General features: G+C 44.9%; 2 protein-coding genes across 5 annotated transcripts; both read left to right on the forward strand.

Moving 5' to 3' along the window:
• Positions 1–12,930: 12,930 nt before the first annotated feature.
• On the forward strand, positions 12,931–89,950 carry FNTA (farnesyltransferase, CAAX box, alpha). Of its 2 annotated transcripts, XM_030194543.1 has the most exons (10): positions 12,931–13,186; positions 21,634–21,719; positions 32,034–32,148; positions 34,693–34,797; positions 42,463–42,589; positions 43,040–43,188; positions 61,833–61,895; positions 69,172–69,343; positions 88,967–89,123; positions 89,182–89,950. In XM_030194543.1, the coding sequence occupies exons 1-9, from the start codon at positions 12,972–12,974 to the stop codon at positions 89,114–89,116; spliced, it is 1,182 nt and encodes a 393-aa protein (XP_030050403.1). In that variant the 5' UTR covers positions 12,931–12,971; the 3' UTR covers positions 89,117–89,123; positions 89,182–89,950. The 2 variants fall into 2 exon arrangements, with proteins under 2 accessions (XP_030050403.1, XP_030050402.1); XM_030194542.1 differs by having other exon boundaries at positions 88,967–89,950.
• Positions 89,951–116,618: 26,668 nt separating this feature from the next.
• Positions 116,619–132,619, forward strand: POMK (protein O-mannose kinase). Of its 3 annotated transcripts, none has more exons than XM_030194546.1 (3): positions 116,619–116,687; positions 125,320–125,612; positions 131,358–132,619. In XM_030194546.1, the coding sequence occupies exons 2-3, from the start codon at positions 125,343–125,345 to the stop codon at positions 132,129–132,131; spliced, it is 1,044 nt and encodes a 347-aa protein (XP_030050406.1). In that variant the 5' UTR covers positions 116,619–116,687; positions 125,320–125,342; the 3' UTR covers positions 132,132–132,619. The 3 variants fall into 3 exon arrangements, with proteins under 3 accessions (XP_030050406.1, XP_030050404.1, XP_030050405.1); XM_030194544.1 differs by lacking the exon at positions 116,619–116,687 and adding an exon at positions 117,001–117,084; XM_030194545.1 differs by lacking the exon at positions 116,619–116,687 and adding an exon at positions 119,969–120,103.
• The last annotated feature ends 11,560 nt before the right edge of the window (positions 132,620–144,179 follow it).

The following is a 144,179-nucleotide window of genomic DNA, read 5'->3' on the forward strand; positions in this document are numbered from 1 at the left end:
CTTCCCACTCCCCTTTGTCCATACTAAAATATGCTTTTGTTACTGTTGCAAGTTCCACTGCTAGTGCAGTTCTATTAGATAGTGTCTTTTCTGCCTTCAAAATACATAGGACTCCTTCCCTTTAAGCTTCCCATGTGGCAGAAAATACAGTTAGAAGTCCTGAAGTGAATAAATGCCATTTCAGCAGCTATTTGTAGACTATATACAACATAAGCCTTCCTTTTAATTGTCTTTTACTTAATCATGCTCTTTAGTTCTGGAGATTATATAAGGGGGGCATAGAAATATAATACAATTGAACCCCCCCATCTGCTTTTATCAGACCAATCAGCTACACTGCTCCTAATAATGGTTTCATGGGCACCAATGCTTAACCAAGGGTATCAAAAACAGTACTAGTTACCACACCCTCAGCCTATTATAAAGAAGCTTACTTGCCATTGGGGGTGTTCACCCTTCAGCTCTCACCAAGCTAGCTCCTATTGGGCAACTGCTGGGTTTTCCCTACCATTTGGATTCCCATAACCCAACAAAAATCTTACTACTTTCCTCTCTTCAACCATGTTGACCCAGTGGATGTTTTGCAGCTACAAGTGGGTATGTAGAATCTGCTCTTGTAGTTCCACTCAAGCAGCAGCTGCTATTGGTGCAAACTATTCAGCAGTCTGCAGCAAGAGATTATGCCATTAAAGGCTAGGCTAATTAACCATGGCTTCCTTTGCAATATACAGTGCAAGCCCAATTTGAAAGCCAGTATCCCATGGTGAGCTACTTCATCTGGCCAAAGTAAAAGCCAATGCTTTTGCAGATAATCATGGCCACTTTAGTACCATCTATGGTAACCATTAGTAACCCTGCAATATACTCCACTAACTGACTTGCTCTTAAGGTTTGAGAAACCAGATAACTAAGCATCTACATATTTGCATAAAAAGAGAAGTTCTATAACTTCAAGCATGACCTTCAGCCACCTAGCAGACCAAGTATCAGTACATGGATGAGGTTGTGTAATAGCTTGCTTACAATTGGAAAGCCAAGACCACATTTATTGTTTAGTCCTTCGACATCCAGAAAAGGTGGTGTCTCCCCCTATCATACCTAGATTTTACAATGACTTTCCACTTAATGAAAAAAAAAAATCCACATTATTTCATAGAGCATTTATTAACATATCAGATTCCATGGGAACACATTTAGTTTAATATTCTTCATCATGGCTTATTTCATATTTACTCCTATTCATTCTGTTCACAGTGCAGGTCCAAGACAAGGTCGATCAAAGATAAAAGGCCGTCTTACTCAGTCCTTCTCTTTTTCCTGATCAATTGCTATACGAACGAAGAGAAAAAAAAAAAAAAAAAGTTACTCTTCCAATTATGAAGCTAGTTGACTATAATCAAAACTAGACAATAGGCCACAAATATCACTTTATAAGCTTAGGTTATTTAGTATTCTTAGGAAAAATAAAACTGAAGTAGGGAATACATTGAAGGAGCGAACCATTAGTTTAATATTTAAATACGACTTACTTTCTTGGGTGGGTAGAGTATTCTTCTCTTGCGTTTCTGTTTTCTTCAGTTTATCTTTGTCGAAGCTCTCGATTTCTTTCAGATCAGGTTTATCTCCCATTGTCACCAAGTTTCCTAAAAGACAAATCAGTTATCTTTAAGGCTAAAAGAGCTCCGGCTTATTACCACCATGGAAGTACCCACACAGCAGTACAGAATTTAAAACCTAAATGCTTAACTCGCATTTTAAAGCGAGAAGCTTTAAGATCACACCCTTACAAAAGGGCACAGAAACTAGTGTTTGACTACAATGTGCAAGAAGCTTTCCATTGCCAGCCCTTAACCCTCCCGACGTGCCACTGAAATGCAAATCCACACTGGCTACAATGCACTGTTAACAGTTGTGCACACCAACCACATCCAACCCAAATACGGTTTAAACAAAAAAGTTAAAATAAGCACATAAGTTAACAAAAGAAATATAGAGCCCACTTAGACAAGAGCAAACCTCACCCGACCACACTACTGCAACACTCGCGTGCACTCACACCGCGTGCTTCCACTCTCTCCACCTTTGCCGAGGAACAATAGAATGACTGCCGCGCCCAACCCTTATATACACCCTCCCTGCCCTGCTGCTGATTGTGACGTCACTGACGTGCACCTCATTGGGCAAGGCTCCAGGAAAAGGGACTAGAGAGTAGGGGTCTTGTGCTCCGTGGTGGGGGAGGGAGCGCGGGTTTCCCCTCCCCCGTGCGAGCTCCTACCCGGCGATCCATTGATTGGCTTGCTGCAGTGCAATCTACTTGATTTTTCCATTCAGCCAAACTGAAAAATTTTCAGCGTAGCAATTTCCTTTCGTTCCTTATTTGATTATCAATTAGTAATATCAATAATTAGGGGCAGATAATTAACTTATTTATTCATTATTTTTGTTACCATACATGTAATTATTTCATCGTTTTTCTCATAAATCCATAATGGATTCCCTACTGCGAATAGTAATTTCTCATGCAGGAGAATTCTACAATTAAAACTGTCTAGCTACTCATTTTAAGTGAATCTCATTTTCCCTGTATCATTAATGCACTCTCTTTGACTTAAATCACCTCATAAACCACAATGGCACTTTGTTTGCGGACACTTGAGATAATCACTAAAAGTCTGCTTTTTATTACGTTTTCTACCCATCACCCATCATAGAAAATAGTGAATCAGTAGGGTCAGCCTATTGACTAGGCATCCACTTAGGGCAGCAGCACTGATGTGGCAACATGTCTGCAGAAGACTCATTACAGCCAGCTTGGGACCTTTAGCACCGGTGCGTTTTCAAGGCCCCATGCCAGCCCTAATGAATCTTCATCAGACATGCTGGCTGCCACAGAAAAAGTATGGTAGGGAAGGGATGTGGAGTGGAGATGCTGAACATCTTGGAGGTGGGGGAGGAAAGGAGAGAAATTCTGGACACCTGGGTGGTTGGGGATGGGGAGGTAGGGAAGGGGAGATGCATGCTAGACACTTTGAGAAGTGAGGTAGGGAAGAGGAAATGCTGGACAACTTGGGGAGGGGTAAGGAAGGAGAGATGCTAGATAAAGGTGAACTAGTTGATACTGTGTATCTGGATTTTCAAAAGGCATTTGACAAAGTGGAGTGGAGGAGTGGCCTAGTGGTTAGAGCACCAGTCTTGCAATCCCAAGGTAGCCAGTTCAAATCCCACCACTGCACCCTATGATCTTGGGCAAGTCACCTAATCCTCCATTGCTTCAGGTACAAACTTAGACTGTGAGCCCTCCTGGGACAGAGAAATATCCATTGTACCTGAATGTAACTCACCTTAAGCTCAGGGGCATAGCTACAGGTGGGCCCAGGCCCACCCAGTTTTGTCTCAGGCCCATCCTCACCTTCTCCCACCCCCACCGTAGCACTGCCTCCTCTCCTGCACTTCACAGCCTCTGTCTCCCACCCTCGTGGCAGCACTTGCAATTTGCTATCGGCGCTGCCTGCCTGACAGCTGACAGACGTGGCACGACGTCCTCCTGCTCCGGGGCCTTCCCTCTGCCGCGTTGATTCAACTTCCTGTTTACGCAGGGCGGATTGCACGCAGCAGAGGGAAGGTACCGGAGCAGGACGTCGTCACGCCGCGTCTGTCAGCTGTCAGGCAGGCAGCGCCGATAGAGCGCTGCCGCGGGGGTGGGAGACGGAGACCATGAAGTACAGGAGAGGAGGCAGCGCTACGGTGGGGGTGGGAGAAGGTGAGTGGAGGCAGCGCCGATAACTTTAAATGTGCTGGACAAACGCGCGCGCGCGTGTGTGTGTGTGTGTGTGTGGGGGGGGGGGGGTTGTAGTGCACACCCATCCAACCCGCTGGCCCACCCAAAAATTGTCTTCTGGCTACGCCATTGCTTGAGCTACTACTGAAAAAGGTGTGAGCAAAATCTAAATAAATAATAATAAAAGTATCTCATGAAAGACTCCAGAGGAAATAGAAGAGATGAGATAGGAGGTATTGCTCTATTGTGGATTAAAAACTGGTTATGAGATAGAAAACAGAGAGTTAGGTTAAATAGCCAATATTCTTTATGGAAAAGGGTAGGTAGTGGGGTTCCCCAGGGATCTGTGTTGAAACTGCTGTTTTTTAACATATTTATAAATGATCTAGAGATGGGAGTAGCTAGTGAGGTAATTAAATTTGCTGATGACACAAACCAGCTTATAATCGAACGAGAAAAACGCCCAAGTTCCGACCTAAATCGGGAGATGGGCGTTTATCTCACAAAAACGAATAAAGCGGTATAATCGAAAGCCGATTTTGGACGTTTTCAACTGCACTCCGTCGCGGATGCGGACAAAGTTGATGGGGGCGTGTCAGAGGTGTGGTGAAGGCGGAACTGGGGCGTGGTTATCTGCCGAACAGAGATGGGCGCATTTCACAGATAATGGGACAAAAGTATGCGTTTTTAGCTAGAATTTAGGGCACTTTTCCTGGACCCTGTTTTTTCACGAATAAGGCCCCAAAAGTGCCCTAAATGACCAGATGACCACTGGAGGGAATCGGGGATGACCTCCCCTGACTCCCCCAGTGGTCATAAACCCCCTCCCACCTCAAAAAATGATGTTTCACAACTTTTTATTTTGACCCTCAAATATCATACCCACCTCCCTGGCAGCAGTATGCAGGTCCCTGGAGCAGTTGTTAGGGGGTGCAGTGGACTTCAGGCAGGTGGACCCAGGCCCATCCCCCCCCTACCTGTTACAATTGTGCTGCTTAATGCTTAGTCGTCCAACCCCCCCCGAACCCACTGTACCCACATGTAGGTGCCCCCCTTCACTCCTTAGGGCTATAGTAATGGTGTAGACTTGTGGGCAGTGGGTTTTGAGGGGGATTTGGGGGGCTCTACACACAAGGGAAGGGTGCTATGCACCTGGGAGCTCTTTTACCTTTTGTTCTGTTTTTGTAAAAGTGCCCCCTAGGGTGCCTGGTTGGTGTCCTGGCATGTTAGGGGGACCAGTGCACTACGACTCCTGGCCCCTCCCACGAACAAATGCCTTGGATTTATTCGTTTTTGAGCTGGGCGATTTCATTGTCCATTATCGCTGAAAAGCAAAAACGCCCAGCTCACAACTTGGCGAATAAAACATGGACGTCTAATTTTTTCGAAAATACGCTTGGGTCCGCCCCTTCACGGACCCGTTCTCGGAGATAAACGCCCATGGAGATAGGCGTTTCTGTTCGATTATGCCCCTCAAAGTTATTCAAAGTTGTTAAATCACAAGAGGATTGTGAAAAAAGAGGAGCTTACGAGACTGGGCATCCAAATGGCAGATGACGTTTAATATGAGCAAGTGCAAAATTATGCATGTGAGAAAGAGGAACCCAAACTATATGTGATGCGAGGTTCCACATTAGGAGTCACCACCAAGAAAGGGATCTAGGTGTCATCATTGATGATACATTGAAACCCTCTGCTCAGTGTGCAGCGGCGGCTAAGAAAGCAAATAGAATGTTAGGTATTATTAGGACAGGAAAGGAAGACAAAAATGTGGACGTTATAATGCCTTTGCACTGCTCCATGGTGCAACCGCACCTCGAATATTGTACGCAATTATGGTCACCGCATCTTAAAAAAAAAGATATAGAAAAGAGACAGAGAAGGGTGACAAAATGATAAAGGGGATGGGACGACTTCCGTATGAGGAAAAAGATGGTTGAGGGGAGATATGATAGATGTCTACAAAATAATGAGTGGAGTGGAACAGGTAGATGTGAATCGCTTCTTTACTCTCTCCACAAATACTAGGACTGAGGGCACGCAATGAAGCTACAAAATAGTATATTTAAAATGCATTGGAGAAAATATTTCTTTACTCAACGTGTAATTAAACTCTGGAATTCTTTGACAGAGAATGTAGTAAAAACAGTTAGCTTAGCGGGGTTTAAAAAAAAGGTTTGGATAGCTTCCTAAAAGAAAAGTCCATAAGCTACAACTTAGAGAATCACGTTGTACGTTACAAGGGGCCTCATGCTTACTAGCACGGAAAACTATTAAACCTAATATGTACTTCCTGCATAATTGAGGGGGACCTCTTAAATGTTATAGGTTTTTTTTTAGTTTCAACACTTTTTTATTGACAAGTCAAAATATTTGCACAAAGATAAAGACCATGCAAGAATAATATCTGTCACCAAATTTAACCATTTTAACCCCCACCCCCCCTTTCACCCCTTTAATATTTAACATATACCAGTCCCCGGAAGAGAAAATAGTGTTACTCATCTACACACAATCCTCAACCAGAAACATGTTCAAGACCAAGCCCCAAGAAACACACCCAACATAAAAACATCCAATTCCCAGCAAGCTATTATCAACGCCCTCTCTCCCCCCGCCCCGCTCTCCCCCCATCCCTAATCCCAAGACGGAACTGCGGTGCGTCTCACTGGCAGCTAATATAAAAGTGTCTCTTACACACCAACTAAAGAATTAACAAAAAAATAGGACGCACAACCCATTGCAAACAGTAAGTAAGCACCTACTATAACTGGAACTAAACTCCTCAATAAATCCCTCTCTCTTTCTACCTAACCCTACAAATCCTATATAAAGGTACCTTCTGTATCATTCCCATACCTAAAAGACAAACAAGCTCCAATTCCCAGGGATCAAAGAGAATTAACCACTAGACTTCTGCCCCGAGTATGCAAAGATTGTATATATGGCCCCCAAATGTCAAGAAATTGCTTCCGTCGCTTAGAAGATCCCCATACCCCTCCAAACGCTCAAAAAGCATAAACTCATGTGATTTATTCCTCCAAGAAGTCCGGGGCAGAGGTGCTAACCGATTGACTCAAAATGAGCCTCTTGCCAATCAAGCAAGCCTTACGAATCAGTTGCTTAGCCAGCCTGCTCTGCAATGCAAAAATCTCATATTTGTCTAATAGAATTCCAGCAGGACAGCTCAAAACTCTGGAACCTAGTAGAAACATCAGGTAGCGAAGAATAGCGGCCCAAAAATTCTGCACCCTAAAACAATCCCATAAACAGTGGAAAAAGGAACCTGGCACCCTCCCACACTTCCCACACAAAGGAGTGCCCATCCCCCCATCTTGAAAATCTGAGCTTTCGTAAGATACGCTCTATGAAGAATATGGTATTGATATTCCTGCAAGCCAGCATTGCCAGTCAACCAAGGAATCCTAGAAGTCAAAACATTAAGGTGTAAGGAGAGGTTGGGTCTTGACAAATCCCGGGCCCAACGCTACCTAATCAACTCCCGGTCCTTACAAAGTGGCAACGTTCCTAGGGCCTTATAGAGACCCAAGACTGAGAGTTGATCCCCCGCACCAATTGAAAAAAGTGTCTCATTTGATGACTATGTCGAGAACGTAAGGTGGTAGCACCCAAAGAATTGACATAATGTGCCAGTTGATTATAAGCGAAGATGTTATTGATTTCATAACCAATGCCCAAGGCTCCCAGGTTCAACAATGAACCCTGCAAATTCAAAACATGCTCCAACCGAGTTATGCCCATCTGTGCCCAACATCAGAATGCAATATTATCAATCCCAGGTTTGAACAGCAAATTTCCACAAATTGGCAACAAATCAGATGTACGTAAGTCCAATCCCCAAGACCTCACCATGTCTCTCCAAAGTACACGTAAGGAAGACAACAGTAGGCTATTTCGCCAGTGGACCGGGCTAACAGGACCTGGCACTTGCAGCAAAAAATAAAAATGACAAGGGGCAAAGTATTGACGCTCTAGCTGCCAAGGCGTATAATCTTCCTTGTCAAAAAAAACCAGTCACCTAGATGACATAAAAGACATGCCCGATTATACCGCCTAAGATCCGGCAGATCCAACCCCCCTCACCCCAAGAACCCATTAGCAAAGACAACGTGAGCTTAGCCTTCTTCCCTCCCCAACATTAACGCCCAAGCAGACTATGAAGTAATTTAAGATCTCGCTGACGACAGCTGTAACAGGTAAAGCCATCTAGTGAACTCCACCATACAAAACAACTGAATTCGCCCATATAGCGTAAGAGGCAAGGACACCTATGCTCGCAATCGCGTTTCTGTGGCCCGTAGTAATCGCGTAACATTTAGATGATATAAGTCCTGCAATTTCATGGACAAACAAAGGCTCAAATACAGAAAAGAACCCTTTGCCCATCGAAGAGGTAAACTCGACCCCCACTTCTGTCGTATGGCATCCATAGAGGCCAACGCCAGGAATTTAGCATAATTAAGCTTAAAGCCAGCAAAGTCCCCAAACTCTTGGAAGAGCTCCAACAATGCGAGCAATAATCTAAAGGGGTCTGTAAGATGCACCAGCAAGTCATCTGCAAAAGCCGACAGAAGAAACCTCGAAGAGCCTACCAGTACTCCCGTAATGTCTGAATGAAGAGCTATCTCTCTAACCAGGGGATCCAACGATAACACGAACAAAAGAGGAAACAATGGGCACCTCTGCCTCATACCCCTAAAAATCCGAAACCAGTGCGAACATACCCCATTCACCCACACACACGCCTGGGGTTCTAAATACAGAACACGAACAGCATCCAAAAAAAACCCCTCAAAACCGTAATGCCGCAAAGCAGCAAACAGATATGGCTAGCTCACCCGATCAAACGCTTTTTCTGCATCAAAACTAACTAAAAGGGAAGACAAACGTTTCTGAGCCACCACTTCCAAAGATGCCAAAACAGAACGAACATTTTTAACTGCTGTCCGTCCTTTCACAAACCCCACCTGGGCCACATCAGCCAGATCAGGAAGTACCATAGCCAACCTATTTCCTAAAATCTTTGCGTATAATTTGACATCAACATTAAGGAGAGATATAGGCCTATAGGATCCCGGGTCCTCTAAATTCTTCCCCTCTTTAGGTATCACAACTATCTGGGCTAACTTGAAGGTCTCTGGATTAGTCTGACCGGTCACCATTGAATTGAACAAAGCCAATAATGGCGCTTTAACTCGTTCAGAAAACTGTTTATAAAATTCTATGTGATATCAGTCCGGACCCGGCGTTTTATGAGAAGCGCTCTGTTGCAGAGCTAACATAAGGTCTCCTTCCATAAATGGCTTATTCAAAAAGCTCAACTGCCGGGGAGAAATCTTGGGCAACACCAAATTGTCCAAATACAAGTCACTATCTAACCCATCCTCGTCTGGAGTTGCAAATAAAGTCTCATAGAACTGGCCAAATCGATCAGCTATCTCTCTATCCAAACGTAACATTTTACCATCTAAGGCCTTCACCTGAGGAATCCGAGAGAACCCCTCCTTTTTCCGAACCATACAGGCCATCAGCTGCCCAGCCTTATTACCATAACGAAACAATTGATATTTATAATTGGGACTTAACCGCCCTTTGATGTAACAATTAATTCAACTCCTTTTGAGCCACTAACAAAGCCTCTCGTTGCGCATCACAGGGAGAATCTCCATACTTAATTCTATGTCTCCTAACCAATTTCTCCAGACGAAGGATTTCTTTATCCCTAAGCTTCTGGGCTCTCGCTCGATAAGAGATGATATCTCCCCGCAACACAGCTTTCGCCATTTCCCAAAAAAGAGCAGGCTGTTGCTTGTGAATACCATTATGAAACTCATAGTCATCCCACCATTCAGACAAGTAAGCCTGGAACCCCTGATCTCCTACTAGGTCTAGGGGGTATCTCCAGAAATGATCTCCCTCTCTATATGGGGGACTATCAAGCAGTAACCAAATCAGGGCATGGTCCGACACCGCATAAGGGCCAATTTCCGCCTGAGAGATCTGAGAAAAAAGGGGACCCGAGACAAAAAGATAATCTATATGGGATTGAGAAGCATGAGCTCTAGAGAGATGAATAAAGTCTCTTTCCGAAGAGTGCAAAATGCGCCACACATCCACTAAATCTAAAGCATTGCAGAGCAGCGATAAGGCACCATGACCTCCCCCGGAGCTCCCTGCACCAGGGCCCGACCTATCTACCGACGGGTCGAACACCAAATTTAAATCTCCCCCAGGATTATATTCCCACCAGTATAAGGGGTCAATTTAGCAATCAACCCTTGAAAGAAGGCTTTGTCAAAAACATTTGGGGCATATACATTGCTGCAGAGCACTAGGGGGTGACCTGCTACTTCCACTGAGGTAAAAATATACCTATCCTCAGGGCCTACCATCATAGACTTGAGGATCTTAGAGTGGAGGCAGCGCCGCCGAGAGGGGGGGACAGGAGGGGGACAAAAGTCCCCGGGCCTCCGGGGGGGGGGGGGGGCCGGCACCACTGCAGTCCGGCCCGCCCTCCATAGCTCCCGGAACTAACCTGAAGCGCCTTCACGTTCACATTGCAGCAAGCAGCAGCAGCAGGGCAGGCCACTCCTTCCTTCCGTGTCCCGCCCTCGCCTGATGTAATGTCCGCGAGGGCGGGGAATGGAAGGAAGGTCTGCCCTGCTGATGCTGCTGATGCTTACTGCGATGCGAACGTGAAGGTGCTTCAGGTTAGTTCGGAGGGTCCGGCAGCGGGTGGAGGGGGGGCCCAGCGACTTCAGGTGGGGGGGCAGGGTGTGACGCGACCTCGGGTGGGGTGGGGGGCCCGTGGGCGGTCTTGTCCCGGGCCCGGCCCGGCTCTCGGCGGCCCTGAGTGGAGGAGTAGCCTAGTGGTTAGTGCAGTGGACTTTGATCCTGCAGAACTAAGTTCAATTCCCACTACAGCTCCTTGTGACTCTGGGCAAGTCTCTTAACCCTCCATTGCCCCTGGTACAAAATAAGTACCTGAATTATGTAAACCGCTTTGAATGTAGTTGCAAAAACCTCAGAAAGGCAGACTATCAAATCCCATTCCCTTTCCAGAAGAGAATCATCACTCCCACTTTTCAACCAACTGCAGGGGCTTCTACCAAAGACCCAACCCAGCCTCTTTTAAATTTAGCATGTTCCCCTGAAGATAAATGTGTTTCCTGTATAAAAGCAATATCTGCTTTATGTCTCTGCAAAGCCTGCAACACCTTGGTTCTTTTTATAGGGAAGGAAACCCCCCTACATTCCAAGAAATTAACTTAAGTGATCCCAGAGACCCCAAATTCACACACAGTCAGAACAAAACATTTCTGTTCAAAAAGCAAGGAGGAATGCCCCCCAGCCCCCGGGCTCCCTCCCTCCCTCTACCTCAAAGGGCATTCTAGCAATCTTCATGTAACAAACCCAAAGGTACCTCACATGCACACCCCATAACTGCAACCAACTAACCTCTTCCTCCCCCCCCCCACCCCCCTACCCCATCCCCTTAGAAATCCCCACATATCTTCCCATGAAGTAAGATCTCGCGAGCGAGCTCCCCCGCACCCACATGGCAAAAAAAAAAAAATCTTATGCATACATTATTCCCCATATAACCCAAGTAACCCCCTATATTAATACATCCTAACATTGTAAAATACATGTACTTTCTCCATAGGGAGCGCACAAACCTCCCATAGCCCAGTCCAAAGTAAAGAAAGGCTACACTTCCAACATAGTTACTTCTGTTCCCACTGAGCAACAGCTTTTGCCACTGGGAGGAGAAGAACATCCTCTTCTGCTGGGTCAAATATCCACCAAAAGACGGCATCATGAATGAACATCTTACACGGAAGGTCCACATCCTTATGACTCTCAGCCAGTTCCAGTAATGAGTGTGTCTAAATATTTATAAGCTCATCCAAGCAAGGCTGACTGCCATAGCCAAGCACAAACAGTCTTGCTGACTTCGGGGCATCTTTCTCCACTGCCCCAGCTGGAAGGTTCTTACTGCTACACAAACATACTTAAAACAAAAAACATAATGTCAAAATATCAAGATTCTATCTCATATAGATTATTCCCATATGGACAAGTACTGGTCATATTACTGTCTTCAACACAGCAGGTCATGTCCGCTCCAAAATGCCCACTTCTTGTTGCACAAATTTTAAGGCCTCTTCCGCCGTAGTACTACTACTACTACTACTACTACTACTATTTAGCATTTCTATAGCGCTACAAGGCGTACGCAGCGCTGCACAAACATAGAAGAAAGACAGTCCCTGCTCAAAGAGCTTACAATCTAATAAAAAAATAAATAAAGTAAGCAAATCAAATCAATTAATGTGAACGGGAAGGAAGAGAGGAGGGTAGGTGGAGGCGAGTGGTTACAAGTGGTTACGAGTCAAAAGCAATGTTAAAGAGGTGGGCTTTCAGTCTAGATTTAAAGGTGGTCAAGGATGGGGCAAGACGTAGGGGCTCAGGAAGTTTATTCCAGGCGTAGGGTGCAGCGAGACAGAAGGCGCGAAGTCTGGAGTTGGCAGTAGTGGAGAAGGGAACAGATAAGAAGGATTTATCCATGGAGCGGAGTGCACGGGAAGGGGTGTAGGGAAGGACGAGTGTGGAGAGATACTGGGGAGCAGCAGAGTGAGTACATTTATAGGTTAGTAGAAGAAGTTTGAACAGGATGCGAAAACGGATAGGGAGCCAGTGAAGGGTCTTGAGGAGAGGGGTAGTATGAGTAAAGCGACCCTGGCGGAAGATGTGAATATAACATGTGTCCGTGTAACCAGCCCCTCCAACTGACCACTGATTAAGATTTATAACAAATTACTACTCTACCTATGAAAAGTTATTCCGTTATTATACTTCCTCTGTGTACATCCGTATGCTGCACAAGCTGGCATGTTTGAAAATATAAGTGAGATTAAATAAAAATGCTACCAACAATGTAGAACGACAAGGTGGATACACCAGCTCATAGGTTTGCTTGCTTTGCTTTGACTGAACGGGGATGTCAGCTGCGCTGGGAAGGGAAAACTTAGATTGACCTAATTGGTTTCAGCGTTCTGACGTCACTTCATCTCCCGTCTATGAAACCTGCTTGGGTTGTTGTGGAACGTACTGTGCTGCGTTTTGGTTTCCACAGCGACAACAGAACACGGGAGGGACGTGTGCTCTGATGGCACAACGTCGTCCGTTCGTTTCCGCTTTCCGTTTCCCTGACTGGGAGGGAGTGGTTAGCAGTTGCGGGATGGAAGCGCTGGAGGAGGCGGGTGAGGAGCAATGCAGAGAGTCTGGGGAGAGCCACGAGCCTAGTAAAGAGGAAGAAGAAGAGGAGGAGGAAGAAGAAGAAGAGGAGCGCGGCTCTGAGTCCGCCGCTTATGTACTATACAGGTACCGGCACAAGGGGCCAGGCTGTAATATATACCGGGGCGATACTTTTCTTTTAGCCGCCCTCCAGCGTGAAGAGATTTAACGGAAGAGAGGGAAGTGTTCTGGCTCTTTGCGCGTGTATATAGATTTACTTATATTCATGTTGCAGAAATAGTAGTGCCGAAGCACGTGTGTGTGGGTGTGTTCGTATTCTTCTACTAGGTTTCGTACGTCCTGTTTCTCATTTTCTCAACCCTTCATCTAGCTGGGTGTTTGCTTTGAAGGGCTATGTTTGTAAACATTATTGTTATTATTTTGTTTGGCACTTACCTGTCACATTTTTATTGATGTGTTCTGTTTTCTTTGAGAATCAGTATCTGTGTAAGCAAAACAGATTTCGAGTTAAACGTGTGAGGGCGTTACAAAGGGAGAGAAAATTTGATTGGACGGTGTGTTTAAGATCTGGTGATGATAAAAATGAGTATTTATTTATTTATTGTTTGCATTTGTTTCCCACCTCTTTGTGGGCTCAGTGTGGCTTACAATAAGATAAGAATAATGAAAATACATTTGTTGCAACTTGGTTATGGGTTATATTGTACAAGTTATGCGAGATAATCGAATAATCATTAGGAAAATCACAATGGGACATCAACATTAGGTTGGTTACGTCATTTATTCAGGATACGACACGTTTTTGGAAAAAACCTGAAGGGGTATGGCTATTTGTTAATTCAGTGTTCTTAACTTTAGATGTACTATGTTTGTATACCAGAATCCCACAGGATTTGGTTTTATTTGTCATACAAAAAAAAAAAAATCAGATTTGCAACCTGCTCCACAGCGACTTTCTACCGGGTTTCTTATACAATTAGTCACTTCAGTCATTTGTAACAATTTATTTTCATGAACAGTGTTGTGAGCAATACGGAGATATAGCCGATTGGGACTTGATATACGCCTTTCTGTGTGTGTTTTTTTTTTGCACCTACATTCAAAGTGATTTACATAGTCTATATTATTATTATTTGTTGCATTTGTATCCCACCTTATCCCACCTCTTTGCAGGCTCAAAGTGGCTTACAATACGTCATGAATAGTGGAAGAATGTTAGTTAATAAACATTTAGTATTGCAGGGTTTTGGTCAGTATGATTAAAATAAGACAAAGTAATAGTGTACAAGCAGATATTAAGAGACACTTCTAAATATAGATGGGCACAGTGGCGTAGCCAGACATGACATTTTGGGTGGGCCCAGAGCTAATATGGTTGGGCACCATGGGGTTGATATTCAACTGCTGGCAGGCTGTGCAGTTAAAGCCTGCTACCAGTGCTGAACCAGGAAATTCAATGTTGCACCCTATCCGGCAATCAGCATTGAATTTCTAGTTTTATTTTTGGCCGCTAGAATTTAAAACGGTTAACAGATATTCAGCGCTAAATGGTTAAGGTCCTATCTTTAGACAGGACTGCTATTTATGCAGTACTATTTAACTGCTTAACTCAGCACTGACCATCGGCACTAACTGGCTAAAACGGGCGACATAGCTGGTTAGTCGCTATGTGCTAGCCGCAAATATTTAGCGGAGATTACTGGCTATCTTCCGCTGAATATTTGCGGTTAGCCAGTTAAATGATATTTAAGTGGTCAGTGGATGCTGCTGACTGGTTAAATAGCACTGAATATTGTGGGAGTATGTATATATAAATTGGGGGGGGGGGGGTGGTATGTATATATAAATAATGCCTTAGAATGCTCTTGATGATGGATATCTAAGTAAATAGTCTGCCCAACAGCTGTCCTGCATCAACATAAATAGAGAAGAACAACAACCAAGAAAGTGCCAACCAAGGGATATTTTATGAAAAATATCAAAACCAAAAGGTCAACTAAAATGATATACAGTTCATAGGATCTATTTTAAAAAAAAAGGTATCAAGACTCGATGCAGTCCTGTGTTTTGGTGCATGGGGCATCTGCCTCAGGAGTCTCAATTTTAGTTGGATATGTAAGTCCTTTGTACTGTTAAAGGACAGATATGAACACAACACAATCAAACAGCCACCCACACTATTAGGCTGTTTAGGCCAGTTACAGAATAAATGACCAAAAATTAGAAATGTACCTGTAGCCTGGCATAAACAGTGGCCTTCCCTTCCCTACTCCCCCATCCCTCCCTATAACCCAACATCAACACTGCCCTTCCCTACTCCCCCATCCCTCCCGGCATCAGTACTACCCTTTCCTACCTCACACCACTCCCTGTACTCCAGCATCAGCCCTGCCCTTTCCAATCTCCCACCCCCAACCAGAAACACATCAGCATGAAATATAAAACTTTTTTTTTTTTTACCTGGGGATTGCAGAGCCAAGCCCACCAAAACGAAATTATAAAACTTTTTTTGTAATCACCATGATACAAACAACTATTTTGTTTAACCTGACCAGTGCAAAGCCCTCCCCAACCAACCCCCTACCCCAGCAATCCAACTTTACACAGAAACTTTTTTTTTTAACCTGGGTAGCACTTCCCTGCAGAGTCTACTGCAGTACCCCCCCCCCCCCCCCGATGAGGCCCTGAAGCAGTGTGCTGAAGAGGAGGCCACTGGGGAGAGTAGGCTTGGCTGGGGGGGGGGGGATGCTGCACTTCTAGCCTCTACTCCTGCCTCCACGCACCTGTACGGCACTGCTGCTTCCACTGTGCAGCAAAATTGGCCCAGGAAGTTGTTTATTTGGAGCTCTGGCACTCCTTGTTTTTAACTTAGCTTCTGCCCTCCCCCCAGTGCTGTGCCATGCTGTTGGAGAAATATGGATCAGCCCCAGACGCTGAACCAGGTGTCTGGGGCTGATGAGTGTCCAAATTTCTTCAGCAGCATGGCACAGCATGAGGAGGGGGGGGGGGGGGGGGGCAGCTGCTAAGTTTAAAAAAGCAGTGCCGAGCTCAAAACAAATAACTTCCCTGGCCGATTTTGCTGAATTTCTTTTCTCCAGCGGCACAGCAGAGGAGGGAGGAGGGAGCAGCATTTAAGTTATAAAACATAAAAAAAAAAAGCAGTGCCGGAGCTCCAAAACTTCCTGCCCTGGGCTAATTTTGCTGCAGAGCAGGAGAGGTGCCTTACCCTTTAGATAAGTTTGTAGTGAAGGGTCCTCCCCCTCCCGAATCCATTCCCAACTCGACTTCAGGGCAGCCCAAACAGCAGCAAAAAAGTAGCTCTGCAGCTGTGCAGGGTAATTAGTATATAAAGCACCTGATTGGTGCAGAGGCAGAGATTGGGCGGGCCTGAGCTGAGATTAGGCGGGCCTAGGCCCACCCGTAGCTACGCCCCTGGATGGGCAATTTGTACATATTCACATTGGTTGATCTTTGAGGTAGGCTTTATTAAAGAGGTGGGTCTTCAGTAATGAGCGGAAGTTCGTTCTTTCGTAAACCGGTTTCAAGCTGCGCGGTAGTGCATTCCATAACTGTGTGCTCAGGTAGGTGAAGTTTGACGCATGCATTAGTTTGTGTTTCATTCCTTTGCAGCTGGGGAAGTGCAGATCAAGGAATGTGCGGGATGATCTTTTGGTATTCCTAGGTGGTAAGTCAATCAGGTCTGACATGTAAGCTGGTGCGTCTCCATGGATAATTTTATGAACTAATGAGCATACCTTGAAAGCGATACGTTCCTTAAGTGGGAGCCAATGTAGTTTTTCTTGTAAGGGTTTGGCACTTTCAAATTTTGGTTTGCCGAATATAAGTCTAGCTGCAGTGTTCTGGGCTGTTTGGAGTTTCATGATTATTTGTTCTTTGCACTCGGAATATAGTGCGTTGCAATAGTCTAGATGACTGAGCACCATTGATTGTACCAGGTTGCGGAAAACACTCCTTGGGAAGAAAGGTCGTATTCTTTTTAATTTCCACATTGAGTGGAACATCTTCTTGGTTGTGTTTTTCGCGTGGTTCTTATTTGTACCTGGGGCAATGGAGGGTTCAGTGACTTACCCAGAGTCACAAGGAGCTGCAGTGGGAGCTTCACTAGCCCCTTGACATAGTAACATAGTAGATGACGTCAGAGAAAGGCCTGCATGGTCCAGCCAGTCTGCCCAACAAGATACAAATCAAGGTCAGGTAAACTCATATGTGCTACTTTTTGTGTATAGCAGCCATTTTCAGGGCACAGACTGTAGAAGTCTGCCCAGCACTAGCCCCCCCCTCACAACCACAGGTGCTGCCACCCAATCTCCGTTAAGCTTCTGAGGATCTGTTCCTTCTGAACAGGATTCCTTTATGTTTATCCCACGCGTTTTTGAATTCCATTACCGTTTTCATCTCCACCACTTCCCGTGGGAGGGCATTCTTTAGTGGCAACACTGGTAGTGGTAGAGTTTGAGGACAGATTTATCCCTTACATTGGTTTCAACATGTGAAATTATGGAAGTGGTGTTTAGATAATATATTTTTTATATAGTAGGGAGATAGTGATCAGTTACAATTGTTTTCACTACTACTACTATTTAGCATTTCTATAGCGCTACTGGTGCACTTCAATTCACAGCTACCATTGATAGTCAATAGATAGTGTTTTTATTTAGACAGGGAGAGAATGCAAACTACTGCACCTCGTAAATCAGTTACTAGAAACATTTTATTACAGTTTAGGAGCTTTCATCCTTACAATTTGAGATCTAATCTTACTATGAGTCAATTTTTGAGATCTATTTGCATGTACTGCCTCCATTGTATGCAAATAGATCTCGTGCTTGGATGAATGTGGGGGTGTGAATGTGTGTGTATCTGGTTCCTTGCTGATAAAAAATGTTTTTATGAACTTGACATTTGTGATATAAAGAGCAATTTAATAATAGTTGATATTTTGTTGAATATCTAATGCATAATCATTGCGGAAATCTTGAATGCCTGACCAGGCGAAGTTCGAAGTTGGCCCCCTCTGATTTAGAGAAACCTTTGAGGTCTATTTTCAAAGCACTCAGACTTACAAAGTCACATAAGGGCTCATTTTCAAAGCAGTTAGACATACAAAGTACCATAGGTTACTATGAAACTTTGTAGGTCTAAGTGCTTTGAAAATACACCTCATAGTAACCTGTGCTTTAAAAATGAGCTCCTTAGTCATTCATTGTAGTCTAATTAGTTGGTACTGTGGACTGGGAACCAGGGGAGCCTGGTTCATATCCCACTGTAGTTCATTGTGATCTTGGGCACATAACTTGTCCCTCTATTACCTCGGGTACTAACTCAAATTGTGAGCCTTCCAGAAACAGAAAAGGAAATATCCATCTGTGCCTGACTCTGCTTTATTGTGAGGAACTGTATGAGGTGGGATAGTCATCCACAAGCTCACTTGAGGAATTATGGAATCCATGGCTTTTTCCTCAGTATTCTTAAGTGTCCCCCCACCCCAGAAGTCTCCTAGATAGTCCAAGCAGTTTGCATCTCAACAGTCAAGCTCTCTAACAGGCACTCTCTGCTTTAACTAAGTCTTCTAATGCCTTCTTCCTCTTACTCTATCCCCCCTTTCCAACTTGAGGGCTATCTAAACGCGATTCTATGCCACAATAATTTTAAGGGGTCACTTCTGCACATTTGCTTTAGTCTAATTTTCCAGCATACGCACTGGGTTTCCTAAGTTCATTTTCATTTGTATTTTTTCTACCTGCCTGTACTGTCTTTTCAAGTTATTGTTGGACCAACTATGAGGTCTTCGAATTTATATCTGTAGAGACTGGGGTAATATACTGAGCTGTCCTTAAAGCTTAGTAATGAACTTTTCCCAACTGTCATTCACTTTATGGAGTACCTGCTTGCATCATCGGCATAAAAACTTCCACCATTTATTGCTTTAATGTGTCCTAATCAAAGACTCTTAACATTCATGAGAGATTGCAGAAGAAAAGTGAGGTTATGTTAAGGTGGCGCATGTGAATATTGAGAACGTTACATTAGGCTACAGTGTTTTGTTATTTTTCTTTAGACAGTCGCATTGCCCACGGACCCTGAAGCAGGACCCGAAACTCTGGCCATAGTTGGCCGTGGATGAAAACAAGAAGCTACATGTCTGAATCCCACACTGATTTCTAACTCACACTAGGCAAGCAACCTATCCACAATGTATTATACTGTGCCCATAGTGGTAATGAACCTTGCTCCTAAGTCAGGGCCTGTAAGTACTTAGTGGTTGATTTAGTGGTGTGTGTCATCATGACTTGCAGAAATATCCAACCTCGCTTTGCCCTCCAGTTTCTACAGTGACTGGGGGTCATTAACTTCTAGGATATATATTTTTTTAATTTATTTATAGTAAGTTTAAAATATAGCCATATAAGAAAACAATTCAAAAATGAGTTTACATTGAACTTAATAATATATAACACAACCAGGTCAATACGAACATACCTAAATCTCCACTACCCAAACTGCAAAGGACTCAAATAGAAATCAACTTGGATAACTTTTAAAGTTTGTACCCTGGTGCATAAAATCCTCTACGGAGAAGCTCCAGCTTATATGGATAACCTTATCAACTTACCACCTAGGAACTCTGACAGATCATCTCGTTCGTACTTAAGTAATGCCACACTGGGAAAAGACCAAGGGTCCATCGAGCCCAGCATCCTGTCCACGACAGCGGCCAATCCAGGCCAAGGGCACCTGGCAAGCTTCCCAAATGTACAAGCATTCTATACACGTTATTCCTGGCATTGTGGATTTTTCCCAAGTCCATTTAGTAGTGGTTTATGGACATCCTTTAGGAAACCGTCTAACTCCTTTTTAAACTCAAGCTAACCGCCTTCACCACGTTCTCCGGCAACAAATTCCAGAGCTTATCAAGGTTTTCTTTTGCATTTTTAAGGTGATGACTTTTATAATGGGGTCATATAAGAAGAAAATCTTTTCTAATTCTCCTGTGAAGGTCATTGTATAGGAGAGGCTGAACTGTGGGCTTTTAATATCTGCTAAAGTTCTTCAGCAGATTGTTTGCAGTGATCTGTGGGTTCTGCTTTACAGATGTGACCAAATTATTCTTGGATTTTCAGATTTTGCTGTGACTTCAGAAATTCCATGTAGCTTCTATTTCTTAACCACATCTGACAGTTGAAAATTAGTTGCAAACAATTTTTTTTGTGGCCTTCCCTTCAGTGTTGTTAGAATGTATACAGATTTTGAAAAATTCCAGGAAACCTTAGGAAGTTGGAAGACTCTGCAAATGGCTGATGAAATCTTATGTGGACAAATGCAAAGTGATGCACATTGGGAATAATAATCTAAATCATAGTTAATGCTAAGATCCACCTTCAGGAATCTGCACCCAATGAAAAGATCTAGGTGTCATACACAATATGCTGAAATCTTCTGCCCAGTGTTTGGCAGGCATAACTTTATGCCTAAATGCAGCACTTTAGTGCATAACTTAAGTAAATTATAGAACAACGCTCTAGCACTTATGCATATATAATGCACACATAAGAAAAGTGGTTAATATTCATTATCATATCTGCACAAGTGGTGCCTAATGTTAGGTGCCCTGTTATAGAATTAGGGGATATATTATTTATATTAGGTTGAGTAAATGTAAATCAGTAATAGAGCTGGGTTGAAGCTTTGAGTTCCCCCAAACAAAGGTTCTGCTACCCCTTGGGAGGGGATGGTACAGATAAGGGGAATGCTAAATGATGGAAATTGGGAGGAGGGAAGAGAGGCGATACTGGATTGGGGGGTGCGCTGACTTATAGTTTGCAGGGGTTCGCCAGAAGCCCCAGCACCGGCTCTGCAAATTCATTTTGGTTTGAGCTGTGCTTTTGCATTCAGAGTACAAGGATAAAGAGTTATACCCTTGACAAGAAAATATTTACATTGTTGAGCACTGCTTTGCTTAGATCTGTGATGTGCATATTTTGGGGCACAGGTCACATGAAACTCTGAAAAGGTATAAAAATGGGAACTGAGTTTTTGTCCTCGGCCCTGCTTTTTTTTTTTTTTGTAGAGTATAAGTTAAAATAAACTTACTGTATGAACAGTTTTTTTTTTTCCCCTAGGAAGGTAGAAAAAAAACCTCATACTAAGAGGTGGTTTTAGAAGGGCAAGGTATCATTTACATGTGAAAAAAGTCTATTTCCACATATAACTAGTGATTTTAGAAAAGCCATTACTTGTATACCCATGGCATGCACCTACTGTATTTGAAGGGAACCTATTTTGGGAATGTTATTTAGGGGGACATAAAATGCTAAATCTTTGATATGACAAGTAGGGAATGTTATAGATTGCAGAATGTGAATCTGTGTGACCTGGTCAGCATTCGATCATGCATCCTTCTGTTCTATTAAGCACTAGATGTGGTTAGGACTTTGGTATATATATATATATTTTTTTTCTTCATGACTTTATTTTTATTGAAGTTGAATTTTTTAAAAAGATTCTTGGAACAAAAAAGCAAAATCAAAGAGTGGATGATGTTTTACCTACAGGGATAGAAAAGAATGGGCTGATATTGATCCTGTACCTCAAGATGACGGACCAAACCCAGTAGTTCAGATAATTTACAGTGAAAAATGTAAGTATTTTTAAAAATGTTCTTTCCTCCCCCCCTTCTATTTAATACATCCCACCTCTATATAATCTGCATAGCATCCTTGATGACTTTCACTGCCTGCTATGCAGAAAGAGTAGTATTTCTTCAGCACTGTTTGACTGACAACATACACTTTCTCCAACACCAAGATTTCCTGAGATAGGAGACAAGCATGAATTTTGTATCACAGTTGACTTCAGTTTGGGCAGAGCCACAGTTCTGGTCCCTTTTTAAATCTCTTAAACTTTCTGAAGAAAGTGATACTGGTGTGACTTAGTATTATAATATCCATAAAATGCTCTCCCTCCCCGCCCCCCCCCCCCCCCCCCCCCCCCAACCAAAGGAAATTGTCCACCTGTGTGCCTGTGGCAAAACTTTTTTTTTTTTTTTTTTTTGGACCAGCAGTTTCCTTTTCTTCATTTAGGAACCACACTGAATTGGCTGGTCCACAGGTCTTCATTTGTAACCTTATTGGGGTTTACCCCTTATTTTATAAGCTCTCCAAAATCAATCCAGCCATCAGAGTGGCACTCTTTAGCTAGTGGCCACAAAATACCGTTTCTTCTAGAATTTGACTTGCATCGGTTCCTACATGGCAATTGAGAAGAAGCCCATAGGAATTTAATGGACTTTCTCTCATTTTGCCACGTCGAGAATTGGTAGCACGGCTTTGTAATAGAAGCCCTTTGTCCCTGTCCTCGCCCCATCCCTGTGGGCTCTGTCCTCATCTGCAGAAGCCTCAAACACTTTTTTAGGGCAGGTTTTTTTTTTAATCATTTTACTTAATTACATTCACATTTATCACTTAAATGTAAGGGAAAACAGAAATTAATATTAAAAAAAGAAAAAATTTTCTCTCACCAATATATATTATATAATCGTCCACAACTGGGAGATCCAAAATCAGGAAAACAATCTCAAAGAAAATAAGAAAAACTCAAAATGGTTAATCTTACAATTCACTTTTTCTGAGGGAGGAAGGTTAATCGGTAATTGCAGCCGGTACAGTGGTAACTAAAAGTAGTTGCTGCAGAGGGTTCTTCATCTGTTCTTTCAACTCCACAAACTCTTGTAATTTCTTAGGTTCAACAAATAAGTAATTATTAAAATTCAAAGAAATAGAACACTTACAAGGGAATCGCACTAGGAAGGTCCCACTTAGGGCAATGATCTTTGGCTTAAAAGCCAAGAGTTCACACCTCCTAGTCTGCGATTCCCCTTATAAGTCAGTAACTATATTTATCTTTGAACCCAAAAAACTATCAACCATGTGTCGGAAATACAATTTCAAAACATTATTCCTATCTAAATCAAAGGCAAAAGTCACTAGTAATATAGCTTTTCCAAAATATCAATTAAGTTCACATCTCTTTTCTCTGATAAAGAAGATTATTTAGGGGAAATATAAATCGCTTTAGACACCGGAGGGTGGCTATCAGAAAATGTTTGCAAATTATCAGAGAAATATTTCTTCAACAGTTCAATAAAAGAAAAAATTCCATAGTCAGTCTCTATTTTTATGTCTTGGACTTCCACTTTGTTAGATAAGTATTGATATAAATTCTTTAATTCACATGTTTATTCCTGAAAAATTTTAAACATCTGAAGAAGAAAGTTATTCACACTCTGCAGCACTTCTCATAATGCGTCCATTGTGACATTTTTTGGCTTCACCAGGTCCAATTTCTACACAGAAACTGCTCCAGATATCTTCGGGGGGGGGGGGGGGGGGGAACTCACTCTCCAATCCCCCAGTTGGTTTATTATCCGGAGTCGATGCTGCACCAGGACCTCCTCGGGTCGCGTGAAAATCCTAACCCACTTCGGGCGTTTCCACTGTCGACCTCCATAGCGAAGCGTTACTATTTCTGGGTCTTGGAAGGGTCATGCCAACAGGGGGACTCAAAGCCACTCCCTCTCCACTGAGATTCGGCAATAAAGCCTTGCTGTTCCCCGAAGCAGGAACCGATATCCCCGACGTTATGACCCCGAATCTCTCCAAAGTAGGCTGAGAAGTGGTGGGAACCCCAGCCGTATTCGAGGAGGACAACACCACGGCTTTACCTTTTCTCTTCCCCATTCTCTGGGGAGCGCGCCCACTTCTACAGGTATTCTGGCGTAAAACGGGAACTCAACTAATGTACGTCCTCCCTCAACGCCATCTTGGATCCTCCAGTTTGGGACACTCTTTGCCTGGTTTCTCCTCAGAGGCCTGTCTGATATGGGTAACCCTACAGCATAGCCCTCTGAGTCATTGAAAGACTGAAGCCCCTCCACCCCGACAAGGTGGTGTCCCTTCGGAGGAGCCTCAAACACTTTTAATTTTATATTTAAATCCTTTTTATTAAAATATAAAAAGGAACAATATACTGTGCAACTGTTTATAAATCACAGAAAACAATAATAAGTAACTATAATAACCCTCACCCACCAGCACCCTCTACTCTTCCATCCCCAACAATTGCTGACTTCTGCTACCCCAAGGAACCCTAATCCACCCTGTTTAAAATGTCCAGGGGTACAAAATACAATCTCTTCTGTGTGCCCTATGAAGCACTGTTATGAATAAGTCATGAACAATCTCAGGATTGTCTAGCTCTCCTGTCTTTCACAGTCCCTCTTGCAATAAAAGATGTTGTCTTAGAAGATGTGCTGGTAGCAGAAATGTATAGGATCCCCCATGCAAATTTTGCTAGTTTTGGCCAGCATGTTTGCTTGTTTTCCAGAGAAAATCTAAATATTATTGTCTGCATCACTCAAACATAAATAACAGTTCAGTTCATTAACAGGCTTCAAAGCAGAAAATGACACAGGGACAAGGTTTGTCCCCGTACACCGTGTCATTCTCTACTGCTTAGCCACTGGACTGACCTTGATGAAACCTGCTTGAAAGACAGTCTCTAAGTAGTGCCTGGCATTAGGTGGACTGTCTTTAAGCTAATCCTGCTGTTGGGTATTATTTGTCTTTTGCTTCTTTTTTTGGCGCTTTTTATTTATCAATACATACAAGCAGAAACACTTGAAAACAAAGCACAAAAATGGAAATAAACAGAACAAAAGAGAAATAACATTTCCTTGTCATCAAGCAGATGAAGCCATTACATATAGGTTATGTCCATCAACCAGCAGGGGAGATAGAGAGCACTCAAACTTTCACAGTGCCCTCTTGGCCAGCTAGCTCCACTGCCTCTTCAGTATTCTCTATCTCCCCTAGCAGGGTGGCTGCAGCTTGTTCGAGCTCCAGAAAAATCTGCCGGTAGGTGGTTCCTGGCTTGCCAGTTGTTAACCGGGGTGTTGGAGGCTATAGCAGCTTCACTTTAAAGGCACATAGGTTAGCCCTTTCCCTGCCTTACCCATACCTCTGTGGATGTGGACATATTGCCTTGCTTTCCCTGTCCTTACCCACCAACAGTGGATGCAGGCATATAGGTTCGCCCTTTCCCTGCCTTTCCCACTCATCTGAGCCTCCGGAGTCTTCAATACCTCTGCTTTCCTCACAGCTTTAAAAAAAAAAAAAAAAAAAAAAAGTCGCGTCGCGTTTTTAAACGCAGAGACGCTGGAACGGAGGTTTTTGACCTGATTTAAAGCAGGATCGTAGTTGTACACTAGATCCTTTGAGGTAAGAGTGTTTTCCAACTCCTCCGGGGTGGGCCCGCGATCGGGGTGATTTTGGCGCGAAACCGCCATTTTGGATTTTACCGACATTTTTCGGCAATGGCTGCGGACAATGTAAAGCGCTGTTCCACTTGTGGCAAGCGCAAATCAGCAGCAGGGCTCTGTAAATCGTGCTGTACTGGCGTAGGAGCCGGCCCGAGCATGGCGAGCGATGTTTCTTCCCGCTCTGAGCTGGCAGCGGGCGCGATTTTGCTTACACTGCATGGCGCGGCCTCCGTGGACACGGAGAGACCTGAGCCGGGTGGGGCACCTCGAGATGAGGTTATTTCAGGAGTGGCTAGCACCGGACAGGATTTGGGTGCCCAGGGTGAGATTTTCTCCCCGGATTTTGTGCCTTTGCTGCATAAAGCATACATGATGAAAAGAGCCCTTCCTCAAGGGTCGCGTGAGGCTCCTCTGATTGCCCCCCCCCCCCCCCCGATGGATTCTGGCCTGGGACTGCCCAGTGAGGCTTTTTTCCCCGGATGCTTGGCCTAAAGATAAGCGCAGAAGGGTTAATTCCCCTTCAGATTGTGGTGCACCTTTTTCCCCCCCCCCGTGGTCAGGGTGTGAGGATTCGGAGAACTCTGACAGACGTTCTTGGTCTGAGGAACCAGAGTCAGGTGCGGATTTACCACAGGATCTGGATGATCCCTCCGCGGTGAGGTTTTTCCACCGTGATGAGCTGCCAGCGCTTATTTCAGATACCCTGCAGGCCCTCTCGATTGAAGATCCTGACAGTGGCATGGCCTCCTCTGGTAATCCCAGGATGGCTAGTACCAAGAAAGCTGCTCGGGCCTTCCCTTTGCATGACTCCATCCTAGAGCTTGTTTCAGCTCAGTGGGCTGACCCCGAGGGACCTTTGAGAGTTTCCAGGGCTATGGGGCAGTTATACCCTCTGCGTGAGGGACATATGGCTCGTTTTCAAATGCCTACAGTGGATGCCCTAGTCACTGCGGTGACAAAGAGAACTACCCTCCCTGTTGAAGGAGGTGTTGCCCTGAAGGATGTTCAAGACCGTAGGCTGGAAACAGCATTGAAACGGTCCTTTGAAATTGCAGGTCTCACTGTTCGGGCGTCTGCATGCAGCTGTTATGCTGTTAGAGCCTGCCTAGCTTGGCTGCAACAGGCAGTGGCTCAGCCCGGAGATGGAGCGGAGCCCTTCTTGGATGTGGCTCCGCGGATGGAGGTGGCCTTGTCCTTTCTGGCTGATGCCCTTTCTGACCTTGTCAGAGCTTTGGCTAAACAAATGGCAGTAGCAGTGGCGGCTCGCCGTCGTCTGTGGCTACGACACTGGGCAGCGGACATGGCCTCTAAGCAAGGTTGGTGAAGTTGCCTTTTCAAGGACTTCTCCTATTTGGTGAGGAGTTGGAGAAAATTGTGAAAGGCCTGGGTGATCCAAAACCCCAGCGCTTGCCCGAAGATAGGCAGAGGCCTTCCTCTAAGGGCCAGGCGGTCCACTCCTCGTACAGACCTCGCTTCCGTGAAGCTAGAAGGTACCGCCTGGGGCGTTCTGCTGGGTTCACTTCACGTGCCCGTGGTCAGCAGAGGAACTCCTTTCGCTCGGACAAGCGTTCCGCAGCCGGTGGCTCAAGACCAGGAGTTCAGGGGTGACCCTCTCAATGATGGTGCGCCGGCCCTCTCCTCGATGCCTGTCATCGGAGGACGGCTTTCCCTCTTTGTCGAGGAGAGGGCCAAGATTTCCTCAGATCAGTGGGTTCTGGACATGATCAGAGATGGATACAGAATAGAATTCAACGCCCCAGTAAGAGACGTGTTTGTGGAGTCCCGATGCGGTTCTGCCGTCAAACGGGCGGCGGTGGAGGAGACTTTACAAGGTCTGATTCAGTTAGGGGTAGTGACCCCGGTGCCTCCCGCCGAGCAAGGCTGCGGCCGATACTCCATCTACTTTGTGGTGCCGCGAAAAGGTGGGTCCTTTCGCCCTATTTTGGACTTAAAAGAAGTGAACAAGTCCCTGAGAGTGCAGCATTTCCACATTGAATCCCTGCGCTCTGTCATTGCGGCGGTTCAGCCAGGAGAGTTTCTCACGTCTCTAGACCTGAAAGAAGCTTACTTGCACATACCGATTTGGCCCGCGCACCAGAAGTTTCTGAGGTTTGCGGTGTTGGGAAAACATTTCCAATTCAGGGCCTTGCCTTTTGGCCTCGCCACAGCTCCCCGAACCTTTTCAAAGGTAATGGTGGTAGTAGCTGCTTTTCTCAGGCGAGAAGGTATCAGGGTTCACCCGTACCTAGACGACTGGCTCATCAGAGCAGACTCTGCAACAGAGAGCTTACAAGCTACAGCCAGAGTGGTCTCAGTACTGCAATCTCTAGGCTGGGTCGTCAATATGGCCAAAAGTCACGTGACCCCTTCACAATCTCTAGAGTTTTGGGGGGCCAGGTTCGACACGGGCTATGTGTTCCTACCCGAGCTAAGGCGGTGCAAGCTTCAGAATCAGGTCCGTCTGCTCCTGAGGATGCCCCGCCCGCGAGCTTGGGACATTGTCCAGCTGCTGGGATCGATGACAGCCACGATGGAAGTGGTACCCTGGGCGAGAGCGCACCTGAGACCTCTACAGTATTCCCTACTCCGGAGATGGTCTCCTATTTCTCAGGATTACCAATGCAGACTTACTTGGCTCCCTGCGGCCCGACTCAGCATGGAGTGGTGGCTCTCAGACAGCATGCTGCGGCGAGGAATGCCGCTGACGCTCCCCGTTTTGTGCCTAGTGGTAACAGATGCCAGCCTGAAGGGCTGGGGCGCACACTGCAAGGGGAAGCATGCCCAGGGTCTATGGACACCCGAGGAGTCGGAGTGGTCCATCAACCGCCTAGAGTTGAAAGCGGTGTTTCAGGCGCTTCTGGCCTTTCAAGGGACCCTGGAAGGATTGCCTGTCAGAGTGATGTCGGACAACACGACAACTGTGGCCTATATAAATCGACAAGGCGGAACAAGGTGCAGAACACTAGCCGCGCAGGCCGAACTGATTTGCCACTGGGCCGAGCTGCATCTTCAGTGTCTGTCGGCAGCTCATATTGCAGGTCAGAGCAATGTGCAGGCCGATTATCTGAGCAGGCATCAGATCGATCCAGCAGAATGGAATCTGGCAGACGAAGTATTCCTGCAGATCTGTGCCAAATGGGGCAAGCGCGTGATGGATCTAATGGCGACAAGTGCCAATACCAAAGTCCCGTGCTTCTTCAGCAGACCGAGAGATCCTCGCTCGGCGGGGTTGGATGCCTTGGCTCAACCCTGGCCTCCGGGTCTACTTTGTGTTTCCCCCATGGCCCTTGATAGGGCGCCTGCTCTTGCGGATTCGGCTGCACCCAGGAGAAGTGGTCCTCATCGCCCTGGATTGGCCAAGGAGACCTTGGTATGCAGACCTCCGACAGATGCTCCTGGAGGCTCCTCTGCCGTTACCTCTGGTACCGAACCTGTTGACTCGGGGACCGGTAGCCGTGGAGGACGCCGGCCGCTTTGGTCTTACGGCATGGCTATTGAGAGGGCGCAATTGAGGGATAAAGGTTATTCCAATAAAGTTATTTCCACTCTCCTGCAAGCCCGCAAGCAGTCCACTTCCGTGGCTTATGCCAGGATTTGGTGCCTGTTTGAGTCTTGGTGTGCTTCCAGATCCATTGCTCCAGTGCGGGCTCCTGTCTCGCCGATTCTGGACTTTTTGCAGGAAGGTGTACAAAAAGGCTTGGCCTATAATTCCCTGCGGGTGCAGGTGGCAGCGTTGGCCTCCCTTCGTGGTAAGGTGGAAGGTGTGTCTTTGGCTGCTCACCCAGATGTGGCACGGTTTCTTAGAGGGGTGCTTTGGCTCCGACCTCCAATGTGAGCACCCTGTCCAGCTTGGAACCTGGGGCTAGTTTTGAAAACCCTGCAGTCATCTCCTTTTGAGCCGCTTCGGCGAGCATCGGAGAAAGATTTGACACTGAAGGCCGTTTTTCTGGTGGCCATTACCTCGGCGAGACGGGTGTCAGAGCTCCAGGCGCTGTCCTGTAGAGACCCATTTCTGCAATTTTCAGAGTCCGGAGTCACGGTTCGGACCGTGCCTTCCTTTATGCCTAAGGTGGTTTCAGCCTTTCACCTAAACCAGCCTATTTTCTTGCCCTCTTTTTCAGAGGAAGAGTTTCCAGAATCTTTTAGGCAGCTGCACCTTTTGGATGTGCGCAGGACTCTGCTGCAGTATCTGCTAGTTACTAACTCTTTCAGGACTTCTGATCATCTGTTTGTTTTGCTATCCGGTTCTCGCAGAGGGTCTCCAGCGTCTAAAGCCACTATTGCCCGCTGGCTCAAAGAAACTATCTTTTCAGCTTATCTGCTGGCCGGCAGGGTTCCGCCTGTAGCCTTTAAGGCGCATTCTACTAGAGCGATTTCTTCCTCTTGGGCTGAAACTGGAGCACTCTCTCTTCAAGAGATATGCAGTGCAGCAACATGGGCTTCTAAGCTCTCCTTTGCCCGACATTACAGGCTGGATGTGGCTGCCAGGAGGGATGCGCGTTTTGGTGCACAAGTGCTAGCGCTTGGTGTGGCTTGTTCCCACCCTATCTAGGGATTGCTTTGTTACATCCCATACGTAATGGCTTCATCTGCTCGATGACAAGGAAGGGAAAATTAGGTTCTTACCTTGGTAATTTTCTTTCCTTTAGTCATAGCAGATGAAGCCATGAGCCCCTGTATGATTGTCTGTATGCTGTGAATCTGTTTTTCAGGTTCTGTTCTAATTTCCTGAAGTTCCTTCCTTGGGAGAAAGTTGGAAAACAATCTTCAGGATTCATGTTCAGTTTAAATTTAGGAGGATGTGTTCATTCCCTCCAGCATGTTTTTTTTTGTAGGATGTGTTGATTCTCTCCAGGAGGCGCGTGTGTTCCCCTCCAGTTCTATAAATAGGAGGATGAGTTCATTCCCTCCAGTGTGTTGGGAGGATGTGTGATTCCCTCCAGGAGGCGCGTGTGTTCCCCTCCACTTATACAATAAGGAGGATGAGTTTATTCCCTCCAGGAGGATGTGCATTCCCTCCTTTATGAGTTCATGCCCTTGTGATGGGCCATCGTTCGCTGTGAGGAAAGCTCTTGTGATTCCCATTGCGGTTTGCCATACTGCTTTGGAAGCTTCAAATACTGAAGAGGCAGTGGAGCTAGCTGGCCAAGAGGGCACTGTGAAAGTTTGAGTGCTCTCTATCTCCCCTGCTGGTTGATGGACATAACCCATACGTAATGGCTTCATCTGCTATGACTAAAGGAAAGAAAATTACCAAGGTAAGAACCTAATTTTCCCTTTATACCACCAAGGTATATGCTACTTAGTCCACAAATGGGGAAGAACCAAGACAGAAATACCCGTTGAAGCAACAGGGATTATTTAAGGAAAACATACAAAGCATATAGAGATGGGGGACAAAGTCCTAACTAAAATTCTTCTCGTTCCAAATAGCAGTTATCAATCTCCAAAGGAAAAATATAAATATAAAAACCGCTTTCCAATTTGTTTAGCCTCTACCAAAAACCACAGATTGTCTGGGTCAAAGAAAACATATGTAGATGATAAAATAACCACACGTTTGCATGAATACTGGAGTTAAAAAGTGCCCCCTAAGGACTGGACCCATTGTCTATATACCACAAACTTCTTCCTTCCCTCTTGAGTTGATTTAGTAATGTCTGGGAAAACCCAAACCTTTTGCCCCATACAGTTCTCATTTTTTAACTTGAAGAATAATCTCAAAACATGGTTATAATCTTGAGAAAATACAAATGTAGCAAACATGACCGATTGCTACAGATTCAGAACTTTCTAAATACCCTGTTAGATCTTGAGTTAAAATTAGTACCAACTGCAGAATTATCCCTTCTAGTCTTGAGGTAAAATTTTATAAGAAATAAAGTAGGCTTTTGCAAAAGGAGGCATTGCTTCTTTAGGAATATGTGCAATATGTCTTCCATATATATATATATTTTAAAAATATCTCCAGGTGATGATATAGGGTGTTTTGGAAAAAAATTTTAAAACACAGATTAAGTTATCGGAAGGATGGAATTTTCTAGAGTCTCCAAATGTCTATCGATAAGCGTTTTATCTTTTATAATAACTTTTTGCAAATCAGTAGTTCTTGGCTATTTTTAACCACTTACTCATGACCTTCACATCAGTTGGAACTGGAGCTGGAATTCTGCTACCATGAGTCCATGCAGAATTTTGGTGGGACTACATCTTTTCTTGGGGCGTGAAGGACCATTTTAGGAGGACTGGTTGCTTCAATAATCTAGCTTCATAGGAGTTTAGAAGAAGGTAGGTTGCAGCATCCACTGCTGCTTTATAGAGTGCTGGAAGCTCTTCACTAAATTATATATTGAACCTTCATACAGTTTTCTGTATGTTTTGACTGATCTAAATATCATAGTATTGGTTTGCATATAGAATTTCATTTAAAGTATGGGCGCTAAAGAGATGTTTCCAGTGAGTAGAAAGTTCTCAGCCTTACAAGTTAGGAATAGGAAGTCTAGCTCTGTTTTCATGTTTCTGTCCTGAGAAGAACTGCTTGACACTGGCATTACAACTAACTTGTAGTGGTGTGTAGGAAGCATGATTATGGTTGAGTTCTATGCTGAGTGGTTTAATATACTATTATCTCTTCAGTTCGGGATGTGTACGATTACTTCCGGGCCGTCCTGCAGCTGGATGAAAAAAGTGAGAGAGCTTTTAAGTTGACAGGTGATGCCATTGAACTAAATGCAGCAAATTACACAGTGTGGTAAGTAAAGGAATCCATTCATTAGTGACACGTACCAAAGTTTTACTTGCATAAAGTTTGACAGAATCCTTTATTCTCCATCGTTGAACTTGTATTATTGTAGTTGTATCATGGTTTTATATGCAGTAGACAAAAGTGTTTTGTTTTAAATTTATGTATCTTACCAAAGAATGGTTTGCTTTATATTTGAAGTAGAGAATGACACGGGGACAAAGTTTGTCCCTGTGGGTTCTGTCTCCATCCTCGTGGGCTCTGTCCTCATCTGCAGAAGCCTCAAACACTTATAATTTTGTATTTAAATCTTTTTATTAAAATATATAAATAGAAATAAAACATAGAAAAAACTTTTTTTTTATTGGATAACTTAATACATCTTTTGATTTAGCTTTTGAAAGTAACTCTACTTCAGATCGGAAATAAGCAAATGGACCAACACGGCTACCACACCACTTTATTAAAGTATAAAAAGGAGCAATGTGCTGTATGACTGGTTATAAATCACAAATAGGAAACAATAATAATGAGCAACTATAATAACCCCTCCACCACCACCTCCTCCTACCGTTCTACCCTTCCAACCCTAACAATAGCTGACTTCTACTACCCAGAGGAATCCTAATCCATCTGGTTAAAATGTCCAGGGGTACAAAATACAGCCCATTCTGTATGCCCTAGCAGGGTAGAAATATGCCCTATAAAGCACTGTTATGATTGTTGACTACTTATTTATCCACAGATTTAATCTGAGGATTGAGTCTAGCTCTCCTTTCTTCCACAGTCCTTCCTGCAATAGAAGATGTCATCTTAGATGTGCTGGTAGCAGGAATGTACAGGATCCCCCATGCAGATTTTGCTAGTTGTTGCCAGCGTGTTTGCTTCTTTTTTTCCAAAAAATCTAAATATCGTTGTCTGCATCACTCAAACATAAATAACAGTCCAGTTCATTATCAGGCTTCAAAGTAGAATATAAAATGGGGACAAAATTTATCAATCCCCACAGCTCTGTCCTCGGCCTTGCGGTTACCATGGGTCCCCATCCCCGTGTCATTCTCTAATCTGATGTATGTGGATGCCAGCTGAATTATTTGCTGCTGTTTTGAATGTGTGGTCATAAAATGTCCTCAGGATAGTCACTCCTGCTGTAGTTTTCTTTTGAATCCCTGCAGCAACTAGATTTATTGTATTTTTTTTTTCAAATGCAAAGTTAGGGAGCTCTGTGTTTGATCTTGATTTAATTGTCACATTAAAGCTAGCAGACCTGGGCAGCTCAGTAGTTCAGTGGTTGTGCTGTGCACTGCCATGCAGAGTGGGGTTTGATTCCTGGCCCATCTAGGCTGGGTGGGGTGCTGCATCAATAGCATATTTATTTGCGAATGTTCGATATACCACTGATTGCACAAATTGCCACTAGATGTTTTACAATTAAAAAAAAAAAATTGAAAGTTAAGAAAAAAAGTTAGTTGTTAAAAAGAAAAGTGGGAGATGCAGGGAGAAAAGCTAGAGGAAGTACAGGGACTACAAGCAGAAGGGGGAGACAGGAAAGGACAAGATACAGGGAGGACAAAAGGAACAAAGAAAGGAAGGCTGGAGACATGGAGTTCAGTGCCCAGGGGAGGGGGTGAGGAATCTGTCATGTCGTCATACAGTGGCAATGCACATTGGCTAGATTTAGTTCTCCATGATGGTTCTGTTTGGTGCCCTGGTCCATAGGCCCTAGCAAAGAACTATTGCTGCAAAGGTTGAACTAGGTGTAATGGGGGAGGAGGTAGTATAAAATAAGGGGAAATACTGGGATAGGCGTGATTGAAGGTTCCTGCTGCTGGATCATAATTCTGTTCTGGTTGAGATGGAAGCCCAAAGGAGCATGAAGAGATTTGCCAGGTTTAACAAAAAAAATTTTATGGACTCAGTTCATATTGATGTCATGACATTTAATGTAAAGGCCATAATTGGTTATTTGGGCTCACATGGTAAGTTGCATGTTAACTTTAGTCACATAAGTTTGAATGTGGGCACTCGGCTTGTAAATCATTTTGATACTGGGGCAGAGAGCAAGAGGGAATGAATTGCTGGGTGCTTTAGCACTCCCTGGTTCTTGGATTTCTTCAGAGATGCTGCCATCACTGTCAGAATTATAAGGCAATGTGTTGTGACAACTGAGGAAAAATCCTGGGTGGCTAAAACTTAAATGCTGGCTTATGGGAGGTGGAAGAAAGATTCACTGGTGCATGCTAAGTAGCAGAGGAGGTCTTGAGCTTTCTGATACTCTCTTGACTGGCCCACAAGAGACATGCAGCTGATAATGTGGACCTTGATGGGCTGACAGAGCTGGAAATTTTAATGATAGTTTCTTAAGAGAATGAATTATTTTGCGTTATTTCTATATATACTTCAATAAATGTGAACAGCTTTAAGACTGTATAAATGCATGTGTGTGAGAGACTCTTCAGCTAATAATGTTGTTAACTGCATGCTAGATTTACTTTTTGTGATCAGCAATGATATGTTTCTATGACAGTAAAATGGATAATGATTTTCTTGTAGGTATTTTCGTAGAGTACTTCTGCAAGCTCTACATAAGGATTTAAATGAAGAGATGAATTATGTCACAGCTATCATTGAAGACCAGCCAAAGAACTATCAAGTCTGGTAAGAGACAACCTTATAAGAGCTGCTATGTAATGTCATTAATTATATCTAAGAATTACCTTGTGTAGGTCTGGCAGCCACCGAGCTTTTGGATCTCTTCGCTCATACTCCTCAAAACTAATGTTTGTGAAAGCATTGTTTACAAAGTATAAATAACTGAGCATAATTTTGTAACCAAATCTGTTGTATTCATGGGTATTTATCTCGTCAGATTTGAGTTGCTTAACTCTCTGGGCTGACTCTGTAACAATTTGCATGTGCGAGACCTGGATTCTGTTCCTGAACCTGGTTTTCCAACCAGCTGGAGCTGGGAGAAAATCTCTGCAATTGCACACCTAGTGGACCAAAGGTTGCATTCTGATTTGGTTCTTGAGCAAGCTGTAGTCTGTGACCACTAGCCCAAGTTCAGTCACTGCAGTGGCTGAGATGAATGAAATTATAAAATGGGGAAATAATTCATTTTACTTGTGAGTGAAAGCTTGTGGTATCATAGACTGTTAAAAGAATTTTACCAAATACTCACAAACACCATGAGACCAAGCCAGGCTTAAAGCAGTTAATGCAGCTTTATTACTTGCAAGGAGACAACATCCAGGGATTAATCCAACACACACAAGCAGAAGGTTGTTGTCTAACTCTATACAAATTAACCATCATTATATACCTTCTTTCACCATTAGATGTCCAATTATCTATTCCCTTGTATGGTCAATCTGCACAGCTTCCCATCTACATTTTTCAGTGTCTTACCTCATCCTGCACCTGCTTCATTACTTTTCATTTTCCCAGTAACCTCCTTTTAGATGAACTTCATGACCCATACAGTTAGTACATTCTTGTACTTTTACCTTCTAAGCTTGGATAAACGTGTTGTAAGCTTAGCCAAAAGCATGTCTAAGAACAAACTACTTTATTGATATCTGCTTTATTGATATCTGCAAATCTGAAAAACTAGATTTCAGATTTCAAAACTGCCAATTAGTATTAGAACTCTCTTTCCTTGACTATAATTGTGCTGAACTCTCCCCCCTCCCCATCCCCATCCCACCTGGCTTTCTGCAGACAATCTAAAACGATTAGGAGGGGCTAGTTTCTGTTGAGAGCTGGGCAGCTTGAAGGTCCTCAGGTCTCCTGCCTCCAGGAAACTCACTCAGATAAGACTTGTGCTGGCTTTCTTCCTGGATATTCCTACTCTAAAACTGTGCTCTTGGTTATCTCTTGTCTGCCCTTGTCTTTGCACTTATATCTTTCCTAAAAAGAGAGAGAGAGAGAAAAAAAAGTGTTTTAAACTGCTCTGCAAATATTGTGATCTGACTGTGTGACCTGATTGTTTTCAAACTGCTTTATTGATATCTGCAAATCTGAAAAACTAGATTTCAGATTTCAAAACTTACCTCATCTAAAACTGTGCTTTTGGACATTTATGGTGCATTTTGTAGCCTTGTCTTCCCCTTATCCCAACCAGCTGTGTAGATAAGTGGCTTAATACAGTTCTAGAGAGAGGTTTTACAGCAAACACATTCCACATGTTTATTTTAACCCACCCACCCCAAGACTTCCACTTCCTAAATACACTACTTGTCACAAATTAACTCCACCCAAATACAAATCTCTCTGCCTGTGTGGCTGAAGAGCAAGGTAAATCTTACATACTATTAACCCCATCATAGCATACCTATTCATACCCAATAAATCAGGATGACTCTTATTCTCTGTAATAATTGTGGTGCTTTAGTTTCAAGGCCAATCATCTGGGCACTAAAGGCTTGTCCTATATGTCATCAGCTCGCTAGTTTAAAACAGGAGCTCAGTAAACTAAACTAAAGGAGGAATTAGATGTACTTAAACCAGCTTCAAAGACTCCACAAAATCATACTGCACAGAATCAACCCAAATTCACACCACTGCCTCAAAGGATAAAACCACCAAAAAATAGATGGTTCACAGTAGGCTCAGGCAGACTTCATTATGTGACACACAAGCATCCACCCTCACAAGTGTTGCCCCTACAGAATTCTTTTGCGCCATTACAGCACTGTGATATTCCTGAAAATAGAACGGATGCAGAAGAAAAAGGAATGAAGGTGGAACAAAAAGATAAGAAGGTACCCAAAGGGTTAAGACACCCCCAAATCACTAATGTTAAAACACATACCAGGAAATGTAGATGGAATGCGATGACCACAAATGCTCGCAGTCTAAGCAATAAAGTTCATGACCTTCAAGCCCTGATGGTGGAGGCAGACTTAGACGTTGTTGCAATCACAGAGACGTGGCTAAATGGTTCCCATGAATGGGATGCAAACATACCAGGCTATAATCTATTTAGGAAGGATAGAGAGGGTCGAAAAGGTGGAGGAGTAGCTCTGTATATGAGAAATGATATCACAGCAACTGAAATGACAGGGACCTGGGGAAAAGAAGAAGCGATATGGATCACCTTAAAAAGAGATAATAGAACCTCAGTCCACGTGGGTGTTGTCTACAGACTCCCGACACAACTGGAGGAACTAGATAGGGATCTGATCGCGGATATTCAAAAGTTAGGAAAGAAGAGAGAGGTGCTGTTGCTGGGAGATTTCAATCTGCCGGATGTAGATTGGAAGATTCCGTCTGCGGAATCGGAGAGAAGTAGAGAGATCGTAGATGCTTTCCAAAGTGTTTTGCTCAGACAAATGGTGACGGAACCCACGAGGGAGGGAGCGACGCTAGATCTGATGCTCACAAATGGAGATAGTGTGTCAAATATCCGAGTGGGTGCCCACCTGGGCAACAGTGACCATCAAACGGTTGGTTGGGGTGATAGTATCTGAGGATTTGAAGGCGACGAAACAGTGTGACAAGGCGGTGGCTGTATCTAGAAGGTTGTTGGGCTGTATAGAGAGAGGTGTGACCAGCAGAAGAAAGGGGGTGTTGATGCCCCTGTATAAGTCGTTGGTGAGGCCCCATCTGGAGTATTGTGTTCAGTTTTGGAGGCCGTATCTTGCTAAGGATGTAAAAAGAATCGAAGCGGTGCAAAGAAGAGCTACGAGAATGGTATGGGATTTGCGTTACAAGACGTACGAGGAGAGACTTGCTGACCTGAACATGTATACCCTGGAGGAAAGGAGAAACAGGGGTTATATGATACAGACGTTCAAATATTTGAAAGGTATTAATCCGCAAACGAACCTTTTCCGGAGGTGCGAAGGCGGTAGAACGAGAGGACATGAAATGAGATTGAAGGGGGGGCAGACTAAAGAAAAATGTCAGGAAGTATTTTTTCACGGAGAGAGTGGTGGATGCTTGGAATGCCCTCCCGCGGGAGGTGGTGGAGACTTTGAATAACTTTGTGTCATCAGCAAATTTAATTACCTCACTAGTTACTCCCATCTCTAGGTCATTTTATAAATATGTTAAAAAGCAGCGGTCCAAGCACAGACCCCTGAGGAACCCCAATAACTACCATTCTCCATTGAGAATTCTGTCCATTTAACCCTGTTTTCTATCTTTTAACCAGTTTTTAATCCATAATAGAACACTACCTCCTATCCCATGACTCTCCAATTTCCTCTGGAGTCTTTCATGCGGTACTTTGTCAAACGCCTTCTGAAAATTCAGATACACAATATCAACCGGCTCCCCTTTATCCACATGTTTGTTCACATCTTCAGCTTTTGGGCTGTATAGTGGTGACTTTGGAGGTAGTGCCTTGGGTGAGAGTACACATGAGGCCGCTTCAGTTGGCCTGTTGTCCAGGTAGACTCTTGTCTCCCAGGGCTTTAGGCACCTATTGCTTCTCTGTGCCAGGGTGCAGGACAGTCTGGACTGGTGGATCAGTCCATAGCACCTCCTTTTTTTTTGGGGGGGGGGGGGCTCCTCCTTGGAAGCCTCTCAGTGGGTGGTGATTACCATTGATACAAGTCTCGTAACTGGGGAGCATGTTGCCTGGGCTGGGTGGCCCTGGGGACTTGGAACTCCCTGGAGCTGACATGTTCTGTCAGCCACCTGGAGATGCGGACAGTACGCTTAGCCTTGGAGGACTTCCTGCTTCAGGGAAAGGTGATCTTGGTGATGATGGACAGAACCACAGGGGTGGATTACATAAACAAGGCGGCACCCTGAGCCATAAAGTGGCATTGGAAGCTGTGAGTCTCTACCACTGGGCAGGGGTACACCTAGAGATCCTGTCTACGGTATACATAGCAGGCAAGGACAATGTCCAAACAGACAACCTCAGCCACTCCCAGTTGAATACAGGGAAATGGGAGCTGGGACCAGAGGCCTATTAGCTCTTTAGGGCCACCAGTGTTGAACTTGATGGCCACAAGCTCCACTACCAAGAGAGCAATTCCTTCAGCTGCCAGAGGGAGGCATCCTTGCAGGGGATAAGTAATGCCACACTGGGAAAAGACCAAGGGTCCATCGAGCCCAGCATCCTGTCCAAGACAGCGGCCAATCCAGGCCAAAGGCACCTGGCAAGCTTCCCTGGTTCAGCAGTGGCCAGCAGAGGAGCTCCTATATGTCTTCCTCCTTGGCCTCTGGTAGGCTGGCTCTTGCACAGAATTGTTTGCCATCTTTGTCTTGTTCTTGTGGTGGCTTTCCATTGGCCCCACTGTCTGTGGTATGTGGACCTAGATGGTGCTGCTGGTGGCTGAGCCACTTCCTGTGCGCAAGGGCCATGGGTTCCCAGTGGAAATTGAAAATCCGCATCCCTTCTGGCTTTCGGTTTGGCCCTTGAAAGATGGAGGTTGTCAAGCGTGGCTTCTTGTCTTCAGTGATTTCTATCTTGCTTAAATCCCAGCTGTCTTTCATGTCCTTGGCTTATGTGCGTGTCTGGAGGGTTTTTGAACAATGGTGTTTCGAGCAAGCTCTGTCCCCATGGAAGGCACAGATTCTCGAGGTCTTAGCCTTTTTGCAGCAAGGTTTAGATAGGTGCCTGACCCGAGTTCAGGTGGCTGTCTTTTCCATTCTTGGTGGAAAAATCCAGGGCCTCCCCTTGGCAGCATATGGGGAGGTTGCCCAGTTTTTAAAGGGAGTCACTCATTTGTGCACCCAGTTGTTCGCCTTCCTTTCCCTCCTGAGAACTGAACTTGGTTCTTAGGTTGCTCTCCAGGGTTCCCTTTGAGCCTTTGTAGCAGGCTTCCATTAAGGGCCTCGGTCTCAAGGTGGTTTTTCCTTGCAGCCATCATAGCAGCCAGCAGGGCTTTAAAGTTGTAGGCACCTGTTCCCCTACTTTTTGAGGATTTTGTGTCAATCCGCATGGTTCCCTGCTTTTCCCAAAGTGAGTGGAGGAGTGGCCTAGTGGTTAGGGTGATGGACTTTGGTCCTGAGGAACTGAGTTTGATTCCCACTTCAGGCACCGGCAGCTCCTTGTGACTCTGGGCAAGTCACTTAACCCTCCATTGCCCCATGTAAGCCGCATTGAGCCTGCCATGAGTGGGAAAGCGCTGGGTACAAATGTAACAAAAATAAAATAAATAAAATCTTGTTCATGTGAACCAGGAAATCTGTTTGCCCTCCTTTCCAGCAGAGGGGTCCAACCTGTCTAGTAGGAGGCTACACAAGTTAAACATCCAGAGGGTGTTGCTTCACTACTTGGAGGAAGCCAATGAATTTTGTCTGATCGTCTTGTCTGTTCTTTTCCAGGGCCCTCATAAGGTTCAGGTGCTAAGGCCACTATCGCACGGTAGATGAAGGCTGCCATCTGAGGACACTGGACAATTTCTGCAAATATAGGCGTCCTGCCTGTATCTACAGAAATTGGCCAGTGCCTCCAGATTTGAGAGCTCGTTCAACAAGGGCTCAAGAACTTTATGGGCAGAGACCTGGAAAGTTGCTCCAGAGAAGATCTGTTGGGCAGCAACATGGTTGTCAATACATTTATCTTCCTCTGCCAAGTAGTTCTGCTTGGGCACATATCATATGATTAGAACGATGCAGCTTCAAAAGATAAGGAAGGTGAAATTGTCACACCTGATAATTTCCTTTTCTTTAGTCTGCTGCACCATTCTGAAGCCCGCCCTCAGAAGACTGAAGCCCAGGGCTCTCAGGTGCTCTGCTCTTTTCCTTTCAGTAAAAAAATAAAAATAATTTGAGAAGTGAGGAAGTGGTCCTTGGAAATGAAGGGAAATCAGGTAGTCCTCGAAAATGAAGACAAACAAGTGCTGTTCTGTGGTGTTATGCTTGCTTGTGTTTTTTGCAGCTGCAGTGGTTGATGAGGCATGGGTGTGCGTTACAAAGGGAACTTCTGCTGCTTTGGCAGAGGCACACTAGAATTCCCAGTGACCAGCAGGTTATACCGTTGAGTAGAGGTGTGCACATGGACATAATGTTGTCCCCATCACCACCTGTCCCCAGTCAATTCTATTTTGTCCCCAAACCCAACCCACATTTAAAAGATTTGTAAATTCAAGCAAAGCATAAAATGCATCTTATAACTTGTTAAAATTTAACACACAAAAATAGGCATATAACTTTGTTAAATAATGTTTTTCTTGCATATTTAACAGTGATTGTTTTCTTACAATCCTTTCAAACTATGTAAAATTACTAAACCATCTACTGAGCCAGAGTTCAGTTCCATTTTACGTTCCTCAATTGTTGTCCTGATGTACTGGTGACAGGAGTTCCAAGCAGGGAGCAGGCAACATGTCTGTTTCGGCCACACATGGAACCTCTGCCAGTAGGTAGTAAGGGAAACGAGCAGAATTCCTTATCTGAGCTCGATATGTATGCATCCACTTTGATCACAGAAGCCATTTTCCGGTTTTGAATAAGTCTTAAAAAAAAATTGCCTTTGAGTCTTCTCATTTTGGACATTTTGTTGTTTGGCAATTGGCTGCACCTCAACTACAGCTTGATCTGTTGTCAGTGTTCAGTCTGTTTATGGCACTGTTCCACTCTTCTTTTTTACAGTCTTGTAAGTGATATTGCTGAGGATTAACTTCAGTTTTTGATGGCTGGAGTCCATGAGAGAGAGTGAGATTGAGATTATGACCTGCACAACCTTTCCAGACCTCATATCAAAATGCTGTTTTCATATTAGCTGCATTATTAGTCACATATAGATGAGAAGCTCAGATTATACTCTACCAAAACGCTTGAATCAAATCAAGGAATATTCTCACCAGTTACAGTGGTCTCCTTCATTGCCAAAATTACTGAACACTTTAACTAGTTTTCATCAAGGTGAGTTCTCACCCCCATTCATTTTCAATCCATTTCCTCCCATCCTTGCAGTAGTAATGATTGTCCCCAACCCTGTGGATTTCTGTGGGTTTCCCATTGTCCCTGTCCCCACACACACCTCTCAGTGAGTTCACTGGAAAAGCTTAGCTTTTTGTCTAACTGTATCTGCTGGCAAAGGAGAACACCCACATGTTCAGAATGGTACAGCTGCCTATAGGAAATTATCAGGTAAGACACAATTTCACCTTTCTGGATAAATGAATTTATTTCACTAAATATTATAAATAAAGGCCTTTTAGTTCCAAGTTCATACATCCTATGGCTATCTAAGGCAGTCTGATTCTGGTATATAAACTCTTTTTGAAGAAAATATACTTAATAGGTTTTGGAACCAAGTTCTTGTTTCATGCATTCTGCAAAAAAAAAAAAAAAAGAGCAGAGGAAGTAATTCACTGATAGCTGTGCAGAACTTTCCCTTGGAATTTTTCCTTGTAGGCATCACAGACGAGTGCTAGTGGAGTGGCTGAAGGATCCTTCCAAGGAGCTTGAGTTCACAGCTGATATCCTGAGCCAAGATGCAAAGAACTACCATGCCTGGCAGCACAGGCAGTGGGTCATACAGGTATTACACCTACTTCAGTTGAGAGATATGTGATTTCTGTTTTTATGCTAGCCTCTTAAAATTATTCTTCCTTTTTTATTGGGCATAACTTAATACATTTCTTGATATTAAGTTATGTCCAATAAAAAAGGTATCATCTTATTTTCTTTTCCATGTTTTATTTTGTTTGATTTCTATTGATAACCTTTAAGAGTGGACTAACATGGCTACCACACCTCTCTTCCTTTTTTGAAATGCCAATGGTAATACAGAAAATAGAAATCTTTTTCATATGTTAAATATTTCAGAAACTTGTGGGAATATATACTTGGATAAATATAAGTAACCAGAAAACTTTGTAGCTCTTGATGTAAATTTTAAAAACAAAAGTAGTTTGGTGCTGCTTTGATATTTGTTATGTGCCAATGGTGTGAGGCAATTGCAGTATTGTTCTTTGTGCTGCTTCTTCAGGAGTTCAAGCTGTGGGATAATGAGTTGCAGTATGTGAGTCAGCTGCTAAAGGAGGATGTGAGAAACAACTCTGCATGGAACCAGAGATACTTTGTAATTGCCAACACCACAGGATACAGTAATCTTGCCATCCTCCAGAGAGAAGTCCAGTGAGTTCAGTAATTCATGGTCTACTGCTGTCTGCAGGGTCCTTAGAGCTTTTAAAATACTATTTAATTTTTATTTTTCATTTCTAAATATGCAGAAGTAGCAGTGGAAAATGTGAAAGCAAAGTAAGCTGCATTGCAAAATATTTATCTTTTGAACACAAGCAGTTCATCCAAGTCACACAGAGCCGATGCAAGGCAATTAGGGACCTAGGCAAACCTCACCTCTAGCTTTGCACCCCCCCAAACATTAATTGTCAGTATCCTAGTTCTTCCCCCACCCCACCCCTCAAGATCTTGCTAATTAAACTCAATCATCCCCCAAAGCAGTCCTGCATGGATACCAGACTTTTAAATATTAAACTTTGCTTTGTGTAGCTATGTATATTCAGCTCATAATAAGAGAACTTTCCAAAGTTCATATACTCTTCTGGTAAATATATTCGGTGGATTGAGTTGGTGTGGCTGTCAGGACACATGATTTTGCCTTAAATACAACTGTTCACTGCTACCCTAGGCAACGGTCTAGTTCTAATTGTTATATCAACTGGTTAGACTCGTATGGATTAGGTGACTGTTCTCAATGCTGATGTACAGACACTAGAGCACTCCAAAAAAAAAAAAAAAAAACACGTTAATTGCTTATGCAAATTAGTTCCCATGCTGCAGTGGCCCCACAGACCCTATAGTATTATATGTCCACCAACCTCATTGAACACATCTTACCAGTGAGGGACCTACAGAACTTCTGAAGAAAATGTTTTCTTTCAAAATCTTTCTAGGTTTTGTCTTAGCTAGATTTCTGTGCTTTATAAGTTTTTTTTTGGTTTTTTTTTTTTCTCCGCTATTTCTGCTAAGTTGGCTCACGGATATCTTCAGGTCTACCACAGCCTTTTCATTTTGGACCGTTCTTTCCAACACAAGAACTATATGTCTGTTTTCCTGGGGACAAAATGACTCTCCAAAAATTTAATAGAATGGGGCCAAATTGTGGCATAGGGTTAAAATAGGTGAAAAAAAACACATCGGGTTTGAAAATGGGACAGATCAAACCAGAGAAATAAGTTTCTCTGGAAAAATGGCCCAATACATTTTTATTGGAGAAGCAGTTTGAGTGTCTGCAGCGTAGAAACTTTGATATGGTGTAACTTAGTCATTAGAGAGTTGCTCCTTTCAAATGGCCTGCACCTGTTTTCTTCTCAGTTACAAACACCAGAGCAGCACACACACACACATATGCAGAGGGGTATAAAAATCGCCAAGCCATGCTTTCTTCCCTTTGTTGTTAAGAATAAAAATTTTCTGTTTTTGATTTTGGATCCTCAGTTTTCCTCACCATGTCTGAGAAACAAGCAGCTTCTAATTCTCTCTAATTTAAACAAACGATGTCCGTTAATTTTTGTGATGAGGTCAGAATGATGTCTGTTATCTCTGCAAAGATGTTACTTAAAGGCATTTTGGATCTGGACAAACTGTGACCAGGCAACTCCAAAGAGGCCAAGATTGAATGGAAGGCTTTAGAGGGTAAGAGAAACTTCACTTCCCTGATTGAGCCGACAGTCCGTTTGCACAGAAGCAAAGAAATAAAGATAGTTTGACCAAAGCCCCCAGCAGAGATTTTGAAACATTGACAAAGCTCTTAGCATGGCTTTGAAAAGAGAACACAGAACTTTCTGAACTTCCAACCAAAGTGTGGCATCTGGAAGGGGACCCTTTTGATTAGCAGACTGCATTTCCATCACTTTTATGCCCAGGCTCTAAAGCAAGGTTTCTCAAACCAGTCTTGTTTTCAAGGTACCCACAATGAATATGCATGAGAGATTTGCATGCAAATATCTCATGCATATTCATTGTGGGTATCTTGAAAACCAGACTGGTGAGGACTGGGTTGAGAAACCCTGCAGTCTAGAGGGTCCCTGTCATAGCTCATAATATCCGAGCTATGACTGCAGTGGTTTCCCACTTGAGATCAGGCTCTATAAAGGACAGCTGTGACATGAACATCTGTCCATACATATATTTACATCCCACTACTACCTAGATCAAGACTCTCAACGTGACAGTCCTCCATAATTTATTTTTTGTTTAGAATCCAACTATATTCCCCCGAGGCCTTACTCTTTTAGTTCCCAGCTGCTTTCCAAAAAACAAAATGAAAATAACTAGCCCATTGCCACCAAAAGTATTGGCATCTGCCTGTAGCAGTACCCCTTGTTTTCTTTAATCGCACATAAAACTCCCTAGCTACAGGTTGCCTTCAATAGAAAAAGGGGATTCACCATCCTGCTTGTGCTCAGAAAAAGTTCCATAGCATCCTGTCAGATCAGTCCAGACAAATGGGTTTTGTCCTCCCAGCAAAGGAAGAAAATAGTTCTTGTGAGTCGTCCCTTAACAGTATTATGCAGCATAGACTGTTCAGTATTTCTGTCTCTCCCAAGCAGATGGATGATTGATTAACAGCCCTGCTCCTGACCTGGTATATAACTAGTTGCAGTTGAGCCTTAGCTACCCATTTGGTTCAGGAGCACAAAACCCCAGTTTTATACTGAGTCTTGGAGTGCCTGTTTGGCTTGTCTCCTGAACCAGTTTCTAAGCTGTGTTTCAGTTGAGTTGGGGGTGTCTATTTGGTTTGTCTCCTGAACCAGTTTCTTTCAGTTGAGTTGGGGGTGCCCTCCTGGTCTTGTTCTCCTGACCCAGTTTAATTCATGGTGCCACCTTTAGCATAAGCTCCCCATCACCAGTATTTAAAAATAAAACACATTTCTTATCTGATCAAAGCTGTACAATTCAACTCTTGGCTGTGTTCTACCAAATTTGATGGGCGCACTCTGTTTCTATATGAGTTACTCATCTGGCTTGCCAGATTCAGGTTAGTTGGGGTTTTTTTTTCTTCAGTTATCGAGACTGCAGCTGAAGAGGTTTGGTAGCCATTGATTTGAGCTGGCCCAATTGCACAGTTTTTTCCATTCAGGTATGGTTCACTTCCACATATAATGCACAATTCCTTCTATATTTTCCTGGGTTTCTCAGCCCCTGTGTATGCAGTTGTCCACCTGGTTTGTGCACTTGCACCCACTGGCGTGATTGCTCAGTAGCACCAGTATTGCACACTTAACTGCACTCACTAGTGTTGCACGATGGCACAAACCACATTTGCAGCAACCATCTTGTTTGCATGGTTGGCGGTGACCATCTGTATTACACAGTTAGTTGTCCTATGGGTTGCTGCCCTATTTATTTATTTTATTTATGGCATTTCTATCCCACATTAGCCCAAGCGGAACTCAAGTTCAATGTGACTTACAATATAAACATAAAAGAAAATAAATACAATTTTAAAGAATACATCATACGAATATTATATAAGAAGTGATGGGGCAAATTCAGTGGGATGTCAGGAAGAAGTGAAATATAAGGGACTAAACATTCAGCACAGAGTTCTAACATTGTTGAGGATTGAGCTAAAAATAAATGTTCAATATATTACAAAATAACCTATAACTAGTATATCTAACTTGTTTAGTAAGAGAATTCCAGACTTTGGTACATTGATAAGAAAAGTTAGCATTGTGGATTGTTTTGTAAGATACATTTCTGCAACTGGGGAAATGTAAAATGAGATATTCTCTGGATGACACAGAAGCACTTCGTGTCAACCATATAGGGCAGTGACATACCAAATAAAATTTGATGGACCAATCCACATAGCTTTAACGAAATTCTGCTCTTTATAGGTAACCAGTATAAATTAAGAAGGAATGGAGTAGCTTTAGCAAAGCGCAGTGATTTACCAATTAAAAATAGCATCTACCTGTATAGCTCTCCTAAGGCAATTGCTGGTCTAGCTGTCCTGCTGCATCTACCTGTGTCATTCCTGCTACCATCACCTCTGTTGTGTAGTTGCAATAGTCACTGTTTGCTTTCCTGCAATAACTGGCTTGTTCCAAGCCTATTTTCTGTGCCTGCAACAAACACCTGGGTTGCACACTACTGATATTTCATAGATACAATAACCATCTGTCTTATACCGTTGCACAATCAGCTGTGCTGTGCGGCTGAAATAGTCAAATTTCTTCTTTACCTTCAGTCGTCACCTACATGTCCTAACATTCTAAGTTAGTTATATAGTACTGTTCTAGTAGACAGCTGTGTAGCATGGCCATAGGCGGTCTGTGGCCCAACTCTTTGGGGAGGCTAAAGGGGGTGGGGTTAGGGGTGGGGCCAGGGGCCAGGGGCGGAGCTTATATCCATAATTGTCAACACAGAAAAAAATAAGTCTCAATACCTTTTATTAAATGTAGATATTAGATATGTATCGTATGTCAAAGAATAAAGTGGTTGCTCAAAGCATATACTAACCACAATCGCTCAACTGCAAAACATCAAGGTCAGGTATACATATAAAGTAGCGCATATGAGTAAGAGAAATTAAGGTTTGTAAGGCATTTTTTGTGCATATCATGAAACCCTCTGTCTAGGGCATATTCCAAGACCTGCTTGAGAACCACTGCTATAGAAATAAAGTCGGTATTTCCTCTGTAATTTTAAATAATTACTTTGACTTCCGTGAACATGGGGATGCTTTCAAACATATATATTTGGACATTCTGAACTTAATGTTTGACTTGGACATGGCTAAGAGGCTAAGACTGCAACAAGGTCTGGAAAAAGAACAAATCCTTTACAAAGAACAATGTCTATGCTGAATCATTATCTGTATGAACCTAAAGCAGGGTTCAGGGACACATTGTGAAATGCTCGCGTCCATTCACAGAGGAGGCAATCCAAGGAAGAGAGAATAACTGAGTAGCTAAAATTTTCTCAACACGTTTCACTCAGTTCCTTCATGCAGTGACCTCGTTGCATAAAATCCAGACCAAACCTCTGCAGGAACCCCCACAAAGTGTGAAAAAAAAAAAAAAACAGAACAAAAAAGAAATTCATTGTGTGTGCCATCACCCAGGTCATTATCTGCTGCTGCCCACCCCCCAAACGCAGGGCTCCGATCCTTCCCGCCCTCAGCAGAGCTTCCCGATGACAGCCCTCCTCTCTCCGTTCCTCCCCCCCCCCCCCCCCGGCGCGCGTTTACCTATTTTACTTTGTGGCAGTGAGTGGCGACGGCAGTAATGAAAAAGAAAGCACTGCGGGCTTCTCCCTTCCCTTCCCTCACACGTGTCCCGCCTTCTGCGATGACGTATTTCCTGTTTCCGCGAGGGCTGGACAACTTGTGAGGGAAGGGAGAAGCTGGAGGAGCCACTCGCTGCCACTAAAAGTAAAAACAGGTAAAAACGCACCGGAGGGGGGGGGGGAACGGAGAGGAGTGCTGTCATCGAGAAGCTCAGCTGAGGGTGGGAAGGATCGGAGTGAGGAAAAGTGCCAGGCAGCCCCGCGTTTGGGGGGGGCGGGAAGGTAGCAGCAAGGGGAAGGTTACGGTTGGGCAAGCCTCTTATACGGGGCGCCTATGAGCACGGCTACTCTGTCACCCTCTACGTGCATGCTGCTGCTGCTTCAGATATGGCACCAGCTGCCTGTATAGCACAGTTCCAGTGACTGTCTGACAGATTCAGATCTGCCTTTGTGGCATCAAATGTTCCAGCTGTCTATGGTACATTGCATGAACATTTTATGTTGCATCCCAGATACCTAATGACTGCATGTCATTGACTGTAGTAACATAAGAAGTAGGGCATCAGTCATCATCCATGCATATGTCAGATATGGCAAGTGCATTTTATATCCTATTGTATGTAGCATCCACAGATATGGCTAGAGCTGCAGTATGAATGGCTTCAGAGACAGCAGCCACCTGTGTTACCAGAGCTGCCTCTCACTTTTGATTCCTAACTCCTACTCTTGTGATGGCCTGGAAGTCGTCAGTGTTGGCAGCCATGTCTATAGCTCTAGCTACTGCAGCTACATGTATAACATCTCTTGATGCATTTACTTATAAGTTCATGGCTCTTTCAGTAGACCGCCTTCACTGGTTTTGGTGACTGATTAGGTGGCTCGTCTACTCTGCACAATTGTTTGCTACAGATTTCAATTGGTTACTGATATAGCTGAAGCTGTACAAGCCACCCACTTTGTGTGATTCTACAGTTTAGCTATTTTGCACAGCTAACTCATTTTCTGTATAGAGCTGCCATGTGAGCTGGCACTGCTGAATTGCTGTTGGTCATTGTGGTATGGAGAATAGAGCTGTACCGAATAGCATATTTTACTATTTGGCCAAATACGAATGATGAAAAATATTATTTGGCTAAATAAGAATAATGGGCATTGAGCTTAAACACTTGAGCTCTGATTTAAAAACATAAGAGCCATACTGGGTAAGACCAGTGGTCCATCTAGCCTATTATCCTGTTTTCCAAACTGTGGCCAAGCCAGGTCACAAGTACCTGGCAGAAACTCAAATCGAGGCAACACTCCATACTACAAATCTCAGGGCAAGCAATTGCTTCCCATGTCTGTCTCAATAGCAGACTATATGGACTTTTCCTCCAGGAATTTGTCCAAACCTTTTTTTAAACCCAGATACACTAACCGCTGTTAACCACATCCTCCGTCAGAGTTCCAGAGCTTGTTTCTTGTATTTATATTAATTTCAGTAGGATTTAGCACAGCAGATCCCTGAATTTATTCGTATTCAAATTTAAATGACTATTTGGCCGAACGAATAATGTATTTGGGGCACTAATTCAGGGCCGATTGAATACGAATATTTGGTACAGCCCTAATGAGAACACAGCAGATAGTAGTTCCTAATTCTTTGTTTTCCTTCAGTTTTGTATTTTCGTTTCTGTCCTTTATTTCTTAATGTATTTTATTATTGTATATCGCTTTGATGCTTTTAACTTAAGGGAGTTATCAAATAAGCATAACCTTAGCACTAGCCACAGCTGTTACACAACTGCAGGAAGTCTCTAATATTGTGGTTTTATTCTCAGAATAATAGGCTCCCATCGTGGGTTGTCATGTCTTAAGTCCCTTATTCCATATCATCAAGCTGATCAATCCATAGACTGGTGGGTTGTGTCCATCTACCAGCAGGTGGAGATAGAGAGCAAACTTTTGCCTCCCTATATGTGGTCATGTGCTGCCGGAAACTCCTCAGTAAGTTCTCTATCTCAGCAGGTGGTGGTCACACACAGCAGCAGCTCTGGCTAGGCCTCCAAGCCTAATTTTTAGGTTTTGTTGAGTGCCTGGGGTTGAGGGCTCTTTTGAGCAAGTGCAAACCTGGTGGTGCCAGGTCCCTCCTTTTCTCCCCCCTCCCGCTGGCTCCGTTAAAAAAAAAAAAAAAAAAAAAAAAATGTTTAACGTCCTTAAAGGCGTTTATTTCGACGTTTATTTAAACGTTCATTGCAGCTACTCACTGGGACACCAGTTCGTTACAGCTCGGAGCGGACAGCAGGTAATTTTTACCTTTTTATAGCGGGCAGGGGGTTCCCCGATTCTTCTCCTCGTGGCATATGGCGTCGGAGGGCGAGGGCGCAAAGGGTCGCTCCCCGGATCGCTTGAGCGCTTCTAGAGGGGATGCGGGGGTCTTACAGCCTGATTCGCCCTTGTTGGGTGACAGTTTCGTGACCGATGAATGTCCCGGTCCTTCCTCCGGCGTGGCGGTTTTTCCCGCCATAAACGCCCATCCCCCGCTCCTCGCCTCCGCCATCTTGGCCGGCCACGCGGCTCGGACGGCTTCTTCTTGGGCCATCCTTGAGGTTGGAGACATTAATGCCATGAACGCCCTTAATTTGGGCGACGGCACAGAAGCGGCTAAAGTTAAGAGCCGTTCTTCCCGCGCGGCTCCTTCGCGGAGTGTCGCGCCGGACGCCATTTTGGATGCGCAGCATGTCTCTCCCCCGCTATTGCGAGCGCCGGTTGAGGGTGCGTCTAGGGCTGTTGCCCAGGCTGTGGAAGTGCACAGTCTGGGGGGTTTCTCCCCCGAGTTTGTTTTGCTGCTGCATCAGGCCTTCCTCATGCACAACGCTGCCCCTGCTCCCTCGTCTGGTAAAGAGGTTGAGGTTCCCAGAGGTAAACGCCCTCGGGTTGATTCCCAGGCCTTGGAGGAATTTGTCTCCTCCGATGTAGATGAGGGCAGCGTGTCTGAGGTCTCCCAACGGTCCTTTGCGGATTCCTTGGAGGAGACGGATCCCCGCTCGGATGGAGCGGATGACCCCTCTGCAGCGCGGCTTTTTAGCCCAGAGGATTTGCCCAACCTGTTGTTACAGGCCATGGACACTTTGAAGATTTCCTCTCCGGAGGACGTCTCTCCCTCAGCCCCTGTTGGCTCTGCCATTATGCTGGGGACGAAGCGCCCGCCTAGAACCTTCCACGTGCATGATGCCATGCACACCTTAATTTCGGCTCAATGGGATGTCCCAGAAGCGAGCCTTAAAGTGGCTAGGGCTATGTCCCGCCTCTATCCTTTGGCTGTGAGTGAACGTGAGGCCTTTCTGTGGCCTACCGTGGATTCTTTAATCACTGCGGTGACTAAGAAAACGGCGTTGCCGGTGGAAGGTGGCACGGCCCTAAAGGACGCCCAAGACAGAAGATTGGAGGCGGCCTTAAGGTCGTCCTTTGAGGCGGCTGCTTTAAGTTTGCAGGCCTCAGTTTGCGGCTCCTATGTGGCCAGGGCGTGCCTGACTATGGTGCAGCGGGCTTCCCCCTCGGATCATTCCTTGAGGGCTGATTGGCCGGCCCTGGAATCGGGCTTAGCCTATTTGGCAGACTTGCTGTATGATGTCTTGAGGGCCTCAGCGAAAGGCATGGCTCAGACAATCTCTGCGCGGCGGTGGCTTTGGCTGAAACATTGGTCTGCGGACCACGCCTCTAAATCCCGCCTGGCTAGGTTGCCTTTTTAAGGCAAGCTGCTCTTTGGGGTCGAGCTGGACAAAATCGTGACCGATCTCGGCACGTCTAAGGGCAAGAAATTACCAGAGGTCAGGGCTCGGGCTAGTACTCGTCCCGGTACCTCCAGAGGACGGTTGCAGGAAGCCCGTCGGTACCGCCCGGGCAATTCGGGTTCCTCTGCCCCCTCTTCCTTCAAGAGGAATTTCTCCCCCAAGCAGCATTCCTTTCGCAGAGACCGCCGTCCCGGAGGTGCTCCCTCCGGTCCTCCCCCAGGGTCTCGTACCCAATGACGGGGTCTTGGTCCACGCCCCAGTGCAGATTGGAGGACGGCTGTCCTCGTTTCTGGGCGAGTGGACCACAATAACTTCAGACGCGTGGGTGCTGGAAGTCATCCGAGACGGCTACAAACTAGAGTTCTGCCGACCCTTAAAAGACGGGTTTGTACTCTCTCCCTGCAAGTCTCCGGTCAAAGCTGTGGCAGTGCAGCAGACCTTGGACAATCTGATCCGCCTGGGCGCGGTCGTTCCGGTGCCAGAAAGTCAGCTTGGCAAGTGACGTTACTCCATTTACTTTGTGGTACCAAAGAAAGGAGGTTCTGTCCGGCCTATCCTCAACCTCAAAGGGGTCAATCGGGCCTTGAAAGTGCGGCACTTTCGCATGGAGACTCTCCGCTTTGTTATAGCGGCAGTGAAGGCAGGAGAGTTCCTGGCATCCTTGGACATCAAGGAAGCGTACCTGCATATTCCCATCTGGCCTCCTCATCAACGCTTTCTGCGTTTTGCAGTCCTGGGACGACACTTCCAGTTCAGAGCCCTCCCTTTCGGGTTGGCTACTGCTCCGCGGACCTTTTCCAAAGTAATGGTGGTCATCGCGGCCTTCCTGCGAAAGGAAGGGGTACAAGTCCATCCTTATCTGGACGACTGGTTGATCCGAGCCCCCTCTTATGCAGAGTGCGGCAAAGCTGTGGACCGGGTAGTTGCTCTTTTGAGCTCCCTGGGATGGATCATCAACTGGGAGAAAAGCCAGCTGCGCCCGACTCAGTCCCTGGAGTACCTGGGAGTTCGATTCGACACCCAAGTGGGCAGAGTGTTCCTGCCAGACAATCGGATTGTCAAACTTCAGGCTCAGGTGGACCAGTTCCTAGTAGCCTCTCCCCTTCGGGCTTGGGACTATGTGCAGCTGTTGGGCTCTATGACGGCCACGATGGAAGTTGTGCCCTGGGCCAGGGCTCATATGAGACCACTTCAACACTCTTTGCTGCAGCGCTGGACTCCGATGTCGGAGGATTATGCTGTGCGCCTTCCCTTGGACCCAGCAGTGCGCAAGGCGCTGAGCTGGTGGATGCAGACAGACAAGTTGTCTGCGGGAATGCCTCTGGTGACCCCAGAGTGGATTGTCGTCACGACGGACGCCTCGTTGTCGGGCTGGGGAGCCCACTGCTTGGGAAGGACAGCGCAGGGGCTCTGGTCTCCTGCAGAGGCAAAGTGGTCTATCAACCTCCTGGAACTCAGAGCCATTCGGTTGGCGCTTTTGGAGTTCATCCCGGTACTGGTGTTGAAGCCTGTACGGGTCCTGTCGGACAATGCCACGGCTGTGGCCTATGTCAACCGCCAGGGAGGTACCAAGAGCGCCCCTCTAGCCAAGGAGGCTATGAATCTTTGCCAGTGGGCGGAAGCGAACCTGGAGCAGCTTTCAGCGGCCCACATTGCCGGAGTCATGAATGTCAAGGCGGACTTTCTCAGTCGCCATACCTTGGAGCCCGGAGAGTGGCAGCTATCTGCTCAGGCGTTCTTGGACATCACGAAGCGCTGGGGCCAGCCGAGCCTAGATCTGATGGCGTCATCGGCCAATTGCCAAGTGCCGCGCTTTTTCAGCAGAGGACGGGACCCTCGATCCCTGGGAGTAGATGCTCTTCTCCAACAGTGGCCGACACAAGAGCTTCTCTATGTGTTCCCGCCCTGGCCCATGTTGGGCAGGGTGCTAGACCGGGTGGCAAAGCATCCCGGCAGGGTAATCCTGGTGGGTCCGGATTGGCCCAGGCGTCCCTGGTATGCGTACTTGATCAGGCTCTCAGTCGACGATCCTCTGCGGCTGCCAGTGGAGCAGGGCCTGTTACATCAGGGTCCCGTGGTGATGGAGGATCCCTCCCCCTTTGGTCTTACGGCCTGGCTATTGAGCGGCAGCGTCTGAGGAAGAAGGGCTTCTCAGACAAGGTCATCGCCACTATGCTGAGAGCGAGGAAGCGCTCTACTTCTACTGCTTACGCCAGGGTTTGGCGTATCTTTGCAGCATGGTGTGAAGCAGGCTCACTTTCTCCCTTCACTGCTCCAATTTCTTCAGTGTTGGCGTTCCTGCAAGAAGGTCTGGATAAAGGCCTGTCGCTCAGTTCCCTTAAAGTCCAGGTAGTGGCTCTGGCTTGCTTCAGGGGCCGCCTGAAGGGTGCTTCCCTGGCTTCGCAGCCAGATGTGGTGCGCTTTCTCAAGGGAGTTAATCACCTGCGCCCTCCTCTGCACTCAGTGGTGCCTGCGTGGAATCTCAACCTGGTACTAAGAGCATTGTAGAAGCCGCCTTTTGAACCCTTGTCGAGGGCATCTCTTAAAGACCTGACGTTGAAAGCAGTCTTTTTGGTGGCTATCACTTCAGCCAGAAGAGTTTCCGAGCTCCAGGCGCTCTCATGTCGAGAGCCTTTTCTGCAGTTCACTGAGGCAGGAGTGACTATTCGCACAGTGCCTTCCTTCCTGCCCAAGATTGTTTCTCGCTTCCATGTGAATCAGCAGCTCTGTCTCCCTTCCTTTCGTAGGGAGGACTACCCAGAGGAGTACTCTGCTCTTAAATATCTGGATGTGAGACGAGTCATCATCAGATACTTGGAAGTGACCAATGATTTCCGGAAATCGGATCATCTGTTTGTCCTGTTTGCAGGTCCTCGTAAGGGTCTGCAGGCTGCTAAGCCTACAGTGGCAAGATGGGTCAAGGAAGCCATTGCAGCGGCTTATGTGGCCGCGGGGAAGGTGCCGCCTATCCAGCTGAAGGCTCACTCCACGAGAGCTCAGGCGGCCTCGATGGCAGAGGCCGGATCCGTCTCCTTGGAAGAGATATGCAAGGCGGCAACTTGGGCTTCGGCTCATACATTCTCCAAGCATTACCATTTGACTGTGGCTGCACGGGCGGAGGCCCGGTTTGGAGCTTCAGTGTTGAGGTCAGGGATTTCAATGTCCCGCCCTGGGTGAGTACTGCTTCGGTACATCCCACCAGTCTATGGATTGATCAGCTTGATGATATGGAAGGTAAAATTATGTATAATCATACCTGATAATTTTCTTTCCATTAATCATAGCTGATCAATCCATAGCCCCTCCCAGATATCTGTACTGTTTTTATTCTGGTTGCATTTCAGGTTCAAGTTTAGTCTTCAGTTACTTCAGAAAGACTTCGTGTTCAAGTTTTTTCACTTGGATTCTTCAAGAGTTAAGACGAGTTTGTGTTACGGTGAGCTGCTGCATTCCTCTCCCCTCCGTTTTACGGGGCTGGATTGAGACTTAAAATTCTGCCGGCACTCCCTCCCGCTTCGTGCAGCTGTAGGGCAGCTTTGTACCCCTCCCGCTTCGGCGGTGTTAGGGTCAGTCAGCTCCTCCCGCGGTTGCGGTTGCAGGATAAGCCAGATCCCCCCGCATCGGCGGGTGTGGTGTCCCTCCCCCGCTCCGCGGGGATGAGCTGGACGGATTCCCCTCCCCCACTTGTGTGGGGATGAGCTGGGTTAATTCCCCTCCCCCGTTTCGGCGGTGGTGAGCTGGGCAGAGTGTCCCTTCGTGGGTGTAATTCTCTAAGTGCTGAGTCCTGCGGATGGAGCTTTGATATCGACATACTGAGGAGTTTCCGGCAGCACATGACCACATATAGGGAGGCAAAAGTTTGCTCTCTATCTCCACCTGCTGGTAGATGGACACAACCCACCAGTCTATGGATTGATCAGCTATGATTAATGGAAAGAAAATTATCAGGTATGATTATACATAATTTTACCTTCCCTCTTCTTGCTCTTGTAATGACATTTGAGTTTTCTTGTCTGAATAGAACACTCTTTGACACCAGTTAAGCCAATAGCTATTCTTATTGGTCTCCCTACTTTACTCTCAACGAAGGGTGTTTCTTAATTTTCCTTGGTTGTCATAGATGTAGATGGGGAAATGGGGAAGCACAGTGGTTTTTCAGCCCCTGATAGCTTTCTTCCTATATTTCCTTCAATGGATATTCAACTTCTCCAGGATTTGTAGCTGTAGTATTCTCTTCATAGATGTGCCTTACTCTGTCTGTTGCCTTCAAAGACTCTTTCAAGGAAAATATCAGTTGGTTTGTTTTTGGTCTGCATATCTCTTCCATGATCTATCAATGCTATTTTCTATTCCTTCTTATCATGGGACTCGCATCCTTCTCATCTTCCATACCTTTTGTCTTTCCAGAGCCCTTCTGATTGCTCTTAGATCTGCTGGAAAGACTTTCAAGACTATTCATGTCAGTTTATTAGACTGGGGAGATTAAAAATGCCTTTATTTGTAAAATTAATTCTTTTTTTTTTCTTAGCTCTTTTAGTTCTGCAGTGTGTTGGGGACACTGCTTTGCTATATCTAGACTGCTCTACTAGGATGCTATGGAAGGAAAAGTTACGTCTTACCTGATAACTTTCTTTCCTTTCGTCCTATCAGACCAGTCCAGAATCCCTCCCTGGTTGATTAATTTTACTTTGCTTACAAGCTGTGTTTTTCAGATGTCACCGATTTCTACTTTTAAGTTTTCCTAACCTATTGTATGATCTACTGACTCGGTGAAACATCTGTATGTCAGTAGAGTATATACCCCACTAGCTGGTAAGGTTATGACCTGATTTGAGTCACTTGATCTCAAATTTTCAATATTGTCCCTCAGCCAGATTTTGAGCACCACTGCTTGGCTATTTGAAATACTGGACATTCTATGCAGCATAATACCCTCAAGGGGTGAGTCACAAGAACTATTTTCTTCCTCTGTCTTCATCTGTCGGTAGAGGGACACAACCCATTTGCCTGGACTGGTCTGATAGGACTGAAAGAAAGTTATTATGTAAGACATAACTTTTCCTTACTTAACCTATAGCAGGTGTTATCGGAGGACAGCAGAACTTGAATTTTTACAGCCTGTATTGTATTCCTGTAAATGGTAATGAACTGAGAAGATCTCATGTGGGAGACAGGAACACATGTGCATCTGCAGCAAGATGGCCCCAATACTTCTAGAAAATTACTCATTCCAAGGCTTTGTTGGTGAAGTCGCCTGTGGGTGAGAATTCAAGTCCTGCTATCCTTGGAGAAAACCTGTTACAAGTAAGCAACTTTGTTTTTAAATTTACAGGATTGAGGCAACACTTTCTTTCTGTCAATGCTGATCAGTGAGTTTGATAGAAGTTGATTCTGGGTTCCTGCAGCGAGTTACGTAAATCTGATTCACAAAAATAGTTGAATTGATGAATACAAGCAAGCAGCAGCACATACTAGGGCTAAACATTTTATAGTTTGATCAGAGTAGGACTTTTTATTTTTTTATTTTTTTTTTGGGGGGGGGGGCGGGGGGAAGCACAGATGTTTTAAGACTGTGATGAATTCAAGTTAGAGGCACATCAGGACCTAGAGAAAAGATCACCATGCATGTTCGTGGGTTTTGTTTATGGCTTCCAGTTTTCTCCCTTCTCCCCTAGTTTTTCCTTCAAATTGTTAGAGAACTCAGTGTACAGCCATTTACTAGGTTGTCAGTACATGCTGCAGACAGGTCCAAGAAAACAAATAGGCAGGCGATTCTCAAGATCCAGCACGGAATAGAAAAAATATTCAAATCGCCAATGGCAATGTTGAGAAATTTATTCACCACATTATTTAAAATAGGCCCGACACAGCCGTGTTTCGCCCTCCTCCAACGGGCTGCGACAGGGGCTAGTATATAGCAATTGTAAAAACCATATACACATTTGTATAAATCAAATCAGAACATACTAAAAGATAAAACATAAAACAAAAAATTATGACAGATCCAAGATGGCGCTGGACTGAGATTGCTACTCCAGACGTGCTCTTGCGACTTACCTGAGTTTGAGCTGAGAAAGGTAGCCGGATTCCCTTTGCTATGGGGAAACGGCGTGGTAAAGTGAGGGAGGCTCCTGTTACCCCTGCTGGCGCCGTCCTATCGAGGCAGATGACCCTGGAAAGTTGTGGTGTATCGCTGGGACCCTGGGCGACATCTTCTCCTGCTACCTGACCGGTTTTTAATAACTCGGCCAGCAGTGTAGACGGGGCTTCCTTGAGTCCCGACATCCGTGCGGCGCCACCACAACCAGGAAATACCCGAATGGCCAGTGATTCGAAGGCCCTGGAGCCTGTAATGGAGGGGACCCTCGAAGAAAGGAGCCCAGCCGAACGTGTAGGAAGTGAAGGAAACCTGGTAGGACAGGGGTTTAAAAACTTTTCTTCAGTAATGAAAGAGAATTTACAGCGGATTTCCAACACTCCTATTCCTGAGTTTAATAACGCAGCGGTGAAACCAGCCGTAGTGACTGTTGAATCACTATGGGATCTAACTTTCTCAATGCAGTCTTCGCTTCAGTTACTTCTGCTAAAAAAAAATGCTGCTGAGATTAAGATGTTATCGGAAGCCCTGTTAACTCAGGAGCAAATTAACGCCCAACTGTTGTCTGAAATGAAAGTATTTGATAGTAAAATTGCAAATCTGGAGAATTTGAATAAAGTCACAATTAAGGACAGTAATTTCGTTAAAAGGAAGTTGGAATATCTTGAAAATCAGCAGAGGAGACTTAATTTGCGGCTTGTCAATTTCCCCAGATCTGTTATTTCTGCGGTTGAAATGGTTAAAAGATATTTGAGAGAGATTTTGGGGATGCCGGGTGAAGCTCTACCACCCATTACGAGAGTGGTATATCTTCAGACTTTGATACCATCTAAAGCTGGAGGAGATCAGGCGGTCGTGGATGGGGGACTGAACCTAACATCCTTTCTAGAATCTTCTCTAGAAGTTGTTACACAAAGGAAAACAGTGGTGGTGACTTTTGCACTTGAGATGGATAGGGAGATGGTGTTAGTTATTCTTTAAACATATAGACTCGATGTTTTTTGGTGCCAAAGTTAGGATTTTTCCAGATTTAGCTAAAGAAACTCAGGCTAGGCGTAGAGCCTTTTTTTTTTTTAACTTTATCTTTATTAAGCTTTTTAACAAACATAATTTCACTTTTATGGATGATAATACACGATTTAGAAATAAATTATATAGACAAACATATATATATATTTTTTTAAGTTTCAAATAGTTATCGACCACAAGAATAAGAAATCAATCCAAGATGTAAGATTAATAATATAATCTAAGGGAAATAAACATACATTGTAAATTATAATAATGAAGCGTCACGTCCCGAGTGATTCACTCCAAGGCTGTTAAACAGTGTACATATGGGATTAAACCACTACATTAACCTCTTCCCTACTGGTTAGAAATTCCTCTAGCTGTTTGGGGTCAAAAAATTGAAACTGTTTAGATTGAAACACTATTCTGCATACACAAGGAAATTTCAACAGGAAGGTAGCTCCTATTGCCACAGTTCTTGTGCGTAAAGCCAAAAAGGCTTTACGCCTCTTCTGAGTCACTCTTGATAAGTCTGGGTATATTCTTATTTTTGACCCCAAAAAAACTGAATCCAAATGTCTTAAAGAAAGTCTCAGTACTGCATCCCGATCCATCTCCAAGGCAAGTGAGACTAATAATGTTGCTCTTTTTGTTATAACATCTAATGATGACTCCAAAAAGGTAGTCAGATTCATCACTGCCCCACCTTGAGGAAATTTTTCTGAATCCATTCTAGAATCAATTGGCAAATAAAACGCTCTAGTTATTGGTGGTAGTGAATTTTCTGGCATACCTAATATTTCCACAAGATATTTTTTTACCATTTGTATAGGGGTAATAAGAGGTGAACTAGGAAAATTTATTAGTCTCAAATTAAGTCTCTTAGACTGATTTTCCAGATATTCCAGCCTTCGGGAAGTAAAGTTCTTATCTTTAATCAATGTTTGACCCACAAGTTCCATTTTTTGAGTTCTTTCAGTAAGAGATTTTACTTCTATAGCTTGTTTTTCAGTCTTTTGCAATTGAATTAATGCAGTTTCTGATAAAGTCTTAATAATTGTAGCATTTTTTGTTACCACAGATTGTAGGGAGGAATGTGCAGTAAAGGTTAAGTCCCATAGTGACTCTAGCGTCACTACAGCAGGTTTTTCCATTTTCTCCAATGTTAGTTCAGGAAGAGGTGCTTTAGCTGCATTTTCCAGAATACTCACTGTCTCTGGAAACAATACAGGAGCTGATGTCGCTTCTGGAGCTCCCAAACTGTCGTCCCTCTGATCTCCCCTTGTCTCCAAAGGGCTCCCTCCCTGCAGACTCTGCTCTCCACTAGGGGTTAGACCTGCAGGGCTCCTCTGGAGACGCTGACTTCCTGGTTGTGGAGGAGCTGCACGTTCGATGGGGCTAAGAGAGGCCCCATCTACGCTGTCGGCCGACGCAGAAGCCCCAGCCTCAGCTACGGGAGAAGAAATCTGCCCGGGACCCAGTGCGACTGCAAAATCTTCCATCTTAGCCTGCCGAAGTTTACTTGTCCCGTCAGGGAGAAAGGGAATCTCCCTGACTTTGCCTCTCCTTTTCCCCATTCCGGGGTTCAGGTAAGGAGCAACTTGCTGGCGTTTGCAAAGAAGAGTGAGACGCGTCTGGTAACACTTCTCATACCGTCGCCATCTTGGAATAGGTCACGTGCCTGAGCCTTTTTGGCTCTGCATCAAAGAGTATTAAATCTTGGGGCAACATTTACTCTTAAATTTCCCTGTATTTGTCGTTTCATTTATTTACAAAATAATTATCAATTTTCTGATCCAAAACAACTCGAGGACTTTATTAATGCTAAAGAAGCTGAGAATGCTATAGTTAAAGTTTAGATTTCCATACGGACACTGTATGGTAGATTGAGAATGTACCTGGAGTATGTAACGGTTTGTTATTATTTTCCTATATGCTTTATAATATATCTTAGATCCATTTAAGTATTTCCAATATAGTGGTCGATGTTAAAAGTAATAATGTTTTCCGTATTGTGACAAGTAGTTGTCCCAAGAATGTGATTATTTCCATTAGTTTCTTTTTGTTTCTTTATGCTTCTGTGAGAAGATGTGTATTTTGAAATAATAAATAAATAATAATAAAAAAATGTATTATAAACAAATCACGCAAATATATACATACCCCAGTGGTGCAGTAAAACCAATTCGACCTACTGGACTAAAACAACTAAAAAACAATGACTTAGTGTATGAAACGATGGAGAACCAAAGCAGCATATGGTGCAGCATCAGCATCTAACAATGTATGCTAAGAACAGCAGGAAACTAAAACTGCTTAGATACTACATAAGATATGGATAATATTGTTTTTATTAGAGTAGGTCATATAAACAGCATGATAAATAACAGCAAGAGACTGAAACCACATAAATAAATCAATTATATCTGTACCTTATATTCCAGACAGAGCATATACTTCTGTAGTGTGTTGCGCTATAAATGGAATATTGGGGAAACCTTACGGGGTTTTTTTCCCCCCCAGCTTATTTATAATGATGATTCTTTTTTTTGAAGGGGGGAAGGAAAACATTTTATATGAAGTAGAACAGTTTGGTTGCATGTTTCATGTCCATGGAATTCTTCTCTTTGTCTTTACAGATATTCACTAGAAATGATAAAGAGAGCCCCTCATAACGAAAGCGCTTGGAACTATTTAAGAGGGTAAGAGTTTTTACTTCATAATGTAATAGTTTACTAGGCTACATCTAGTTCTAAAAGATGTCGGTTCGCAAACTATTTTGTGAGCCATCTCCTGCCATTTCACCAGGGTTAGATCCGTACATTGGCAGCTTTTGGGCACATTAAGTGGTACTTTCCATGTCAGTTGCACTCCTCCCAATCTGAATGCATCGTTGCAGTGATGTTAAGTCATTTTTACCCTTCTTTTAAGCATGTGATTTTTTTATTACAGCTTATAACTTAAATATTGCTGGTAGCTCTGGTTTGAAGCTCCTAAGTTGTAATACAGCTAGTAGCAGGAGAGCATGGAACAAGCAAAAGCACTGGCTAAGTGCCTGACATCTGAGCAGATAGGGCTAACATAGTGTCTGGAATACCTCACAAATTGGGTTATTTGGCCTAAACCCTCATTTAAAAACTGGTAGCCCTCTAATTTTTATGTTCATTATTGGACAATACGTTTGTCACATTGTGAAAGACTTCACCTATTACAGAATACAAAATATGAGAAGTGTATTATTTCAGTAGTGCCTCTGATAAGCAGGATTATTTCAGTAGTGCCTCTGATAAGCAGGATTATTTTAGCAGCATAAAGTATCTTGTTTGCATGGTTTCCTTTATTGAATTAAAGGTGTGTATAACAGAGCTGCCACGTTACCCAGTTCCAGCAAGGCAATTTTAGGCCAGTCCTGGATTTCTGACAACCCCATTCTGATGTATGATGGGAACTGCAGAGTAGAGAGTTGCACGGGGACAGAAATCTTACCCATCCCCACCCGTCCCTGCTAAAATCTCACCCATCCCCGCAAAACTTTAACCCATCACAACCCATCCCCGCAAGAATTTAATGGCACATAAAAGAAAATTCTGGTCAGCTCCCTCAGTCTCTCTCTGGATTTGAGCCACATCACTGTAGGCAAGGAAGGAATGGAAGCTGAAACTTAGAACACTCTGGTGTGCACATGTAAGATTTGTCTCTGATTTCTGGCACTGTGTGCTGAGAGGTCACCACATGCAGGCACCAGTAGGTCAGGTGTCAGACCTGAGGTCTGCACATCAGCCCGGGAGCAAAGAGGATTAATTGTAACATAGTAAGTGACAGCAAATAAAGACCTGAACGGTCCATCTAGCCTGCCCAATAGTCACACTCATGATCAATTCATGATTAAATCAACGAGTGTGATGTTATATACTTTCTTTCGTGTTCCTGTGGAAGTGTAAGCTGCACTGCATCAGCCTCTCATCTACCGAGTACCTTGAGTGCTGTCTCCTGCTCTTCCTCCTTGCTTTAACAGCACAAATGTGGAAAGTCTTCCGCTAAGGAGGTGGTAGAGACACAAATGATGATGGAATTCAAAAAGACTTGGGATGAACACAGAGGATCTCTAATTAGAAAATGGAAGTTATAAAAATCCTAACCTTAAATGGCTGCATGTGTGTGGATGTGTCAAGTGACGCTTAGATGGCGAGTCTGGCTGTGATTAACTAGGGCCGATACCGGGCAGACTTGTATGGTCTGTGTCTAATATATGGCAGTATGGTTTAGGATGGGCTAGAAAGGGCTTAAACAGCAACTTCAGTGGCTGGAACATAAGGACAGTGCTGGTCAGATTTTTACAGTCTGTATCCCACAAATGAGAAGACGAATAGACTGGAGTGGGCTTCAGTGAGAACTCCAGCAGTTGGAACATAAGTATAGGGCCAAATAGACTTCTATGGTCTATGTTCCAGAAACACGAAAGAAAGTATATAACATCACACTCGTTGATTTAATCATGAATTGATCATGAGTGTGACTATTGGGCAGGCTAGATGGACCGTTCAGGTCTTTATTTGCTGTCACTTACTATGTTACAATTAATCCTCTTTGCTCCCGGGCTGATGTGCAGACCTCAGGTCTGACACCTGACCTACTGGTGCCTGCATGTGGTGACCTCTCAGCACACAGTGCCAGAAATCAGAGACAAATCTTACATGTGCACACCAGAGTGTTCTAAGTTTCAGCTTCCATTCCTTCCTTGCCTACAGTGATGTGGCTCAAATCCAGAGAGAGACTGAGGGAGCTGACCAGAATTTTCTTTTATGTACCATTAAATTCTTGCGGGGATGGGTGGGGATGAGTTAAATTCTTGTGGGGACGGGTTGTGATGGGATAAAGTTTTGCGGGGATGGGTGGGGATGGGTAAGATTCCAGTGGGGATGGGTGAGATTTTAGCAGGGACGGGTGGGGATGGGTAAGATTTCTGTCCCCGTGCAACTCTCTAGTCCGGACTGGCCCAGACGTCCCTGGTATGCGGACTTGATCAGGCTCTCAGTGGACGGCCCTTTGCGGCTGCCAGCGGAGCGGGGCCTGTTGCATCAGGGTCCCGTGGTGATGGAGGATCCCTCCCCCTTTGGTCTTACGGCCTGGCTATTGAGCGGCAGCGTCTGAGGAAGAAGGGCTTCTCAGACAAGGTCATCGCCACTATGCTGAGAGTGAGGAAGCGCTCTACTTCTACTGCTTACGCCAGGGTTTGGCGTACCTTTGCATCGTGGTGTGAGGCAGGCTCTCTTTCTCCCTTCACTGCTCCAATTTCTTCAGTGTTGGCGTTCCTGCAAGAAGGTCTGGAGAAAGGCCTGTCGCTCAGTTCCCTTAAAGTCCAGGTGGCGGCTCTGGCTTGCTTCAGGGGTCGCCTGAAGGGTGCTTCCCTGGCCTCGCAGCCAGATGTGGTGCGCTTTCTCAAGGGAGTTAATCATCTACGCCCTCCTCTGCGCTCGGTGGTGCCTGCGTGGAATCTCAATCTAGTGCTAAGAGCCTTGCAGAAGCCACCTTTTGAGCCCTTGTCGAGGGCATCTCTGAAAGACCTGACGTTGAAAGCAGTCTTTTTGGTGGCTATCACTTTAGCCAGACGAGTTTCCGAGCTCCAGGTGCTATCATGTCGGGAGCCCTTCCTGCAGTTCACTGAGGCAGGAGTGTCTATTCGCACGGTGCCTTCCTTCCTGCCCAAGATTGTTTCTCGTTTCCATGTGAATCAGCAGCTCTGCCTACCCTCCTTTCGTAGGGAGGACTACCCAGAGGAGTACTCTGCTCTCAAATATCTGGATGTGAGACGAGTCATCATCAGATACTTGGAAGTGACCAATGATTTCCGGAAGTCGGATCATCTGTTTGTGCTGTTCGCAGGTCCTCGTAAGGGTCTGCAGGCATCCAAGCCTACAGTGGCACGATGCGTCAAAGAAACCATTGCAGCGGCTTATGTGGCCGCGGGGAAGATGCCGCCTATCCAGCTGAAGGCTCACTCCACTAGAGCACAGGCGGTCTCGATGGCAGAGGCCGGGTCCGTCTCCTTGGAAGAGATTTGTAAGGCTGCAACTTGGGCATCGTCCCATACCTTCTCCAGGCATTACCGCTTGACTGTGGCTGCTCGGGCGGAGGCCCAGTTTGGGGCTTCAGTGTTACAGTCAGGGATTTTTATGTCCTGCCCTGGGTGAGTACTGCTTCGGTACATCCCACCAGTCTATGGATTGATCAGCATGATGATATGGAAGGTAAAATTATGTATCGTACTTGATAATTTTTTTTCCAGTAATCATAGCTGATCAATCCATAGCCCCTCCCAGATATCTGTACTGTTTATATTTTGGTTGCATTTCAGGTTCAAGTTTAGACTTCTGTTCCTGTTCAGGAGGATCTTCGTGTTCAAGTTTTTTCAATTGAATTCTTCTGGAGTTGAGACGATTTTGTGTTACAGTGAGCTGCTGCATTCCTCTCTCCTCCGTTTTACGGGGCTGGATTGAGATCTAAATTCTGCCGGCGCTCCCTCCCGCTTCGTGCGGCAGTAGGGCAGCCTTATATCCCTCCCGCTTCGGCGGTGTTAGGGTCAGCCAGCTCCTCCCACGGTTGCGGTCGCAGGATAATCCAGATCCCCCCGCATCGGCGGGTGTGTGCTCCGCGGGGATGAGCTGGATGGATTTCTTTATCCCACTGGTGTGGGGATGAGCTGGGTTGATTCCCCTCCCCCGTTTCGGCGGTGGTGAGCTGGGCAGAGTGTCCCTTTGTGGGTGTAATTCTCTAAGTGCGGAGTCCTGCAGATGAGCTTTGATATCGACATACTGAGGAGTTTCCGGCAGCACATGACCACATATAGGGAGGCAACAGGATTGCTCTCTATCTCCACCTGCTGGTAGATGGACACAACCCACCAGTCTATGGATTGATCAGCTATGATTAATGGAAAGAAAATTATCAGGTATGATACATAATTTTACCTTCATAAATGACCAGACATCAAAACCTTAACAAGTTAACATTGAACTCTTTTGATTTGTCTACTTATTGACATTATTACTGTTGAATGTTCTACATTTACCCTTGATCTTCAATGCCTGAATTGAACTGTATATTTACTTCTTATGACCTATTTTATCTCTGTACTTTAAATGTAATATAACTCTGTATTTCTCATTCCGGAATGGCGATCACCATTATGACATAATGTAAGCCACATTGAGCCTGCAAATAGGTGGGGAAAATGTGGGATGCAAATGCTGCAAATAATAATAATAAGTAAAGTATGTTTATAAAGTTGAATTTTCAAGTGAAAAGTTATGCTCCTAAGTTTAGTTGAAAATAGGGCAGAAATACCATTTAAGTTCTAGGTGGAGTACAATCTGTTGAGAAACTACCATAAAAGGGTCATATTACTGAGAATTGAGATATATTTTACAGAGAACTGAAGGAATATCAATATTAACAAAAATTAAACAATTGCAGCAGTGCCACATGAACTTTATCCTACCACAACATCACTTTGTATACTCACCAGAGCCGGCAAACGCCTCTTCGGTACTATGTAAGCCACATTGAGCCTACAATATGTGGGATACAAATGTAACAAATAAATAAATTGAACAGTAAGTTTACAGATAATTGAATAGGACACAGAAGATATGAAAGATTGCATTGTTGGTCATGTACAGTGAAGGATATATGATTGGTGTCATATACCACAAGGGATATAAGGGTGGGTAGTGACAGGTAAGAGGTAATTATACAATTGGGCGCAGGGTGAAGTAGGGGCTTAAAGTGCTGGAAGTGGTACACAAGTGTTAGGTCTAACCAGACCTCACAAGACCTAAGAGGAGGAAGATTTAGCTCCAAAGTATTTTGAGGCTCTCTGGAATGTCATGCATCCTGAGATCTATCTGTCCTTTTTTTTTTTTTGTGGGGGGGGGGGGGGGGGGGAGTTCTAGAGGTTCGCTCCTTTACCTCCTGTTGTCGTGTTGAATGTTTTCTGGCGCTGTTTCCATGGGTTTAGTAATGATAGTCTGAAGCCCTGCATGGATCTGAGCGATGATCTAGGTTGCTAGATATGAGTTAGTTTTTTGTAGGCAAGATGGTGTTACTCCGTGAAGGTTTTTAAAAATGGTAGGGGGTATTTTAAAGACTGCTCTCCCCTTAAGGGGAAGCCAGTGCAGTTTTATTAAGAAAGGGGTGGTGTGATCAGTCCAATATCTGTTGTCTATTAATTTTGCTGTGGCATTTATGACTGCAGTGTTTTTTTGGAAGACCAGAGTACATTGTGAGAACTATTCCTTGGAACACGATCTGAAAGTGTGTGGGATTCAGGAGATGCTCCCATTGTTTGAGATAATGTTGTTAATCTGTGTAGCTAGTGGGAGGTGAGAATCTAGCCAGGTTCCTAGGATCTTGGTTTCTTTTTTTAATGATATGGGCAAACCTGCTAGGACTGAAGAAGTGCTTGGAGGTTTGAGAGGGCTGTTGTCCAGCTACAGTATGGTTTTTTTTTTCCCTTGTCTGGATAGATTTTGAGGTTGAGGGAGCAGAGCCATGTATATAGGACTTAAAAGATCTCTTACATTAGAGGGTAAGCTGTTGGGGAGTCATTGGCCAGGAAGAACAGACCAATATCCGCGTAGGAATAATATTTAATTTGAAAATGTTTCAGAATGTTTCCTAGTTTACGGAGGTAGAAATTGAAGAGAATGGGGGATAGTGGTGAGCCTTGAGGGACTCCTTGCTTCATAGCCCAAGGTTTGGCTTTTTTTTCAGTATCGAGCCCATAGCATTTACAGAGTTTCCAGTGAATGAGACATGCTACCTTACTGTGCTTTTCTGTATTCTGATGTCAAAACCAGTGATGAGATGTTACTGTTTCTAGATCACTAAAGACTTGAGATGCATACAATACTGAAAAGAATCAATCCCACTAATCCTTATATAATAGAAACTAGGGTGAAGCCAATTTCAACCAAAGAAAGTGTGTTCATGGTCTGTCTATCCTCCTGGCATCTGGGTGTACTGTCCCAAGGAGGTTTTCATTTTATCCTACCTCCTTGTATTCTCCTCTTCTGTTTCCCTACTGGAGGCAGGTTTGATGCTGCCATGCTGAAGTAAACAGTTGAGAAAAGTAAGAAAGTACTGGTATCCCTGATGGAGGCAAGACTGAAACAGGGTGTTCTGTTGGATGTTTTTGACAAGTAGTGTAGTGAAATGCCATAAGATAAGCTTATTTTATGCTGCTTGACAATATCGCTAGTGCTTAGAATTTATAATGTGTAGGATAGGCACCCACTTTGGACTGAGAAAAGCTTTTGTCTGCAACAACGGAGAATTTTTATATTAGACACTGGGGAGTCGGTGTTTTTCAAATAACATATTAAACAAGTTAAAAAAGAAAACTTTGAGAGGTTAGTGATGTATAGAGATAATTAAGTGAGCTGAAAATATGTGTGTTCTCACTGACATCTAGCTCGGCTGAAATTGTACAGCCTATACTAAATATTCCCTTATTTCCTCATAATAAAATGTTTTCTTTGATTGAAATTGGTTTCACCCCAGTTTCTTTTGTATAAGGATTAGTGGAACGGTTTCTAGATCAGCACTACAAAATATGTTTCTTCATTTTACCAGGTGTTTGGGTTTGGTTTGTTTTTTAAAAAAAATATTTTATTATGCTAGCTGTGAACCATCTCTTCTGTAATCCATTATCCTGTGATATTTAACAATCTCATCTGTAGGTTTAAATCTGCCATTCACTAACCATTTATGTGTCTGGCTTTGATCTACTTGGTTTCTGAAGTAATTGTGTGTTTGTGCTTTTTGTTTTTCCTTGCTTGCTGGTCTAATTGTTTTAAAGGGGGTTTTTTCCCCCGCCCTTTTTGTTTTCAAGTTCTGTTGCTCATTCCTTCTGTTTGTTGGAATGGTTAGCCAAGTTTAAGGATGGGAACTGACTGGCTGTTACATGTTTGCTTTTAGACTTTTGCAGGATCAGGGCCTGTCACAGTATCCTAATCTCCTGGAACAAATTCTGGAATTGCAACATACACACAGTTCGCCCTACCTGATGGCATTTCTTGTGGATATATATGAAGACATGCTGGAAAATGAATGTGACAATAAAAAGACAACACTCAACCAAGCCTTGGAGGTGAGCCCCACTGCTTGAGTAGGCAGTATTCACTAAGGTGCATCTTAGATTTTCTGTCTCTGCCAGATCAGTTAACTGGCTCAGCAATTGCTCTTCTCCTTTAGTCAAACTGAGGAAAAGGGTGGTAATTTATTTCTTTATATGGTGTTCAGTGCTGGTGGGAGATACAAGTATTCACTTCTTGACTTCCAGATTATAGAAGGGTGATTTTGTTTATATAGGGCCTATTCATTCTAGCAGTGTCCCAGAATGCCTTACAACTTCATATTTTAGAAACATGTATGTAGCTGTGTCTGGGATGAGGGGCTTGATATAACCTACTGGCAGATGGATTGCATGGAATCCTTAAGGGTAAACTGGGAACATTATCCTTTAAATACAGGTGGATAAACTGAAGTCAAGGGAAATAAACTTAGAAAACGGAGAAAAGATTTAGGCAGATAAAGACCATATGGCCTATCCAGTCTGCCTATCCATGCCATCACTCCCTTACAGATCCCATGTACTTGTCCCAAGTTCTCTTGCATTCAGATACTGTGTTAGTTTCCACCACTTCCATCGGGAGGCCGTTCCACAAATTCACCACCCTTTAAGAAGTATTTCCTCAGGTTACTTCTGAGTCTGTCCCCTTTCACCTTCATCCAATGCCCCCTTGTTCCAGATCTTCCTTTCAGTTGAAAGAGACTCACTTCCTGTGTGTTTATGCTGCTTAGGTATTTATGTTTAAATCTTTTTATTGACGATAAAATCAATACAAGCATATATAAAAATTCAAAGGGAACACAACACAAGTGCAGAAAATCATCCAACAGTCCAAAAATCGTCAATAGATTTTTTCCTTTATCCCCATCCCCAAACACCCCAACCCGCCTATCCCTCTCTATTGTAATTTAAAACAGTTTTGATTGAACAAGATAGATACAACCAGAGATTAACTACTGTTGATACACCATCTTTGCACAATGTTTAACAAAAAACAACCCAAAATCCTCCCAAGCAACTACTTCATCAAGGTACCATAGTTGGAGTAAGAATTAGAAAAACAACAACGAACTTATAAATGTATTAGGCATACCCCTAACTGTCTACTACTGGTTGCAAAAAAACTAACCAAATGGGGAGGTGTCTTGATTCTTATAACATCCCCCGATGTGCATTTCATAGACACCTAGGTACCCCTGGTTCCACCCTCCCACCCACCCCATTATTATAATACCAACTATACAGTCAGTACCCACCCACTTTTCCCAACTCTGTGCCCCTCCCCTAGGGAAAAAAAACCCCCAAAACTTTGATAGGGATCATGCCCAGTGTGATCCTCTCACTACGCATGCAATCCGGGCTCCCCTGCCCCCACCCCCTCCTTGCCATCGCAGGGTCCCTCTTCAGGGTTACTTAGCAAAAAATCTTAATGAAAGATCTAAAAGGAGTTTAGCACAAGACTGCGGGCTCTGTGAGGCAGGGACTAGAGATAGTTGTCCCAAGTGGCCAAAAAACATTTGTTTCTGCTTATAGGAAGAGCGAGCATATTGCTCCAGTAACATCAGGTTGTGAAATCTGTTTCTCCACTGCCAATAGGAAGGGGCCTGGTCGCTGACCCACACTTCCAGAATAAGTCATTTGCTCATGCTGCATAAGTATTTAAATGGCTCTATCATATCTCCCCTCTTTCACCTTTCTTCCAAAGTATACATATTGAGATCTTTCTTTCCCCATTCGCTTTATGACGAAGCCCACTGACCATTTTAGTAGTCATCTTCTGGATCGACTCTATCCTGTTTATATCTTCTTTTTTTTTTTTTTTTTTTTTTTGGTACACAGTATTCTAAATTAGGTCTTATATAGGGGCATCATCACCTCCTTTTTCCTACTAGCCATTCCTCTCCCTGTGGAGGAGTGGCCTAGTGGTTAGGGTGGTGGACTTTGGTCCTGGGGAACTGAGGAACTGAGTTTGATTCCCACTTCAGGCACAGGCAGCTCCTTGTGACTCTGGGCAAGTCACTTAACCCTCCATTGCCCCAGGTACAAATAAGTACCTGTATACAATATGCAAGCCGCATTGAGCCTGCCATGAGTGGGAAACCGCGGGGTACAAATGTAACAAAACAAAAAAAAAATTATAGAATTTTTTTTTGGCTCATCGCATTATCCATATAAGGTTGATAAAATCACCCATGAGAAGGGTCACTTGATTTTTAAGTGCTTTTTTTTGTTTGTTTTTTGTTTGGTTCAGGATATTTTATTATCACAAATAGGTTTGACTATAGTTGCATGGGCCAATCATTATCTGGCTAATTTTACTATGTATTTACAATATAATCAAAGAAGCAACTTAATGTTTTTAAGGAAAAGTCTAACTATAACCCTAGAAGGAAGATTTGATACTGATTTGGTCTTATTTAACAAATCACTTAGGTTTCATACAGATTCAACTCAGATACTGGGATAATATTGCAGATAGTGCATTAAATCAATTTCCTATAGAAAAGCCAAGGGGAATTCACCATGGTAAAAAAATCTCCTTGCTTTAACGACAAGAGATTTGCGCAGGTCATGCAGATGTTTAGAGTCTGGCGACAAACCAAAAATGCTAATCAGAAATTTGAATGGAGAAAGATGATTAAACTGTATAAATTAGCAGTTATCAAAACTAAGAAGGAATATTATTAGAAATTAATAGGATCTGGGCAGTCAGATAGTAAGGGTTAACATTATTTTTAGATCTTTGACTAACTCACAATTAGTCATACAAATTTCAGAGGACTTACAGCCTACTATGGAAGAATTGGCAATGTATTTTAGAAACAAGATTGCAAATATTAGTTCCATATCATCATGCTGATCAATCCATAGACTGGTGGGTGTCCCGTCCCGGGCTCTTACCTGGCGGCCCGCAGTAGGGGGCGAGGACCAACGGAGGCCGCGGGATCCGGGCCGACGGGGCCGGCGCTGCCGCGGGCCGCTCCGAGGCCGGCGATCCACTGGAGCAAGCGCCGGCCTCGGAGAAGGAGATACGCCGGCCAAGATGGCGGCGCCGGCGTCGTCGTCCTCCTTGTGGGAACGGACCAGCGAGCCAGCCCCGCCTACTCGCGCCGGATTGGCGCATCGACAAAGAGACCCCGCCCGCCGGGCAGGCGGGCCAATCCAGGCCTCCTTTGCCTGCCTGGGCCAGGGGGATTGGCTCCAGCTGCTGGAAGGGGAAGGACGGGCGGGGGATTTAAACCACGAAACGGAAGGAGTCCAGTGCTTCCGTTTCGTTCGTCAGAAGCCCACACAGTGGATCAGAGACTGTGTCTTCTTCAGCTAGCCGTCCTTGCTAGCCACCTTCAGAGATTGGGTTTTCTTCAGCTAGCCGTCCTTGCTAGCCCCCTTCAGAGACTGAGTCTTCTTCAGCTAGCCGTCCTTGCTAGCCACCTTCAGAGACTGAGTCTTCTGCAGCTAGCCGTCCTTGTTAGCCCCCTTCAGAGACTGAGTCTTCTTCAGCTAGCCGTCCTTGCTAGCCCCCTTCAGAGACTGAGTCTTCTTCAGCTAGCCGTCCTTGCTAGCCACCCTCAGAGACTGTGTCTTCTTCAGCTAGCCGTCCTTGCTAGCCACCCTCAGAGACTGTGTCTTCTTCAGCTAGCCGTCCTTGCTAGCCACCTTCAGAGACTGTGTCTTCTTCAGCTAGCCGTCCTTGCTAGCCACCTTCAGAGATTGGGTTTTCTTCAGCTAGCCGTCCTTGCTAGCCACCTTCGGAGTCTGTGTCCTCTCCAAGCTAGCCGCCCTTGCTAGCCACCTCCAGAGACTGCGTTCCTCTTCCAGCTAGCCCTCCCTGCTAGCCCCTTGCAGAGACTGTGTCCTTTCCTGCACTAGCCGTCCTTGCTAGCCGTCCTTGCTAGCCGCCCTCTAGAGACTGAGTTGCTGACTACCAGCCAAGCCGACCGTCACCCCGCAGTTCCAGCAGCCCTGCTGACCGCCTGCAGCTGAGGGCTCAACCCTCGGTGAACGGCGGTCGCCGCGGGTGAAGATTCGGGGTGCGCGGCGGTCCTCGGAGGTCTTATCAGGCCTCCGGGAACCTAAGGGCTCACCAACAACCACCACAGGACAGGAAACGGAAGCCATGAGCTCGTCTACGCAGCCCGATCTACGGGACCTGGCTAAGGTACTTCAGCAGCAGCAGGAGCAGCTGAACGCCCTGTCGGGGGCGCTCCAAAACATATGCTCTCAACTTTCTACGCTTCAGGTACAGAACCAGGCCGCTGCGGTCCAGGGGGCCGCAGCGGCTCCCCGTTCGGGAGGGTTCCGCACGGGACCTTGGTTCCCTGAGCCGGCACGATATAATGGGGCCCCCGGAGGTTGCCGGGGGTTCCTCAATCAGTGCAACTTGGCCTTCCGGATGCAACCGGAGACCTTCGCTTCGGATCAAAGTAAAGTGGGATATATCATGGGCCTTTGTGAAGGGAAGGCCCTGGCCTGGGTGGCCCCACTTAACGAGCAACAGGACCCCATCTTGGATGACTATAGTGAATTTCAGCGCCGGTTCCGTATGGTGTTCAACCTTCCTGGGAGACCATCGTCCGTGGCATCGGAACTGCTGCGAATTCATCAGGGTGAGGGAACGGTGGCCGATTATGCCATTCGGTTCCGGACTTTAGCCACGGAGCTCCGTTGGAACCCGGAGTCCTTGATGGCTATCTTTACGGAAGGCTTACAAGAACGAATCAAGGACGAGTTGGCCGGGCGAGAGGTCCCTGGCCAACTGGACGCTCTGATTTTGCTCTGTATCGGCGTAGATACCCGGTTCCAGGAGCGAGCAAGAGCCCGGGCGGAACGGCAGAAGTGGGCACGGGGAACGTCCCGGACTACTAAGGGGCCGTCTCCTCGCCGTGGGAACCGGGACTCCAAGGAGAATGGGGAGGAGCCGATGGTGATGGGCCGTCAACGACTGGCCTCGTCCGACAGGAAAAAACGTTTGTGGGACGGACTGTGCCTCTATTGTGGTGAGGCCGGACATTTTATTCGAGCCTGCCCCTCCCGGGCGGGAAACGTCTCCCCCAAGGCACCTTGAGGGGAGGGGTCTTGGGGCATGCCGCTCCCCTACCAGATTCCTTGGTCACACTGCCAGTAATTCTACGGTGGCACGAGACCGCTATCCAGACCCGGGCCCTGGTGGACTCTGGATCGGGGGGCAACTTCATCGGGTATGAACTGCTACAACAGATGGGCTGGCCCACGCTCCCGCGGCGTCCGGCGTTGCAAATCACCTCTATCCAGGGAACTACATTACCACAGCCGGTCACGGAGATCACCTCCTTTTTGACCTTGCAGGTGGGGGAGGATCACCGGGAGGAAATCCAATTCCTAGTACTATCCCGGACCATTCATCCAGTGGTTCTGGGATTGCCCTGGCTACGGAGTCATAGCCCTGTTATTGACTGGACCAAGGGAGGTATCCAAGCTTGGGGTAGTTCATGTCGAGAGAACTGTTGTAAGGGCCGGACCGACAGCTGCCCCTCATTTACTAGTATGCCCGGGGGGGCGCGGATGGAATTGGGCTCCCTGCCCATGGACTATAGGGACTTTGCAGATGTGTTTTGTCCAGTGGAGGCGGAAGTTCTACCGCCTCATCGATCGTTTGACTGTGCCATTAACTTGATGGCAGATACCATGCCACCTCGGGGCCGACTGTATACCCTGTCCCGAGGGGAGTCCAAGGCTATGCAGGAGTATATCCGGGAGAATCTGCGAAGAGGCTTCATCCGGCCCTCTACGTCCCCGGCTGGGGCCGGGTTCTTTTTTGTTACTAAGAAGGATGGCTCCTTGAGGCCCTGTATCGATTATCGGGGGTTAAATGCCATCACGGTAAAGGATCGCTTTCCTCTACTGCTCATTCCCGAACTCTTTGACAGGCTGCAAGGAGCCCAGATGTTAACCAAGTTGGACTTACGGGGGGCCTACAACTTAGTGCGGATCCGGCGAGGGGACGAATGGAAGACGGCCTTTAACACCCACGAGGGACATTTCGAGTATCGGGTGATGCCATTTGGCCTATGTAATGCCCCTGCGGTGTTTCAGCGACTTATTAATTATGTGCTCGAGGATTTGCTGAACTCCACGGTAATTGTATATCTGGACGACATCTTGGTGTTTTCCCAAAACCCCGCGGAACATGTGGGTCATGTTCGCGCAGTGCTGCAGCGGTTACGACAATACCGCCTGTTTGCTAAACTCAGCAAGTGCGCTTTTCATCAGAAGTCGTTACCATTCTTGGGACACATTCTGTTACCCGGGGGGCTACAGATGGAACCGGACAAACTCCGGGCCATTCAAGAATGGCCACAACCGCTGGGATTGAAAGCACTGCAACGTTTTTTAGGATTCGCGAATTACTATCGTCAGTTTATTCCCCAGTATTCACAACTGATGGCGCCGTTGACAGCGCTCACTAGAAAGAACACGAGGGTTCGGGACTGGCCGCCCAAGGCGCAGGTGGCTTTTCGCCAGGTAAAGGAGGCATTCAACTCAGCGTCCATTTTACTAGCCCCGGATCCAGACAAACCCTTTATAGTGGAAGTGGATGCGTCTGCGTTGGGAGCCAGGGCGGTCCTCTCACAGGTGAATTCTAAGGGTCGGCGCCAGCCGTGCTCTTCTCTCGTAGATTCTCCCCGGCGGAATGTAATTACACAGTAGGGGACAGAGAGCTCTTAGCTTTGAAATTAGCCCTGCAGGAATAGAGACATCTGCTGGAGGGAGCAGAACATCGATTTACAGTAATCACTGACCACAAGAATCTACTGTATCTACAAGAGGCTCAACGGCTCAATCCCCGACAAGCCCGGTGGTCATTGTTTTTTGCCAGATTTCATTTTCAATTAGTTTTTCGGGCGGCTGCTCAAAATACCCCTGCGGACTCCCTCTCCAGAGCATTTGAGGTTCCAGAGGAGACTAAAGAGACCCATGCCATGTTGGATCCGGCATGCCTTAGCGTGGCCGTGGGGGAGGTAGCTCCTACTAGAGAACTAGTGCCGGCCGCTGAACGAGCGAAGGTAATGCAATGGGGGCATTCGTCCAGATGGGCGGGACATTTTGGGTATCAGAAGACTCTGCGTCTCATTACCAGGCAGTATCAATGGCCTCAGATGAGGCGGGACATTCTTCAATTTGTCACCACCTGCCCTGTGTGCGCCCGGACCAAACCAGTGATCGGGGCCCCCATGGGGAAGCTACAACCACTGCCTGTACCGACGGGACCCTGGACGGAGCTTTCCATGGATTTTATCACCGACCTCCCCAGTTCCCGGAGACATACGGTGATTTGGGTGGTAATTGACCGTTTTTTCCCGAATGGCCCATTTCGTTCCCTTGCCAGGACTTCCTTCGGCGGTCGCATTAGCTCAACTCTTCATTCAACACATTTTTCGACTTCATGGGCTGCCTCTTCGGATTATTAGTGACCGAGGGCCCCAATTCACCTCGCGTTTCTGGAGGGCCTTGTGTACTGCATTGGGGGTGAAGACCCATTTCTCATCAGCATACCATCCCCAAACCAATGGCATGGTCGAGAGGACGAACCAAACGTTAAAAGGGTTCCTACGAGCATTCGTCAACAAACGCCAAGATAACTGGGTCTCCCTACTCCCTTGGGCCGAGTTTGCATATAATCACAGTGTCCACTCGGCCTCGGGAGACTCTCCATTCTTCTTGGTGTATGGACGACATCCTCGACTTCCAGCACCTTTCCCGTCTGGATCTCCGACCCCCAGGGTTAATGAAACTCTGGCAGATCTGCAAAGAGTCTGGGAAACGGCCCGAGAACAACTGCAGAAGGCAGCTACCACATGCAAGACCTTTGCAGATCGGCATCGGAAAACCGCTCCCGTCTTGCAACCAGGGCAGAAGGTATGGTTAAGCACGAAATACCTCCGGCTTCGGGTGCCCTCCCGTAGATTGGGACCTCGGTACATTGGACCCTTTGCAATCCAGTCCCGAATTGGAGCTGTGACATATCGATTGCGGCTACCGAGTACTCTGCGGGTGCATAACGCTTTCCATATTTCCTTATTGAAGATTTTTCGAGGGTCTCGATGGCATCCTCAACGGCAGGAAACCGAAGATCTAGACGCAGATCCCGATCCAGAATTTGAAGTGGATGAGGTCCTGGATGCAAAAAGACAGCGAGGAAAGCTATATTACTTATTGTCCTGGAAAATTTTGGTCCCGAAGACAACTCCTGGGAACCCGCTGCGAATGTACATGCTCCAGAATTGGTCAAAGCCTTCCACGCCCGGTATCCTTCCAAACCCGGGCCCAGGGAGAAGGGGGCATCCGGGGAGGATACTGTCCCGTCCCGGGCTCTTACCTGGCGGCTCGCAGTAGGGAGCGAGGACCAACGGAGGCCGCGGGATCCGGGGTGGCGAGGACGAGCCGGGGCCGGCGCTGCCGTGGGCCGCTCCGAGGCCGGCGATCCGCTGGAGCAAGCGCCGGCCTCGGAGAAGGAGATACGCCGGCCAAGATGGCGGCGCCGGCGTCGTCGTCCTCCTCGTGGGAACGGACCAGCAAGCCAGCCCCGCCTACTCGCGCCAGATTGGCGCATCGACAAAGAGACCCCGCCCGCCGGGCAGGCGGGCCAATCCAGGCCTCCTTTGCCTGCCTGGGCCAGGGGGATTGGCTCCAGCTGCTGGAAGGGGAAGGATGGGCGGGGGATTTAAACCACGAAACGGAAGGAGTCCAGTGCTTCCGTTTCGTTCGTCAGAAGCCCACACAGTGGATCAGAGACTGTGTCTTCTTCAGCTAGCCGTCCTTGCTAGCCACCTTCAGAGACTGTGTCTTCTTCAGCTAGCCGTCCTTGCTAGCCACCTTCAGAGACTGTGTCTTCTTCAGCTAGCCGTCCTTGCTAGCCACCTTCAGAGATTGGGTTTTCTTCAGCTAGCCGTCCTTGCTAGCCCCCTTCAGAGACTGAGTCTTCTTCAGCTAGCCGTCCTTGCTAGCCACCCTCAGAGACTGTGTCTTCTTCAGCTAGCCGTCCTTGCTAGCCACCTTCAGAGACTGAGTCTTCTTCAGCTAGCCGTCCTTGCTAGCCACCCTCAGAGACTGAGTCTTCTGCAGCTAGCCGTCCTTGCTAGCCACCCTCAGAGACTGAGTCTTCTGCAGCTAGCCGTCCTTGCTAGCCACCCTCAGAGACTGAGTCTTCTGCAGCTAGCCGTCCTTGCTAGCCACCCTCAGAGACTGAGTCTTCTGCAGCTAGCCGTCCTTGCTAGCCACCCTCAGAGACTGAGTCTTCTGCAGCTAGCCGTCCTTGCTAGCCCCCTTCAGAGACTGAGTCTTCTTCAGCTAGCCGTCCTTGCTAGCCACCTTCGGAGTCTGTGTCCTCTCCAAGCTAGCCGCCCTTGCTAGCCACCTCCAGAGACTGCGTTCCTCTTCCAGCTAGCCCTCCCTGCTAGCCCCTTGCAGAGACTGTGTCCTTTCCTGCGCTAGCCGTCCTTGCTAGCCGCCCTCTAGAGACTGAGTTGCTGACTACCAGCCAAGCCGACCGTCACCCCGCAGTTCCAGCAGTCCTGCTGACCGCCTGCAGCTGAGGGCTCAACCCTCGGTGAACGGCGGTCGCCGCGGGTGAAGATTCGGGGTGCGCGGCGGTCCACGGAGGTCTTACCAGGCCTCCGGGAACCTAAGGGCTCACCAACAACTACCACAGGACAGTGGGTTGTGTCCATCTACCAGCAGGTGGAGATAGAGAGCAAACTTTTGCCTCCCTATATGTGGTCATGTGCTGCCGGAAACTCCTCAGTATGTTCTCTATCTCAGCAGGTGGTGGTCACACACAGCAGCAGCTCTGGCTAGGCCTCCAAGCCTAATTTTTAGGTTTTGTTGAGTGCCTGGGGTTGAGGGCTCTTCTTGAGCAAGTGCAAACCTGGTGGCGCCAGGTCCCTCCTTTTCTCCCCCCTCCCGCTGGCTCCGTTAAAAAAAAAAAAAATAAATAAAATTTTGAACGTCTTTAAGGGCGTTTATTTCGACGTTTATTTAAACGTTTATTGCAGCTACTCACTGGGACACCAGGTCGTTACAGCCCGGAGCGAGAAGCAGGTAATTTTTACCTTTTTATAGCGGGCAGGGGGTTCCCCGATTGATCTCCACGTGGCCTATGGCGTCGGAGAGCGAGGGCGCAAAGAGTCGCTCCCCCGATCGCTTGGGCGCTTCTAGAGGGGATGCGGGGGTCTTAAAGTCTGATTCGCCCTTGTTGGGTGACAGTTTCGTGACCGATGAGTGTCCCGGTCCTTCCTCCGGTGTGGCGGTTTTTCCCGCCATAAACGCCCATCCCCCGCTGCTCGCCTCCGCCATCTTGGCCGGCCACGCGGCTCGGACGGCTTCTTCTTGGGCCGCCCTTGAGGTAGGAGACATTAATGCCATGAACGCCCGTTCTTCCCGCGCGGCTCCTTCGCGGAGTGTCGCACCGGACGCCATCTTGGATGCGCAGCATGTCTCTCCCCCGCTCTTGCGCGCGCCGGTTGAGGGTGCGTCTAGGGCTGTAGCCCAGGCTGCGGAAGTGCACAGTCTGGGGGGTTTCTCCCCCGAGTTTGTTTTGCTGCTGCATCAGGCCTTCCTTATGCAAAACGCTGCCCCTGCTCCCTCGTCTGGTAAAGAGGTTGAGGCCCCCGGAGGTAAACGCCCTCGGGTTGATTCCCAGGCCTTGGAGGACTTTGTCTCCTCCGATGTAGATGAGGGCAGCGTATCTGAGTTCTCCCAACGGTCCTTTGCGGATTCCTTGGAGGAGACGGATCCCCGCTCGGATGGAGCGGATGACCCCTCTGCAGCGCGGCTCTTTAACTCAGAGGATTTGCCCAACCTGTTAGTGCAGGCCATGGGCATTTTGAAGATTTCCTCTCCGGAGGACGTCTCTCCCTCAGCCCCTGTTGGCTCTGCCATTATGCTGGGGACGAAGCGCCCACCTAGAACCTTCCACGTGCATGATGCCATGCACACAATTTCGGCTCAATGGGATGTCCCGGAAGCGAGCCTTAAAGTGGCTAGGGCTATGTCCCGCCTCTATCCTTTGCCTGAAAGTGAACGTGAGGCCTATCTGTGGCCTACCGTGGATTCTTTAATCACTGCGGTGACTAAGAAAACGGCATTGCCGGTGGAAGGTGGCACGGCCCTAAAGGACACCCAAGACAGAAGATTGGAGGCGGCCTTAAGGTCGTCCTTTGAGGCGGCTGCTTTAAGTTTGCAGGCCTCAGTTTGCGGCTCCTATGTGGCCAGGGCGTGCCTGACTATGGTGCAGCGGGCTTCCCCCTCGGATCATTCCTTGAGGGCTGATTGGCCGGCCCTGGAATCGGGCTTAGCCTATTTGGCAGACTTGCTGTATGATGTCTTGAGGGCCTCAGCTAAAGGCATGGCTCAGACAATCTCTGCGCGGCGGTGGCTTTGGCTGAAGCATTGGTCTGCTGACCACGCCTCTAAATCCCGCCTGGCTAGATTGCCTTTTAAAGGCAAGCTGCTCTTTGGGGTCGAGCTGGACAAAATCATGACCGATCTCGGCACGTCTAAGGGCAAGAAGTTACCAGAGGTCAGGGCTCGGGCTAGTACTCGCCCCGGTACCTCCAGAGGACGGTTTCAGGAAGCCCGTCGGTACCGCCCGGGCAGGTCGGGCTCCTCTGCCCCCTCTTCCTTCAAGAGGAACTTCTCCCCCAAGCAGCATTCCTTTCGCAGAGACCGCCGTCCCGGAGGTGCTCCCTCCGGTCCTCCCCCAGGGTCTCGTACCCAATGACGGGGCCTTGGTCCACGCCCCAGTGCAGATTGGAGGACGGCTGTCCTCGTTTCTGGGCGAGTGGACCACAATAACTTCAGACGCTTGGGTGCTGGAAGTCATCAGAGACGGCTACAAGCTAGAGTTCTGCCGACCATTAAGAGACGGGTTTCCACTCTCTCCCTGCAAGTCTCCGGTCAAAGCTGTGGCAGTGCAGCAGACCTTGGACAATCTGATCCGCCTGGGTGCGGTCGTTCCGGTGCCAGAAAATCAGCTTGGCAAGGGGCGTTACTCCATTTACTTTGTGGTACCAAAGAAAGGAGGTTCTGTACGGCCTATCCTCAACCTCAAAGGGGTCAATCGGGCCTTGAAAGTTCGGCACTTTCGCATGGAGACTCTCCGCTCTGTTATAGCGGCAGTGAAGGCAGGGGAGTACCTGGCATCCTTGAACATCAAGGAAGCGTACTTGCATATTCCCATCTGGCCTCCTCATCAACGCTTTCTGCGTGTTGCAGTCCTGGGCCGACACTTCCAGTTCAGAGCCCTCCCGTTCGGGTTGGCTACTGTTCCGCGGACCTTCTCCAAAGTAATGGTGGTCATCGCGGCCTTCCTGAGGAAGGAAGGAGTACAAGAACATCCTTATCTGGACGACTGGTTGATCCGAGCCCCCTCTTATGCAGAGTGCGGCAAAGCTGTGAACCGGGTGGTTGCTCTTTTGAGCTCCCTGGGGTGGATCATCAACTGGGAGAAAAGCCAGCTGCGCCCAACTCAGTCCCTGGAGTATCTGGGAGTTCGATTCGACACCCAAGTGGGCAGAGTGTTCCTGCCAGACAATCGGATTGTCAAGCTTCAGGCTCAGGTGGACCAGTTCCTACTAGCCTCTCCTCTTCGGGCTTGGGACTATGTGCAGCTGTTGGGCTCTATGACGGCCACGATGGAAGTAGTGCCCTGGGCCAGGGCTCATATGAGACCACTGCAACACTCTCTGCTACAGCGCTGGACTCCGATGTCGGAGGATTATGCTGTGCGCCTTCCCTTGGACCCAGCAGTGCGCAAGGCGCTGAGCTGGTGGACGCAGACAGACAAGTTGTCTGCAGGAATGCCTCTGGTGACCCCGGAGTGGATTGTCGTCACGACGGACGTCTCTTTGTCGGGCTGGGGAGCCCACTGCTTGGGAAGGACAGCGCAGGGGCTCTGGTCTCCTGCAGAGGCAAAGTGGTCTATCAACCTCCTGGAACTCAGAGCCATTCGGTTGGCGCTTTTGGAGTTCATCCCGGTACTGGCGTTGAAGCCAGTACGGGTCCTGTCGGACAATGCCACGGCTGTGGCCTATGTCAACCGCCAGGGAGGTACCAAGAGCGCCCCTCTAGCCAAGGAGGCCATGAATCTATGCCAGTGGGCGGAAGCGAACATGGAACAGCTGTCAGCGGCCCACATTGCCGGAGTCATGAATGTCAAGGCGGACTTTCTCAGTCGCCATACCTTGGAGCCCGGAGAGTGGCAGCTATCTGTTCAGGCGTTCTTGGACATCACGCAGCGCTGGGGCCAGCCGAGCCTAGATCTGATGGCATCATCGGCCAATTGCCAAGTGCCGCGCTTTTTCAGCAGAGGACGGGACCCTCGATCCCTGGGAGTAGATGCTCTTCTCCAACAGTGGCCGACACAAGAGCTTCTCTGTGTTCCCGCCCTGGCCCATGTTGGGCAGGGTACTAGACCGGGTGGCAAAGCATCCAGGCCGGATAATCCTGGTGGGTCCGGATTGGCCCAGACGTCCCTGGTATGCGGATTTGATCAGGCTCTGTCGACGATCCTCTGCGGCTGCCAGTGGAGCAGGGCCTGTTACATCAGGGTCCCGTGGTGATGGAGGATCCCTCCCCCTTTGGTCTTACGGCCTGGCTATTGAGCGGCAGCGTCTGAGAAAGAAGGGCTTCTCAGACAAGGTCATCGTCACTATGCTGAGAGCGAGGAAGCGCTCTACTTCTACGGCTTACGCCAGGGTTTGGCGTACCTTTGCAGCGTGGTGTGAAGCGGGCGCACTTTCTCCCTTCACTGCTCCAATTTCTTCAGTGTTGGCGTTCCTGCAAGAAGGTCTGGAGAAAGGCCTGTCGCTCAGTTCCCTTAAAGTCCAGATAGCGCCTCTGGCTTGCTTCAGGGGCCGCCTGAAGGGTGCTTCCCTGGCTTCGCAGCCAGATGTGGTGCGCTTTCTCAAGGGAGTTAATCACCTGCGCCCTCCTCTGCACTTGGTGGTGCTTGCGTGGAATCTCAACCTGGTACTAAGAGCCTTGCAGAAGCCGCCTTTTGAACCCTTGTCGAGGGCATCTCTGAAAGACCTGACGTTGAAAGCAGTCTTTTTGGTGGCTATCACTTCAGCCAGAAGAGTTTCCGAGCTCCAGGCACTCTCATGTCGGGAGCCTTTTCTGCAGTTCACTGAGGCAGGAGTGACTATTCGCACAGTGCCTTCCTTCCTGCCCAAGATTGTTTCTCGCTTCCATGTGAATCAGCAGCTCTGTCTCCCTTCTTTTCGTAGGGAGGACTACCCAGAGGAATTCTCTGCTCTCAAATATCTGGATGTGAGACGAGTTATCATCAGATACTTGGAAGTGACCAATGATTTCCGGAAATCGGATCATCTGTTTGTCCTGTTTGCAGGTCCTCGTAAGGGTCTGCAGGCTGCTAAGCCTACAGTGGCAAGATGGGTCAAGGAAGCCATTGCAGCGGCTTATGTGGCCGCGGGGAAGGTGCTGCCTATCCAGCTGAAGGCTCACTCCACTAGAGCTCAGGCGGCCTCGATGGCAGAGGCCGGGTCCGTCTCCTTGGCAGAGATATGCAAGGTGGCAACTTGGGCATCGGCCCATACATTCTCCAAGCATTACCGCTTGACTGTGGCTGCTCGGGCGGAGGCCCGGTTTGGAGCTTCAGTGTTGAGGTCAGGGATTTCAATGTCCCGCCCTGGGTGAGTACTGCTTCGGTACATCCCACCAGTCTATGGATTGATCAGCATGATGATATGGAAGGTAAAATTATGTATCATACCTGATAATTTTCTTTCCATTAATCATAGCTGATCAATCCATAGCCCCTCCCAGATATCTGTACTGTTTATATTCTGGTTGAATTTTAGGTTCAGGTTTAGTCTTCAGTTACTTCAGGAGGACTTCGTGTTCAAGTTTTTTCACTTGGATTCTTCAAGAGTTGAGACGAGTTTGTGTTACAGTGAGCTGCTGCATTCCTCTCCCCTCCGTTTTACGGGGCTGGATTGAGACTTAAATTCTGCCGGCACTCCCTCCCGCTTCGTGCGGCTGTAGGGCAGCTTTGTACCCCTCCCGCTTCAGCGGTGTTAGGGTCAGTCAGCTCCTCCCGCGGTTGCGGTTGCAGGATAAGCCAGATCCCCCCGCATCGGCGGGGTGGTGTCCCTCCCCCGCTCCGCGGGGATGAGCTGGACGGATTCCCCTCCCCCACTTGTGTGGGGATGAGCTGGGTTAATTCCCCTCCCCCATTTCGGCGGTGGTGAGCTGGGCAGAGTGTCCCTTTGTGGGTGTAATTCTCTAAGTGCTGAGTCCTGCGGATGGAGCTTTGATATCGACATACTGAGGAGTTTCCGGCAGCACATGACCACATATAGGGAGGCAAAAGTTTGCTCTCTATCTCCACCTGCTGGTAGATGGACACAACCCACCAGTCTATGGATTGATCAGCTATGATTAATGGAAAGAAAATTATCAGGTATGATACATAATTTTACCATCTGTTCTGTTGCCATTAGGCCCTGACTACTACTTGGAATCATTTTGATAAGGTTGATCATCAGGCGCTCAGCATAAAGCTGACCTAGTTTGGTCTGATTTTAGTATAGCTTCAACTGAAGAGTTAAGGTATGTATCCACTTGTGTTAGGGACCCAGAGAAGCTCAGTTTTACTTGGGTTCAGGCAAAGCTTGTTGGGTTTAGCCCATTCTTGAATTGATGTTAGACAGGTAATCAGTTTATTCAAGGCTGTAGGTAAGTCAGGTTCAGTGGATATGAGGAGCTGCACATCATCCGCACTGAGTGTCCATTGACCGAATCAGCTCAGCTAGTGGCTTGAGGTAGATATTGAAAAGAATAGGTGACAGTATCAATCCTTGAGGTACCCTGCAGGTCAGTGCCCATGGTGGCAATGAGTTGCTGCCAAACATTATGGATTGTTGCCTGTCTGATAGGATCTGAACCAGGCAAGTACTGTTCCATTGATACTTGTTTCTGTCAGTTGTGCTAGCATGATACCATGATCCACAGTGTCATCATCCTTGAGGATCATATCTATTTTATAACTGGGTCTGAATCCAGATTGACATGGATCTAGCCAGTTTCTCTCTTCTAGCCAATCATTAAGTTGAACATAGACTGTTCTATGAGTTTCCCTAGAAATGGGATGTTGGACACTGTCAGGTTTGTCCTGGTCAAGGTTACTTTTCTTTAGCAAAGGGTGAATCACTTCCCTTTTTAATGCTGTTTGTAGTTGCTCATTAGAAAGAGAAGTGTTCTCAATTTCTGTGGTGTCTTCTATGAGGCCCATACTTGCCTGCTGCACTATCTTTGGGCAGGGGTCAAGAGGTCTTAGGATTTTGTCAAGGCACTCCTCTGTCATTGGGTTTGGGTTAAGTGTCCTATCTGTCAGGAGGGGGTGAGTTTGTGCACCCCTGGTTAATTGGTTGAGGACTGGGTGGGATTGCCTGTAAATCCTGGTGGAGACTTTTAATTTTGTTGGCAAAGTATTCAACAAAATCATTGCAGTTCAGTTTAGACTGGGCAGGCTGGTTCTGTTGTGGGGGTTGCCTCAGTTGGACAATTGTAGTTCTTTGTATACTTGAATTAATCAGCTGCTTATAAAAAGACTTCAATTATTGCAAAATTGTGCTGTGAGAATGATTTTTGGCTGCAAGAAATATGAGCATGTGACACCTTTGCTTAGAGATCTTCATTGGTTGCCTATTGCTGCAAGATATGACTTTAAGACGGTTTGTTTAGTTCATAAGATCTTTTATGGTTCTAGTCCATCAGACCATACTGCTCTGATACATTATTCTTTAAACTTGGCTGTTCCTTCAGTGAATAAGATTCAATATAAGCGTTTCTTTTACAGCTGTTTTAGCTATTTTGCAGTCAAATTATGGAACTCTATTCCTCCCCACCTTTGGGGGATTTTAGATTTGTTTATGAAGTCTTTGAAAACTTCTCTATTTAAGAAATATTTTGAAGTATGAAGCCATTATAGTGTATTGGTCATCTGCTGTAACCCGCTTTGAGTCTTTGAGGGAAATTAGTGGGATAGAAAAGCCAGACTAGAATAGATAAGACATAATTTTTCCTTCTTGCTGGTTTGAAAATCTGCTGAACTAATCTGGTACTCTGTAATTGAAATAGAAGACAAAGGAAATCAGCTCGGTGCTGGAGGAAAGGACAATAACATGTTCAGTGGCACGCAAATTTAAGAGTGTAAATATTTAAATGGGTAACTTTAAACGGTTGGGTTTAAACAAATAGCCTGCATCTGTGGGGGAGGAGGTATGCATATTCTGGACTGGTGGTGGTCTGTCCTACCTTGATGTGGGGAGCCACACATTGAGTGGATCTCTTCAAATGATGTTTGTTTGTTTATTTGCTGCATTTGTATCCCACATTTTCCCACCTTTTTGCAGGCTCAATGTGGCTTACATTATGCCGCCATGACAGTCGTCATTAGCGAAATAAGAAGAACAGAGTATTATTTCGATTAAGGATTATAGGATTTAAAAGGCAAGATTTTACTAATTTAATCGCTTAAACACTTAAGGCCTCGTTTACTAAAGTGCACTATGGAGTGGATGTGGTAACATCATTAACTCTATGAATATTACATATTAATGATGTTTAAATACATACATGGCATAAATGCTCAGGAGGCAAGTTTCTTTCGATTGATAGGAAACTCTGAAATGAGGGGGCATAGGATGAAAGTGAAAAGGGATAGACTTGGAAGTAATCTCAGGAAATACTTTTTTACAGAAAGGTTGGTGAATTTGTGGAATGACCTCCCAGTGGAGGTAGTGGAGATAAAAGCAGTATTTGAATTCACACAAACTTGGGACAAGTACATTGGATCTCTAAGGGAGAGGAAGAGATAGTTGATGGCATGGATGGACATAGACCATTTGGTCTTTATCTGCCTTAAAACTAGGACTAGGGGGCATGCGATAAAGCTACAATGTAGTAAATTTAAAACTAATTGGAGAAAAGTTTTCTTCACGCAACGTGTAATTAAACTCTGGAATTTGTTGCCAGAGAATGTGGTAAAGGCGGTTAGCTTAGCAGAGTTTTAAAAAAGGTTTGGACGGCTTCCTAAAGGAAAAGTCCATAGATTATTATTTTATGGACTTGGGGAAAATCCACTATTTCTGGGATAAGCAGTATAAAATGTTTTGTACATTTTTGGGATCTTGCCAGGTTTTGTGACCTGGAGTGGCCACTGTTGGAAACAGGATGCTGGGCTCGATGGACCTTTGGTCTTTCCCAGTATGGCAATACTTATGTAATTTTTCTATGTTTCTATTATCACATGTTAACACCGTAGCACGTGTCTGTGAGGTTTTATATATCTAACTCAAATATTGAAAATAATCTTGTTCTAGATTTGTGGGAGAAATGGTCAAAAAAGCATCTCTAGAAAATATGGTGACAATAAATAGTGCACCATGATAACATGACTTAAGTGTGTGTAATAAATCTTAGGTAGAGGTCTGAATACAGCATTAAAGTCTGTGCCAAAGACTGGTAAAAAGCTATTAAACTGATACTCTGCCTTAATAAAGCTGAGATTGGAAATATCTCGCAGGTCACTCATGTAGAGCACAACCCAAAGAGTCAAGAACATAGAGACTTGAACCACAGCATGGCTAATCTAAAGGAAATCAAATGGTCCTGTGCTGGCATATGCAGCCTTTTGCAAGCAGTTTGGTACCATATTGTAAACAGTGGAAGGCTCTGTCATATGGCTTTATATAGAGCATGAAGCAAGTACTGTAAAAATGTTCCCTTTTAACTACTACAGTTTTTCAGGGTCTCCAAAGTGAAAACTAAGGTGTCCAGGGGGAAAGGAATCCACTTCACCAATAAACCAGATATTTAAACATAAGTACAGTTGAATTATAATCTTGCACCACATATCCTTAAATGTAATACATAAACCTCTTTGAGAGATCATCTCCAATATCAAAGCAATCATTTGGGGATACGGAAACTAAGTCATTCCTGCAGTCTTTCAATGTTTTTAGACTGTTTAGTGGCAAGAAAATCTGAGATTCCAAAGACTTTGAGGATGGTCAATAGATCTGGAATGTATTTATTTTACAGCCTTTTAATATACGTCTCTTTCTACAAACATAGCAGGCAGCATGTTACTCATCTTTGTGACATCACTGTAGGATTATTATACTATTGATTTTTGGATGCCTCTAGCACTGCATGGTTTGTTGAAAGGAATGCAGTCTTTGGTTTTATTCTCAGGGAATCCACCATTCAAACATTTATTACAAAATAGCGGTTAGAGGACAGTGTTCCTAAGGAACTGCTTATTAAAAGGAAGTGATTTGGATAAGAGCTATAGAGAAACACAGCAACTTCTACAAAAAGTACAAAGAATGATCAGAAAACCCTCTTGTAATAGTCAAAAGATAGATGCTTGGAATCTGGATTAGGAGGGAGAAATTGTACTGATTCTAACAAGCAAGTAATTTACCTAACCCTGTCTGGCATAATTCAGAAAAACCAGCAGAGTTTGGGGTGCTAGACATACCTGACTGAAGAAAATAGTTTGTAGTTAAAAAGCGCTAAAGCCTCTATTATATTTATTATTATTGTTGTATTGAGTATTTTTTTTTTCTTTTTCAGTTATGTGAAATGCTGGCCAAAGAAAGGGACACAATAAGAAAGGAGTACTGGCGATACATTGGAAGATGCCTGCAAAAGAAGTACAGTGCAAGCTCGGAGGATGGGGAAACTTCTCCATCTTCATCAACAAAACAGCAGCAGCACTTTTAGCAAGAAGGTCCACATTATACTCATTTTTTTAATCCTTTAAATAAACTGTAACCTTTAGCAAGAAGGTCCACATTATACTCATTTTATTAATCCTTTAAATAAACTGTAATTGGACTTGCATGGTTTAAAGTTGGAAATGGCAGGCGATGGTCATTTAACTTACACTTGCTATTCTGGTTTCCAGATGTTCTCAAACATCCCTTCATGTGCTGTGGGGGAGCACTTCATGGTAGGCCAAAAGCAGTTAACTCATTAATTTGCAGATTAGGGTATTTTGAAACCCAGTTCCATTAGGAGGCCTCAAGGACCAAGCTTGAGAACCACTATATTATTTAAGTAGAGAGCAGACAGCCTACTGACTTCAAATGAATAAATTGGGCAGATCCAGTTTAAAAAGAGAGAAAAGGCTTTACAATAAAATACATAAGTGATACAGTTCAGGCAGCATTGGATGTCATCCTTTTACTGGTAATTTTTTGAATGCAGTGTTAAAATGGAGCAGTGTCCTATTTCAAAAAATTGTGCATCTGTTTAAACATGAGTCCCAGACAATGAACTGGATTACTTTGAAGGCACTGGCCAGCCTTTTTCTCACAAATCTAGAAAACAAGATCAGAATTAATAATATTGATGCCTGCAGATAATTTGTGCAATAGTGTTTGTAGAGTATCTTACACATGTAGCTAAGCAGAGAATGTGGCTGTCGATTTATACCAGAACAGCCATGTTAATGCACTGATAGTTGTAACCAGATAATGGCAAGAGTTTGTGTAACAAATAAAAAGGGATATTCTAATCACTGTGCTCTTAATAATAAACTTAAACTTTTTTTTTTGCTCAAATCGTCAGTCTTTCTTTTAAATGGGGAGTTAGTGTATTGGTAGTTGAGGTTCAAATTCCACTGATTCTCTTTCTGACCTTGGGCAAGATGCTTAACCCTCCATTGCCTTAGGTACAAACATAAGGCCTCATTTTCTCATCTGTTAATCTGATTTATGGGGAAGTTATTAATGTGGACTTCAAAGATTAAAAAAAAAAAAGTAGGTTCCTGTAGTTTTGTTTTAGCTTTTTTTTTTATTTTCCTACTTTAAGTTTTGTATCTTTTTCGTCGCAGCTGGCCTTTCAGCTGCGCGGTCGGGTACTCCCCTTTTCCTTTTGTGCCTTTTTCTGTATTTTAGGTACAATCGCATTTGTGATTTCGCCGAAGCCGCTTTTCCTTTCATGTCATCTAAGACACCCAGCTGCTTCAAGCGCTGTACTCGGTGCAACCGGACGATCTCAGGTACCGATACCCATTCTTGGTGTATCCAGTGCCTTGGGCCCGACCATAGCCCAGCCGCTTGTAGTCTGTTTTTGTATGAAGAAATGGACCCAAGTGTCTCGAAGCCCAACGAGAAAAACATTTTAGGGCTCAGTCCATCAACATCTGTACCAAGGTTAGCGGCGTCGACATCAAAGGGAGCATCGATGTCAGGAAGAGAGGTAATGGCTACTGTGAGACCAACTCGCGCTGGGAGCAGTGAGGCGTCAAGTGGGTCTTCACCTGCCTCAAGGCCTCCTGTTATGTAGGCCCCCCCCCGGGGACCGACCTTCATCGGACCTGGCCCCGAGGAGACGTAAGGATTCCACGTCCTCTTCATCAGTACCAAGGAGTCTCGATGGGAGTTGAGCGAAGGCGAAGAAGCACAGTCATTGTTCTCCTTCGACACATGGTACCGGGAGCTTCGGGGCGTTGAGAGAGTCTGCACTCGCAGCGTCGGCGCCGAGAGGATCGCTCACCCTCAATACAGGAGGTGCCGATCTCCCAGTAGCCCAATACCTGCTCCTGCGCCTCCACGGATTCTGACACCGCCTGCCCACCGACCCCGCAGCCTTCTCTGATGGCGGCTCTCGATGAGCGCTTCTGGGCCTTGTTTCCAGAACTTCTGGAGGGACTGCTACGTCAGTCAGCTTCGGTGTCGGGGGTGCTTGCACCTTCTCTACCATCTGCTGCAGCGGTGTCTGGCCCTTTACCTGTGATGAGGTCCCCGACCGCGATGCCGCCTGCCACCCAGGTCGACTCCTCTTCAACATCGGTGGAGGGAGCTTCACCACAGTCGGACCGGGCATTGGCTTCGCGATATTGCCATAGAGGACATTGTTCCTCGGCGTCGAGGCAGGTCCAGTGTCGAAGCACCTTAACTCAGATTTTATCCGACACTGAACAGGAGCGTTCGTGGGAGTCAGATGAGGATCCCAGGTACTTCTCTTCTGATGAGTCCTTTGGGATTCCCTCTGATCCTTCCCCTCCGTTAGAAAGGAGACTATCTCCACCAGAGAGTCTGTCCTTCTCCTCTTTTGTCCAGGAAATGGCTACAGCTATTCCCATCCCTGTGGAGGTTGAGGATGAGCCCAGGACTGAGATGCTCGAGGTTCTGGATTATTCTCCACCTAAAGAGGTTGTGACAGTTCCTCAGCATAAGGTACTGAAGGAGTCCTTATGCGGAACTGGTCGTTGCCTCTGGCCCCGTGGTCCCAAAAAAAGCTGAATCCCAGTATTGGATCCACGGTGAACCTGGGTTGATGAGGTTTCAGTTACCACAAAATTCCATGGTGGTGGACTCCGCCCTTGAGAGTCAGGAGTACTGGAGACTATGCTTCGGTGCCCCCAGGCAGAGAAGCTAGGACTCTTGATTCTTTTGGGAGGAAGACATATCAAGCCGCTATGCTCGCTGCCATGATCCAGTCATACCAGCTCTTCACGAGCGTCCACTTGCGGGACTCGATACGTCAACTGTCCAGCTTGGTTGATGCACTCCCTACGGAGCTGGCCGTGCCTTTTCGCCAGGTGGTCAGGCAGCAGAAGGCATGTCGTAAGTTCATGGCTAGGGGTACTTTTGACACTTTTGTGACATCCAGGATCGCTGCTCAAGGTATAGTGATGCGCAGACTCTCATGGCTGCGTGTCTCTGACCTGGATCATTCTGTCTAGCAGCGGATGGCAGATGTTCCTTGCTGGGGGGACAGTCTTTTTGGAGAAAACGTTGAGGATCTTGTTGATCAGATCAAGAAACATAATGATGCTATGGATTCTCTCTCCCACTGGGCGCCTTCTGCTACTGCCTCCTCATCTAGGAGGTATTTTGGAGGGAAGAGGAGTGCTTCCTATTCCTATCCTAGGCGTAGGTACACTCCTCATCAGCAGAGTGCATCTAAGGCCCATACTGCTCCCCAGCAAAAGCAAGGGATGGGCTTTTGACTGGCTCCAGTTAAGCATGGCCTCAATAAAAGTGTCCGTGCCGGACGACTTGCCAGTTGGCGGGAGGTTGGTATTTTTTCACCAAAGGTGGCCTCCTATAACCTCTGATCGGTGGGTCCTTAAAATGGTGGTTAGGATACAACCTCAATCTGAAATCCAAACCTCCAAATTGCCCACTGGGAGCTCATTCTTACAGCTCCCAGCACAAGCAGCTACTGGCAGAGGAACTCTCCGCCCTGCTAAAGGCCAGTGCAGTCGAACCCGTTCCACCAGGGGAACAAGGGCTGGCATTTTATTCCAGGTACTTCCTTGTGCAGAAAAAGACAGAGGCGATGTGTCCCATCCTGGACCTAAGGGGCCTGAACAAATTTCTTGTTCGAGAAAAGTTCAGGATGGTTTCTCTGGGTACCTTTCTTACCATGATTCAAAAGAACGATTGGCTATGCTCTCTGGACTTAAAGGACGTTTACACACATCTCGATACTTCCAGCTCACAGGAAGTATCTTCGATTTCAGCTAGGAACACAGCACTTTCAGTACTGGGTACTGCCCTTTGGTCTGGCGTCCACGCCCAGAGTGTTCACAAAGTGTCTAAGTGGTAGTCGCAGCGTCACTATTCAGACTGGGGGTACATGTGCTCCCTTATCTTGACGATTGGCTAGTAAAGAGCACTTCGAAGACAGGCGCTCAGCAATCCATGCGAATGACTATTCAGGTGTTAGAGCTACTGGGGTTTGTGATAAATTATTCCAAGTCGCATCTCACCCCAGTTCAAGAATTGGAATTCATTGGAGCTCTGTTGAACACAGACAGCTCGTGCTTATCTTCCTGAGGCCAGGGCGGACAACCTCCTGTCCTTAGTACAAGTGTCTCAACATATCATGGCTCGGCAGATGTTGAGACTCCTGGGGCACCTGGCTTCCACAGTTCATGTAACTCCCATGGCACGCCTGCACATGATATCAGCTTAATGGACCCTAGCCTCCCAGTGGTGTCAAGCTACGGGAGATCTAGAGGATGTGATCCAACTGTCCACCGACTTCAGGAAGTCTCTGCAGAGGTGGACGATTTGAACCAATTTGACCTTGGGACGGCCATTCCAAATTCCTCAGCCACAAAAAGTGCTGATGACGGATGCATCTCTCCTGGGGTGGGGGGCTCATGTGGATGGGCTTCACACTCAAAGAGCTTGGTCCTTTCAGGAAAAAGGTCTTCAGATCAATCTCCTGGAACTGCGAGCGATCTGGAACGCTCTAAAGGCTTTCAGAGATCAGCTGTCCAACCAAATTATATTGATTCAGACAGACAATCAGGTTGCCATGCATTACACCAACAAGCAGGGGGGGCACCGGATCTTCGCCCTCTGTGTCAGGAAGCTGTCCAGATGTGACTTTGGGCTTGCTGTCACGGCTTGTTTTCCAAGCCACTTATCTGGCAGGCGTAAACAGCAGTCTGGCCGACAGACTGAGCAAGATAATGCAACCTCACGAGTGGTCACTGAACATGGGCATAATCCGCAAGATCTTCCGAGCATGGGGCACCCCCTTGGTGGATCTTTTTGCCACTCGGATCAATCACAAGGTTCCTCAGTTCTGTTCCAGGCTTCATGCCCACGACAGACTAGCGTCAGATGCCTTTCTCCTGCATTGGGGGGATAGGCCTTTTGTATGCGTATCCTCCCATACCTCTAGTAGGGAAGACTTTTCTGAAACTCAAGCAAGACTGCGGATCCATGATTCTAATTGTTCCCTTCTGGCCATGTCAGATTTGGTTCCCTCTTCAGTTGTCCTCTGAGAAACTGTGGAGATTGGGGTGTTTTCCAACCCTCATCACCCAGGGGTCACTTATGCATACCAACCTCTAGTCTCTGGCTGTCACGGCCTGGATGTTGAGAGCTTAGATTTCGCTTCCTTGGGTCTTTCAGAGGTGTCTCCTGAGTCTTGCTTGTTTCCAGGAAAGATTTCATGAAGAGGTCTTACTCTTTCAAATGGAGGAGGTTTGCCATCTGGTGTGACAGCAAGGCCCTAGACCCTCTTTCTTGTCCTACAAGGACCCTGCTTGAATACCTTCTACATTTGTCAGTCTGGTCTCAAGACCAACTCTGTAAGAGTTCACCTTTAGTGCGATTAGTGCTTATCGCCGTGTAGAGGGTGAGGGTAAGCCTATCTCTGGACAGCCTTTAGCTCGCTTCATGAGAGGTTTGCTTTTGTCAAAGCCTCTAGTCCAACCTCCACCGGTGTCATGGGATCTCAATGTCGTTCTCACCCAGCTGATGAAAGCTCCTTTTGAACCACTGAATTCCTGCCATCTGAAGTACTTGACCTGGAAGGTCGTTTTTTTGGTGGCTGTTACTTCAGCTTGTAGGGTCAGTGAGCTTCAGGCATTGGTAGTTCATGTACCTTATATCAAGTTTCATCACAACAGAGTAGTCCTCTGCATGCACCCTAAGTTCCTGCCGAACGTGGTGTCAGAGTTCCATCTGAACCAGTCAATTGTCTTGCCAAAATTTTTTCCCCGTCCTCATACCTGCCCTGGTGAAAGCAGTTTGCACACCTTGGACTTCAAGAGAGCATTGGCTTTTTACGTGGAGCGGACCAAGCCCTTCAGCCAGTCTGCCCAGTTGTTTGTTTCTTTCGACCCACAACAGGAGGGGAGTCGCCATTGGAAAACGCACAATCTCTAATTGGCTAGCAGATTGCATTTCCTTCACTTACTCCCAAGCTGGACTGACTCTAGAGGGCCATGTCACGGCTCATAATGTTAGAGCAGTGGCTACGTCAGTGGCTTGCTTAAAGTCAGCCTCTGTTGAAGAGATTTGCAAGGCTGCAATGTGGTCATCAGTCCACACATTCACATATTACTACTGCCTCCAGCAGGACACCCAATGCAACAGTTGGTTTGGGCAGTCAGTGCTGCAGAATCTGTTTTGGGTTTAGAATCCAACTCCACCCCCCTTGACCCATTTTTGTTATGTTTCAGGCTGCACTCTGTTAGATGGACCTGAAACCATAAACAACTATGTTATATCCTCGCCGTTGCGAGTCCCATTTGACCAGTGTTCATTATTTTGAGTGAGCCTGGGTGCTAGGGATACCCAACATATGAGAACAAGCAGCCTGCTTGTCCTCGGACAAAGCGAAGATATTTACCTGTAGCAGGTGTTCTCCGAGGACAGCAGGCTGATTGTTCTCACAAACCCGCCCACCTCCCCTTTGGAGTTGTTATTGTTGGTTTTTATTTATGCTTTTTGATTAAACTGAAGAAGCACGCTTGTGCCACGGGCGGGAAGTCATCTGCGCATGTGCGGTGCATGTGGTTCACGCGCCAGAAGACTGGCAAAGTTTTTTTAAAAAAATATTTTTCTTGCAAAATGACGTCCGAATCCCACATGTGATAACACCCACATGTGAGAACAATCAGCCCTGTCCTCAGAGAATACCTGCTACAGGTAAGTATCTTCGCTTTCTCTGTGCAAGAACTCCTAGACCTGATTACTCAAGTGACCCTGAATTACCCTAGGCTGGTGATAATGGGAGTCTCCAATCTACACATCAAAACCCCAGATACCACCACAACTGCCGCCTTGGACACGATGACATCATTAGGATTTACACAGGTGATCAATTCTCCAGCCCACGAAAAGGGTCACATACTAGACTTGGTATTCTACAAAGGGGTGGCTATCCCAGAATTCTGGGGTAACAGTATTGAAATAACACCCCTATCATGGTCAGACCATTTTCTAATTAAATTCTCCAAAAGTGACCACCTAAAACAAATGGCACCTCCCAGAGTTTGGAAGGAGAGCAGAGACAAAAAAAAGCTGACCACTGAGAATTTCCTAGAGGCCTTGGACTATCCACATGTGGATGAAAAGACAACAACAAGTGTCAGAACAAGTTGACATCTGAAATACACACTTAGCCAAGATCTTTGAGAAAACAGCACCACTAAAAAAGGTCTTATGCCGCACTCACAAATGCTCAGCTTGGTTTTCTCCAGAACTTCGGATCCTTAAACGCAAAGGATGAAAACTGGAAAGGAGATGGTGCAAATCTCGCCTGGATGAAGACAAACTAAACTGTAGGATGCACATGGCAAAGTACCGCAAGCATTAACAGCAACCAAATAACAGTATTTCTCGCAATGCATTGTACAGGCTGCCAATTCAACCAAGCAGTTGTTCAGTAAACAGCCTACTGCAGCCCCCACAACAGAACCAGCCTGCCCAATCTAAACTGAATTGCAATGATTTTGCTGCATTCTTTGCCAACAAAATTACAAGCCTCCGCCAGGATTCACTGGCAATCCCACCCAGTCCCCAACCAGTCAACCAGGGGTGCACAAACTCGCTCCCTCCTGACATAGACAGATGGGATACTTTTAACCCACTGACAGAGGGGAGCCTTGACAAAATCCTAAGAGACCTTCGTCCTACTACCTGCTCCCTTGATCCCTGCCCATCAAAGATAGTGCAGCAGGCAAGTATGGGCCTCATAGAAGACGCCACAAAAATTGTGAACACCTCTCTTTTTAATGGGCAGCTACCAATAGCATTAAAAAGGGCAGTGGTTCATCCTCTGCTGAGGAAAAACAACCTCAACCAGGACAAACTTGAAAATTACAGGCCAGTATCCAACATCCTGTTTCTAGGGAAACTCATAGAACAAACAGTCTGTATTCAACTTAATGACTTGTTAGAAAAGAGAAACTGGCTAGATCCATGTCCATCTGGAACGGCCCTTGTATCCCTACTAGATGATCTTCACAGAAACCGAGACAAGGGATTTGCCTCGATGTTAGTATTGCTTGATTTCTCTGCAGCTTTTCACACCGTGGATCATGATAGCTAGTATGACTGACAGAAACATGTATCAATGGAACTGTACTTGCTTGGTTCAGATCCTACCTATCCGACAGATAACCATCCATAATATTTGGCAGCAACTCATCACCACCATGGACACTGACCTGCGGGGTACCACAAGGATCGATACTGTCACCTATTCTGTTCAATATCTACCTCAAACCACTAGCTGAGCTGATTCAGTCAATGGACACTCAGTTCTACATCTCTGCGGATGATGTGCAGCTACTCATACCCATTGAACCTGACTACCTACAGCCTTGAATAAACTGATTACGTGTCTAAGATCAATTCAAGAATGGGCTAAACCCAACAAACTTTGCCCGAACCCAAGTAAAACCGATCTTCTCTTGGTCCCTTAGACAAGTGGATACATACCTGACATCACAATCCCTTTTGGGAAGTATGAACTCCCCCTCAAATCACAAGTCAGAAACCTTGGAATACAGTTAGATTCAACACTTACACTGATTCCCCAAATCCAAGCAACCTTCAAGAGCTGCTTCTACTATTTGTGACAGCTACGCTGCCTCTCTCCTTACATTGAGAAGGTAAATCTTATCCCAGTTGTACGTGCCATGATAACATCAAGACTGGATTACGTCAATGCACTATACAATGGTCTGACTACAATGGGCTTGCACCAGCTCCAGTTGATTCAGAATGCAGCACAAGACTCAGAAGGTTGGAAGCGACGTGACCATATCATACCGTTTTTGCAAAAACTTCATTGGCTACTAGCACAATACAGGGCTAAATTTAAAACTGTCTGATCTTCAAGGCCCTGCATACCTGAAAAATAGGATGATCCTCCACACACGGCCAAGGACACTAAGGTCCTCTCAAGGACTTTCACTACCCATACCCTCTCCAAAAGACATTACACAATGTGATACCCTTAAGTGAACCTTCTCCGGAGTAGCCCCCACACTCTGGAATGCACTGCCTGAAAGGCTGTGCTTTAACACAAGACTATCTCTACTTCAGGAAGCAGGTGAAAGCTTGGTTCTTCAACCAGGCCTTTACTGGAAGAAGTAACTAACTCGTTAGTCTCACTCACACACACAAGGAGTACTCAGGCTGCATATACTGCAGCAGGACATTTTTATCCACTCCTACCCTAGCTGAGATAACATTTAACCATTTCTCTGACCTCATGTGCAACTTTCTTTAAATCAATCACCTTACTTTCTAACTCTTCCTACTTTCTTACCTTCTTACCCTTCTATATGTTACATTTCTGCTTTACCCTTCGCTATCACCTATAATGTTCTATTATGTATTGTGTTGACATTGTAAATAGTATACCATGCCATTCTTTGTATTGTTTTTTCTCATTGTCTATTTCTCATGTTTGATCTATTCTTACTGTACACCGCCTTGAGTAAATAATAAATAAAAAATAAATATAGCATACCATGCCCCTTCAGTATGCAGCAAATACAGGACAACATGTCATAAAACTCCTCAAGCCCCACTCCCGCACAAAGTCTAGCAACAGAGAAATCGGGTTACAGTCCATCTCCAAATGATCAAGGCTGGGTGACCACTAGCCAAACTAGCAGAGTCTTCTCCAACCATGTAGCATAACTATTCCAAATTCAGTGAAAAGATAGGAATCTATTCCTTTTGAGTGCTGTCATCAAATAAATGTTTCAGCTTTTGGAGCAAGATGGGGGGGCGTCCAGGCAGAACAGATGGGGTGGCCAGCTGTAACAATCAGGTGAACCAATTTGCTCTTATGAATGGGTAGGGTGAAGGGTCCAATATTGGGCAAACATCCAGTAACAGATGTATTTAGTGGTTCTCCCAAGATGTCAGACGCCAACTGCATGACCTGATCCTAATAGGCATGAGCTATGGGACCTATAACATAGGATTTTAATATGTTCCAAGCCCTATACTAATGCTGCATCAAGGAGGGGCAACGCCAGGATTTCCAGAGTTGGGCCATGTGTTAATGTTGGCATTAATGTACGGGACCAATCTGCTGTTAACACAGAAGCATTTAGGAGGTAATTGTGTATAGGGCACTCAAACATGGGTGCCTACAATTAGGGTGCTGAGCTAGTATTCTATAATGGCACATTAGCATGGCTAATCTGTTAACAAATACTAACGCAAGTTGACATTTAGGCACCCAACTTTAGACAAACTACTTATTCTGTGTCTATGGCTGGTGTAAATGGGTGCACCTAAATGCTGCAGTTGCGTGCACAAATGGGAGTATTTATAAAGCAAGCACTAAAATAGAGGGAAGGCCCCTGACCACCTCATGTCACTCCCATGGGAATGCCCCATTTGCAGTTACACTCAAGAACACTTAGGTGCCTAGTTATAGAATAGCGCCTAAGTGTACTTATGTGCTTACCTTCTTTTACCCCATTTTGGTTCTCAACTGTTATCTCTCATTTGCACACCTAATTTGGGCACCCTAAATAGAATTATCTCCTTAGCACCTCCTATTCAGGAGATAGTAAGTGGTCCCATGTTAACTGTGTGTTAGTTCGTGCATGGTAAGTAGAATGTTGTAGCTGGCTAATGCTTCCATGCCAAACTCCCAACAGAAATATTCTGATAAACTAAGTAACACATAGTTTAATGTGTGGAAACAAGTAAACTACCGGAAAACCCTTTAATGCAACGTTGGCTTTTAAATTAGAACCTGGGTGAAGACTAACAGTTGCTCAAAAGCGCATGGTTTGGAATGACATTTTGAAGATCTATTGGACAAGTAGGTGGTTTCTGCTATACAGATAAGTGATTTCTAAATGATTTTCAAGTTTTGGGGCATTAAAGCGTATTGTAATGAATGAATGAATTATTGCTACACTGGCTTGGATATTCAAGAATATTTAAGAACTCTTAAATATTATTGTAACCCGCCCAGAATATTGGATGGAGCGGGATATAATTTGTAAAATAAAAATTAATGAAAATAAAGACTTGAATTTTGTACTGTTCACCATAAGCTTTTGTATTTTTTAAATTTTGATGTTTTATAAAAAGTGACAGGGTAGTAATAGGGGGTGGGGGGGGTCTTCTTAATCCAGTGATGGAAATATAACCAGATTGTATTGTGTTTTGGAACACCTGGCCTTTTTTCACTGAGGTTTTTATCCAATATTTTTATACTTTTTATATCGTTTTAGTTTGTGGTGTCGGTGCTTCCAAGTTTCATTGTTATTTGGAGCAAGTTTTTTTTTAAAGCAATTTCAATTAATCCAGTATTGACTGGATAAATGTAATAGGACATGCTAGGGTGGTAAAGTTCCTAGATGAATTAAAGACTAATTCATGGAGCAGCTGGTTCATAACCAACAAGAGGTGGAGCAATTCTAGATCTAGGCCTCAGTGGACCACATGACCTTTTGCAAGAGGTAACAGTGCTAGGGCCAGTTGACAGTAGTGATCATAACATGATCAAGTTTGGTTTAATAACAGGAGTAAGTACAGAGGAAATCCAATACATTTAGCTTTTAATTTTCAAAAAGTAGACTATGAGAAAATGAGGAAAATGGTAACAAATGTTTTTTTTAAGGAGCAGCTGCAAAGGCCAAAATTTACATCAGGTGTAGATGTTCAAAAATACCAACCTGGAAGCCCAGACCAGATATATTTCATACATTAAAGGCAGAATGAAGACCAAACAACAACTGGCACGATTAAAAAAAATAAAGTGAAGACTAATAGAGCTAAAAGAACAGCTTCAGAGGGGGAAGAGTTGAGATGGCACTAATAGTGGACACTGCGCTGAACTCTCAAGTTTTTTTCTGCTGGCCTAGCTTGCAAGAACTACTGCAACATTATGGAAATTATGGCGGAGTGCAAGGGCAAAGCTCAGTGGTATCCACCAGCTACCAGGATGCTTCTGGTCTTGATACAACAGACATTCAAGAGATTTGTTGCCCCAGATGTGGGGATACAGATCTTGGCCAAGCAATGGGGCGACTGGAGAGTGGGGTATAGGAGATCCCAGTGCCTGCTGAAGGACTCCTCGCACGTGAACCTTGTCTTGAGATCACAGGAGTGCCAGTGAGAGTAGGAAAAGCATTGAGGGGTGTGACGAGAGCTATGGTGGGAGAAGGAAGAAACCCAAGAAGAATAACATAACATTAGAAGAGGTTTGGAATGCTATATGCAATCTGGAAGATTCAGAATTAGCTAGGTTTGGCAAATTAGTGGACAGTCCTAATTCACTCCAGTCTCAAGTAGTTCAATATAGAGACTATTTAAAGCAACAAGAGGGGAAATTGCAACCTACAGATAAAGAACCAAGATCTTTAAAGAGATTCAGGGGTGTTTGGTTAAGGATAAATTGGTAATACATCAGAAGCTTGAAGCTTTGGAAAATTTATGAACAGTGTTTGACTCTTCAGTTTCACAGTTTCCGTAAATCTCCAGTTTTGTCACCTATAGATATGTTAGAGATCCTACAGGTCCCTAAAGACGTCATGCCACCTTAGAGTTTATTATGTAGACTGGAAAGGCTTGGACCAACAAGAAGCAAGGCATGGTGTGTCATGGGAAGGCTTTGATCTTTCTGGTTTTCTGGAAGGATCTGACCTAGTTACATCAAAAGCAATCTTGATTGCTTCCATTGCTTTGGAACCAGATCACAACTGGCTCCTAAGATTTTGAATTTTTATCACAAAGACTCAAGTTTTCTTGGTCAAAAAGTTCTAATGTTCTTTTTTGTAACACCAATTGTATCTGTTACCCTGGAATGGCAATGCCATAACAGGTCTCTGTAAGCCACATTGAGCCTGCAAATAGGTGGGAAAATGTGGACTACAAATGCAATAAATAAATAAATAATATTTCCTGACCTTTGTAGGGCCACTCAACTTAGTTGGAAGGCCCTTTGGCTATTAAGACTCAGGTGGTGGCCTTGGGTGCATCATTTTTCTGCAAATTCCTCGTAAATGTTTTGTGAAATAGGCTTAAAACCTGACCAACTTAATTTATTGGAAGCAAGAATTCCACCACTGCCTGTATTAGTATCTACTCCTACTTCTATTTCAGGTTCATAGCTTATATCCGCTAAGAGGTTTCTTGTTTTTCTCCTAACTTTTTGGATGAACTGTGTCTCCTTGATTGATCTTGATTCTATATTCTTCCCTCCCTTTTTTTTCTTATTTCTTAGGTTTCAAACTTGATTAATATTTCTTGTTTGTATTGTTTTTCATGATCTTGTTTTCTGATTTGTCCTTTGTCAGATGGGAAACATTTTTTCTTTATCAAGAGTGTTTTTTTTATGTTGTTGGGGAAAATTATAAATGGTAAAACATTTAAAAAACCTAAGAACATGGAACAAGGATCCAACTGAAGGTAACAGGAAACAGCAACTCAAATACAGAGTGCTGATAAGGAAGGCAAATAGAGAATTTGAAAATAATCTTGCCCCGGAAGCAAAAACACATTATACAGACTTGTTTAGGTACATTCAATGCAAGAAACTGGTAAAAGAATCAGTTGACCTACTAGATGATTGAGGGGTAAAAGGGGCACTCATGGAGTACAAGGCCACAGTAAAGTAATTCTTTGGGTCTAAACTGAAGAACATAGGGGAGATAACTATGCCAGAAATGGTATTCAATGGTGATGAGTCGAGGAACTGAAACAAATCTTTGAAATATGAAAGGTATAATGGGGCAATTTGACAAACTAAAGAGTAGCAAATCACATGGACTGGATGGTATATATCCCAGAGTACTGATAGAACTAAACATGAAATTGCAGATTATAAAGCTTGAAAAAACAAAAAGTGCAGTACCAGAAGGTTAGAGGATGGCCAATGTAATGATCTGGGAAGATATAGACTGGTGACCCTGACTGAACATCCATATAGGCATGGATTTAATGGGATAAAGCCAAAATGGATTTAGCCAAGCAAAATCTTGTCTCACTAATATGCTATATTTATTTGAAGGGGTGAACAATAAAGGTGAGACAGTTGATATTCTGGATTTTCAGAAGGCATTTGACAAAGTGCTTCAGAAATTACTCCTGAGGAAATTAAAAAGACATGGAATAGGAAGCAGTGTCCTGTTGTAGATTTAAGGAGAAATTGTCGTACCTGATAATTTTCTTTCCTTTGCTGCATGTGGGTGGTATCCCCTCACACCAGCAGATGGAGGTAGAGAAAAAAAATGAGTATTAGCTGTCTGTGCCCCCTAGAAGGGTACAGTATGCATCTGTCAAAGTAACAGAAGGTCCTTGTGTGTAACGCACTCATGCCCCATCAACCACTGCAGCTGTAATGATAATCAAGTGAGCCTAACAGCACAGAGTGGTACTCGCTACCCTGTTTATACTCCAGAATCAAGCAATCTCAAGGGAAACTTGTATTGCTGCAAGTTGTGATATTTTGATTTGTCTCTTCCATGGTTTTTTTTTTTAATCTGTAAGGGAAGCGCAGAGCACACCCAGAGCCTAGGGACCTAAGTCCTCCTAGAGTGGGTTGCAGAACAATGTAACTGATTAAAGGAAAGACAATTTTCAGGAAAGACATTCATTTCTCCATCCTTAGCATCAGCTGCACTGTTCTGCATAAGTGAGATGCACCAAAGCAGATCTACTGGGCAGGGGGAGACAAGACATTCCCCCCCCCCCCCCCCCCCCCCCAAGTGTACTTTGGTCAACACATCCAACTTGTAGTATTTAACAAAAGAATGAAGCAACGACCAAGTTGCTACCCTACAAATCTCTTCACAGGAAGCGGCCTGGGCCCATGTGAAGTAAACCTCATGGCTCCAAGGCACTGGATGATTTTCACAAATGTAAGCAGCCTTAATAGCTACCTTGATCCACCTCATAATGAAAGCCTCCTAGGGCCATGAAAAAGAACAAAAAGATGATCACAGAGGTGAAATTAATTCATCTCCTTCAGGTACTGGAGCAACATCCTCCGGACATCCAGCTTGTGGAGCCTCCTGTCTGCCAGAGCAGAGCCCTTCTCCACAAAGAAAGGCAAACAAACCTGATTGACATGGAAAGAGACCACTTTCAGGAGAAAGGAAACAAATTCTTCCATAATGAAAAGAAATGGGTCCCGACAAGAGAAAGTCTGTAGCTTTGAAATTCTTAGAAGTTACAGCAACCAGAAAAACTGTCTTGAGAGTGAGGTCCTTGATGGAGGCTGAATGCAGAGGCTCAAACAGCCTCAGCTAAAATGTGGAGAACTAAGTTGAGGTCCCACTTTTTTTTTCTCTTTTTTAAAGTCTGGTAGCTGCAGGGGATCCCGGGGAAATGACACTCAAACAGGGTGACTGGGCAAGGAGGAGTGGGGGGATAGGGACCTGCACCCCCTCAGGCAGGGTTCCACAGGACTGAGCCATCGGCCTCTCCCAGAAGACGCTAAGAAGTGCAACTTGGGGCAGCGGAATCGAGCTCCATACTCAACCAGGTCCCGTCTGACGACCGGATAACCAGGGAGCAGCCCTTAGGTTCAACCACACTGCAAGGCCTCAGTCAGTGGAGTGGATAACTAGGCCAAGGGCCAGGAGCACCACACAGCACAACCTACCATCTGTTGAGGTAGAGAAAATATTGGGTCCTTCCAGTGTGCACCACCAGCTAATACTGGTGATGTCACTGGTAGAACTCGATTGTTTCTCTACCTCCATCTGTTGGTGGGAGGGGATGTTACGGTAAATAAATGCCTAACTGGGGCTCATTCCCTCAGCAAGATGCTGTTCACTAATTCTCTCTGATGATCTATTGGGAGTGAATATTTACTATTCCTATATAAATTCTCAAGATCACATAATGCATTGAGCTAGCAGGACGTGGGTCCGTGGAGCTCTGGGGTCCCAGAACCACATTTGCTACTAATTATCCAGGAGAAGGGCCTACGCACACCTTTGTAGACAAATTTGTATCATGCAGTGGAGGTAATATGGCAAGTAGGGTAAAAAGAAAAGATCGGGAGAAGGGCTGCAGGCTGAACGAGAAGATGGCCAATGCACAAGGAGTGGAGCCACCCACATTCATGGAGACCCAGCTTGTGCAGATCTCTAAGGCTGTACTTCGGATCCTTGCCTTAGACAAATTGTCCGAGCAGCTGGAAAATATGGAAATCCTGCTTGCTGACACCACCTGCAGAACTGGGGACATAGAAAACTATGTTTCTGCAGTCGAGGATGAGGCTCATTCACTGGAGCCACACATCGCAGCACTGGAGACACAAAAGATAAAGTTCCCAAGCTTGATTTTAGAGCACAGGTCTTGGCGCAGTAACTTATTGTTGGCTTTGCCAGAGACTCTCACTGAAAAACATCTGCCAGATCTTTTGGGAACATTGGATTACAAAGGAGTTTTCCCTTGCTGCAGACTCAGTCTGCTTGGAGAGCGCTCACTGCATGGGCCAACTGGAAGATGGCCGTGCCTGTCCTCGGGTTGCAGTGGTTAAAATCCTTAACTTTAAACACAAGATGGACATCCTCAAAGGCTACAAGCTTAAATAGGACAATCTTCAATATGAGGGAATGCCCACAAAAATATTTCAGGATTTCTCCCCAGCCTTGCATAAGCGTCAGAGGCGTTAATTGCATACCTGTGCTACTTTATCTGAAAAAGATATAGGCTTTATGTTTTTATACCCTGTGGTCCTCAAAGTTTTTTTTGGAGGGCAAATGGATTACCATGGACTCTTTGGAGGCTGCTCCAGCATTTTTTTCAGCAGCTTAATACCACAGGTAGAGTGTGACTTAGGTGATACGCAATAAGGATGTGTCTCCAGGAGCTTCTATCCAGTAGGGAAGGGTTAGGATGGCTGTTGTAGTTGGTGATTTGATTATTAGGCATGTAGATAACTGGGCGGCTGGTGGACGTGAGGATCGCCTACCTGCTGCGAAGGTGGTGGACCTCACCTAGATAGGATTTTAGAGAGTGCTGGTAGGAGCCGGCTGTCTTGGTAGATATGGGTACCAATGACATAGGAAAATGTGGGAGAGAAGTTCTGGAAGCCGAATTTAGGATCTTAGGTAGAAAACTCAAATCCAGAACCTTTAGGGTAGCATTTTCTGAAGTGCTCCCCATTCCACGCACAGGGCCCAAGAGACAGGCAAAGCTTCGGAGTCTCAATAAGTGGATGAGGTAATGGTGCAGGGAAAAGGTTTTTAGATTTGTAAGGAACTGGGCAACATCCTGGGAAAGGGGGAGCCTATTCCGGAATGATGGGCTCCACCTTAACCAGGGTGGGACCAGGTTGCTGGCATCAACATTTAAAAAGAAGATAGAACAGCTTTTAAACTAGAACCTGGGGGAAGGCCAACAGTCATTCGAAAACGCATGGTTCGGGAACAAGGTATCTTTCAAAGATATCACCAAAACAGGGAAGATAGGGTATCCTAATAGCGAGATTGCAATAGAGACCACAGTAGACAAGATGTCTTTAAATAAAAAGCAGCAAAAGTTTGCAAATTAACACTGTCAACTGCTGAGCAAGATGTAAATCGGAACAACAAACATAGTTTGAAATGTCTATATGTGAATGCTAGAAGCCTAAGAAATAAGATGGGAGAGTTAGAATATTTTGCACTAAATTTATTTATTTATTTAGAACATTTATATCCCACAGATTCCCACCATGGCGGGCGCTATGTGGCTAACAACCTTTAGGAAAAGAACATCATAAAAAAAAATAGATTTATTAGGCATCTCTGAGACCAAGTGGAAGGAGGATAACCAGTGGGCTGCTGTAATAATACCAGGGTACAAATTATATCATAGTGATATGGATCAAATTGGTGGAGGGGTAGCATTGAAAATTCTGCAGGAAACAAAACACATCTTGGAATCTCGATGGATTGAAATTCCATGTGTAAAGGGGAAAAGGATAGTGATAGGAGTGTACTACCGTCCTCATGGCCAGGATGAACAGACAGATGTAGAAATGTTATCAAACTGGGCAACAAAGTAATAGTAGGTGATTTCAATTATCCCGATATTGACGGTAAATGTAACATCGGGGCATGCTAGGGAGGTAAAACTCCTTGACAAAATCAAGGACTGCGTTATGGAGCAGCTGGTACAGGAGCCAACAAGAGGAGGAAAAATTCTAGACTTAGTCCTTAGTACAGCGCATGATCTGGTGCAGGAAGTAATGGTGCTGGGGCCTCTTGATAACAGTGATGATATGATCAGACTTGATATTGGCTTTGGAGTAAGTACACACAGGAAATCCAATATGTTAGCATTTAACTTTGAAAAAGGAGACTATGATAAAATGAGAAGAACAGTGGGGAAAAAAAACTTAGAGGAGCAGCTGCAAAGTTTAAAAATTTACATCAGGCGTGGATTCTATTCAAAAATATTATCCTGGAAGCCCATGCCAAAAATATTCTGTGTATTAAAAAAGGAGGAAGGAAGACCAAACGACAGCTGGCATGGTTAAAAAGTGAGGTGAAGGAAGCTATTAGAGCTGAAAGAAAATCCTTCAGAAAATGGAAGAAGGATCCAACTGAAAATAAGAGAGCATAAGGAATAGCAAGTCAAATGCAAAGCGCTGATAAGGAAGGCAAAGAGGGACTTTTGAAAAAAAGATTGCATTGGAAGCAAAAACACATAGTAAATTTTTTTTAGGTATATTAAAAGCAAGAAACCGGCAAAAGAATCAGTTGGACCGCTGAATTGACTGAGGGGTAAAAGGGGCACTCAGGGAAGACAAAGCCATAGCAGAAAGATTAAATTAATTCTTTGCTTAGGTCTTCACCAAGGAAGATTTGGGAGAGATACCAGTGCCAGAAATGGTATTCAAAGCTGACATCAGAAAAACTGAATGACATCTCTGTAAACCTGGAGGACGTAATGGTGCAATTTGACAAACTGAAGAATAGCAAATCGCCTTGACCGGATGGTATTCATCCCAGAGTACTGATAGAATTGAAAAATGAACTTTCAGAACCACTGTTAGTAATATGTAATTTATCTTTAAAATTAAGCATGGTACCAGAAGATTGGAGAGTGACCAATGTAACGCCAATTTTAAAAAAAGGTTCCAGTGGTGATCTGGGAAATTATAGACTGGTGAGCCTGACGTCAGTGATTTGCAAAATGGTAGAGACTATTATTATAAAGAACAAAATTACAGAGCATATTCAAAAGTGTGGATTAATGAGACAAAGCCAACATGGATTGAGTGAAGGGAAATCTTGCCTCACCAATCTACTACATTTCTTTGAAAGGGTGAACAAACAAGTGGATAAAGGTGAGCCGGTCAATATTGTGTATCTGATTTTCAAAAGGCATTTGACAAAGTACCTAATGAAAGACTCCAGAGAAAATTGAAGAGTCATGGGATAGGAGGTAGTGTTCTATTGAGGATTAAAAACTGGTTAAAAGATAGAAAACAGAGAGAAGGGTTAAATGGTCAGTATTCTCAATGGAGAAGGGTAGTGGGCTTCCACAGGGGTCTGTGCTCTAGTACACTCAAAATAAATCTGTGAGCTGCTGCATCCATGTTGTCATTCCTTATTGTTGGTAGCATTTTTATTTAAACTCACTTATATTTTCAAACGTGCCGGCTTATGCAGCATATGGATGTACACAGAGGAAGTATAATAACAGACTAACTTTTCATAGGTAGAGTAGTAATTTGTTATAAATTGTAATCGGTGTGTCATTTGGATGGGCTGGATATAGGGACATACGTAGTAACATAACAGAGTAGATGATGACAGCACCCTAGCATGTGTAATATTTGTGCAGAGATTTTTTTTTCTCCTGGTAAAGGGCCACCAAAACAGACATCATGCTATGAGAATCAGGTGCTCCACATTCAGAGTTTCTATTTATTTACTTATTTGTGACATTTATATCCCACATTTAACTTGAATTAGGTTGAAGTTCATGCAAAGTTAATTTATGTTCAGTGGAAAATAAATCTGTTGGCTCAGTCTGCCTGCTATATGAATATTCCATCATTGTTTCATTATTGCTATCACGTATTACATATGGGCATTTGCTTTAAACTTTTTATTTTTTTTTTGTTTATCCAGACTACATACATATGGTTTGCTTTTTAAACCTAAAGATGAATCCTAATGGTGGTTGAACAATTAATTAGGTATAAACTGTGTTGTTTCTGACTTTACTTGTTTTGGAGTGCTTTGGGTCTTGCTGATCTGTACATCTTCTGTCTGGAATTTTGGAAGATAGAAATAAGAAAATAAAAATTAAATTTTGGGTGTACTCTGTAGAAGGGAAAATTAGGTTCTTACCATGATAATTTTCTTTCCTTTAGTCATTTATTTATTTATTTAGAACATTTATATCTCACAGATTCCCACCATGGCGGGCGCTATGTGGCTAACAACCTTTAGGAAAAGAACATCATAAAAAAAATTAGATTTATTAGGCATCTCTGAGACCTAGTGGAAGGAGGATAACCAGTGATAGCAGATGAAGCCATTACGTATGGGTTGTGTCCATCAACCAGCAGAGGGAGATAGAGAGCACTCAACTTTTCACAGTGCCTCATGGCCAGCTAGCTCCACTGCCTCTTCAGTATTTGAAGCTTCCAAAGCAGTATGGCAATCCGCAATGGGAATAACATGAACTTTCCTCACAGCGCACGATGGCCCCTTAACAAGGGCATAAACTCCAAAAAAGGAGGGAATGAACTCGTCCTCCACTTTGTATAAACGGAGGGAATACTTGCATCCTCCTGGAGGGAATAAACTCATCCTCCCAAAACATGAACTGGAGGGAATGAACTCATCCTCCTATAACTGTAACAAGAATCCTGATGACTGTTTTCTGACTCCCCAAGGAAGGAATATAACTTCAGGAAACAAGAACAGCACCTAAAATCAGAATCACTGCAATACAAACAATCATACAGGGAGGGCTCATGGCTTCATCTGCTATGACTAAAGGAAAAAAAATTATCATGGTAAGAACCTAATTTTCCCTTCCTTGTCATCAAGCAGATGAAGCCATTATGTATGGGATGTAACAAAGCAATCCCTAAATAGGGTGGGAACAAGCCACACCACGTGCTAGCACCTGTGCTCCAAAACGCGCATCCCTCCTAGCAGCCACATCCAGCCTGTAATGTCGGGCGAAAGAGAGCTTAGAAGCCCATGTTGCAGCACTGCAAATCTCATGAAGAGATAGTGCTCCAGTTTCCGCCCAGGAAGAAGAAATCGCTCTTCTGGAATGTGCCTTAAAGGCTTCAGGCGGAGCCCGGCCAGACAGCAGATATGCTGAAAAGATAGCTTCTTTGAGCCAACGGGCAATAGTGGCTTTAGACGCTGAAGACCCTCTGCGAGGACCTGCAAACAGGACAAAAAGATGATCAGAGGTCCTGAAAGAATTTGTAATTCGCAGATACTGCAACAGAGTCCTGCGCACATCCAAAAGGTACAACTACCCAAATGAATCTGGAAACTCCTCCTCAACAAAGGAGGGAAGAAAAACAAGCTGGTTTAGGTGAAACGCTGAAACCACCTTAGGCATGAAGGACGGCACGGTCCGAAACCGTGACCCCTGACTGAGAATTGCAGCAAAGGGTCTCTACAGGACAGCGCCTGGAGCTCTGACACCCGTCTCGCCGAGGTAATGGCCACTAAAAAGATGGCCTTCAGTGTCAAATCTTTCTCTGAAGCACGCCGAAGCGGTTCAAAGGGAGCCCCCTGAAGGGCCTTCAATACTAACCCAGGTTCCAAGCTGGACAAGGTGCCCGCACGGGAGGACAGAGCCAAAGCACCCCTCTAAGAAACCGTGCCACATCTGGGTGAGCAGCTAAGGACACGCCTTCAACCTTGCCACGCAGGGAGGCCAATGCTGCCACTTGCACCCGCAGGGAATTATAGGCCAAGCCTTTGTGTACACCATCCTGCAAAAAGTCCAGAATCGGCGAGATAGGAGCCCACAACGGAGAAAGCGCTCTTGAAACACAACCAGACTTCAACTGGCGCCAAATCCTGGCATAAGCCACAGAAGTGGAGCCGCTTACGGGCCTGCAGGAGAGTGGAAATTACCTTATTTGAGTAGCCTTTAACTCTCAATTGCGCCCTCTCAATCGCCATGCCATAAGACCAAAGCGGCGGGCGTCCTCCATGGCCACCAGACCCTGTGAGAACAGGTGCGGAACCAGAGGTAACGGAAAGGGAGCCTCCAACAGCATCTGTCGGAGGTCCGCATACCAAGGCCTCCTGGGCCAATCCGGGGCGATAAGCACCACTTCTCCTAGATGCAGCCGAATCCGCAGGAGCACTCGCCCTATCAAGGGCCACGGAGGGAAGACATACAGCAAGCCCAGGGGCCAGGGTTGAGCCAAGGCATCCAACCCGGCAGAGCAAGGACCCCTCCATCTGCTGAAGAAGCACGGGACTTTGGCATTGGAACTGGTCGCCATAAGATCCATCACTGGCTTGCCCCATTTGGCACATATCTGCAGGAATACATCATCTGCTAGTTCCCACTCCGCTGGATCGATCTGATGCCTGCTTAGATAGTCGGCTTGCACGTTGCTCTGACCTGCAATGTGAGCTGCTGACAGGGACTGTAGATGCAGCTCGGCCCCAGTGGCAAATTTGTTCGGCCTGTGCGGCTAGAGCTCTGCACTGAGTGCCACCTTGTCGATTTATGTAGGCCACTGCTGTTGTGTTGTCTGACATCACTCGGACAGCCAATCCTTCTAGGGTCACTTGAAAGGCCAGAAGAGCCAGAAATACCGCTTTCAACTCCAGGCGGTTGATAGACCACTCCGACTCGTCGGGCGTCCACAGACCCTGGGCATGCTTCCCCTGACAATGTGCGCCCCAGCCCTTCAGGCTGGCATCTGTCACCACTAGGCACCAATCGGGGAGCGCCAGCGGCATTCCCCGCCGCAACATGCTGTCCAAGAGCCACCACTCCATACTGAGGCGGGCCGCAGGGAGCCAAGAAAGTCTGCACTGATAATCCTGAGATATTGGAGACCATCGCTGAAGTAGAGAATACTGTAGAGGTCTCAGGTGCGCTCTCGCCCATGGCACCACTTCCAAGGTGGCCGTCATCGATCCCATCAGCTGGACAATGTCCCAAGCTCGCGGGCGGGGCATCCTCAGGAGCAGACGGACCTGATTCTGAAGCTTGCACTGCCTTTGCTCGGGAAGAAACACATAGCCCGAGTCTGTGTCGAACCTGGCCCCCAAATATGCTAGAGATTGCGAGGGGGTCAGGTAACTTTTGGCCATATTGACGACCCAGCCCAGAGATTGAAGGACTGAAACCACTCTGGCTGTAGCTAGATGACTCTCTTTTTCTGAGTCTGCTCTGATGAGCCAGTCGTCTAGGTACGGGTGAACCCGGATACCCTACTACCACCATTACCTTGGAGAAGGTTCGGGGAGCTGTGGCGAGGCCAAAAGGCAAGGCCCAAAACTGGAAATGTTTTCCCAACACCGCAAACCGCAGAAACTGCTGGTGCGGGGGCCAAATTGGTATGTGCAAGTAAGCTTCTTTCATGTCCAGAGACGTGAGAAACTCTCCTGGCTGTACCGCCGCAATGACAGAGCGCAGGGTTTCCATGTGAAAATGCCGCACTCTTAAGGACTTGTTTAGCTCTTTTCAGTCCAGGATCGGGCGAAAAGACCCGTCTTTTCGTGGCACCACAAAGTAAATGGAGTAGCGGCCTAGACCTTGTTCGGCGGGAGGCACCGGGGTCACAGCCCCTATCTGGCACAGACTATGCAAAGTCTCCTCTACCGCCGCCCGTTTGGCAGCAGAACCGCATCGGGACTCCACAAACACGTCTCTCATCGGGGCATCGAATTCTATTCGGTATCCGTCTCTGATCAGGTCCAAGACCCACTGATCTGCGGAGATTTTGGCCCACTCCTCGAAAAAGAGGGAAAGTCTTCCTCCGATGACAGGAAACGAGGAGGGGGCCGGCGCACCATCATTGAGAGGGTTGCCCCTGAACTCCAGGCCTTGAACTGGCAGCTGCGGAACGTTTCTCCGAGCGAAAGGAGTTTCTCTGCTGAAAGCGGGCACTCAAAGTGAACCCAGCAGCACGCCCCGGGCGGTACCTTCTAGTGTCACGGAAGCGAGGTCTGTAAGAGGAGCGGACCGCCTGACCCTTAGAGGGAGGCTTTGGCCTATCTTTGGGCAAGCGCTGAGGTTTGGAATCCCCCAGGCCTTTAACAATGTTTTCCAGCTCCTCACCAAACAGGAGAAGGCCTTGAAAGGGCAACTTCACCAACCTTTGCTTAGAGGCCATGTCCGCCGCCCAATGTCATAGCCAAAGAGTGCAGCGAGCCGCCACTGCTACAGCCATTTGTTTAGCCGAAGCTCTGACCATATCATAAAGGGCGTCAGCCAAAAAGGACAAGGCCGACTCCATCCGCGGAGCCACTTCAGATAAGGTCTCCGCTCCATCACCGGGCTGTTCCACTGCCTGCTGTAACCAAGCCAGGCAGGCTCTAGCAGCATAACAACTGCATGCAGACGCCCGAACAGTGAGACCTGCCAAATCAAAGGACTGCTTCAGAGCTGAATCAAGCCTGCGGTCTTGAATATCCTTCAGGGCAACACCTCCTTCAACATGGGGGGTAGTTCTTTGTCACAGCCGTGACCAGGGCATCCACTTTAGGCACTGCAAAGCGAGCCAAATGTTCCTCACTCAGAGGGTATAATTGCCCCATAGCCCTGGCAACGTTCAAAGGTCCCTCGGGGTCAGCCCATTGAGCCGAAATAAGCTCTTGGATGGAGTCATGCAAAGGAAAGGCTCAAGCAGGCTTTCTGGTACTAGCCATCCTTGGATTAACAGAGGAGGCTGTGCCACTCCCAAGATCTTCAATCGAGAGGGCTTGTAAGGCATCGAAATAAGCGCTGGCAGCTCCTCGCGGTGGAAAATCCTCACCGCAGACAGATCATCAAGCTCCTGTGGCAATTCTGCATCCGACTCTGGCTCCTCAGCCCAAGAAGTTCTGCCAGACCCCTCAGAATCCTCATAGCCCGACCACGGGGGGGGGGGGGGGGGGAGGGGGTGCGCCACACTCAGAAGGGGAATTAGCCCTTCTGATTTATCAGGAGGATAAGAAACAGGCACAGCCAACTCCAAAAGATCAGGATCCACCGGGGGGGGGGGGGGGGGGCAGGCAGAGGGTCCGAAGATCCTTGTGGAAGAGCTCTTTTAAGCATGTACGCCCTATGCAGCATTAAAACAAAATCAGGGGAGAAAACCGCTCCCTGACCGCCCGGATCCTGCCCAGGGCTATCAGCTCTATTATTAGCCTCACTCAGAGGACCCCCCCCCCCCCCCCGGATTCAGGGCTCTCCGTCGCAACGGAGGCTGCGCCATGTGGAAAATCCAAAATGGCATCCGCTGCCAGCTCAAAGCGCAAAAGATCGCCGCTCGCCATGCTCGGGCCGGCTCTACCATCTGTACAGCACGAATTACAGAGCCCCGCTGCTGATTTGCGCTTGCCACATTTAGAACAGCGCTTTACAATCTCCGCAGCCATCGCCGAAAACGGCAGTAAAATTCAAAAATGGCGGTTCGCGCCAAAAACGTCCCGATTGCGGGCCCACCCCGGAGGAGTCAGAAAACACCCTTACCTCACTAGACCGAGTATCACAGCTCCGGTCCTGCAGAAGAATCTCATGAAAAAAACCCCTCTTTTCCAAGATCGCTGCGCTAAAGTGCGACACAATTTTATTTATTTATTTTACGCTGTGAGGAAAGCAGAGGCAAAAAGAGGTAAATAAATCACTCCGGAGGCTCAGATAAGTGGGAAAGGCAGAGAAAGGCAAACCAATGTGCCTGCATCCACTGAGTGGGAAAGGACAGGGAAAAGCAAGCTAATATGTCCACATCCACGGGGGCATGGGTAAGGCAGGGAAAGGGCTGACCTATGTGCCTTCAAAGTGAAGCTGCTATAGCCTCTAACACCCCGGCTAACAACTGGCAAGCCAGGAGCCACCCCCAGGCAGATTTTTGATGGAGCTTGAACTCGAAGAAGCTGCAGCCACCCTGCTTGGGGAGATAGAGAATACTGAAGAGACAGTGGAGCTAGCTGGCCATGAGGCACTGTGACAAGTTGAGTGCTCTCTATCTCCCCCTGCTGGTTGATGGACACAACCCATACGTAATGGCTTCATCTGCTTGATGACAAGGAAGTTGTTGTTTACTTTTGCAATGTGACGGATGCCTGTTCTGGCGTGTGCATGTGATAATCTTCAAATAACTGCCTATACTTATGACTATGATTTCTTAACGTGGTATCATTAAAGGACCAACTTTTAAATGACCAGTTGGGTATATATGCTAATCTCAACTTTGTTAAATGTTTGACATATCCACCTATTTGTTCCCATGATATAACTGAATTATATTATTCTGTCTCGTATTTTCAAATGTAAGCCACATTGATCCCCAACTTTGCTTGGGATAATGTGTGATATAAATATAGTTTTTAAAATCCTTTATCCTCCACCTTTTAAGACACTGCCAACTGCTAGATAGTGATGGCACAAGGAAAGCAAGTTTGGTCTAGTGAAGACTAACTCAAAATAAAATGTTCCTTAGCTGGGCCCTAGTGTTATCATATTGAAAATTTGACCACACCATGCCTCTGTGGTTATGCTTCACCAATAAGTTAAACAATTAACTGGCTTTCTTGAAAGGCTTATATAAACTTAGGATGCATGAATAGGGACACAAACATTCACATATTTATTCAATATCACAATTCTTCATGTACAGCCACAAAACAACCTTTTTGGGTGGATAGTATTCACAGTGAGCTCCTTTTTTATCGACCAGATAGCGATGAGTTTTTCAATTCTGGCACAGTATATATAAGTCATCACAAGAACAAAATATAAGAAAACCAATGGGCTGCATTAGTGGTTTATTACCCATTTATGTGTAAACAAAAGAGATCTGATTGAAAGAATAATCCATTTGTGTATCTAAAGGTAAACTTCTACAAAACAGATGAAGATGTGATTCCATGTGCCCAATGAAAGGGGAGTTTAATTCTACTTTTAATTCCTTCATCTTTATAACACCAGGGTTCCCAAGGCAGATAACAGTAATCAGTTACGATGCCATCAGGAAACAGGATATTCTCACTGAAATCTGGCCATCTGAACAGTGAAGACAAATGAGGATAAACTACAGCGTTCATAATTGCTGTTTCTATTAGGTATAATAATTTTTAAGCTGTTTTAGTGATATTCAATTGTTATTTCTTTTCTCCTCCACTTTTTAAGACACTGCCTATCCAACTGAAACAGCTTTAGACTTCTTACAGATTCTGGACCAGCAGTAAAGAACGACAGCACGTCATAGATTTGTTTTGAGTGTATGACAATGACGGCTATCGCGGGGGGAGTGGAAATAAAGATTAACTAAATCAGCTTCCTTGCTTACAGCGAACTAGATAGGCTCACTTCCTCTCCTGTCTATTAAACTTTCTTGGTCCAGACTTGCTCTCTGTTTTGACGCAACTGGCGAGGTGTTTCCGGTAAGGCGGGATGTACGTAGAGGGAGAGAAGTTGTGTGATGTGTGTAGTAGTGTATCACTAGTAAAAAAAAAAAAAAAAAGGGTTTCCTGTGTGTGTGTGGTCGCCGGTATCAGAGGCCTGCTCCCCGCCCCCATGTGCTGCAGCGCGAGCGCCTACCTGCACCTTGATGGCCAGTCGGAGGGAGTAGTTGGCGATGCTGTGGCCGAATTTCTCGCAGGAACGTCGCGCGTTGTTTGCGTAGCCCCCCCCCCCCCCCCCCCAGGGCCGTTGCCTCACCCCCGGCGGCTGACACTCACCCCCCCCCCGGTCGACGGAGGCAGCGCTTTAAAGTAATGGCAGCTGAGAGGAAGAGAAGCATGCACCCTTGCTGCATATAGCCACCTGCAGTTATGTCAGGTCTGTGACTGGTGTAACTTGTAGGTGCCTAGATTTTAGACACCCCCCCAATACCAGGTTGCGCTAGCATAACAGAATCCGGCCACCCAGATGCTGTTATGGACTAAGTGTTCACTGCTTAGCATCGGGACCCCTAAAGGAGATTTCCACTTTTAGATATAAAAGTTATGGGGGTAATTTGTGGCTGTACTCAGCCACTAAGGACTAAATTCAGTAAAAAAACAAACAAACAGTGCTCCGAGTTGGTACCATTTATAGAGTAGCGCATAGGTGACGGGATCCGCGCCCAACTTTTGGGCGTGAGGATTTACACCAACTGATCCCTGGCGTAAATCCCCATGCCTGAATTAGGCACAGATCCCCCAAATTCTATAACAGTGCATGCATTTTAACTGAATGACCCTCCCATGGCCACGCCTACTTTTTAGTTACATGCTAAAGAATGTGTGCACTCATCTTTACAGAGTAGCGCTTAGCAAGAGGCGTGCATAAATCCAAACTAGTCAGTTAGCCCCAGTAATTGATAGCACCCAGTTATTGGCCCTGATAGGCTCGCTACTTGTGCATGCACATTGGGCACACATACACACTTGCGTACACAGTTTTAAGCGCCATTTATAGAATTCCCCTGTGCATGTATTATGCATCTAAGGGGCACACTCCAAATCGAAGATATAACTTGAAACATCTGACTTGGACAATGCAGGTTATACACAAATATACAGCTGTGCTTCCTTAATGAGTAGGTATGGTGGTAGTCAATTTATGTATTCTGATATTGTCATCTTTGGCCCATACTACCTGACCTGGGGGAGGAGGTTTTGGCCTTTGAAAGCTAGTCCAATAAAAAGATATCACCTTATTTTCCATTATTTGTTTAGTTCCTCTGAATAGTTTTGCTGAGCCATATGTATGAATTGAGAACATCCAAGTTGCACTGCAGCTGAATACTGGCCTCTGCATGATCTTTAATTATTTAAAATGTATAATAGCCATGCTGGGTTAGGCCAACACTGACCAGTCTGGGTTGTTTGAAAGTATCCGTCGGATCCCAATAAGAACGTTCCATTTTGCTCCTTCCTGGAAGTAAACTGTTGGGGACTTTCCAGTCTGTCTGTCTGGCGATTATTCTTGGACCTCTCTTCCAGTAACTTGTCCAGACCTTTTTGTGGTGGTCTTAACTCAGCTATTCTATAAGTCTTGACCACATTTCTAGCAGAATTAATTCTGGAGTTTGCATGTTGTCTCAAAACATGATTTCCATAATATATGCCGGATAGTTTCATTGGAGCATCTTCTAGTCTTAGTACTGTTTGATACCGTGTTTCCCCGAAAATAAGACAGTGTCTTATATTAATTTTTGCTCCCAAAGATGCACTAGGTCTTATTTTCAGGGGATGTCTTATTCGGGAGTAGTAGGAGGACTGTGGCGGTCAGGAACAGTATTGAAGTGGGGGGCTGGGTATCCTGCAGGAGTAGGCCGTGGCTCGCCTATCTGCCCATAGTGACCGCAGGACTCGAGCGGAGCAGAGCCGCCCTGGCCGGGCTGGGAATGGAGGAGGGGTATGAACTAGGGAAGGTAATGGAATGTGGGGCCGGGCTGCTCTGGCTGGGGTCTCGGGAGATTGTGATAGGGCTTAGGGCGCAGGATCATCCCTACCATATTACAAATGTTAAAAAAAATTCTACGGTAGCTCCGTTCCCCGTTGGTGGCTCTTTATGCGCTCCTCTGTACATTCGCAACACTTTCCTTCCTTCTAGTCTGACTTAGCCCTTGGGCGATGGAGCAGCGCCGAAAGGGCTCGGTTACTCATTTTCTTTCCTTTTATTATTTCTGCAAGGGGGATGTTTTTTTTCTTTCCGGGCTCACTTAGTTGATCTTCAAAAAAACGTGAAGGAGGATGGTAGGAGTCCGCTGGACGATAGAATTTCCACCTCAGTCTTGTTTCTTGCATTTCTTTAATGTTATCTTGTCTTTGGGTTGCAGCGAAAAAAATTAAGGTTTCTGTGTCCATGTCCCATCGGACCCAAACAAAAACTTTGCTAGGTCTTACTTTCAGGGGAGGCCTTATATTTAGCAATTCAGCAAAACCTCAACTAGGTCCTATTTTCAGGGGATGTCTTATTTTCGGGGAAACAGGGTAGTATAAATAACTTGTTCACACCATACAGAATTTTATAGACTTCTGTTGGTATCAGCTTTCACTTGTTTCTTCTCCTAACCAGTTGAGCCTTTCTTTTTATAAGAGGACTGATCAGCCCTATAATCATTTTTCTCATCATTCTGCTGTTTTGAGGTGCAGCTACCCAGAACTGCTTGCAGTACTTAAGTTGTGGCTTCATCATAAATTTTCCCGAGGAGTCTTTCATGTTGCCAAGTGCCTTCTGAAAATCCATATACAATATATTGACCGTTTTGCTCTAAGTTTTTTATTTACACATCTTACTGGAATATTACTGCCCCATCCTTGACCATCTTTAAATCTAGATTGAAAGCCCACCTCTTTAACATTGTTTTTGACTTGTAATCACTCCCCCACGTTAATTGATTTGCTTGCTTTATTTTTGTCTATTAGATTGTAAGCTCTTTGAGCAGGGACTGTCTTTCTTCTATGTTTGTGAAGCGCTGCGTACGCTTTGTAGCGCTATAGAAATGCTAAATAGTAGTAGAAGCAGAGTACAGCAGCCTCGCGTTCACCTTTCCTCTTCTGTGTCTGCAAAACAGGAAATGAGGGCGGGAGGACGCAGAGAGAGAAGGGGAAAGGTGTGTGAGCTGAAACCGGATATCTCGGCCACCTCAAGTTTCCGGCTTGGTGCTTCAATCGAACGTTGAAGGTGCCTTTTAATAGAATAGCCGGATGGTGGATGGGGCACGGAGAAGGAAAGCTGTGGGACTGTTAGTGGGCGACCTCAGGTGTGAGATTGATCGTAGGATAGGGTGTTTGAAGTAGAGGTGTTGTATCCCGGACTAGGAGAGAGAGCAGATTATGAGGAGGGGAGATCGAATGTGTGTATTTCGGTATCTTTGCCCATACAGTATTTGGGGGGGTGGAGAATCAAGCTTAGGGAGGACTTAAATGCTAGTTGGGGAGTGACACTGTAGGAAGGGGAGGGTAAAGAACAGCTACAGTCAGAGTTAAGAGGTTCTTTTTGTCCACTTAGCACAGCATAAAATGGCTTATTGTGGGACACAAGCAGGTAAGTTTGAAATCGGAACCCGCTAACTGTACGTTAAAAAAATATATATATTTTTTTAATGTGTGGAGGGTGTTGTCTGGGAGGTGAAGAATGTACGTTTCAGCGCAGCTTCATTATTGCGCGCTGGTTAGCTCAGGATTACCTTGTGAACCATTACCGTCTACAAAATAGGTGTTGGCAAGTCTTAACGTAATTTTTTTAAATGATCCCACACTAATGCCAATAGCGAATGGCTATTATTAAAAAAAATATCAATAGAAATCAAACAAAATAAAACATGGAAAATAAAATAAGATGATACCTTTTTTATTGGACATAACTTAATACATTTCTTGATTAGCATACCCCCTACCCACCCCCATCCTCCCACCCTGCCAGACTGTCATAGTAATGCTTGAATGTTTTCACGTATATACACTGTCAGCTAGCACATTTGCTTATTTCCGATCTGACGAAGAAGGGCAACCTTCGAAAGCTAATCAAGAAATGTATTAAGTTATGTCCAATAAAAAAGGTATCATCTTATTTTCTTTTCCATGTTTTATTTTGTTTGATTTCTATTGATAACCTTAAGAGTGGACTAACACGGCTACCACACTCCTCTACTTAAAAAAAAAAATAAAAAGGGAAGGAAGGCAAAGCTGCCATTGAACCTACTGCAGGGGTCATGGGGTGAGGGAGGCCTGGGCCTGCCGGATTTGCGGCGTTATAATTGGGCTTGTCTCCTGCGTTACATTGGGGACTGGTTTTTGGCGCGAGATGATTACATAAGGAGACAATTGGAAAACCAGTATTATACGCCGTGTAATTTCCATTTCTTATTACAAGCTCCCAGCAAGATGATTCCGGTGGAGTTCCGCAATAGTATATTATTGACTCCTCTGCGAAGTCTCTGGAAAGATATGATGAAGCTGTTTGGCTTGAGTAGATGGATTTCGGATATTCTTCCTATTCAGGGCAACCTGTTGTTCCGACCGGGTTTGGAGAATGTGGTTTTCCAGAAATGGGCGCCACAAGGTATAACTAGGTTAGAACATGTGTTGGATTGGCAGGGGGTAATGTTGAATTTGGGGGCATTGGGGCTCGGGTATGACATGGGAGGTATTTTCGCTTATGCCCAACTGAAGCATTATGTTGATTCATTGGACAGGGGGGCTTTAGGCTCTTGGCACTGTCCTCTCCTGCAGCAGTTTTTTCATTCGGTGCAGGGGGAACGTCTTTCAATCTCCGGGCTGCATAGGGCGTTGGGAAGATATCTGGTGCCCAAGGTCCGAGGGCAAATTCAACAGCGCTGGGCGGAAGATTTGGCAAGGCCGCATTTGGCACTGGATTTCAATGCTCTGACATTTAGGATTCCAAGTTTGACGGGTAATGCAGGACTTAGAGAATGCCAGTATCGTATTCTACATAGGGCCTACCTAACAAAGGCTCAGGTGTTCAGGATGGGAGGAGTATCCATGCCTCTCTGTGGGAAGTGTGGGAGAGCTCCGGGGTCATTTTTTTCATTACTTGTGGGGGTGCTATAAGGTGAGGCATTTTTGGGACTCCATTGTTCAGTATCTGGGCACTCTTTTGGGATCGAGAGTCATGTGTTTCCTGATGGGGTCTTGCTAGGTAAGTATGAGCTTTTCTTGTTACAGGGTGATGCGGCCCGTCAGTTGATTTGCAAGGCCTGTCTGATTGGTAAGCGACTTATAATGAGTCAATGGATGGAGGAGTCCCCCCCCCCCCGGATTTCTGGCACTGGCGGAACAGACTGCATGAATTCATGTTATTTGAAAGGAGAGGGGTGGGCTGTTCCCCTAAGCGCTTTCTGTCTCGCCTCACCCCATGCCTGGAACAAATTCCCTGAGCCCATACGCCGGGCCCCCTCCCTACCCATCTTCAAATCAATGCTCAAAGCCCACCTCTTCAATGTCACCTTCGGCACCTAATCACTACACCTCTTCTCAGGAAATCTTAACTACCCCAACTTGACATTTCGTCCTTTAGATTGTAAGCTCTTCTGAGCAGGGACCATCCTTAATTGTTAATTTATACAACGCTGCGTAACCCTAGTAGCGCTCTAGAAATGTTAAGTAGTAGTAAGCGGGGGAGGCAGTTTCTGGACATTTGGGGGCCTTAAATCCAAAGTTTATTTCCTAAAGGGAGGAGTTTAGTGATCAATTCACTTTAAGCTTTAAGTTGAAAGGGAGTCATCCATTTCAGATATAGATCGAAAGTTTGGGTATCTCCTTGGGGGGGGGGGGGGTGGATGGGGGAGGGGGAGATTTTCATTGTTGGTCTGTTTTATTGATATGGTTTTTCTTATAACGGGGGGAAGGGGGATGGAGGGTGGGGGGGGGGGGGAGTAGGTAAGTAAAAGTCTGATGAGTATAGCAGTGTTGTTGGGGGGGGGACTTATTACAAACTATTGATGATAAAAGGTGAATGTTATTCCTTTGTGACTATGACCTGTTACCTAATGGGGTTCAAATTGAATTTACAGGCTGTATTGCAAATGTTGAATCATTAATAAATTGTTGAACCATAAAATGGTGGAGAGCTATAAGAAACCAGGCTCTCTCTATACTTCTTTTGAATGTTGATGGTTACAGAAATTGATTGTGATGATGAGTTTTATTTGTTTGAACTATACTCAAAATCTAATAAACAGAGTGGAATACACTCTGAGGGGGTGGGGTGGGGGTGGAGGGGGAGGGGGAGAAAATGTTAAATATTTTGATGATGAGATTATCATCATGCTTGTATTCAGTTTGTCTTGTTTTCAAATGGATATATACTGAGATTGTTGACTGTTAATTTTGTTATATCATCAATAAAAAATTGTTGAAACAAAAAAAAAATAAAAAAACTAGTAAATCCGATATTTTAGGGCTGCAGTAAAAATGGCCTTATGCGGGAAAGACCCCCACACACAAAAAAACCCCCAAAACCTAGAAAATCGGTTATTTTACTGGTGCAGTAAAAATGGCCATATCATGCGGGAAAGACCCATGTTGGGGCACGTTAAAGGCTATTTTGTTTTGCTGCAGATTAGTAAAAGGACCTTTTGGTTAGCCCAGTTTGCCTAGTTAACCATCTGGGCAGTGGCATTGAATGTCTACAGTCCCCAGATATCTTCTGAGTCCATCCAGATAGTTCCATGGCAATTATGCGCTAATATTCAGCTGTTAAGTGCACTGAATAATAGCAGTTGGGCCAGCCAGAGTAATTTAATCTGGCAGGAGCCTCGCCATCTTGGATAAATCAAACGTTTTGGGCTCTTTTTCGGCTGAAAGGCACCTGTGTTTGGTTGAAAACAGGAGACAAATTAAGGCACCTAATTTAGGCCAAAATAGTATTCAATTCTTCTCAAAAGAGAGAAATGTAGGGTGAATAAGAAGGGAAATTGGTGTACCTTAATGCTTTATAAAAGGAGATAAGGACCCCAATACAGAATGCAGTGCAGCTGATAATGTATTATGTGTCAGAGAGCCAACATAGACCATCATAACGAGGTTTATTTCCGGGCTTCCCACCTTTTTTGTTTTCTATTTTTAAACTCTTGATGTGACTAAGTTGATGAATAAATTCTTGCCAGAAAGGTTTTGAAGTCCACAGCTCTGTGAATACTGGATATTGTGGAAGTTAAGAGAATGTACTTTGGGCCAACAAAAATATATGTGTTTATATATATATATATGCAAAAAATACTGGACAAAACTTCAGCAAAAATCTAAACTATAACTTCAATAATGAGCTGAAAGCACACTAACTTCATAAACATGCAGTGTGGTATCAATTCTTTTTTTCGAGACAAAAGACCTCAGCAGTCTCTGCATGGCGATACTGTGCTCAGTGTGCTCAAACGCCAGCACTTTTTGGACTCTATTGTAATCATTGGTCTCAAAAAACTCCACTGGTATATCATACACCATATGTGAAATCCTAAATCGTGATATTTTATTCTTCTAACAATAATACTGGTAATAATGGTGTTACTTAGCTTTTAATCTTGCCCAACGGGGCTCTCCATTTCGCTATAAGATTTAAGCTTCCTCAGGGGGCCAAGTAACCGTTGGCAAATCACGATATCTTACAAAATGGCGTCTCTTGCTCCTGGTGTCTTAGGAGCAAGAAACGCCATTTTGTAAGATATCGTGATTTGCCAACAGTTACTTGGCCCCCTGAGGAAGCTTAAATCTTATAGCGAAATGGAGAGCCCCGTTGGGCAAGATTAAAAGCTAAGTAACACCATTATTACCAGTATTATTGTTAGAAGAATAAAATATCACGATTTAGGATTTCACATATGGTGTATGATATACCAGTGGAGTTTTTTGAGACCAATGATTACAATAGAGTCCAAAAAGTGCTGGCGTTTGAGCACACTGAGCACAGTATCGCCATGCAGAGACTGCTGAGGTCTTTTGTCTCCACTTTGAATTGGAAATAGGAATAAAGTAAAAAAGAAAAAAAGAATTGATACCACACTGCATGTTTATGAAGTTAGTGTGCTTTCAGCTCATTATTTATTTATAAATGATCACATTGAAGATTGGATCTGTGTAGTCTGGAAAAGCTGCCATATCCTTCTTTGGTTGGCCCAGTGAAGGGCATCGGAACCTGCCCAGCATCCAGTCTCTTGTCAGTGGCCAATCTACACTGCTCAGCTGAACCCTTCACCTCCAGTGGGAACATCCATTCCCTATTGCTCACTCCCAGAACTATGAAATGACATCCAGGTCTTTCTGGCTAATCAGAATATATGGATCTGGCCTCCAGAAACATATCCAGACCTTGCTTATATATTTGTTCATTCATTCATATTTGATATATGACCAACATCGCATTCTCTGGCAACAAATTCCACAATGTTGCTAGTTTCATTGAACATCCTCTTGTTCTAGAGTTGTTTGATACAGTTTTTAAAAAAATTCCCTTTCCAGTTTTCTTCAGACCCAGTCAGTCCGTCCGTCAGAGCTCTGCATGGCATAGGCCTCATTGGGTCTTTTCTTCCAATGTGAAATATGATGACGTTTTTTTGTTTTGCAGGATGTCAAAGAGGGTTCAGCAGGATGGAAAAGAAGTCCCCCCATAGTAAACAGGTGCATGTGCGCACAGGGATCACCCTGGTCCTCCTCACCTTTGTGCTGATTAATCTCCTTCTCTATTTCTACCTGGATCATCATTTCTCTCCCTGGCACTCCAGTGGTGATCCTGACATCTGCCCTGTTGGTTCCTTCAAGATGGGATCAATGGAGACCTGCTTGCCTTTGCTGTCCTGTGAGGCAATGCGGAAAGAAGTCAGGAGACTGAAACTGGTTGGCGAAGGGGCTGTGAAAAAGGTTAGAGTTTATTCTTGTTCAAATGGAAAGCTCATCCTAGATGCTTCCAGTTGTTGGAGTTTCTTAGTGCAGAATGCTTCTACATGCTCGTGTCTGTTTAGAATAAGAGAAACTGTACTCTGGGGAAAAAAAAAAAGAGTCCTACTTGTAAGCTCACTGTGGGAGCTTTGGAATCACACTGCCATGGTAGACCCTGCTGATGGAAAGGGAGCTGCTGTTGTGGAGAGCGGAAAGGGAAAAGAGGCCAGGGAAAGGAGAAGCAGGAAAAGAGGCCAGGAGAAAGAGGCTAGAGGAAGGGAAGAAGAAGTAGGGAAAGAGGCCAGAGGAAGGGAAGGAGAAGCGGGGAAAGAGGCCAGAGGAAGGTGAAAGGAGAACAGGCTGAAGAAAAGTAGGGATAAAAAGAAAGACTAAATGAGGGGGGGGGGGCTGTTGTGAAAGCAGTGTGTGCTTTCTGTGGCAGTGCAAGGTGAGTGAAAGTTGCGGGCAGTGGGCTTTGGACATCATGCTAATACAGCTTTAGCCATTGAAGTGGTTATCGACCTTTCACAACTACTTCAAGAGTTTGAGATGGGTTGTGTACTCCCCAGAGTTACAAAAATTCAAAGTTCACAGTAAATACCATATTTACATTTCAGCGTGATATTTAGATTTTTCTTTCAATAGGCATTTAAGTGCTGAATAACAGGCATGAACACACGACAACTCTACTGAATTGAGACCAAGCTTAGTAGTAAGTGATGTTAGTGTGTCAGAGGGCATGGTGCCCAAGCAGCTGGAAGTCGCATTTCTTTTGGTGCTGTACTTATTTATTCTCAACAAAGTGGTCCCAGTTTGAAGTTTGGGGGAGGACGAACAGGAGCAGTGGCGGGGAGAGAGAGTGCCAGGTAGCTGAAGTTTGACAAACTGTATCCACTTTACTACTTCCCACATCAAAAACACATGCTAAAACTTCAAACATATAAACGGCAAGTGACCGACTCACCTGCAAATGCGCAGTACAGGCTTCCCTCTCTGTCCCGCTCTCGTGTCAAGACGTGATGACGTCAGAGGGTGGAACAGAGAGGGAAACGGAGTCGGAGTCACTGTCGGACGCTGCCGCCTGGAAACGAACATCGTGCGCACCAACCTCCACCCTCCCCCCCCCCCATCCCTGCCGCCGCTCCCGCCCTCCTCTATATCGGGCCCCCTGCACTGACCTGACAGCGCCTCTCACCTCCATGTGGAAGCGCTGCAGGCAGCAGCAGAGCGATCTGCTGCTGCCTGCAGCGCTTTCACATGGAGGTGAGAGGCGCTGTCAGGTCAGTGCAGGGGGCCCGGCACAGAGGGGGGAGGGAGCGGCAGCGAGGAGGGTAGCTGGAAATCTCGCCCGTTTTTACGGGCTTAACGGCTAGTGTGATATATTTGAGGCCAAAAATAGAGGTAAAAAGAGTGCAGTATTTACTCACAATTAAAAACAAAACACTTCAGTTCTTCATGAAGTCATAGTCTGATATCTAAACTAGATATAACAAGTGTTTTTCTGTACTTTGGATATTTTTTTTCACCTTGGTCTCTTCTTTCATCTTATCTTTTCCTGGTCTTCTTTTACATTTTCTCCTTCCCTCCATGCTTGTCTCTTTTCTTTATCTATCTCTCCCACACCTGTCTCTAATTTCATTTTCTCCATCTTCTGTCTCCCTTCATTACCAATACTTTAGCTCTTCTATTTCATCCTCTATTTCTCCCACTTCATTACTCTGTTTTCTGTAGGTTTTGACTCCTTCTGAGCTCTTTCTCTATTTTACTAGTCCTCATCATTCTTATGTGTTCTCCCAAATTCCCAGACCACTTCTCCCTCCTTTGATTTTCTCTCCTTTCTGTCTCCCCAGTCTTAATTATTCTCTTTTCCATGACAGCTGAGGAACAGAAGCAAAACAGCCACCAAAAGCATGGGAGATGTAGGACTGAGGAAAAGGTAGCAGTAACCACAGGGGGCATTGAAAGTGTCTACATTTGAAGTCCAGTCTCCCTGCATCATAACATGGACTAATGAATTGGTTGGGTCTAAGATTAACATAGATGTAACCCATAAATAAATAAACATAGATGTACACTGAGCAGTTTGGATGTTGACATCACTTCCAGTTCTCCTCTCATTGGCCTACGCTGCTGCTGCTGACTGGGTGGGCCTGAATCCAAAGTAGAGGTGCCGTGGCCCCTCTGACTATGCTCCCACTGTGTCTTTTTTTTCATACCCCTGTACAGGCTTAATTTCTAACCATGAGGCCCATACGATAGGAAGACAGGAAATGGAGGAGGCGGCAGAAGCCAGAGACATGGGAAGCACAGCACTTCCATCGCCCCCTACAGTTTCTGCTGACTCTGTTTTAGTTCCATGGTTATCGTGTTTTTGTATGGCGTTTCATTCCACCCTGTCCAAGGCCTTTTCCCCTTCTAGGGAAACTATAATCACTCTATGGTTCTCTTAGGTAAATATTCATCACTCTTTGTGTGTGTGTGTGTGTGTGTGTGTGTGTGTGGAGAAAGTCCTCCTTTTGCTCTTCTCTATGGTTCTAATGTGTGGATTTTGTTTATTTAAGTTATCTGATAGGTATATACTGTCCCTTGTGTTTCTTGTTTTTATGTTTGAGTTTCATTTTTATGTTTCTTGTGCAGGGCTGTGGAGTCAGTACACCAAACCTTTGACTCTGACCCTGACTTCTACTGATATTAGGCTTTAAATTTTTTGTTCTGAATCTAAAGTACTGGTAAATATATGTTTACCAGTACAAATGTATATTTAAAGTATAAAATGATACATTTACTACATTTTGTAATATCATGTTAAGTTTTTATTTAGAAGCTGGAGTCAGAGTTGGTACATTTTTACTGACTGACTCCACCCAAAACTGTTTCTGACTCCGACTCCCCTCTGAACTAATTTATCTTCTCTGTTCTGTTTGATGAAAGATAGTTAATCAAGTCAGTAAACCTTAAGCGCTCTTTGTTCATAAATCTATCCTGCAAGAGTCTTGCCTTCACAGTTTAGTATGGGTTTAGGCCTGTACCCTGACCAGTTTTCTGTGGGCCTGCTTTCTTTCTGTACGATAGAGAATGATTTTATAAATGGATGCTGAGGTAGGGAAAGCACAAAGGAGCATGTGGTGCAGCTCTTTTATAAATATAACATATTCAGTGTGCCTTGATGAAATTACCTCCCCAAATGCTCCGGCACAAAGTTACATCTGCTTCCAGGCAGCAATAACTTTTTTTTGTGTATATATTCAAGTAAGACTCAGCGCCTGTGTATATTTTATAAGATAAATTAGTAAGTGCCAATCCCCTCCCTGCTCCACCCATTTCCTGCCCCCCCGGAACAGCTACACGTATACTACACAAAAGTAAACACTTTGTTTTCCTACTACCTACTTCTGTGTGCTTGCATACTAGGTAATTTTTATAAGCACCTATTTGAAGTTGTAAAACACTGGCCTATCAAATGTTGCCCCCAGATAACTGACCACACTAATATATCATTAAGCATTTTACTTAATTCAGGAGCTTATTGTTGTTACGCATTGACAAGTGATAGTACTCTGAGGGGAATCCATCCTTGGATTTGGAGGACATTTAACAGAATATGTATTTCACAGCCTTTGCCCTTTATCTACAGTGCACCCAGAGTGAAGGAGGAACCCTGATGGTTAGAGCAGCGGGCTGTGAATCAAATTCCAGTGATGCTTCTTGTGAGCTTGAGCAAGTCATTTCAGACTAGAATAGCGTGTAGCACCAGGATCCACACCCAGCTTTTCAGCGCAAGGATTTAACACCAGCTAAAACCCGGTGTAAATCCTCACGCATAAACTAGGCATGGATCCCCTGAATTCTACAATTTTGCGCTCATCTTTAGTGAACGCCCCTGACCTGCCCATGTCTCCTTTTCAGTTACACACTAAGAGAGTTGCACGTGCATCTTTACGGAATAGTGCATGACAAGATGCGCGCACAAATCCTAGTTGTGGCCAGTTAATTCCAATAATTGTTAGTGCCCAATTATTGGTGCTGATTGGCTCATTACTCAAATTGCACGCCCAAATTTGCATGCACAATTTTTAGTGCCATATATAGAACCCGGGGGTTAATCCTCCATTGCCACACGTAGAAACTTAAGGCTAGATTTCCTAAAGCAGGTTATGGTTAATGCTGTTAGGCTGCGTTAATCGTAAATAGGTCCCATTACATAAAATGGAAAAGGCAGTAAATAATGCACGTTGGCATGCAGTAATGAAATAGCGCCTTTTAGTAAATCTAGCCATTGGATTGCGAGTCCCTCCAGGGACAGGGAAATACTTACTGTACCTGCATGTAACCCACCTTGAGCTACTACTGAGAAGCTATGAGCAAAATCAATAAATAACATGCAGCATTCATGCAGGTGCCAAGTCGGGTACAAAAACCAAGATTGTGAGCCCTCTAGGGATAGAGAAAGTACCTGCTTATAATGTTTGATTGTTCTCCACCTTGAACTTGATGGTTAAGCAGATTATACATACCAGAATTAAAGTCGGTAGCATGGATTCTTGCTACTCTCTGGCATTCTGCCAGGTACCTGTGATCTGGATTGGTCCCTGTTCAAAGCTCCATCTAGCCCCATAACCTGCTTCCATCTGACCCATTTTTATGTTCTTAACATCAGCTCAGTGCAGGTACATAAGCAGTTAGAGGAGCAGTGCCACCAGATGTGCTGTCACATTGGGCTTCTACTGGAGGATCCTGTCACATATGCATTAAAAAAAAAAGTAGTCCCTCTCCTCTCTCAGCTGTGTTGCTACTACTGGAACCTTCCACTTTTAGGGACAGGAAGGAGTGGGTGTGGTGGCACTTGGTGCCTCGTAAAGGAACCCACATGGATACCTACTCTAGGCCACAACACCTTTATAGTCTCCTTTCAGTAAACAGGGCTTTAGTTTCCTACACTGTCTGCTTTTCATCTAGTAGAATAAAGATTGAATCCTCTTAAAACAGTATTTCAAAATGGATTTCCTTTTTTTTTGGGGGGGGGGGGGGATTTTTTCCCCTCTCTGTCTTGTTTATTGCCAATTCTGGTAAACAGTAAAATATCTATATTTAAGTTCTCACAGTTTCCTACTATGCCCCTATGGTCGAGAGCTGGAATATCTTTCTTTAAATCAGTCATCTTACTTTCTAACTCTTCTTACTCGCTTAACTATCTATATGTTCCATCTTTGCTTTACCCTTCATTATCAGTTAAAATGTTCTATTATGCATTGTGCTGACATTGTAAGTAGTATACTATGCCATACTTTTTATTGTTATTTCAATATTTTACTGCTGTAATTGCCTGTTGCTCATGTTGGATCTATTCTTACTGTACACCGCCTTCAGTGAATTCCTTCAAAAAGGTGGTAAATAAATCCTAATAAATATACAGCTCTTGTTGCATCTTCCTATATGCTACTTTTTAGCCAGTCATTCCCAGGTATGGCAAGAGCAATAGTTGGGTCTCCTTGATAGCACTTCCAAACCAAGGAACACTAATCTGCGACAGAATCTAAGAGCCTTAGTAGTTTTCATTGCAGTGCAGAGCACTCACTGCTGCCCCGAGTTAGTCACATTTGTACCAGTCATGTTGTCCCTGAAATTATTGGGCATCTTATGTTTTATGTAGGGTGCTTGCTTATCTTACACAAGCTCCTCTCAATCACCCTGACTCTTCTGGTATTGTTTCTCCGTGCTGTCTTGCAGGTCTACCTCGGTGAGTGGAAGGAACGCAAGGTTGCTGTTTCTCAGCTCACCTCCATGGAGCTTCAGGATGATTTCCTGCATGGGTTGGAGATGCTGAAGGCTTTACAGAGCAAGCATGTGGTGACGCTTCTGGGCTACTGCGAGGAGAACTTCACAATTCTTACTGAGTACCACCCGCTGGGCTCCCTGAAGGACCTGGAGGAGAAGTTTAACCTGCCCAGGTTCCGGAGTTTTAACACCTGGCCAAACAGGTTGAGGCTTGCTGTTGACTACGCAGCTATCATCAACTATCTGCACAACAGCCCCCTCGGCACCCTAGTGATGTGCGATTCCAGTGACCTGGACAAGGTTCTGTCTCAATACCTGCTGACCTTGGACTTCCGTATTGTGGCCAACGACCTGGATGCCCTGCCCCTGGTGAGCAGGGAGAAGGGTCAGCTGGTGAAGTGTGGCCACCGACAGCTTTGGGGAGAGTTTGTTGCCCCCGAGCAGCGCTGGCCCCGTGGGGAGGACATGGAATTTGATGATGAGCACATGCCTCCCTACGATGAAAAGACTGACATCTGGAAGATCCCTGATGTGTGTGACTACCTCCTGGGCCATGGGGAAGGGAGCGACATTATCAGGCTTCATTTGTTCGAGATCCATAAGGAGTGCAAGAAGAGGAACCCAGCCGAGAGACCCTCGGCACAGACTGTCCTCAATACCTATAAACACTTGCTGATGTCATTATTGAAGGACAGTGCTGCCCCTGAGGTGAGGGATATGCTGTAAAAACACTTCGCAATCTTAAACCACTGGAGAAGTGATTCTCCTAGATTATCTGGTTCTTTTTGAACTAAAATGTCTTTTGGAAAAGTATTTATAAAATCTTTGTGCTGTATATTCAAAAGCAAATATTCAGATAATGGTTGCCGTTATGTGGACATTTGCACTTTTCAGAATTACATGTGGACACATGGTGGCGCTACGGAATATCTTCCCAGACCACCTTCGTACCATCTGGATAGCACCTGGGCAGTGGTGGAGCACAGGAGGAGGAAGAAAATATTTGGAGAGCGATGATATTCAACCCACTATCCAGCTAATGATCCGGATAATGTTTAAAGTTAGGACAGCAATTTTTCTAACCTATCAGATCAGATAGTGGTTTGAATATTCCACATAGCACTCTGTTCTCTACCCCGTATATTCAGTGCTACTTGGTATCCGGACAGGTCTGCTGAATATCCGTGTTTAACCGTAGGGACAACATAAAAAAAAAAAAATGGCTGCATTTTGTTTAAAATTTTAATTGTGATTAATTGCTTAACAAATTGCAAATTCTGCATGCGATATAACCTTCTATCTGCCGATTTTTAAAGCCTGACTGGCCAAGTTTGGTGGCCATATTTGGCCACATGCAACCCTGAGATATCTTTGGCCAGTCTGACAGACCAGCTGGATATTCAATGCCAGTCACTGGAAACAGCCCGGCATTGAACATCCTTTCTCAGCGTTGACCATGGGAGTTAGCCAGTCTAACTCCTGCGGTCTGAAAGTTAACCTCTTTAGATGTATTTCCCAATGGTCAGCGTTTTTTAGACTTTCTTTTCTCAAGTGGGCTTTGAAAACTGGCCAAAGATATACCAGGGTTGCATGCAGCCAAAAGTGGCCGCCAAACTTAGACCGTCAGGCTTTAAAAATCGGCAGCTAGCCGATTATTTCGCCCGATATAACCGGTTATCCACCAGCCGCCAACCGGCAGTATTCAGAGGTACATGGCCAGCAATATACTGCTGAATATTAATGGATAGCTGGTTAGCGGACATTTAAAGGGACAGGTTCCGATCTTGGCCGGTTAGTTGCCTTTGAATATCAGAGGGTAATTCTGTAACAAGGCGCTTAAGTTATGTTCTACTTGCGCATGGAAATGTACAGGAAACAAGCTCTTCTGTTCAGAAGTGGCAGCAAATGGATTGAGTGCCACAATTTAAAAGCTTGCGTAAGTGGCATTGTACATAATTATAAGGCACGCTTTTGTATGGATGGAGCATGGAATGGGGCTGCCACTTAAGTACACTTCTTCCAGAATACAGTAAGTTGCACATAGTCTGGCTGCATTTAGATGCCCTCGGTTACACCGTGTCTATGGCTGGATGTTAGGGATGTCAATACTGGGTTAAGCTAATATTCTGTAACAGAATCTGGGCACTCACTGCCTAGAATCAAGGTGCCTAAAAGGAGGACCCTATTTACAGAATTGGCCCAATATTGGTTAACTGCATTTACCATTAGGTTGGCCTGTAATTATATTGGTGTATTGACTGTGCCACTGTGTAGATACATTTTCCCAGAGGTTTTCTCATCTGTCCTGAGCCTTGCATGCAAACTATGTGGCAGTTCAGATCACCAGTGGGTTCCCAGGGACAAAGCCTGCTGAGGATGCCATGTGAGATGTCCTGGATTGTACTGCCAAATAAATACTCCCACCACAGATTAAAACAAAACAATAAGATTAGTATTTCAAAGTGACCTAGATTTATTTCTGAGAAAAATATGTTAACTCCCCTAGGAGGCTCTTTTTTTTAGGTTATTCAAATCTTGATAAAATCTATCCCTTTTTGAGGTTACGTTTACATGTCAACCACTGCTCTGTAATACATTTTTCTACAATCTCTTGTTCATCATGTATATTTGTCTTGACTAGACTGTAAGCCCTTTAGGGCAGAGACTTGTGTACAGTGGTGCTCATTTCAAAGCACATAGACTTACAAACTTGCATAGAGGTGTATTTTCAAAGCATTTAGAGGGTCTTTTACTACGCCGTGGTAGTGTTTTAGCTCACAGTAGAAATCAGCTGGCGGTAAACACCAAGACACCTATTATATTCCTTTGGGCTTCTTGGAGTTTACTGCTAGCCAATTTCTACTACAAACTAAAAACGTTGCCCCCTTGGACTGGTATTATACTCTAGTTCCCTGAATGTAATCCAATTTGTCCCCAATGGGTATAAGCAGAATAGAAGAGATGGATGTAATGCTATGAAAGGGTCTAATTATCCTATGGAACTTTATGTGATCCTCAGTCTATGAATAGTGTTGTGTACACCTGGCAGAATTTCAGAAATAAGTAGTAGTCAGTTTATAATCTGAATATTATTAGAGCCTAATCTAAACCCAGATAACAAAGAAAAATAATGGTATTGAATAAATAACTCCCACAAAAATGATATATTTTAACTATTTAACAAAAGAGTCAAGAGTAAATATCCTTATGTTCAATAATTGGCGACACCTCTTTGAGCATCAATAGCTTCAACTAAATATGTTTCTATAATTGTTGGTCAGTATACGTTTTGAGGAATTTTGGTCTATTCTTCCGTGCAGAACTCTGTCAAGGTTTTACATGAACAACTCACTTCAGGTCTCACCACAATTTTTCAATAGAGTTTAGCCTGGGACTTTGACTTGACCAGTTCAAAACACAAAATCTCTTCTTCAACCATTCTGTAGTAGATGTACTTTAAAGGTTTTGGACAGACTTGTTCTACTGATGGAGCCATGAAGTCTGCCATACATAAGAATATTCTAAAGGAGGATGTCAGGCTGAGTGCGGAAGCTGAGCTAAAAGTGGGTGATGCAGCCAAGATGACAGCATTAAACATTTCAGTAAACATACTGTAGAATGGTGGAAGAAGAAGAAGAGAGTTTGTGGTCTATCAAGTCCAGCATCCCTGATAGTGACCAAGCCAGACCTAGCAGAATCCCAAAGAGTGCATTCATTTCTTCTTTCTCACTTCTGTGGATAAGCAGTGACTTTACCAAGTCTGCATGACTAATAATGGTTTATAGACCTTTCAAGAGCTTGTCTAAACTCATTTTAACCCCAGCTATGCTAAATGCTTTTACCACATCCTTTGGTAACAAATTCCACTTCTTAATTGCGCATCAAGTTAAAAAAATACTTTATCCTATTTTTTTTTAATGTGTTACTTATTATTTTCATTGAGTGTCCCCTAGTCTTAGCATTATTTGAAAGGATAACCATTCCCTATTTATCTGTTCCATCTCCCTTGTGATTTTATAGACTTTTCCGTGGAGTTATATCCCCTGTCATCCATCTCTTCTCCAACCTGATGAACCCTAACTTGTTTAAACCTTTCTTCATCGAGCAGCCATTCTATCCCCCTTATCATTTTTGTTTCCCTTCATATCTTTTCTAGTTTGCTATGTCTTTTTTTGAAATGGGCCAACCAGAACTGCACACAGTACTCAAAATGTGTGGCCATGCCATAAGTCCACACAAAAGCATGATGATATTCTCCATGTTAGTCTCCATGTCTTTCCAAATAATTTCTAACATTCTATCTGGGTTTTTTTTTTTACTGCTGCCACATGCTGAGCTAAGGATTTCAACATATTGTCCACAATTCCTTTTCTTGGATGGTGACCCTTTATATGGAACCTAACATTGTGTGCCTACAGGCCGAGGCAAAAAAAAAAAAAGTAACTCTAGAGTTTTTTTGGGTTTTTTTTGCTGTTTTCTTGTCAACTGCTTGGAATTTCAATGTGAAATTCTACAGCTTTAATTGTTGTTAATTTCATTCGGCACATAAACATAGGTAATATCTTTAAACATCGTAAAGTTACAGATTTTTAGCCTGACCACCCAGTGATTTTCACCCGTTCAAAAATGTGCTCTGTCAAACTACCATTATTTTTTAAAAATGGAGTACCAGCTTAGTGATGTCACAGTGACATAAAGCAATGTTGGAGACCTTTCACAAGCTCCACCCAAAGCTGCAAACAATCGCTAAACTCAAGGAAGCGCTGCAGATGATCTGGGACAGCCTGCCACAGGAACCGATCGACAAGGCTAAGAACTTTCCAAAGCGCCTGTGTTAATGCTGAGGGTTGTCATTTTGAGCATTCACAGTGTCTGTGAAATTCTGCCGTATTATTCATTGTATCGTTTGATGTTATTTTACTGTGTTTTAGCTCGAAGATAAAACAAACAGAAAAGTGGGCACAAAACCAGGAGTCCCAGAGACTGGATCACAGTAAAGCTAAAACCAAATTTTATTAATTAGTATATTTGACTCCAATATAGATCACAAAGCTGGTATTGCAATCCGATGTATGTTTCAAAGGGAAAGCTTTTTGTGTGGAAGGATGAATAAACACATTGGTTTCAAGGCACAGATTACAAACACTACACCGTCCGCATCTTCTATGTCCCAAAGATGAGATATTATTAATGGCTGACAATTCTGGTAAAGTGGAAGGAACCAAATATTCTTTTAGATTCTTGTTTCTGGAGTATGCAATGACTACTGATTTATTTTTGAAACAGTCCAAACCTTCTAAAATGTGCCAATGTCGGCGAATGGACCTTGAGATATGTTTGGCCAGAAAGGAGTACTGTAATGTACAGACAATATCATGCAAAAAGAGAAGGATTTTCTCCAGGTCACACATCCAACCATTCCTACCATTTATATACTACCCAAAATACATAAATCACTTTCAAATCCACCTGGGAGACCCATTATCTCTGGAAATGGTTCAATTTTAGAACCATTATCCATATTTGTTGATTTTTTCCTAAGACCTTTTGTTCCACTTATACCATCATATGTCCGGGACACCACACATATGATTAACATTTTACAGGAATATGATGGACCACTCACTGACACAATACTAGTTACTCTGGACATAGAATCACTGTACACCAACATCCCACAGTTTGAAGCCATACAGATTATTGAAAAGGCGTTACGAGGAAGATCTACACACAGAAGAATACCGAATCATCTCATACTTACGTGTGCTACTATTGCCCTCACTAAAAATTACTTTGATTTTGATAAGGTTTTTTTATCAACAAATAAAAGGAACAGCCATGGGTTCTAGCATGGCTCCAGACCTGGCTAACTTGTATGTGGCAGACTTTGAAGCCCAACACCTTGTTGACCATCCGTTTATTCAACACATCAAGATCTACCGACGCTATATAGATGATATCATAATTCTGTGGCAGGGAACTGAAGAAATTTTACACAATTTTTTTCAGTGGATCAATACAAGAGATCCCAACTTAAGATTCAAGATGGAATTCAATACTGATGAGATTCATTTTTTGGACCTGACCATTATCAAGCAACCATATTTTTTCAAGACAACTATCTACAGGAAACCAACTGACTGCAACAATTTTTTACATTACTCTAGTTATCATAACCCTCAACTCAAAAGCAATTTACCATTGTGCCAGTTCCTTCGTTTAAGGCACATTTGCACGGATTTTGAAGAATTTAACCAACAAACACGACAGATGAGTGACAGATTTTCAGTAAGAGGATATCCTCAAAGACACATAACACCAAACATATCTCAAGGTCCATTCGCCGACATTGGCAAATTTTAGAAGGTTTGGACTGTTTCAGAAATAAATCAGTAGTCATTGCATACTCCAGAAACAAGAATCTAAAAGAATATTTGGTTCCTTCCACTTTACCAGAATTGTCAGCCATTAACAATATCTCATCTTTGGGACATAGAAGATGCGGATGGTGTAGTGTTTGTAATCTGTGCCTTGAAACCAATGTGTTTATTCATCCTTCCACACAAAAAGCTTTCCCTTTGAAACATATATCGGATTGCAAAACCAGCTTTGTGATCTATATTGGAGTCAAATATACTAATTAATAAAATTTGGTTTTAGCTTTACTGTGATCCAGTCTCTGGGACTCCTGGTTTTGTGCCCACTTTTCTGTTTGTTTTACAAAGTATCCGTGGGTCTTCTTTGAGTTCTCCACACTTTGTGGATTCTCTTTAGCTCGAAGATACACATACATTTATTTATACATCTTTAATGTGCAAAAATTGCTAGGTAGTAATGCTAAAATGTCAGTAACCATCATAGCTTAAGATAATTAAATGTTTAATAGTAATATGTAAGTATGACTAAATAAGTATGTAAAATTTCTTGTTGAAATTCAAAGCAGTTGCTGACAAAATGTCAAAAAAACTCGAGGAGGGGGTTACTACTTTTTTTTTTTTAGCTCACTCTGTATATTTAGGATTATTTTTTCCCTATAGGCATCATTTTGTCCTTGACTATATTAAATATCATCCACTCATGTTTTAACAACTTTTAATAATTTTGTGTCATCTACAGATTTGATTGTACCAAACTATTTATAAATATGTTAGGGAGCATAAGTCCCAGTACAGATCCTAGGGGTGCACCACTCTTTACCCTTTTTCACTGGGAAAAGCTGAGCATTTAGTCCTACTCTGTTTCCTGTATTTTAATCAGTTAACAATCCACAGTAGAACATTGCCTCTTTTCCCATTATGTTTAACACTTGCTAAAAATCCAGTTATACCACATCAATCAACAGCTCACCCTTTGCCAAATGTTTATTAGTTTTTTTTAAAGATGTTAATAAATAGGTAAATCAATACTTTTATTGGCACTTCCCCATTATATCCATCTGGACAGTTATTTTGTTTTTGTTTTTTGAATTGTGTCTTCAGTTTTGCCCAGCACCAATGTCAGTCTCACTGATCACCCTTGGAGCCCATTTTATTCAGTCCAACCCAATGCATTAATTAAACATAAGGGACTGAGAATGTCTCTTCATATATCCAGGAGCAAAGTAGCTCTAAACAGAGCAGAACCATGTTTGGCATAGGAGAAGAAACAAGTACAAAAGTGTTGCCATACTGGGACAGACCGAAGGTCCATCAAGTCTAGTATTCTGTTTCCAACAGTGGCCAATTGCTAATTGGCAATAACAGCACTTCAGTAAACCTCAATATAAGGCTGATTGTCAGTGACAAAATGCAATGAACTTGTCATTGGTGCACAGGGCAAACACCCATTATCAACAAGTATATTGCATTTTGTCACTATCAACCTTATATTGAGGTTTACTGAAGTGCTGTTATTGCCACCTCAATTAGAAGAGCACCAGCTTATGCTTCACACATCAGCAGACCCCTGAGGCAGGTGACTATGCTGAAACACGTTCCTGTGTCGGGTCCTAGCTGTTTCGTCTTAGCTGTTACTCTAATAAAGGTTTGGACGAACGTTTTTGTATGAGCGTTTTATGTTTGAAGACCTTCTACAACTCCTTCCTTTCCCTATGTGATAGTGGTTTATTTGTTCCTCCACTTCTGTGGTCTTTGAGAGGAGAAGGCAGGGGCGGGGAAGGTTGAAAGGAACGGATCCTTAATGTTTCTATGCTGCAGCTGTTGGAAATGACTGTCCCATAGAAATATAGGACTCTTCTGTAAATAGCACCCAAATTTGGGTGCAGAAAAAAATGTGCACTAAGCGCTATCCTATAAATGGCACTCCAGGTTGGACACCGTTTATAGAATAGCGCTTAGTACTGTGATCTTGGGGCGCAGGAGTTACACCAACTGAACCCTGGTGTAAACCTTCTACAACCCTGTTCCTTCCTTCTCATGGTCACAGAAGCACACAGAAAGATAGATGTAGACACAGACATGCCCAAAGAAGGGTTTGAAATTATTCTATGACCCATGTTCTGTATGCCTTCCCTAACCCCCCTCCCGCCATCTACCCACTACTATCTAGGTGGCTGTTAGTAATACAAGTATGTATTTTCATTTTCTTTGTTTTGGATTCTACTGTGAAACCTGGTGAATTAATGGTTTAACATTCCAGCTGCTTGTAACTCTGGGCAAGTCACTTAACCCTCCATTGCCCCAGGTACAAATAAATACCTGTATATACTATGTAAACCGCTTTGAATATAGTTGCAAAAACCACAGAAAGGTGCTATATCAAGTCCCATTTCCATTCATGGTTGCTATGTATGGGGACAGCTACCCCAGATTCCATATATGGCGCTCAAAATTGCATGTGGAAATTTGGGCACATGCCCAAATTCTCGCATTTTAATTGTGTAATGAGACTATCGGTGCCAATTGGGCAATAAGAATTAATGGCACTAATTGGTAACAATTTGGATTTATGTGTGCAGCTTGCTAAGTGCTGTTCTCTGGACATCTGATAATATAAATAACATTGGAGGTCTTACAATCGGAAGTATGGCATAATATATATATTTTTTAATCGCATGTGGACAAATGCTACATTTGCCACAAGTGCTATATCCATGGTATTTAATCTGATGTGGTTCTGCCAGCAAAAGAAGTGTAGATGGTACTAACCTTTCTTTTAGATTTCTCCCTCTGGAGTATGCAGCTGCTAAATTTTTATGCTAATGTCTCTTATTAATTATGTTTATTTGGTGTGAAATATGTGAATGTCTCATTGTGCAAACGACATCTGGGGGAGTCTTATTTTGGTTTATCTCTTAGGAGCTCTGTGCGGGATTGCACGGAAGCTTTCATATAGCCATACGTTGTTGGGGATAACCTCTTCTGGTGAATCTATTTTTCATGATGGTAGCCTGCTGTTGATAGTCACCATGGTCAGAAGAAATCTTTTTTAGTCTTAGAAACTGACAGTGTGGTAGATTCCTTTTAAGTGAGGAGTTGTGGAAACTGGAGAAATGTTAAAAAAAAACCCATTCCTGTCTGTTGGGGCCCCTTTTACCAACCTGCAGCAAAACGTGGCCAGCGTTGGTGTTGGTGCGTGTTTTACACGCGCACTGAGGCCCCCTTTTATCACAGCTGGTAAAAGGGAAGTCTCGCCTTCCTGCAGGAAATGGCCATGCAGCAAGTAAAGCACTTGCCACGTGGCCATTTGGGGGGGGGGGGGGGGAGCCCTTACCCCACTACCCATTGAGGTAGTGGTAAGGGCTCCCTTGTTAACCCAGAGTTAACAGTGTGCGGCACTGCTTGATTACCGCCAGGTACACTCCGGCGCTACAAAAATACATTTTTGTAGCACCAGAAATGACTGCTCTCTAGGGGTGGGAAGTACCACCCTGCTGCTGTGGTAGCCTGGCGGTACTTCCTGTATAGTTAGCAGTAAGCCCGTATTGGGCTTACCATCGCTTTGTAAAAGGGGCCCTAGGTTTGCGATATAGTGTAGTTTCAAAACCATGAGATCCAGAAAGTTGATGATTTGTTGATCATATTGAAGTTTAAAGGTTAAATGTGGATCACATTGATTTAGTATTTGCATCACCATTCCACAAAAAAAAAGATGTCATCTATATATCTTTTGAATATAAGTATATTTGATTTGAATAAATGATCTTCCAAATGTATCTTTTCAAAATTGGCCACGTGTAAATTAGCTACATTGGGTGCCATATATTTGTAAATCTTTATTGGTATTCACTTAGCCAATACAAAATAATTGTTCTCTCTGGAGCAGGTTGTCATCCAGTAGTCAGACGCACAGACTGAATAACAAAATCTGCTTAGCAAAACTTTCTCAGTTTTCATTTATATACTGTTACAAGTTTAATTTCTCCTAAATCATGTGATTTCTCCTAATCTAACGTGTTCATATATGGAGTTTCCTGTTTCCTTCCATTACTACTACTACTTAACATTTCTAGAGCGCTACTAGGGTTACATAGCGCTGAACAGTTTAACAAAGAAGGACAGTCCCTGCTCGAAGGAACTTACAATCTAAAGGACGAAATGTCAAGTTGGGGCAGTCAAGATTTCCTGAATAGAGGTGTAGTGGTTAGGTGCCGAAGGCAACATTGAAGAGGTGGGCTTTGAGCAAGGATTTGAAGATGGGCAGGGAGGGGGCCTGGCGTATGGGCTCAGGGAGTTTATTCCATGCATGGGGGGAGGCGAGGCAGAAAGGGCGGAGCCTGGAGTTGGCGGTGGTGGAGAAGGGTACTGAAAGGAGGGATTTGTCTTGAGAGCGGAGGTTACAGGTAGGAACGTAAGGGGAGATGAGGGTAGAGAGGTAAGGAGGGGCTGTAGATCGAGTGCATTTGTAGGTTAGTAGGAGAAGCTTGAACTGTATGTGGTACCTGATCGGAAGCCAGTGAAGTGACTTGAGGAGAGGGGTGATATGAGTATATCGGTCCAGGCGGAAGATAAGACGTGCAGCCGAGTTCTGAACGGACTGAAGGGGGGATAGATGGCTAAGTGGGAGGCCAGTGAGGAGTGGTGTGCTCAGAGAGGAAAGGGCGAATTTTGCTAATGTTATAGAGGAAGAAGCGACAGGTCTTGGCTGTCTGCTGGATATGCGCAGAGGAGAGGGAGGAGTCGAAGATGACTCCAAGGTTGCGGGCAGATGAGACGGGGACGATGAGGGTGTTATCAACTGAGATAGAGAGTGGAGGGAGAGGGGAAGTGGGTTTGGGTGGGAAGACAATAAGCTCGGTCTTGGCCATGTTCAGTTTCAGGTGGCGGTTGGACATCCAGACAGCAATGTTGGATAAGCAAGCCAATACTTTGGCCTGGGTTTCGGCAGTGATGTCTGGTGTGGAGAGATAAAGCTGGGTGTCGTCAGCATAAAGATGATATTGGAAACCATTACACAATATAGTAATATTCTGTTATTTTTCATATGTATACAAAAATGGCAATTACCTCTATTCTAGCATCCTCTGCTGCTTCTGTTCACATGCACACTTAGTGGCCATTTGCTAATCCCTTATCAGTAAAGCGTGATCTCAGCATGCAAAACCAGCAAACAAATAAGTAGTATGAAACACCTGGTGTTCTCTCAGAACACGTATTTCCGGTGGAACATCTTGGGCTTTGCAGGGTCCTCAGTCTCTCTTCACCATCAAGGTTATATCCATGTGTATCTGCCATATATGGGCTGCATAGTACTACTACTACTTAACATTTCTAGAGCGCTACTAGGGTTACGCAGCGCTGTACAATTTAACAAAGAGAGACAGTCCCTGCTCAAAGAGCTTACAATCTAATAGGCATAGCCTCATTTCCTCCTGAGTTTCTCCTTGACATGTAACATGTATTTTCCATTTAATGATCAAGCATTCTGCTTACATGCAGCTGCAGGGAGAAACTAAATTTATGCTGATGACAGCAAGCCTAGGAAATCTGAGAGCTAGCAGGCCCATATTACAGGCCTAGTATAGGGTGGAATATACACAGTGAAGTGCGCCAACTGTTCCTGTCCAACTAGGGAAGGATTGTGTGAAGGGAGTGCATCTTAAATTTCTCTTTTTTGATCTACTTGTTCATCTTTCTGAGATTGAATATAGGTCTCATTCCTCCTTTTTAATTCGGTCTGAGGAAATATCTGGAATAGAAACCTTTACTGTGGGGATTCTGAGGTACATTAATGCTGTACCTCTGCTTGCAATTGGTGAGAATGGGACAAACTCATTTTGTTGGTAGGAGGCTTGTTGTAAGGTGGCTTCTTGAGGAAATTTAGATGATAATGAGCACCTACACATCTGATGTTATTATTGTCCAGGCTTGTAAAAATTATTGTAATCTGTCCCCCCACCCCCTCCTCTGGAAATTCTCAAGGTGGGTACTTCATCACAAACTTATTTGTCTTAGCCACCTAAGAAGGAGCTGGCTTTTAGGGTCTTCTGAAAAAACCCACCTTCTACTATATCTAATAGATTCCTTCCTTCTTCTCTTTACCTACTTCCCGGCACAGGCAGCTCCTTGTGACTATGGGCAAGTCACTTAACCCTCCATTGCCCCATGTAAGCCGCATTGAGCCTGCCATGAGTGGGAAAGCGCGGGGTACAAATGTAACAAAACAAAAAATAAATAATCTCTGCTCAATAATAAATGTACCTGACATCCAAGATTACATGTGTTAACAAACTATGGCCACATTGAGCCTGCAAATAGGTGGGATAATGTGGGATACAAATGCAATAAATAATAAATAATATTTGTGTGCTTTCTGCTGGATCGCCGAGTAGGATAG

This window comes from Microcaecilia unicolor, chromosome 2, assembly GCF_901765095.1.
Source record: "Microcaecilia unicolor chromosome 2, aMicUni1.1, whole genome shotgun sequence".
Taxonomy (NCBI): Eukaryota; Metazoa; Chordata; class Amphibia; order Gymnophiona; family Siphonopidae; genus Microcaecilia; species Microcaecilia unicolor.

Bases quoted from the DNA above. Each gene is read 5' to 3' on its own strand.
- POMK (XM_030194544.1), top strand. The intron at 125,613-131,357 runs GTTAGAGTTTAT...GCTGTCTTGCAG, and splicing joins GCGAAGGGGCTGTGAAAAAG to GTCTACCTCGGTGAGTGGAA.
- FNTA (XM_030194542.1), top strand. From the start codon at position 12,972: ATGGCACAACGTCGTCCGTTCGTTTCCGCTTTCCGTTTCCCTGACTGG. The intron at 42,590-43,039 runs GTATTACACCTA...CTGCTTCTTCAG, and splicing joins ACAGGCAGTGGGTCATACAG to GAGTTCAAGCTGTGGGATAA. The intron at 43,189-61,832 runs GTGAGTTCAGTA...TTGTCTTTACAG, and splicing joins ATCCTCCAGAGAGAAGTCCA to ATATTCACTAGAAATGATAA.